Consider the following 127,668-nt stretch of genomic DNA (forward strand, 5'->3'; position numbering starts at 1 on the left):
ACCCTATAGTGGAGCCATAATGTTGTACAAAGTAGAGTATCACCCTTTGATTCCTTACTTCTTATTGGTCCTATTGGTTTTCTTGAACTCTTCAGAGTGTACTTGAACAAAGTGTTTGACTGATGAAAATACATACCTCTTGGGAAGCCCAAGCCTAACATCAAATAGGGTAAGCTAGGGAGTGAGTGTTGGTAACCATATATCGAACTCTAAGTCCATGGTGTTTCTTGCCCAATTAAAAACACTTTAAGCTTGAACTTGATTGTTTTGTTACTCTTGTAGTAGGGTGTTATGAGATTTGGGTTAAATTGTTGTGTTAGATAGTGTGGGTATACTTGGGGTTAAAGGGCATGAGAGAGTAGTCTATGTGTTGTATAAATTTTCAGATAGTGTTATTCTCTAGTTATCATTAGACAATGGTTATGGTTTTTCTCCAGATTTGGGATTTGCATGTTATATTGTTGTGTTCTTTATTTTTATTTTATTTCACTGTTAGTTAAGTGATTCTCGAGGACAAAACGATAATACTTTTAATTGATAATGAGTTTTTTTGTATTCCAACGTACTAATACTCAAATCAATCATTGGTCTGAATTAAGGTTGTAATAAATGTTGGTAAAAAAATCATAATTACCTTACTTAAACCATTTATTTATAGTGACTCTCGTCCACTCTTACCTTTCGACAGGTCTAATTATAATCCAATCATCCAATAATCTTCATTAAGAGAGCAAAGAAGATTATTACTTTAAGGCTTAAATACCTTTTTGTTCTTCATTTTCGTAGTATTTGTTGCGGATGGTCCTCATTTTGGCAGAATGTTTAAAATGGTTCTCATTTTTATCGAATGTTTAAAATGGTCCTCATTTTCACAATTCGTGTTTTATTTGGTCTTTTTTCTGTAACGTCGTTTAAATCATTAACAGAACATTGTACAGGTGGTACGGTTTGTATTAGGGTGTGTTACGTGTACTATACATATGACTAATTAACGTTAATTTTTCAATTTAGGGGAAATTTTGCAATTAGGGAAATTTCTTCATCTTCGTCTTTCTTGAGCTCGGATTTGCAGAGGAAGCAGCTAATACTTGTCATTTCATCATTGGATTGCAGTTGCGCTCTTCATTTCAATTTTCCAGTTAATCATCATCAACGAGGTAAGTGGGTTTAGGGTTTTCTGGGTTGTGTTTGCTCGTGGGTTAGAATTTTCGTAACGATTGTTGAGATGTTCTGCATGGTTTCTAAATTACTTCCATGATGGCTATTTTTTAAAAGGAAAATACGGAGGTGAGTTGTTGAGTGTTGTGGGTAGAGATACTAATGATCAGTTACTGCCCTTAGCGTATGCTGTTGTGGAAGTTGAAAACAAAGAAACTTGGACATGGTTCTTGGAATTGCTTAATGGTGATCTTGGAGGTATTGACGTGTGTGGGACAATGACCTTTATGTCTGACCAACAAAAGGTATGTTTAATATATGTTCAATTTATTAATTTTTGTTTAATGTTGTAAGTACTAATAATCTTATCATTGCACAGGGATTAATGTTTGTCATTCAGGACCTATTATGCACTGCTGAGCGCAGGTTTTGCATGAGACATCTGTATGCAAATTTCAGAAAAAGATTCTCTGACCAAAAGTTAAAGAAAAGATACTCATGTGGAAGACTGCTAGGAGCATAATGAATGTGGATGCTCAACATTGCAGCTGTAGGAAATGACTTCTGATTATTATCCCTTGCTGTCATGCTATTGTAGCAATGAATTTCATCAATGTCAATGTTGAGGACTTCATACCAATCATTGATGTAGTGCATTTTGATGAGGATGAATTAATGTTATGAATTTAACTTCTTCCAGACTTAGATCAATTTAATTTTTCCCAAGCTTAGATCAATATCACTTACTTCAATGCTCAAATTAAGATGTCATTTTGAACATGTTGGGACTAATATCAACATAATCAAACTAATTCATTTCTTCATTTAACAATAGTAAAAAACATATTGGACTTTAAAAGATTACACACAATAACAGACGAATAATACAATAACAACACAAGTGAACCCTATTACTAATTGCAATCTCTTCTCAGCAACCTTCAATGACTTCTCCAAGTCATTAATCTGCCCTCGTTTGTGTCATGATGATGACATCCTTTTCATCAACCCCACCATTTGAAAAAGTTGTAACCCACATTATTGGAACCACCACTCTGTAAATCAATAAACCAAAAATTAAAACTAATTTATTATTATCAAAAAATAAAAACAGATTGTACCCAAAATTTTCTACCAATATTCTTTGGAGTTATTGTCATCCTCAAAGTTGCTATCTCTCTGCAGCTACAAATCGGGGTTAATCAATTTCTCGTTGAACCACCAACAGTGCACGAAGTGATACAACACGGTTGTCTCCAACGATTACAACCAGAGGTAAAGGAAGAAGATTGAGACCATAACATACCTATATAATGGGATTGCAGGCCAACAACACCAATTGAGAATGGAGGAACAAGATTGCCAAAACTCACCCACTGTCCAAATATTCCTTACCAAAATCATAGCTCACTTATTTATCCCCAAATATCTAATTACTATACATGTACAAGTACAATACACGTAACACACCCTAATACAAATCGTGCCACATGTATAATGTTATGTTAATGATTTAAACAGCGTTACCGAAAAGGACCAAATAAAACACGAATTGCGAAAATGAGGACCATTTTAAACATTCGGTAAAAATGATGACCATTTTAAACATTCTATCAAAATGAGGATCATCCGCAACAAACACTACAAAAATAGGACCAAAAATATATTTAAACCTTACTTTAATTATAATGTTTAGTTGAGTCCTCGACTTTAATTGTTTGTTCTTGCTAACACATTTGCATAAACAAGTACAGGTATACATAAATGTAGTAATATGCTCTTTTCCGACAACTCATATAGTCTCTCACACCAAATTGTTAACAAGTAATAGGTCGTACCGTACAATAATAAATAAGATAAATAAATAATTTATCATATCCGATTATGGGAAACACATTTTCGTAGATCGTTCTTCACCGTCTTTAGATTTGGTTTTATCTTGTTTCACAATCTTCCAAAATGTTTCTTCTTTCCTTGAACTCGCGGTTTCGGTTCAACCTTAAAAAAAAAAAAAGCTGTTGCATTTTTTAACATCCTTTAAGTCTTTTCTTAATTATGTTCATATTTCGTATACACTATTTATAATTTTTTATTTGCTTTTCCAGAAAAAAAAAAGTTTGATTCGCAATTTTTGATAATATAAATATTCTATTATAATAGAAAAGGACAGAAATTATAGAAGCTAGAGACTCGATCGTTGTAGAGGCCATTTTGTTCTATATAAAACATTTATATTATTTTATTCCACCTCAAATCTCGTAAAATATATGTGCAAATTAATTGAAGAGAAGCAAATTATTTGTTGCATTCTTATAGTAAAGATGTTGACTCGATGGAATGCCTGAATGAGACAGGCATTACAAATAATCATTATTTATATTTATTGAAGTAGGTAATGTGTCCACTATCTTTTGTTTGCTGTAAATTATATATTTATTTATTATTATTATTATTTTATTTAATGGCTAATATATTACTTTTTTCAATGAGACATGGCATGGATTCGTTATCTATTCCATCTTTCCTTTAACTTTCTTTTATTTTTATCATCTGATTAGATTTGTGTCTCTTTAACATTTTTGTGATGTGTTCATTTATTTTATGTTGAGAAATTAACTATAAACAAGTTATAGTTAAGCATATAAAATAAATCAATTCACCTATTAAAGATATTGACTTAAAATAAATTAATAGAATTATACTTCTAGAAAATAGATTCATCGTGACAAATTATACTATTAAGTTGGAAGCATTAGATTATGTTGGTAAGGTGAGTAACTCATTCTCAATTTTAAATTAGAAGTTTAGTTTCATTTATTTGATAAAATGGATTTATAAGATGTGAACAATCAAAGTAGTCTACCATGACCTTAATATCAAGGTTAAAATATTTTTTTTGTCTTTTTTTATTGAAATTATTTTATGTGATTTCTTTTTTTTATTCAATTAAATTTTAATTTTTGTTAAAACACGTATTTTACATCAGTATAAATTACTTAAAAAAATTTGTTATTTGTTTATTTATTAAACAAATTAAAAACAGAAAAATACTGCAATTTGATAATACGAATAACCTGATCGAATTGTTTTAACAAATATTGAAACTTAATTAAATAGTAAAATGAAATAAGAGAGGGATCACATTTAATGATTTCTACAAAATTTATGACAAAAAACCATTTTAGTTTAATATTAATGTTGAAACATAATTAAATTATAATTAAGCACATAACATATTAAGCCCTACTTAACCTTTCTTTACTTGTATGAATTATGACAAGTCCACTACTCCATTAAAAAATAATATAAATAAGTGAATACTTAAAAGTAAATTTAAGTGTATATTTTTCTGTGAATATGAATTTGAAGAAGAGTAACCAAATAAATTTGAGGATAAAATTTATGTGTTTAAGGAAGTTGGAAGTGGAAATGAGTGAATTTAAGAATAAAATTTGTAAAAAATTTTACAAATATAATTTGTCTTAATATATTAAAATATAAGATTACTTTTAATTATTATTATCTTCTTGCTCACAAGACTATGGAAAAGAGCACCGTTCACAATAAATTCGTCCATTTGTTTTTCTGTGAATATTTAATTCTTAGAAAATAACACAGCCAAAACTTTTCTAAATTTAATTTATCCTCTCAAGAATGAATTCATAATTAAACATTAATTTGAATATCAAAATATATTTATAGACACACCACTCCAAAAATTGAAAACCAAAACCGAGATCATAGAAAAAGATAGAGAAAAAACAACCTACAACCAAAATAAACAAGAAGAGACCTTAAACTAAAAAAAGAAACACAATATCAAATAAGACATCACATAAAGTGATTTTCTTTATTTATAACTTAAAAACTAGACGATAAACTTATATTTTTTTTATAGATATTCAACTTTTTATTTTTATTTAATGTAAAATTTATTCTCGCGTTTAAATTTTCAACTTGACATTTTGACCTTCAAATAAAACCGTGATACCAGAACTCCAATAGAAGCAGTGAAAACAATGTGCATCTGATATGATAATTTGAATTTTGAATGTGAGAATAAATTGACGTGAAGTTATGCGGCGGATGATAAGGTGGGTAATTGAGAAGAAGAAGAGGTTGTTAACAAATAAGTAATGAGTTGGTACAACATTTTCTTCATTATTATATTCATTCTCTTCAATTGCTTATGCTTTTCTTTACCTTTCTTTTTATTTTCTTAATCAAAGCTACAGAGCCTATAATGTTCCTTATTATTTAATACTCTCACCACAACACCTAAGCCTCTAGTGTATTTGTTTTTTTTCCCTACTTTATTACAAGAATCTTTCCCTAACTAGCCTTTTTTTTCTATGAATTTATTACAATTTCAAATTCATAACTATTTATAGATTTAATTAAGTTTAACTTTTCATTAAATTTTTATATTTTTTAACATTAAATCTTTTATGGTTATTGAATATTTGAAAAATTTTATATTTTCAATTCAATATGTGCTGTTTAATTTTTTTCATTAATGAAATGACATACTTTTTATATCTTGTCCGCGATTTTATATTATTGTTTTCATATATAAAATTATATAATTAATGTAGAAAGTATTATAATAATAAAAGTCAATCATATTTTTCATTAACTATAATATTATCTTATGTTAATCGATAAATATTACAATTTTTAATATCTAATACCTTACATAAAAGAAACAAAAGTAATAGAATAATAGTTATATCATCCATTAAAATTAAACTACAGATACTTAATTGAAAAAAAAGTAGTCCATAAAAAAACTAATATAGGCTCAATTAAAAACACATATATTTATAATAAATTTAAAACTTAATTAAGTCTTATTTACATAAAATTACCATAAATAAAAAAAGTCGCTTTTTATAAATATTAAAATTATGAAAAATAAATCTGACCAGATTATATAAAAAAAATAGTCAAATGACTTTGTTATCATGCATATATATATATATATATATATATATATTAAAAATTAAAAAAATAATAACTGACAAATAAAAAAAGAAAATAGAAATATTTTTATAAAAAATTATAAAAATAATTGTTAATTTAAAAAAAATTAATAAATAATTATATTTTAAAGGATAAAATTGAAATTTTAAAATGTGAAAAAGAAAATTATATTGTTCTAAATTTTAGTAGCTTGGAATCATATAATCTCAGTAATAATTCTTAACTTGTAAATCCTTGATTAGAGCATAAATCACGTTTGAAGATTTATTAACTAGTAAAAGTTGTTGACTAAGGTTTCAATTTGAGATGAGTTTGATAAAAGGTTTTAAGCTGTATTTAGCAGCTTAGAATTATATAATCTCAACTAAAATTCTTCACATGTAATTCCTTGATTAGAACTTAAATCACTTTTAAAAATTTATTAACCAGTAAAAGGTGTTGACTGAGGTTTTAAGTGGTTTGTTGCTTTCACGAACGAGCTTTAATTACTAGTGTTGGAGAGATCTGAAGTTGTATTAATGATGAATTGTTAATTATTAATTAATCACCCGAATGTTGACTCTTCTATCATTTTCGCTTCCTCTCATAATCATGAGCTTAAACCTTCATTGAATTAACCAGCTTTCATAATTTGCAATGTAAAACGTCGTTTTCTTTCTTCCAAACCAACCACGATGACGAAAGAGCTTCTGCAGCTTCCTCTGCTGCAGCTCCAACAACGGTGTCGTTTTGAACTTCCTTTGCCAATGTTGAACTTCGCATTCTCAGATTCGTCTCTTCCCTCTGCCTTTTGAATCCCTTCTATCGACCTCTCTCAACTTCTCCTTATCCCGTTTCAGGTGCACTTTGCCTTTTCTTTTTCTTCTTTTCCTTTCATTTTTGCCTCAAATGTTTCATTTCGTTTTCTCAGTTTTTATTTTTTTTATTTTTTCAGTAATTTTTTGGATTTCTCTCCATTTTCCGCGTTTGCGTTTTCGGCGCTTACTTCTATTTTGTTATTTCTGGACTCCTCTTCGAGAAATTCCTGGTCTGTAACCGCTTTTCACTGCGGAGTTCGTGAATGTAATTTGTTTAAAAAAAATAAATAAAAATAATAATAATAAATTAAGAGTGAAAAGAGGTTCAGCGTTTTTCTTAATCCTTCTGCAGTTTCTATTTCTCTAGGTTTCTCGCTAAGAATTACTATGCTGGTTAACCTTCATGCGTAAGTTAAAGTAATCGGTACTTACTTGACGGTATTGTGCACAGTATTACAATGTTGTAACCTTGTTGCATGTACAATGAGAAAGGGAGAAAGTTAAGGAGCTTCCTTTGGCATTTTAGTTAAATTCCTCCCGATGTAGCGCTAGATTTCAGTGATTGACTTTGAAATTTGATTTGTGGTTTTGTATTATACTATTAGCCCTTTTTTCTTTTTAAATTTTCTTAAGGAATCGGACTTGCTTGTATCTAGGAGAGGAAAATCTGTTGCTAACTGATAACATGGAGCAGTATGAAGTGCTTGAGCAAATTGGAAAAGGCGCTTTTGGTTCTGCTCTTCTTGTGAAGCATAAGCATGAGAAGAAAAAGTGAGAATTGAACTTATGTGCATTTTTCCCTTTTAAGCATCTATATCTATTTATCTGTGCATTTTAAGTTTGTCTTTACAATTATGTAGATATGTGCTGAAGAAGATTCGCCTTGCCCGCCAAACTGAACGCTCTCGTAGGTCTGCTCACCTGGAGGTTTGTTCTTAAATTGAATTTTGAAAAATGGATTAACTTAAACATCATGTGCTGTTTTCTGTAATATCGCTTTCTGTGCCTGTGTTCTACTACATCGTTCTTGCCTTCCTGCTGTGATTTTTTTCAGGGTGTCTGCTTCGGCGAATTTCATTTTCTGTCAGGTTGAAAGAAATTTCAAACCTTTATATGAATATGGCTGTAGACTTAACAACCTATTATCTTCATACATTTGATGTGACTATGAGTCAGTATATTATTGTGAATAGGATTCAGTATATTATTAATTTTTTTTTTCTTCTTTTTCTCTGTTTAGATGGAGCTCCTCTCCAAATTAAGGAACCCATTTATTGTGGAGTATAAAGATTCATGGGTAGAAAAGGTATGTGGTTCTTGAATGGAACTTCTCTTCACCTCCTGATTTGATTTCATCATGTTAATATAAGAATGGATTCTGTTAGATGCTTTACCTATCAAGCTTCTATTGGATGATCGCAATTAAGTCTCTCGACATTTGCATTATAAAGTATTTGTAGTTTTATCTCGTGGACTTGGTGTTGTGCTGACAATTATATGTTATTTCATTTTGTTTCATTTGCCTTGATAATTTATTGGTGTCACCAATGACGGGTTAGTTTGCATCTTCAATGAAATACAGTAATGTTGGCTAAAATACTAGGTTACATAGCTATGCTATAGTTAAGATTTAAGTTTATTCTCTTGTTTGGATAATCACTTCATCTATTTTCTTTTATTATTACTGTTTGTCTTTATTGTTAATTGTTCATGGATGACTTAGTAATCTAACTTCCTCCTCAGGGTTGCTATGTATGCATTATTATTGGTTATTGTGAGGGTGGAGACATGTAAGTTTCTTTTCTCATTTTTACTAGCTTACAAGTTATGGTTATGTTTTCTTTCCCTTGGTTATTATTTAATACATTGGGTTGTTAATATTGTTTTAATATACCATTGATGAAACACAGGGCGGAAGCTATAAAGAAAGCTAGTGGTGTTATGTTCCCTGAGGAGGTTATGTCTGGTTTTTTCTTTCCTTGCAGAAATTATGAATTTTTATGTGTCTTTTCCTTTAGACATGAATATTCATCTTTGAATAAACAAGATAGTATTTATATTTGGACAATTAGAACCTAAAACGGTCTTCTATTTGCAGAAACTATGTAAATGGCTTGTTCAACTTCTTATGGCGCTTGATTACTTGCATGCGAACCATATTCTTCATCGTGATGTCAAGGTTAGCTAAAGAATCTTCTTTGCTTAGTGAGAACATTCCAATTTCCATGTAAATTCCATTAAGGAATATATTAATGAGAATTATGTATTTCTGTCAGTGTTCAAATATATTTTTGACAAAAGATCGTGACATACGCCTTGGTAAGTTATTCTATTGATCCTTTAAATAAAGCATAATTGCATATATGGTTTACAGTTTGCTTACAGATGGTCAATGATGAATCAGGTGATTTTGGACTTGCCAAAATGTTGACTTCCGATGATCTAACTTCCTCTGTAAGAAATGTTTAATCTAAGAATGAGTTAGCCTTCCTTGCAACTTTTGTATGGTCATCATAAGTACTGTCTTGTAATTTAGGTCGTCGGAACTCCAAGCTATATGTGTCCTGAACTCCTTGCTGATATACCTTATGGCTCTAAATCAGATATTTGGTCCCTTGGTAAGTACTATTTGATAAGTTTTTTTATTATCTCGTTCATTGTGTATTCATGATCTCTGAATTCGGTTATTCAGGATGTTGTATATATGAAATGACCTCGCTTAAGCCTGCATTCAAAGCATTTGTAAGTTTTCTTCTACGATCACACTTTTTTTTTCTTTCTTTTTGTACGTTCTCTTAGAACATATTTAATATTTTATATTTTTTCGTGTAATATTACCAATTTTCTGTTTGTTATAATAAGATGCCAATGTCTGAATATCAATTTGATTGATATTGAATTGAATTTGAATCCCTTAAAGTGAGGCGTGCTGTGCACCCTAAAATATAGGAAAAATTGTGGAGTTATAACGGATGACTTAAATAAACAATTAGTTTTGTTATGCATGTGCATGTATACATACACATTATAACTATTGAGTTGTTAAAATGTACTCTATTAATTTTTCGATCAATGGTTATACCTCTGCATTTTATTCTCTAAAATATGCTTTCCTCTTTAGGCAGCCAAATCCTCTTTCTATTTTGTCATGACTTTCTTAATTGGTTATCAGCTGCATGGCTATCCATAATTACATATATCTCTCCAAAAGCTTGAAAACTACTTGCATTTACTGATTTTATATAATTTTGGAAAATATTGTTGTATTTTAAAAATATATATATATATATAATTGTCTTTCAATTGTTTCAAACAGGATATACAGGCCCTGATTAACAAAATTAATAAGTCCATAGTGGCTCCATTGCCAACAAAATATTCTGGTGCATTGTAAGTCTTTGTTCTTGTCATTTAGTTGCTATGGCCTCTACTTTTAGTTCTTAAATTGCTCTGCCATGTCTTAATGCTGTTAAATGTGGAACTTTTATTGACCTAATGCCAAAAATTGCCGTAACTAACAGCTTTAGGCAAGTCAAAGCTCACCGAAAGTGAGGTTACTTGTAAATTTATTGCAATTAATCAGTTATATTATGAACTGTACGATTGTTCTAACAATTTTTTTATTTCACTTTTGGCAGTCGTGGTCTTGTCAAAAGCATGCTGCGGAAAAATCCAGAGCTTAGACCTAGTGTACGTATAATATAAGAGTTATCCTCTGACAATGGAATAATTCTATGCAATTTAATGGTGCAGCTTTAGTGCCGTGTATCATGTTGGAGATAGGTTGGGCTGATGATGGGTTCCACATTCAAACTTCAATGATAATTTTCGTTTATATAATGACTAAATATTTATTACCTATTCTCCATTCATGTTAACATAACTTGCATTGTGCAAAAGAATAATTTTAGTTTCTTTATTAAATCAATAATAAACTTATTACTTACGTGTGCATCTTGATGAGTAAGGAAGTGCTTACACGTTTGTAAAATTTTAAATATGTCTGCAGAAATCTAAACTTCATAGTATGTGATTCTGCATTATCAGAATCAAATTTAATTTGTTTGGATAGATTTAGTGAGTCAATTGTGAAAATACTTGTCAGGTGTTCAGTGCATTCAACTTGAAAGGTCAAATGGTCATAGAACTGGTCATATTGATGTAAAACCAGTAATGAACATTTATTATTTCGTATCTTAAAAATATTTTAAATATGTTTGTGAAAATATTTATTATTTAAATAAAATTACGTTTTTATCAACATAAAGGGTGACAAATGACGTATTGATGTTATTATTTAGTCTCAAACGAGGTCAGCACAGATACGGTTATTACTGTTTTTTATTTAAATTTGGTTTACTAACTTGGTTTTTCCTAATATTAAAAAAACTAGTTTTTCTATATTGTATTAGTTTGCTTATTATATAATTGTAAAAATATATACATAACTATGCTTTAACTAGAGGAGACTGGTGAAGTGTGAATCACGTAGCACCTTTGTCAAGTCAATGACTGATCTGGCTTTTAAAACAATGCTATGTGTTTAGTGCGAAGATTGATTGTGAAGTGACATTGGTTGTGTGAAGTGGAGTTCTGTAACCATGCTTTCTTGCTTATTTTCCTTCATGTACTTTTGGATACAGGCTGCAGAACTACTCGGGAACCAACATCTTCAACCTTATGTTCGTAAGGTCCATCTCAAAATCAATAGCCCAAGGCGAAGTACTTTGCCAGGTATTTGGTCAGAATCCAACTACATGAAGAAAGCTAGATTTTTGAAGTCAGAAGATGATCATGTTTCTGTCTCTGGGTATAAGTGGCATTCTATTAGTAATGATAGGACTTTAAATCCCAGTGTATCAGGAGCGGAGGTAGATTCTCTATGCTCTACGCTAGAGATAGACTGTACTCCTGATAATTTAAATCAAAGATTTGCTAAACTTTCTATTGGAGACAATCACGATTTGAAGTCACAGCATAAGTCAGCTGTTTCGAGAACTTCTAGTAATGCCAGGATTCCTACGCTAACTACATCAAAAGCTTCTGCCACCCCGAAGAAATCAATGGTATCCTCAAAGAATCATAAGACGGTAAGGCAAGCCAGAGTCAATCAATTTTTAATGTTTGCCTTATGGTATATCATGAACAAACTTAAGCATGTGATCTCAGTTGCGTGATCTCTGTTTTACAAGGAACTACTCTTGCATGTGTAATGGTATTGTATTATTCAATTTAGAATTTTTTTTTCCTGACTTTCTGAAGTCCATGGTTGTAGCTTCCCGTTTCACACAATATGAAACAACCTGTCCATACAACTCGCAGAGCATCATTGCCGTTCCCACAAAGTTGTGCCATTCAGCTGCCTCCCCGCAGGTCCAGTACTGGTTTACTTTGCAATGTAACCTCACCCAATATTTCAGTTAACTCTCCCCGGATTGATAGGATAGCAGAATTCCCATTAGCATCATATGAAGACCAATTGTTTCCCATCAATAGATGTTCCCCAAACTCGGTACAGGGTTCCTCAGGTTCTCCTCCTTGTGGCAATGATTCAACATTGATAGACAAGTGCACAATCAAGGTATGTGACACATCCTATGTTAAGCCAGGATGTACGGATGCTTGGCAGGGAATCAAGCGCAGCATGCTCAAGAAAAACAATGAGGATAAAAGTGGGTCATCTGATCAAAATGCAACAGCTGGAGCATCAAGCCACAACTCTTCAGACTTGCACTGCCGGCAGTTTGATACTTCATCATTCCAACAAAGGGCGGAGGCATTAGAAGGTCTGCTTGAATTTAGTGCCAGATTACTGCAGCAGGAAAGGTATGGAGAACTCGGGGTTTTATTAAAACCGTTTGGGCCAGGGAAAGCTTCCCCAAGGGAAACTGCTATTTGGTTGAGCAAGAGTTTCAAGGAGAACACTTTCAGCCGAGAACAATCCACTTAAACTGCTGTAATATCTCATAGTCATGCTTGTAGAGTCATGTGTTTCATTTCACAATTTAGATAGCAATTTTTTTTATAGGTAACAACGTTTTTTCATTTACCCACTTTCTTTTCACTTACTGAGCAAATGATGTAACTCACTTTCAATCTGATGAATGACCATAGTTCTTTTCACGAATTGGTAACATAATCGATCTGAGTAATTACCTAAAATGATAAATATCTAGAAACATTTTCTAAACTTTTATTTCACTTCCTATTTGTCTTTCACAACCCATAAAATAATTGTTCGTATGTAAAAGTTAACACAAATTAGGGATCAAAAGCACTTGTTATATCTACGTTTTCCCTTTCATAAATGATTTGGTTATTGTACTGGCATCCTAGCACATACCACCGCTTTTCTTGCGAAGTACAGGTAGATGGGTGATGAAATTGCGTTGCCCAAACTAAAACACATTTTATAGTATTGTCACAAAGCAGGAGAATTCAATAATAGGAATCAGTAGTGACCGAGCTGCTGCCAAAGGAATCGCGCTTGCTGTCCCCACGAAGATTGCTAGACCAAAGATCCAAGCTTCCATGATCGAAACGTAATGAGTTTGAGAACAGATTTTGTCTTGGACCATTCAATGGAGATTCCACAGACTTCCCTTTGTTCCTCATTCCCCTTTTGGGTCGCTGTCTTGGTTCACTCTGCGACCTTGCTTTGGCCCTTGAAGATTCTGTCTTGTTCATGTAATTTGGTGACAGTGATTGGCGGTGAGGCACCGAGTGACGCTGAGAAGTTGATAAGGCGGCCATTGCCGTTGTGTTAAATCCAGACATGACCCGGAAGTTCTCTGGGCTGTTTGGTTCTACGATTTGAGTATTCTTGTATTGATGTTTTCGTTTGGAAACAACCGGCACATGCTTGGAATAGAATGTCATGGAATCACGTTCTCTGGCCTTAACATATGAACCATCTAGAGGGCCACTTCTGCTTTTCAAAGCCTCCAACATTTCTTCCACACTCATATCCTTTGAATCCTACAAATAATAGTCATATTATTGATATTATCTGGATTGCAGCATAACAGAACAGGTAACTGAATATTAGCCAAAAACATCATTACGATGATTTTTTAAACATCAGATGATAAAATCGAGGTCTTTTGCAGAGTCTGAATCTTACTTTATTTTCTTCTGTTGCTAGGTCTCTGAAGTGTGCAACTTCTCTATGTTGTGGAGGCTGTTTTCCAAGGAGGTTTACTTCATCTGCCATTTGAATTCGGTGAATTCGCGCTCTAACTTGTATCGCCATCAGCGCATGCATTCCACGCAGTGTAGCAGTTGTTTGTTTCCTCACAAGGTGACCCCTCACTAGTGCTTGTAACTTTACTAATCCCCTTAAAGCATGCAATGCTCTCTTTGCCTGAAAATTTACACGAAGATATAGGAAAAACTACCAAATAGCTAGATGTAGTAGCCATAAAATATTTTACAAGAAATTCATACCAAATATGAGCGAAAACCGGCCTGAATCTTTGTAGCAGCTTTGTTTTTATCTTTATAACTTCTTGGCAGTGGTGTTGGAAGACGCCTCGAAGCCTTTGTTTCCAACAAGGCTTGTATTTGCAGTTTTGCAGACTCACCTGAGTCAAAAGACCTGGAAAATTTATGCCCTACTATCTTGCTCGTTATTCTTCCACCTGTTAGTTTTCCAAAGCTCCATCTGCGCTTCACTTTTGGACTCACAATCAAACTTCCCGTGTTGGAACTCTTACTATCCTCAGATGCATCGATCTTCTTGATTTTCTCATCTTTTTTCCCCAGAAGAAAGTTCCTGATCCATTTGCTGGCTTTTCCCATTTCTTGTTTTCTGTTTCTCACCTGCCAAATGAAGAAGCCACAAAGCTTCCTATTGCCTGAAACACCACATAATCAGTACATACACATAAGGGGTCTTGTCTTCTAGTTCATGTGTTAGTTTTAATCTTGTTACATACACTACACATCCATTATATATATACACTGCATTCTTCAACTGTACTAATTGCTCACTGTAACTCTTTCTGGGCGTTTGTGCTGCTATTTAACTATATTCATTGCGGCCTTTGGCCTGCAAAGCTTTCTCTGTTAAAGCCACTTGGCACTTGCCACACTCGTGGAGCATTCCACTTCAACATTGCCTCAGCTTGATCGTCAAGAGCTGTAAATTTTTCTGACTTCAGTAATATTTAGGGGACCATGCTGTAAAAATCAAAGGGTTTTCTCTCTTTTTTTTATTCCAATAATCAATGCAGTGTCTCTCTATAGAAATAAGAAGGTAGAAAAGTCACGGTTTTATAACATTTTAAAGCTTCTTTGAGGTTTAATCAGGGATTCAAGGGCCATGAATGATAGTAATTCTTTATTCTATCAATCTCTATTCAAGGAAAAATTACTGAACAATTTGGAATACCATATATCTATCCATGGATATATAAGATTGTTTCGCTCAAATCTATTTAATTAGAGCATTCAATCTAAGTTTTTATATATAATCATGGAAATTCAAATCTGTTAATGACAAAAAAAAAAACTATTATCCCAATGCCCAATTTATTACAGGTGTGATTATGTTACCAAATTGTTACAATCCTATTATTGAGGTTTATATTATTAATGATCAAGTACTGGAAAATAAACAAAAGTGATAAACCATGGTCTCTAAATGTTTACTGCAACTCATCAACATCAGAAGTTAGCGTCGAAGATAAAGAAAAAAAAATCAACATAACTTACTTTATTATATGTGTTGACTTGGAATTTGTCTCTATGCTGTTGTATTCTTTGGGGTTGGGCTGTGATATAGTCAATAATACGCAGCGTTAGCTACTCCATAGTTAGAAGATTTTTATGGCCTTTCACCTCAACCCACTATAAGAAATAGACTTAATATTTAGTTAAATACAGTCATTTAGTAATTAGTATGCTATTTTATTTTTATCGTTTCTCTGCATCATGTTTATCGATCTGATGCATATCAATAATAACAAATAATACATAAATCACATAAATGTGTTTTTATATATATTTGCCATCCAGTTCAACATTCAACCTGTGAATGTCCTTTTCAATAATACGCTCATAATTTAAGAATTAAGATCAAAATCAATTTAAGTACACTTTCTTCTTCCAAATTTCTGAGATGTCTTTTACGAATAAATTACAATACTAAAATAGAGTCTTGCGCTTAATTTTCATTATGCTATTGTTTGAATATTGTGATGAATTTCCGTCTTATAATTACATCAAAGGTTTTGTTCAAACTAATAAAATGTAACTTAATAGATATATTATTTACAACGTCTTGAAGTCCTCTCTCGTATGAAAAATTATGTAATATATATTATGTTCTCTCACAGCAATTTTAGGTCCAATTTGCGCCGAATAAGCCATTAAGTCAACCTTGGGTCCGGCAATCCAAACAGGGAATAAACTAGAAATATTAGGTTCATCTCCACTTCATTCCTATCACATCTAGTAATGGTAAGTATTTAGAATGGTAATATTTTGAAGAAAAAAAATCCACTTAATAACTTAAAATGATAAGATTTTATTTATATTTATTTTATTTTATTTCAAAATTTAATATTTGTTATTATATTATTTAAATGTGTTCTCAATTAAGTGTCCTTGTTCTTTGTATTAAATTATTATTTCCAGTATATGTGAGAATGTTAATCCGATTTTAATATCCTTTATAATGCGATTTGTAGTAATTATTTTTCTCTTAACATGTGGTGGCTGTAGTTTAGTGGTGAGAATTCCACGTTGTGGCCGTGGAGACCTGGGCTCGAATCCCAGCAGCCACAACTGTTTTTAAAAAACAAATTATATTAATTTAACAAATTTAAACTAATAATGTTCGTAAACATAATGTGGCTGTAGTTTAGTGGTGAGAATTCCACGTTGTGGCCGTGGAGACCTGGGCTCGAATCCCAGCAGCCACATCTATTTTTAAAAAATAAAAAGATTATATAATTTTAGTAAAATGCACTATTTATGGTCGTAAACATACTGTGGCTGTAGTTTAGTGGTGAGAATTCCACGTTGTGGCCGTGGAGACCTGGGCTCGAATCCCAGCAGCCACATCCTGATGATCATTTCTTAAACTTTTAACAATTTCTTGCTCCTGCCTTTTGGATTTCTGAACCAAAAATTATTTTCAAACTCTCAACTGTAATGCAAATCAACCAAGTCCTTCTACCTATCCAAAAAATATCAATGCTTAAAATGCACAAGTTAATTTAATTTTTTCGCGTTAAGTTTCATTTCTTGAGCAAGATTATAATCACGGCGATTGAGATAGGAGCAATCAAATGTAGGCTATAATTGTTATTAATATTTCTCGGAAAACAAAACAATACACGAAAAAAAAAAACAAATTACGAATTGGCGAAGCGTCTCTCTCACTTGTTCTTGACTTCAACGCCAGATTTGCCAGCAATGATGACAGAGGTGGCCATGTTCAAGAAGAGTCCATGCTCGACGACGCCTTCGAGAGCGGAGATTTCAGCGCCAGCAGCGAGGGAATCCCTAATTGGAGTCTTGAAATACAAATCGACGATGTAATTGGAGTTATCAGTGACGTAGGGTTTACCAGATTCATCCAATCTCAATTTGGCGTCGCATCCTTCTTCCTTGAACAGTTGCTGGAGGCGATCCAGATTGTACTTCCAGCAGAACTGAACCACCTCTACAGGCATGGCGAGGCCGCTGCCACCGAGGCCGTCCACAAGCTTCGTGTCGTCGACGACGACGATGAACTTGTCGGAGGCGGCCTCCACCATTTTCTCACGGAGGAGGGCGCCGCCGCGGCCTTTGACGAGATTGAGGTCGGGATCGACCTCGTCGGCGCCGTCGATGGCGAGATCGAGGCGGGGATTGTCGTCGAGGACGGAGAGGGGGATGCCGAGGGAGCGGGCTTGCTCCTCCGTGCGCTTGGAGGTAGGGATACCGACGATGTTGGTGAGTTCACCGGAGGCGAGGAGCTCGCCGAGCTTGGAGACGACGAAGGCGGCGGTGGAGCCGGTGCCGAGACCGAGGACCATGCCGCTCTTGACGGCCTCGACGGCCTTGTCTGCAGCGAGTCTCTTGAGGTCATCCTGGGTGAGGGTGATGGCGCGGACGGCGGGGAAGCAGTGAGGACGGGTGCGCAGTTTAAGAGAGGTAGGAGTGCGCAGGATAAGGCGCGTGGAGGCGGTGTGGTGCACGGAGGAGAGAGAAGGAGGTGAGGAGAGGGATAAGGAAGCCATTGAAGAAGTGAAGAAGATGAGAAGAGTGGGCCTTGTTTGGGAGAAGATTAGCCAGTGAGTAACACACACCACACTACACCCAGGTTTGTTTCTTTGCCTCTTTTTTTTTTTTTTTCTCACTTTATTATGTCTTTTGGCTTCTCCTTGCCTCGCCTTTCATTGCTTTCAACAACACAAAAAGTTGGATCGATTGGATATTCCCTTTCCAACCTCCCCCATTCGTTCACCTACCAATTTCTGCATTTCTCCCCTTATCCTTAAAAGAAAAACACTTTTCATTTTAATAAAAACTAACCGCTCCATTAATTCTTTATATTTTATCGTATTGAATAAATAATATATTTCCTTATATTTATACATTAAGTTTTCTGATTTAATAATTGTTTAAAAAATTATGATACCCTAGCCTACCCATTTATAAAAGTATTAAATTATCCTTTATTTATTATCTGCCATAATCATTTAAAATATCCATTTACTATTTATTTTATTCGTGGACACTTTGTCTTCTCTACCAGGCATAACACTACTCCCTTTATTTAACGGATTTCCAAGCCATCAGACTAAAGTATCGATTTAAAGTGTGACGCACGTCATAAACTAACCACCACACTTCTTCTCTTTCCAATATAAATTATTGGCTAAATTACATTTTTTTTTTCTTTATTTTTATCAAGAAATGTTTTATTTTTCTTTTCCAATTTGGTTTTTATTTATTTTTTAAATAATTTAATTTATGTTAGTTTTTCAAAATAGTTTTAAAGTCAATATTACGTGTGAAAACCAATTTGTTAATTTATGACAAAAGCAATTAAAAAATTAATTTAAGATTTTTTTATTTAAGGTCGATTCAATTTTTTTCTATTTACAACTTTGAAATCGTAATTTTATTTTACAAAATTTGAAATTTAGTTTTGTTTAATATGACATGTTATGTGGGTATGTTAGGCAAGTTTAGCATAATTACACAATCTTCGTGTTGGATAGAAATGAGTGGTCTTTGAAAATTGTTCTCGAATTAATAAATCTTAATTTAATCAGAATATTTGCCACACAAATAGAAATGATTCGAGAGAAAATTGCAAATATTAGATGGTTAAATGTAAACAGGAAATGTGGTACAGATGAAGAATTAACGGATTTCAATCTTCGTTCACTTGGAAAATTCAGTATAACACATTACAATTTAGAAGTTTCTCTTGTAATAAATCACACTTAATATAACTCAAATGATACAATTTTCAATTAGTAGCTACTAAAGCTAGAAGTGACAAACACAGAAACACACCTAGACTAGTAAGCTAAACGTATGAAGAGATTACAACCATTAGACGATTCCATGACTCGGTAGATATTGAGACTAGATGGTTTACCGAGTGCATCTGTTTCAAATTACCACTAGATGATATAGTCCTAATTAAACGGTCTAGAAACTTTGATAAATTTTTTTATTAAACTAATTCTTACAAGAATGATGAAGGTGTATTGAGCGATCACATTTCAAAGTTTTCCTCAGTAATTATGTACTGTGATGATTGTTGTTAAATCTTGTTGATCGATGAACAAAGCATCAAGAAAATAACCATTGTGTGTATGGTTCCATTCAAATGGAGGTAAGGAATGGTAACACTTTCCCTTTTTTTATCATCCTTTTTTTTTTCTAGAATAAAAATTGTTTCGGGTGTAGGGACCGAGAGCCCGCCAAATGAACTCCTTCACTTCGCGTTATCTTCCTCCTCTCCAATGACTTCAACGAAATCCACTCCTTAGCTCATCGGTTGGGATGACGATCGGGGTACCTGTCTAAAATACTCCGATGCTTAAGTCAGGAGAGGCCGATCGGTGTATCAGGATATCAGTAGTAATAAATGCGCAATTAAGATTCTCACCAACCTACCTTTGGGCCCTATTTATAGCTTTCAACATGGGCTTGTAATTAGGGTTTCTTAATCACGGCCCAATGACCCCTTAATGAAGATTATTGACTCGTTTAGCCGATAATCCTTGGCTTAAGCTATATAATCGTGCGACCGATGGTCGCTTGGCTGGGTTGATGACACTGTGTTGTTAACAAGCTAACGATGTGTTTTACCGATCGACCGCCAGGTGATTTTATAAAATCCGTCGCTGTTATTTTACCGATGGACCGAAGGATCCTCAAGGTTGGAGGGCCATTGCTGAAGTTTTACCGATGGACCGACGGACCCTCGAGGTTGAAGGGCCATCTTATTTGATTTACCGATGAACCGATGGACCCTTAACGTCAGAAGTCCATCGCTGATGCTTTACCGACGGACCGACGGGTATGTGTATGGTTAAGTCGTGACTTATATATTCAACCGTTTGACCGATGGTCTGCTATTTTATCTGTTATTCGTTCGACCGATGGTCCTTTAATGATGCCACGTGGTTGTTCGTTTACCCCGTGAGACCAATGGTCCCCTGAGGGTTAGTAACGACCGCCTGACCGACTGGACATACTGTACACAAGCCCCCCAGCCTCGAGCGATGGGAATGAAGCGAAGAGGTTTTACCCAGACCGTGGTGCCGACTGACCGATGGCGTTTCCCAACGGTTACGTTGCCTCGTGGATCGTGCCTGACAGTTATGATCTGAAGCGTCGCGAAGCTGGGACCGTTAATCCGAATGTGATCGTAGGGTCCTGGAGCTGCCACGTGTCACATGGTCCCCCTTATAAATAGGTTTGTGTGGTTGTCGTTATTTTCACGCTTTCCTTTCTCTTTCTAGCCGAGCTTCCGATCGTTTTCCTCTCTCTGCATGTAAAAAATGTCTTCAGGCGCATCGGATTCAGATGGTCTGTCGGGTGGAGCGGTCGGGTGGTCTGGGGACGCCGGGTCAATTTTCGCCTTGTTTGAGTCGTCTGAATCGGGAACTTCGCTCGGGGGAGTGTCTAGCGGCACGGGTTCACCAATACTCCTAAGTGGCAGTTCTGAGGCCGAGCCACCGATCGCGGAGGCGGCGGAGCAGGTCGCTGCTTCTGATGAAAGTGGGGACATCATCGGGATCGACGTTGGCGATGAGGGGGACGAAGTCAATCTGCCGGAAATATCGGGGTACGATTGGGCCCCTTATGAGCCGCGTACGGTCGCGACGAGGTTTCGTTGGGAGAACGACCTGGGGGATCTGGTCGAGCGGACCAGGATATTTAGCGAGGGGGTAGAGGATGGGCACCTTCGGGTCAAGATATGTGCCGGCAACGAGAGAGTGTGCCACGGGAAGAGAGAGGCGAAGCTAGACTTCTTCTACGTCTACGCCTGCCTCTTCCATGATCTAGGTTTGAACGTGCCGTTTGCCGATTGGCAGATGGCCGTCCTCCGTCAGATTCAATGTGCACCGACGCAGATTCATCCGAACGCATGGGCGTCTATGCAGGCGTTTGACGTCCTTTGCCGGGCGGCCGGCCTGACGCCCACCATGCCTCTGTTCCTTCATTTCTATAAGACGCGGCCGACGGCGTCCAAGGGTTGGGTTTCATTCCTCGGGGCGAACAAGAGCCTGTTCACCCTTTATCTTGCCTCCTACAAGGGTTTCAAGACCGGATTTTTCAAGGTCGCAATTACCCGCAAGGGAAGGAGGTATATCTTCGACAAGCAGGATCGTCCCAAATTTCCGCTTTACTGGACGGCGTTCCCACCTCCCACGGATGCTTGGGCTGAAGAACAGTTGACCCCGGCCGAGCGGGCTGACCTGGCCGTCCTCAAGACCCTGCCCGACAAGATCCCCCCGCGGCCGCTGATCCAATGCCTCCGCTCCCCGGACTTATCGAGGGCGGTTTATGGTTAGTTGTTCTGATATTACCGATCGTCAATCTTGGTCGCAGTTTAACTTATTTGCTTTGTTGTTTTGCAGATATAATGTCTCGAACGACCGCTGCTAATGCCGAGTTCGTGGCTCACGCTAAGGCTCGACGAAGGGGGGGAGATATCGCAGAGGAGGTGGTGCCACTTTCGACCGTTCCAGCTGCCCCTCCGACCGGTCAAGTTCCTCCCACCGCCGCTCCTGTCGGCACTTCGGGCGCTGTCTCGCGGCCTCGTCTGGTTGTGAAGCGGCCGGGTTCTGGTGCTGCTGCCGCCGCGGCCGGGGACAAGGGAAAGAAGTCCAAAAGAGACGACCCCTCGACCGTTCCCCCGTTCAAAAAGCAGAAGCACGGGGAATCATCTGGATCCTTGGTCGACGCTTTTCTCGGCGGGGGTGCCCGCCTGGATGAAGAGGTCTTCCTTCAGTTGGGACCTCGCATGACTGAGGCACTGAAGGACGTGTCTGAAGAAGATGCCCTTCGGACCGCAGGGTAGCTCACCCTCAGACTGGCCGCCTTGTACACCAAGTTTCCTCGCCCCGAGCGGAGCAGAATAGAGGACTTGGAAAAAGAGCTCGCGGCGGTCCAGACTGAGCTCAAAGAGGTGAAGGCGTCGGCTGCTGACTTGAAGGCTCAGTTCGATCGGCTCAACGGCATCAAAACTGAGCACGCCAAGTGTGCCGGGCTGTTGAAGGCTGCAGACGACCGAGCCAAGGCAGAGCAAGCCAAAGCAGGTGAAGCCGCTGAAGAACTGCGCAAGCTCCAACGTCGTTTCGACGATCTAACTCTGGAGCATATGGCCGCCTCTGGTTCAGCGTCAGATTGGCAGAAGAAGGCCAAGGATTTGGAGGCCGAGCTGGAAGTGGCCGATGAGCAAGTATTCGCTCAATATGAATTGGGCTTCCAAAGGGCCGTCGACCAGGCGGTCTTCCATTACAACTGCTCTCCCGACCGGTTCGACGTCCATATGGGAGTTGTAGATGGGAAGGTGGAGAGGGTCTTTGACCGGCTGGACGAAGTCAATGACCCTCCTGCATAGGCTTTTTATTTTTTATTTTTACTTGTAATTTTTGATATAACCGATCGAACCCGATCGGCCGTTAGCTCGATCGTGTTCGCTCGGTTATTAACCTACTCAAACTTGTGTAAATTTTAACTTCCCATTCATATCAAATGTTATTTCCTTCCTTCACTCGTTCGCTTACTAATTTGTTTTGGCGTCCGACCGTAATTCTGCTGTTTCTTAACGTTGGCGATCGGTCGTATAATTGTTTAACTTGTTACTTTGCTTAGTCGTGCTTATTGAGCTGACCGATCGACCGGTGTGCAAACATTAAACTTGACATCTTTGTTACCTGTTTTATACAGCTGACTTGTGCATTTGGTTTGTTTTTAAATCGTTGGTGTTAAACACCGATCGACCAAGACAGCTCGTGTCACTTGTTTACCCGTAGGGTGATTAGATCTCTAGGATCGGTGCTGATGGAGTGGGGTTTCCTCTTGGAAGTCCCTGTCTCGATCGGTCAGGCTTTGCCTGGGTCCCGCAGGGACGTAGGGTAATTAGATCGCTAGGATCGGTGCTGACGGAGCGGGACTTCCTCTTGGAAGTCCCTGACTCGATCGGTCAGGCTTTCCTTGGGTCCCGTAGGGAGCCCCGTCGGTTAGAATGTTAAATGGAGTGGTATGAAACGCTCATTTTATTCATGATTAACTGTAATACATTTTGAGGTGTGACGCGTTCCATGTGTTGGGTATTCCTTTGCCGCTCAAGTGTTCCAGCCGATAGGCTCCATTCTGCAGGCTCTCGGTCACGCGGAACGGGCCCTCCCAGTTTGGTGCTAGCTTTCCCTGTGTTGACCTCTTTCGGGCGTCATTGGTTTTTCTCCAGACTAAATCTCCCTTGACGAAACTCCTTGGTTTGACCTTCGCGTTATACCTTCTTGCCACCATTCTCTTGCACGCTTCAGCTCGCACGGCTGCTCGTTCTCTTCGCTCGGTCGTCCAATCTAACTCCTCGCGCATTCGTCCATAATTCACCTCCAAGTCTTGCATTTCCCGCCGAAGGGTCGGTTCCCCTACTTCGACTGGCAGCATGGCATCTGTACCATATGTCAAGTTGAAGGGCGATTCTCCGGTCGTCCCGTGTGGCGTGCATCGGTAGGCCCAAAGGACTTGTGGCAGCTCGTCAACCCACGCTCCTTTGGCTTCTCCTAACCTCTTCTTTAACTCGGCCACTATCACCTTATTCATGGCCTCAGCCTGGCCATTGGTTTGGGGATGCTCGACCGAGCTAGTCACGTGCCGTATCCCTACTTGCCGATAGAAGTCCTTCAGCTTTTTGTCAATGAACTGACGACCGTTGTCAGTGATGATCGTGTGGGGAAGGCCGAAGCGACATATGATGTTATGCCAGACGAAGGAGTGAACCTGCCGAGCGGTGATATTAGCCAGAGCCTCCGCTTCGACCCACTTAGTGAAGTAGTCAACTGCTACGAGTATGAATTTTTTCTGCGCTCGGCCGATTGGAAAAGGTCCGACGATGTCCATGCCCCATTGGGCGAACGGCCACGGGGCTGTCAAACTATGTAGCTCGGTCGGAGCCCTCTTCATATCATTTCCATGGGCTTGACATCCTGCGCATTTGCGTATCATGGCTTCACAGTCTTCTTCCATGGTCGGCCAAAAATATCCCGCTCGGAGTATCCTTGCTTTCATCGTTCTCCGACCGGTATGCATCCCGCAGACGCCATTGTGGACCTCGTTCATGACGTACTCCGCTTCGTCGGCTGATAAGCACTTCAAGAACGGCGCTGTGAAGCCTCTCTTATATAGATCTTCTCCGATGATCACGAACCGGAGCGCTTGTCTCCTCTCCATCGGCCTAACCTCTTCTCCAGCCTCGCACCTCTTTAAGAGTTCTCGCACCTCGGTAGTCCAGTCAACCGATCGACTTGTTACGGCGCACTCTCCTGCTGAAGGTTTCATCAGGGTTTGCCTGATAATTGTCTTTAATTGGCCCTTCTCTTTTCCTTCCGCTAGCTTTGATAGCCTGTCAGCTCGGGCGTTCTCCGCTCGGGGGATGTGATGGATGGTCACCTCCTCAAATTCCTTCATGGCTTCGACAGTCTTGTGATAGTACTGGAGTAGTAAATCGTCCCTAACTTGATATTCTCCCTGTACTTGTCCGACCACAAGCTTAGAGTCGGTGTTACACCTCAACTTTGTTGCGCCCAAGTCTTTTGCTAGCCTCAACCCGGCGATCAGCGCTTCATACTTCGCCTGGTTATTTGATGCTTTAAACTGGAACTGCAAGGAGTGCTCCACTATGAAGCCGTTCGGTCCTTCAATGACGATTCCTGCTCCGGCACTTCGTTTGTCCGACGACCCGTCGACGAACAGAATCCATGTTTGCTCGGACGAAGAGATCGGTCCATGGAGCTCGGCTGCAAAGTCGGCCAAATGCTGCCCTTTGATAGATCCTCTAGGTTCGTATTTGAGACCGAACTCGGATAACTCAACCGACCATGCGATCATTCTACCAGCCAAGTCGGGCTTCCGGAGTATTTTGGCTATAGGGTGATCGGTTCGGACGACCACCTGGTGGCTCTGGAAGTACTGCCGCAACCGACGTGAGGCCGTTAATAACGCCAAGGCTATCTTTTCTATCAACTGATACCTCGTTTCTGCGCTCTGTAGAACTCGGCTGATGAAATAAACAGGCCGCTGCTCCGGGGCTTCTTGTATTAAGGCCGCACTAATCGTGTCGTTAGATACCGACAGGTATAACTGCAGGGGCAACCCTTCTACCGGTCGGCTCATGATTGGCGGACTGGTGATCATCTCCTTTATTTGTTGAAATGCCGCCTCGCACTGGTCATCCCACTTCTCTGTAGTTTGCTTCTTCATGATCTTGAGGATCGGCTTAACTTTCTCTGTCAGCTTGGGCAGAAAGCGTGCCAGAGAAGTCAGCCGCCCCATTAACCGCTGAACCTCCTTCAGGTTTTTAGGGCTCCTCATCTCCACGATAGCAGTGCACTTGTCTGGATTCGCCTCTATGCCTCGGGCGGTCAGCATGAAACCTAGAAATTTCCCTGCCGGCACCCCAAAGACACACTTCTCTGGGTTGAGACGCATGTTGTACTTGCGTAACTGGCGGAAGACCTCGCCGAGGTCGCGTACATGGTCTTCGGCAGTCTGCGACTTCACGACCATGTCGTCCACATAGACTTCCATGGACCGACCGATCTGCCCGCGGAAGACCCGATCCATCAACCTCTGATAGGTAGCCCCCGCGTTCTTCAGACCGAACGGCATGACCTCGTAGCAGAAGTTTGCTCGATCTGTGATGAACGCCGTTTTAGACCTGTCCGGGCCATACATAGGGATTTGGTTATACCCTGAGTATGTGTCCAGAAAGCTTAGGAAGTTGTGCCCCGAGGCCCCGTCTACCAGCCGATCGATGCTAGGCAGGGGATATGCGTCCTTTGGGCAAGCTTTGTTCAGATCAGTGAAGTCAGTACACATCCTCCACTTCCCGCTCGGCTTTTTTACCATGACCACGTTAGCCAGCCATGTCGTGTATTGGATTTCCCTGATAAAACCAGCTCCTTCTAGCTTTCTCACCTCCTCCTCGACCGCCTTCCGTCTTTCTTCTCCCATCTTTCTTTTCTTCTGAGCGACCGGCCGGGCTTCTCGGAAGGTGGCTAGCTTGTGGGACATCACGTCCGGGTGGACGCCTGGCATGTCGGCGCTCGACCACTCGAAAAGGTCTTTGTTTTCCAGGATCACGGCGCCGATGAGCTCTTCCTCTTCCGCCCTCAGGGCTCCCCCAATCTTCGTGAGTTGTCCAGGTTGACTCCCGATGAAGATCTCCTTGGTCTCTCCTTCTGGTTGCAGCCTATCCTCTGTGTTTGTTCGGGGATCCAGGTCCGTCATCGCTACCTCCGATCGGTGTTGTTTACGCGGTCGGCTTTGAGGCCTGATCCTCAACCCTGCAGCATAGCACTGTCGGGCGACCTGTTGATCTGCATGCACCGTGCATATCGTCCCCCTGTCCGATGGGAACTTCATGGCCAGGTGCAGGGTAGACACAATCGCTCCGAAGGCGTTCAAACAGGGTCTCCCTAGCAACACATTGTATGAAGTGTTAGCTTCCACAAGAAGGAATCTAACTCTTACCTCTCGGCCGTCCTTCCTCGAGCCGATCCTCGTGCGAAGATCTACGTATCCCCTCGTGTCCACCCGCTCGCCCGAGAAACCAACTATTTGCTCGTTGTATGGTACGATCAGGTCCTCGGAGAGGTTCATCTTTTGGAAGGTCTTCCAGTATAGGATGTTTACAGAGCTTCCCTGGTCGACCAACACCTTCCCGATCCCATATTCGGCCACTTCTATCGAGATGACCATCGGGTCGTCATGATCAGGGTCCGGCGCCTTGAAGTCGTCGTTTGTGAATGTGATGGGAGTCATCGATCGGATCTTCTTCTCAACCAGATGGACCGACTTCAGCGCCCGAACGTGCCTCTTTCGGGCTGCGGAGCTTGACCCTCCTCCGGCGAACCCCCCGGAGATGGTGTTGATATAACCCCTCAGGGGTCTTTCCTGGCTACGGTTGCGGCTCCTTCTCGGACTCCGCCGTGACTGGGAGGGTCCTCTTCTACGCTTCTCGCGCTCGGGCTCCCTTTTCTTCTCCGATCGGGTTGGGGGGACTCTTCTCCTCAGGCTTTGGTTCCTCACCGGACTACGCTGGGGACGATCTTGCCGAATGTATTTCTTCAAGTGTCCCTGCCGAATGAGCTCTTCTATCTTGTCGCGGAGCGTGTGGCATTCTTCAGTAGTATGCCCGATAGTTCGATGGTACTGGCAATGCTTGCTCCCGTCGGCATCGGGCGGCGGAGGCTTCTTCCTAATCGCTGGGAGCGAATCGGCGCTGAAGGCCTCCTGCAGGATCCTAGCTCGGGGAACAGCCAGGGGGGTGTAGGTTGTGAACCTCGGTGGCTTCTTCTCGGTAGGTCGGGCTACCGGTTTGCTCGATCTAGGAGCCATCGGCTTTGGGAGTGCAGCATCCTCTTTCTCCCTCTTCTTCACCCTAAACTCCTGCATGTCTTCCATCTGTATGAATTTGGCTGCGCGTTCCCTCATCTCTTCCATCGTCTGCGGCTTCTTACGGCTTATCTTGTCTGCAAAAACTCCTGGCTGGAGTCCGTAAGAGAAGTGATGCCGCGCGATCTCGTCACTGAGACCTTTTATCTTGACCGACATTCGGTTATACCGATCAAGGTAACTCCTCAGTGATTCCCCATCCTCCTGTCGGATGTTCACCAGATTGTCGACCGTCAGAATGGCCGGTTTCAGGGGCGCGAACTGTGTGCTGAACCTCGCTTTCAGAGTAGCAAATGAGTCGATACAACCGGTCGGTAGCTCAGAGAACCATTCCAGTGCCTCCCCGGTCAGTGAGGTTGAGAAGACTCGGCACCAGTTGGGATCACTGACAGCATGAAACATCATCTGGTGCATGAAGACCCGCATGTGGTTGTCTGGATCGGTCGTGCCGTCGTACTTGTCAAAAGTCGGCATTTTCCATTTCTCCGGCAGCGGTGTTTCTAAGATATACGAGGTGAAGGGGGAAGACCCCGACGCGGGTACCGGCTGTCGTGACGGGCGGCCCCCGTTGTTCGCTCCTGAACTCTCCGCCACCGTGTGTGACGGGTTTCCTCTTGAGCCCTGCGTCCTCTCAACCCGAGCTGGTTGTGATTGTTCATGTCCCGAGGGTGGAAGACGGCTCTCCACCCGCTCAGCATCTCGGTGCTGTTGTACTCGACTTAGCCTGTTCGGGTCGGGTACGGTCGGCGTCGAAGGGATTCCATCCTCCTTCTGCCTTAGGATGGCATTCTCCTCACGTAAAATCTGCATCTGCGCTTCATAGTTCCTCTGCATCTCGTCCATTCTCTGCTGCATCAGCCGCATCATCTCCCTAGTATCCGCCTGATCATCAGCTAACCTCCCTCCGTCCATGTTGCTGTTTCGGTTCCTCGTGGTCACCATATGGGTATATTCTCAGAAGAGACTGCTCGGCCCCACGGTGGGCGCCAAAATGTTTCGGGTGTAGGGACCGAGAGCCCGCCAAATGAACTCCTTCACTTCGCGTTATCTTCCTCCTCTCCAATGACTTCAACGAAATCCACTCCTTAGCTCATCGGTTGGGATGACGATCGGGGTACCTGTCTAAAATACTCCGATGCTTAAGTCAGGAGAGGCCGATCGGTGTATCAGGATATCAGTAGTAATAAATGCGCAATTAAGATTCTCACCAACCTACCTTTGGGCCCTATTTATAGCTTTCAACATGGGCTTGTAATTAGGGTTTCTTAATCACGGCCCAATGACCCCTTAATGAAGATTATTGACTCGTTTAGCCGATAATCCTTGGCTTAAGCTATATAATCGTGCGACCGATGGTCGCTTGGCTGGGTTGATGACACTGTGTTGTTAACAAGCTAACGATGTGTTTTACCGATCGACCGCTAGGTGATTTTATAAAATCCGTCGCTGTTATTTTATCGATGGACCGAAGGATCCTCAAGGTTGGAGGGCCATTGCTGAAGTTTTACCGATGGACCGACGGACCCTCGAGGTTGAAGGGCCATCTTATTTGATTTACCGATGAATCGATGGACCCTTAACGTCAGAAGTCCATCGCTGATGCTTTACCGACGGACCGATGGGTATGTGTATGGTTAAGTCGTGACTTATATATTCAACCGTTTGACCGATGGTCTGCTATTTTATCTGTTATTCGTTCGACCGATGGTCCTTTAATGATGCCACGTGGTTGTTCGTTTACCCCGTGAGACCAATGGTCCCCTGAGGGTTAGTAACGACCGCCTGACCGACTGGACATACTGTACAAAAATAACTATTTTTAATCAATACTTTAACTTTTCATGACTAGTTTCAATTCACTTGATTTTTAGTAAATATTAAATATATTTTTGAGCCAAAAAATATAACACGCATTGTGTTCGAAGTTGTCTTAGTTATATCAATTCTATTTATATCAATTTTTTTTTCCTAAGTTTGTAATTTTTTTTAAAAGGCTGAGTTTCACATTTTTAATATTTATTTTATTTTATTTATTTTTTATTACTTTTAAGATTTATTATATTGTATTTTAGACTTATTATGAATTATATATTTATTTTATCTTAATTGTGATAAAATATTTTTATATTTATAAAAGATAAATATATTTTAACTTATTTATCAATATTTGTATTTTATTATTTAAAATAACTACGAATTTATGTGATAATATTCATATAAAATATTTTTATGAGTTGTTTGAGAGATAAAACCTATTTGAAGCATATATTAATCCAATTTATCATTTACATCTTTATTAAGTATGACATCTTGAGATGACATGACATATATTTCAAAATATTTAATTTTTTATTTCAAGATTATTATAGGAATTACAAATTATCTTCCTGACTTTTAATAATCATTTTTTTATTTGTTTTTTAGTTAAAATTCTCACTTAACATTAATCCTTATTTTTCAGGTGTCAAGATTTTCATGTTTACCATCTGCTGCTTGACTTTGATTTAACTACGATTAAGAAAATATTATTGGTGAAGCAATGCTTTTTACATAGATTCAATTTTTCAAAATTTCGTTACAACGAAAGAAAATAAAGCACAAGATATATAATTACGAAAATAAAATCGTACGATGAAAGATCACCAATACTAACTATTTCTTTTTTTAAATTACATTGATAAAATCGAATCGTTAAATTAAATTTTTTATTAGTTATATGAAATCTATTTTTATTATAAATTTTTAACTGTTTACTAATATATTAAATAATGTTATTTTAAAATATAAGTAAACGTCAATTATGAGATTTATTTGATTTAACCAAAATATCTTGTTCATGATTTGCTTAAAATGTCCTTTATATATATATATATATATATATATATATATATATATATATATATATATATATATATATATATATATATATATATATATTTCGTGTATCTTATATTATCTTTTTCATATTTCATTGTTATATTTTGTTGATATGTTACTATTAATTTTTTATCCCAATATATTCATTTTAACAAATTTAAAAAAAATCTTTATATCTGAAGTAAGCAAGAAACTTCTAAAATAATAAAGGATTTACCTGCCATAAATATGTGTCAGAACGTTTCGTCAATCAGCATTTGTTGGAGAGCATTTGAAAGTTGGTGAGCTATGGAGGGGCTTCCACTAGAATTCTTCAAAGTTTTTCTCATCCAGAAAGGTTCTACGCAGTTGGTAACCTCTGTTTCTTTCTCTTGCTTTTAGTTCTTTTAGTCTCTTTCTCTTTTTGTTTTTTATCTTTAGTGTAATGAGGGTCAAACTAGTGTGGGAGGGTTAGGAGAGTTTATATGGGTCTAGGTTCAAACCCCCTTAGTGTCATGTATCCGAAAAAAAGAGTCTTTTCTGTAGTGTAGAAGGATCATGAAAAGTGATTTTTTTTTTTTTTGTATTCTTGCACTTTCTCTTAAGTAGGATTTAATGCTTGCTTCTTTTGTCTGGTCTTTTATGCTTTGAAAATGTTAATCGTTTATTACTGAGGGTGACACTGACCTGGGACTTGTTCTTGTTTCAGCAAATACCAAGATCTTTTACCAAGTTTTTTAATGGAATCGCACCATGTAAGGTCGTTGTTGAAGAACACGGTGGAAAATATTGGGATGTTAAGTTGGAAAAAATGGAGGGTCTTTTGGTTTTCAAAAATGGGTGGCAGGAATTTGTGAAGGAGAAAAATCTAGAAGAAGGGGACTTTTTGGTTTTTCAGTATGATGGCAAAACTACGTTTACTGTGAAGATATTTGCGAAAACTGGGTGCAGGAAAGTGGCTGCATCTCCAAGCCGTGTAAAAGTTGTTCCCATTGTGAATTTGGAAGAAGATTCTGATGAGGATAGTTATAAAATCCAGAGCAATGGTGTACGGAAACGTCCACTGCCTAGTTCCAAAGCAAATGTGAAATCAGAGGGTAAGTAGTTGAAGTATTTGTTTTCAACAATTTCGTGTCATTGTTATCCAACCCTTCATGTTTAATGTTTATAGGTGCATGTCCATTCGAAGGAGCTCAGCGCAAATCAAAAAGAGTGAAGGAAGGAAAAGATAAAACGAATGACGAGAAACCTGCTCTTGCAAAGCATGTTCCACTGGAGAATGCTCATTTTCAAATATGTTTTACTTCTCGATATAAACTGAAAAGAGTGGTTGGTTATTTTATTCTTTTACCTATATTTACAATTTAAGTAGCTATATTTAAATGAATGAGTGTCTTTTTAAGTAACTGAATTGTATTTTCAGAATAGAGGCAGTTTTTTATGTTCAGGAAAAAAGAAAAATAGTGCATTTTATGTGAAGAAGTTGTGGAGTTGGTCTAAAATATGTAAAAGAATGTTACAAGAATGAGGTGAAAAGTGATCTAGTAGAATTGAAAGTGTTTGATAAAATTAGTTGTTAAAGTAATAGATATACCTTGGCCTTGGGATAAAGTGGGATATATAATTGCTCAATTTAGTTTTTGTTATGAAATAGTTCGGCGACTTAGATGAGATGATATAATTGGTGTTGATGGGTTGCAGGAACTTCCTAGAAAATTGCTCAAAATGAGGAATATCAAGCTGCTAAAAAATATAACTCTCAGGGATGAGAATGACGAGTCATGGCCGGTGCTGATCAATTCTAGTAATGATCGTAATTATCTGGGAAGTGGATGGTTGACTTTTAAGAAGAATAAAAACATTCAAGAAGGCTCTCGGTGTGATTTTCAATTTGTTGTTAACAAATCAAATATGGCCATAGAACTGCTTGTGCACGTGATATCGAAGATAAGTAAATAGTTTAGTACATGAATTATCATTTTGGTATGAATTAAGATTACACTCATCTTGTGCCTTTACTTATTTAGAAGGGTTATAGAGATGATGATTTGCACTTGGAGAGGGATGCGAACTAGAGTTTTTTGCTTTACATTTTATTTGTACAAGTAGTTTAGCTATTTTATCGTTGCTATCTAAACCAAGGTATTCCTGTCGTCACCACTCTTTCAAACTTGTACGCAAATTTAGCACGAGCTTGCAAGTTCACTGAAATATCTGTTCTTCACATTTCGTGCAACGGGTAAATCCCTAGTACATGCAGAAAAAAAAAAATCTGTCTTTTTAAAGTCTTCTACCTTTTCAGGAAACTATTGCTTAGATATGAATGAACGTAAAATAGGTCATGCTTTAAAACCATCCCATTTTGGAGTTGGTGCTATAATACGAATTACAAGTAAACAACAAAAATCAATCAAATGTTTTCACGTGACTTGCAGGAATGATAAATGGATAAATTACGACCCTTCGCGCAAAATCCAAATGCTTCAACATACATTTGAGGTCAATTGAATCTGATCATAATACATTGTACAGGAGGTGGAACAACAGTTACCACAGGCTACCAAAAAATTAAGTAAAACCTCTGGCGTTATAAGGCAAACCAACAAAATAATTTAATATCAAAGCAGTCCCACATTGGCCAGTATAAATAATATTACTCTGATGTGTACAAACGAAGACCCTAGTCATCAAGTTCCGGTTTGCATCCTCATTTAGATTATGTTCTTCCATGGTGATGGGATTATTACGGTAACTACATTTCATTTTATGTAGATTTCGCATAGAGGTCAATGCTACCGATTTGCAGCCGGGAAGTAGAATGAACATCTCTGACTGCCAGAAACCTAAACCTGTATAATTTTTATGATTTGGAACATAACAAATATGAAACAGATTCAGCCAATGCCATATAAGAAACAATCTGCATACAATCTAGAGTCAAGACCGCGTACTAATCCATGCAAGAGCAATCAAACGCACGTACCTTGCTAGTCTTAATTGTCACCTTGCTCTAGAATGAATATATTCATTAGAATTGAATTAATGATATGATAATTTTGATCTAAACCCCAAAAAAATTGATTTTGTAGTTATTTGGTTACCACAAAGTGTACAAACATAATTAAGGAAGAGATCAAAGGAAAATGATAAGAATTCATTATTACTTTCTAAATATATAGTCCAGCAGACTGACACAAATCTGACAAATAAAAAGTTAAAACACTTTATGTTTAATGTTTAACTTTTAGGCAAAAAAATAAGAAAGAACTATTCATTTGTCAAAATATTTAAAAAACACATAATTAATTGTTCTTTAAATAGAATTATATATTTATAATGGGTTGTACAGATAAAAGCATAAACGCTATCTGTTCCAGTAAATTACAACACATAATAATTGTTTTAATAAATAAAAAATTACGAAAACCTAGGTTACCCTATCAAAACCACTCCCAATTTTTCTGTTCAAGTTTCTTCACTGTGTCAAGGTATATTACCTGAAAACATTACACGGAAAGCTTGCGGAATTGATTTTGTACGTTTTACGCTGGAAACGGTCTTCAAAGAACTGAGAGGTTTGCTTGTCCAAAACTTGCCAGCTGATCCCCTTATCACTGCTACCTTCAAGAATCCTGAGCACATAACATACCGCAAGATAATGAATGCACGGTACATGCTTTATTAACTGAAGCTTACACACGACAACTCATTACCAAGCTTAGAAAAGGTTAAAAGACGACTTTAACAACATATGCATATGGTTGCTGTCAGCTAGAACAAAAGCAGCACACACACATGACACAATTTTCTTGCTTTGCTTGGCTTGGCTTGGCTTGTATATTGTCTATAAGGATTTGATTTTGATAAGATGATGGCATAAGTTTTATAATACCAATAAACTATATTGTGTCACCTGTTTAAAAAAAACATCAAATCCTTTTTTGAACGTAACAAAGTTACTACTACAGTCATGAATGTTTTAAACGGATTACAAATTAAATTTAAAATTTTCATGGTTAATTAATCATACATGAAGGGAGCAGCACATTATATTTATTTGGAGCAACGAAGCCATTTCGATTGGAGAAGTCTACAAGGCAAGGCAGACTAACTCGGCTACTCGATAATTAGTAAAAATGATAACGACAATGAAAAGATGTAAGAGTAGTTCAGCATATATTCCAAAGTTCGTACCAGTCCATTGGATCCCTTTCCGGTGCATCATTGGCTGACATCAAATCATACGCTACAAGCTCAAACATCTTGTAATCAAACGTTCTATATACGATCCAACAACCTACGCAGTCAATATAAACCGATATTTTTATATCAGAGTATCAAGCCAGTAGTGTCTGGACGTGTAGAAAGGTGTGAACAGTAGAAATAAGATGGAATTATATTTTTTGTACTTGCATTTAAACTGGCGTACATTTAGACAGGGAATTAAAATCTCTAGATATTACTTATTCAACAAAAAGGGAACATGTTTCCTTGGAACTGAGCAAAGTCCTCTATAAAAATTTAACAATCTCTCTCTAGGAGGATCCTCCCCATTGACAAACTGCAAAATTTAGCATTCTGTTATGGCAAGGGTCTACTTAGTCAATTTGGGACCACTAAATATTTTTTCATTACTTTTCCCACTATAGTTTCAGTGCCTAAGACTTCATAATTATGAATTTTTTTCCATTAGTTTTACGAAGACCAAAAATCAACAAAGAAAAACTCCTAAGAATGAGAGTTTTAACATGGAAATACATAACAGTGCAGAGAAACTAACCAGACAAAGTCAAGTTTCTAACATTTAACCACTAGTAACTTAAAACCATAAATTCTAAGTGGCTTGCTTACAATCTATTCATAGAATACAATTGACATAGAGGAAATATCCTGGAGAAAAATTAGCAAAGATAGATATCAAGCCAAGTACTTCCTACAAAGATAAGATATTTTGATGTATTTTCCAGAACTTGTTCTTTTCTAACAGGAGAGTAGATATCACGTTTTTCCATTTCTAGGTGAAAACAACAATACCTCAATAAATTCTCTAAAAGTATGGTTAAGCTTGAAGCACAATCTTATGTTGTAAGTTATTTAACTGGTTAACATACCTCTTGCTCCATTTGGTTCTTCCCATTTAGATAATCGAATTCCATCAAATGCTGATGTTATCTGAAATTTAATAAAATAGTGACAACTTTATAGATGCCATAAGGAAAGAGTATAGTAAACATATAAAACGTCCAGTTATATACAAACTCACAATCCCAAAAGGCAACTCCTCTGAACTTGCCAACACTGAACCCGAATGTATTCTATTTAACTTTGGAAGTGGCAGCAGAAACATATCTTTGCCGTAGTTTTCACACTTGTCAAGATTGTAAATCATGTCATCCAGAGCATCCAGAGCAACAGGCAATGCTAAAGAAGTAACAACAGGGTCAGCGACCAAACCAATTTCAACTGTCCCATCTGTATTCACTTTTTTCTCTAGTGAAAGCGCACCAAGTAAGTCATCAAAAGATGGAAACAGTTTTTGAAATTTCGGTTTATTTAGAACTGAATTAATGGAGGTCCTTCTATTTTTATAAGGGGAATTGTGAAGATCCAAAAGAATTCCTTTGGTAATCCTGAGTACTTCAACAGCTTCTGACTTTGTTAGTTCTTCCCCAACGAAATGATCAAGGACAGCATGAAATGCATTGTAAATCCTTGTCACATGTTCATCTATGCACAAACGAACTGGGCATTTAGAAGAGCTCAGCTCATCCGAACCAATCTCTAACCTGGATTTGCGCCATTCCTCATTCCCACTTCGTCTTCCTGGTAATGATAATGACTCGTCATCATTAGCATGTAAACTCCTCTCAAGTTCTTCATTTTCTTCCATATCACGAGCTTGAATAATTGAAATTAGTTCAGATGGAAGGCCTCTTCGAATTTCTTCTGTTATATTACGTAATACAGATGATGCAGAAGGCTCTGTAAGCATAATACGGCGAGACAGAACCTTGATTTTGAAAAAAAAAATACAAAATTCATAAGTTATCAGCAAATTATGATTCTCATGCAAGAGCATACATTGTAAAACTTACCTCATGCCACTTCCTTGTATATCGTTTGGTAACGTCATAAACCCCATCTTTTGCTATGGCTATTACATAATTTAACTTTTTCCCCCACCTATGCCACATATTTTAAAAAGTGAGGAAACATGAAAACAAGATGGAAACTCTTAATGAGGACAAGAACAATAATTTTCTCACTGTCAATTAGATGGATTATAGCAATGAATAAACTAAAGTGAAAGTACTGCACCGATGAACAATACCCTTTTTCATATAATAATGGTTGGTCATAGATTCCTTCACATGGGTCAAGATGCATCCATCTGTAAAAACATACAAACACATCTGACCAGAAATAGTTTTAACAGCAGGATTATGATAACCAGCAACTTTAGGTCAATGTTATTTTTACCTGCCCAAGAATTGAGAGAAGCACTCTGTCCAAACATGATCCGTAAAGTCCAAGATCTGGAGATGAACTAAAATCAGTGACAAAAACCTATTCCTCACAAGACAAGCAAGTACATGTATACCGTAGGTTGCAATATATATGCAAAGAAAAAAATTAACAAACTTCAATAGAAATCAATGACTAACAACACCAAAATATAGTAAAGGGCAAGGTGCTCCAGATAAGAACGCAAGCTAAATTCAAAAATTGAATAAGATTTACATGTCTATTCTATGCCTATCTTTTCCTTACAGATAACAATTTAATTTAGAATATCAAGCACGACTTTTTCTCATATGTATATGAGAACTGAACATATTTTATGGAAGTGAAACTACAATGAAATCAGTTAACAAAACTCAAGATTTTGTCACGTGGATGTTTGACACAAGACATTGGGCACTGCATTTGTAATATCAGAATCATCATGTACATTATCTAGCAATTAATGATACAAAAAGCCAATGCATTGTGAACTCAATTGCAGTATAGAAACCAAGAAAAATCAGCATATTGAAAAGACTGAATTTCATCTAGCTACAAACCAGACGTGAATCATAGCCAAAAGCTCGACAATAGAGAGTAAAGCAATTGGCCCATTCTCCACAGCGGCCCTCTCTTGTTTCCACAAGCTGCAATTTTAACAAGGTAATATCAGTATCCAACATAAATTTGATTGGTAAAGAAGTTGGGTAGGCAGTCAACCAAGTGTAAATTAAAACAACTTGACATGAGTTGTATACCTTCATTGGATCATTGTACCGAGGGAAGCGAGTAAGTTTGGAGCAAAAGGTACAACTGGGTTGTGAAAAGATAAATGAGAATAACATGAAATAGAAGTTAGGTAAAAAAAAAAAAATAGAAGCTAAAAAGTTAGTGAACATGAGAAAAACCCTTCAAAAATGCTTTACAAGAAAAAGCACAGTATCCAGGTAACCATACAAAACTAGTTTGCTATCACCAGATCTCCTGAAAGTAAATAGATATGTAGTATGTAATGGATGAATAAATCCACTCATAAAAATAGGATTTACTGGCAAAGACATCTACAAAGTAAAATAAAACAGGAAACAGTTTGCTGACATTGAAAATATGATACTTTCAGATTTAAAGAAACTATTAAGTTGATAGTAGTAAAATATGTTGCAGACCATTCGGTTGATTAAATATAGCATAAAGAAGGTTTAACGTTAGTTCAGATGCATGATGTCATAAGAAAATTAAAATAAATATAAAGTATGATAATTAGAAAAGCCACTTTCTTTGAAACAGAGTAATTTCACATACCGATAGAGTTCAACCCTGGAAGCTCCATAAAGTATCTCAGAAGGAAGTGGAGAAGTCATGCCCTGGCCTGCAGTTTCTTTACCACAATCGTGACATGATGGTGAATTCACCCATCTATTATACAAGAATAAGAAAGAAATAAGAAAAGAATCAGAAGCATTTGGAAAAATATTACACGTGTGAAGGTTAACTGATGTCTATATGGTGACAAAGATTGCACAGATCATATTTGAGTCAAATCACAAATACGCCAGCAATTACATGAAGTATTAGATATGTGATCCACTGTATTCAGTCTTTAAGGAACTATTGGCCATTGAAACGTTTGGTCCATTGGCATTAAAGGCAGAACAGAAAATATAATAATCAGTTTAAACCTGAAGGATTTTTTGAACCAGAAAAGCAGCTGCAGCATGAAAGCATGATCTTGTTCTATTTTCGACGGCTTGAAGTTCCCCTCCTGGAAAATGTTTATCAGGCTCCCGGATTACAAAAATTAAAATAAATAAAAGCATATGCTTATGAAATGAAGACAGCATCGCAATTCATACACAGTTCTTGTCAAGATGAAGAAAAAGACAGTTCCAGGGTAAATGAATTTCTAAAATAGTTGTACAAGAGATTTACAGTGAAATAGTTGGTTTTACTTAAGACAGATTGATATCCTCTACGAAACTATACATTCGTACAATAAACTATGACAAATTCTCCTACCTTAGCCAAAGAGACCAAAGCTTTCTCCTCAAGCTCTTCTACAGGAACAGACTTCCGAGCAGCCTCCTGGCGCGTTGGATCCTCATACTGCAATACATTAAAACAATTCAATAAATGAAGTGATGTAATCAACCGTGATATGATAATACTCATAACGACAACACAGACAGAAACCAGTTTCTTAGTCTATCTTCACGCTATGCAACTTCATGAACCAAATATCTTGCTCTCCTCGTTCAAAACGAAGATAAAATTATTATCAAGTCAATAAGCTGAAAAATACCATGCGAACTTGACTAATGTAGGACCGCACTCTACTATCAAATTCTCGAGGATTTTCGCTAGACATATATTGCTGCAACAAAAGCGCTTCCTCCTCTGCCTGTACAGATATAATAGCACATGCACAAACACACAAAAATGTAAATGAAAATTAAGTTCAAACTAGAAATACATATGGAAGTGCTCTCCATTTCCAAAATCGATGATTCTGGACACATGATCTTAGGTGATACCTGCAAGAGTCTGGCCAATTCCTCATCGGACTTCAACAAATCGGAATATCTTGGTTCCGGTTCCGGTTCCGGTTCCGGTTCGGCGTCCTTAACCGAGACGAGTCGTAGTTTTTCAGAAATGGCGATGAGATCAGAATCAGTGGTGACTGGAGTATCTTGTTCGGCTCCAAAAATCTGTGCAATGTAAGCAGAGAATCAAAGTTTAGGAATGAAGAACTAAAAATTTAGGAGAGGAATTGAGAATTACGAAGGCGAATCGGAACCTTTTGCTGATGAGGTGGAACGGAAGTGAGGGAATAAAGTTGAAACTGAAAAACCTGCAACAGTGGAATAACGAAGGAATGAAATGGATTTAGACAGTGAAATTGAATTTGAGAATGAAAGGTTACAGAGAAAGAGACGCACTTCGAAGCCATCGTCTGTGTCATAATTGATATCAAAGTCAGTGTCGTCGTGAACCACCTGAAACGTCCGCGCCACCATCTTCTTTCCCTCTGCTCAACCTCTGAATAAATCTTTTTTTACACCAAATAAATATTTTAATAACTAAGTACGATAACTGTTTTAACATTACCACGCACAATATTGTAATGTAATATTGTTAACGTCAACTAGAAAAATATCACTAATTAATATTTTTAATTATTCAATATAATTTAATATTAAAATAAATAAAAAAATTAGTAAGAATTAAAATAATTTATCTAAGCGATAAGATTAAAATTTAGTAAAATTGAATTGCCATCAAACATTTTCTATTAATGTATAAAGAAGAAAAACACTAGTACAAAAAAAAGTCTATTACATCGGTTATTTTGGGCCTATTACATCGGTTTTCTCACCGATGTAGTAGTTCCCGATGTAGTAAGTGTTTGATATATTACATCGGTCCCTGGAACCGCTGTAATATATTACATCAAAAGCGGCAGCAGCAGCGAAAAACCAACGGCAACAGCAGTAAACCCTAAACCCTCAACGACGCGGTGGTGCGATGGAACGACGGCAGCGCGAAAGGGCACGATTCAGAGCGCGGTTCGGAGCTCGACTAACGGCGGAGGAACTCCCAAGCAGTGGCGTCGTTGTTCGAATAGCAAAGAGCGGCTCCGTGAATGGTGGCGCGATTCGCGAAGGTCGAGGAGCAGCTGCGTTGAACGAAGAGCGGCAGCGCGAAGAGGGTCTGCGCGGAGGAGAGGAGTGGTTGCGCGAAGGAGCGCCTGCGCGGAGGAGTGGCTGCGTGGAGGAGCGGTCCCGCAAGGAGAACCTGCGGTGTTGTGCGGTGGCCGTGCGGGGCTGGTGTGGAGCGCCTGCGCGACGCCTGCACGGAGGAGTGGTTGCGTGGAGGAGCGGCCGCACGAGGAGAACCTGCGGTGGTCGTGCAGTGCTGGTGTGGTGTGGTGGCCGTGCGGTGCTGGTGTGGTGTGGTGTGGTGTGGTGGTTGGGAACGAAGAGCAAAGAGAATGCAAAGAGAATGAAGAAAGCACGAAGACGAAAAGGAGAAATGAGGGGGAAAACCCTGCTGAGAAAAATAAGGCATACTACATCGGTTAAACAGGGGAACCGATGTAATATAATTGCTATGTGCAAAAAACCTATTTTTTTTTAATTTTTTTTTTTAAAAAAATGGGTATTACATCGGTTGTGTTGGGGAACCGATGTAATATAGTTCGCAGAAATTTCAAAAATGCCACCGCGCACTGTACTACATCGTTTTTCGTGTAACTGATGTAATATCTTGTTGTAATATACCATTTCTGCACTAGTGAAATAAGAAAAAGTAAAATAAAACGAGTTATTCAATAAATAAAATTAATTAACGTATACTTTAAAAATATGAACTTAAAGAAGGTATAAAAGAAAAGAGAAGGAGAATTTTTATACAAGAAGATCATAGTGATTGTTGTTTGATTCATGGAGATAAAGGGTTGGTTGGTGTCTTATGACCCCTTAACTTGGTTCTCTATTGAAAATAAGAAATTAATTAAAGAAAAGGAAATGATGTTTTTGATAATTATATAATTACTTTAACAACTTGTTTTAAGAGTAATGTGATTATTAAAAAAAATTAACTGTGAAAAAGGTAAAATAATACGCGTTGTATAAATTTATTGAATTTTCAATATATTATTGTCCTTTAACAAATAGGTATTTGGATAATATATCTAAATGTATTTTTTTTAGGTGCTTAATTGAATTTGGGATTGTGAACCGAAATAAGATTTTATCAAAAAGATGTAGTGATCAATAACTAGATATAAAAATGATTGTTTTTTATAACGGTTCAGTAATAGATTTTTAGTGTATATATTTCCCTAGTGGTTTTATTTTTATTAATGTAAATAACTTTATTAATTATTTTACTTTTTAAAAAATTTGTCCCTATATTTTTAATTATTTTTAAAAATATAGTTTTCATAAATTTAATAACATTTTTATTTTAATAATAATTATAATAATAATTTTTTATTTCTTTCATTTAAAAAATAAAAGTGGATAACGTGTAACATACTTTGCTTTATAAATTTAAAGGGTTTTAAATTGAATTTATACACATATTTTTCATTGAAAATGTAAAGGGTTTTAAATTGAATTTGATTTTATTGAGTTTGTTATATGATATAAAATATTGTTTTATATGTGAGTTTGGAAATAAATAACAGCGTTAAGGGTTAAGGTAGTCTCAATTCCCCACTTTATTGGTATTGTTAGATCTATTATTTGTAAAACTTTGATTCGATAAGAGAATGATGAGTTGGTGATTGGCTATATGCACCGACACTTCAATTTAAGTCATGTATCCGTGTCCGGCACGTATCTATATCTGATACTTTACGATATTTTATCGATACTTATCATTGAAATATTGAATTTATGAAGTCGTAATATACTACAAAATTTTTTTTAATAATGACAAATTTTAGTAACAAAAAATAATTAGTCATTATATAATGATCAATTTAGATACCAATTTAAAAACTAAAAATTATTAACAACTAAAATAGTTCCAAAAAATTATAATTGATCTCTAAATTGATAATTATAATAGTTTCTATTAAGAATTAATTTATAAATTTGTCACCTAAATTGGTCACTAACATTAACAATCAGGTTTTGACTACCAAAATAATTGGTTTCTAAATTGGTCTCTAACATATTTTTTGTTACTAAAATTGGTTATTATTTAAGAATATTCTTTTAATGGTATTTTTATGATAATAATAATTTATAATTTTTATGTTGACAACTTTAGTACATATAATTTTATTTTGGATTTACACAATAATGATCATATATTTATTATGTTTTTAAGAAACACTGTTCACTTTTCAATATCCATATATTATGTATCGTGTCTTATTATTTTAAAAATAAACGTATCGACGTATTGGATAACTGTCTTATCCAATACATGTATCGTATTTGTGCATCATAGGTGATTGGTAATTAAGGTTCAATAAAAGACTCCACATTGTTTTATAATGAGTAAAAATTAACTTTAAGTAGTTTTGTATACAATTAAATATTAAAATTACATTAATTTATTTTGAGATATTATTTTCATCTCAATTATTTATCTAATTTATTATTGACAATTATTTTTATTTCTTGCATTTAAGAAAAGGTTAAATATTTTTTTTAAACTTTAATGTAATATTGAAATTTATTTTTGTCTTAAATTTTGATATGATTTAATTTTCAAACTTTAAAAATAATGAATAATATAGTCATTTTAATCTAATTTCATGAATTTTTGTTGACATGCTAAACATATTTTTAACTTATGTTTAAGATGTTTACATCATTTGACATATTTCAACTCAAATGATAACTTAAAATACTATTTAACTAAAAAAATATATGTTGTTAGGTTAAAAAGGACTAGATCTATTCAATTTTGAAGTTTATGTATAAAAGTTTAGATAAAGATAAATTTTAATTTTGTGTTCTAAGTTAACTAACTATAAATATATTTAACGATTTAAAAAAGTCTTAATAAATTTAGAAACTTTTTATCTCTTTCATGAGTTTATGTAATGATTTTATAATATTTATTTTGTTCTTACTTTGTTATAAATTTTAACAAAAATTGAAAGGCATTTATGAAATATCAGAGGTATCAACATCTACACATGTATAGGAGATATAGATAAAATCTAAGCTAAACGGTACATAAAATTTAAGAGTGTCAACATAAATTAACTTGACTTACACGAGTTAACTTACTATTGATTAAGCTAAAAATGAGTTAGTTTAATCAAACTTACTTCTTTAATAAGTTAACAATTTTGTAATCTGATTTAACCCACTATAAGTTAACGTTAACAGGTTAGTAGATTCACTTGCTTAAAATAATATTTTATTCTTCTAATTTGTTTTATATATATATATATATATATATATATATATATATATATATATATATATATATATATATATATATATATATATATATATATATAAAGTCACTATATTTATGCATCCTTTGAGAATGTATATATTTTTTAAATACTCACAGATTAGAAGAAAAGGAGAATTTGGTTTGAAGACTCATACTTACAATACTTCCATCTTAAAATGGTCATATTCTAATAATAAAAGTTAGGTTTCTATGAATTTGAAAAGTAAATGGATAACTCTGTGAAATTTAGATACCATCAAATCCCAACACCATCTCCTATTTGTAAATTATCTTGGTCCCCTAGGGAATAAAAATATATAACAATGAACTGAAATGAAATTTGATCTTTTTCAGCGATGAAGTTTTATGGTATGCTGAAGAAATAAAATAAAATTAATGCAGATTATCTTCTAGGGAAAGATGGGAAAAATCATTTTAAATTTGTAAGGACCACTATATTAATTTTTACATATTTTTATTCTTGTGTATTATTTCCCATCCAAATACGGATAGCTTTTAATTTATTCTCATCTAATTTAATTAAACACTCTCCAACAAACACGCATTAACGGATTGGGTCATAGGTGATGCAGGATTTGACAACCTAACCACTTAATTAATGTTGATAATAACATTTACGTAATTGGTTGAAGCTACAACTTGCTATCCAACTGATATTACAAGTTTTCAATGACTACACTTATAAGTAGTTATTAGCACACATATAACTCCTCCAAATATTATTATCAATAATGTGTGAGTAAAAAAAAAAAATTAATGGAAAAACACATAAATCATACATATTTCTTATTAAAAAATAAATATTAAGCCTAACACATTTATATAATATTTATGTTGAGACATTTTATCTCTTTGTCGATATACTGTAATATCATTTCATTTTTGTAAGATATAAAATTTTTAACATATTTATTATTATATTGAGACATTTATATCTTAATTGTGAAACTAAATATTAATATATGAGTCGATAAAGGGCGGTACGATAAACTTAATAAATAACGATCTCATTAAAATAAGTTTTTGATAACTCCATTATAAATTGAGAAATTAACTTTAAATTTAATTTATACTATAAAACCGATTTGTAAAGTAAAATTTGTATCTATTTATACTATAAACTCGTTTTATTTTTAATTGATGTAAAATTTCTAACATTCCTGATCTTAATTTTATTTATTTTTAATTGACCTATAATCTCTAACATTCCTAATCTTAATTTTATTTGTCTTCGATAACATAAATATGAATCGAAAGTTCTACACTAATTAAACAAATTAAATATCATATAAGAAAATATCCATAAGACTTTATATTAAAAATAGTATAATTATTTATTTTGAAAACTCCTAGCTATAGCTATGAGATCTAATCTAAACTAAAAAGTTGTCTTAATTGACAATTACGTTAAAAAGCAGAGTACTTCCATATATGAAAGTGATAACTCTAACAAAAATCTCTATTATTTAGTGCAAAATAATGCAGTGAAGTGATATACACACTTATTGTAGAAAGCACATGCCTTAATTCAAATAACTTATTTTCAAAACTCTTGTATATTTGAAACACAAGAGTCCTTATTAAACAAATCTCCTCAATTAGTCTTCTTCTTTAAGGATATATTCAGTGAACAACTAATAAATGCAACTTTTTTTTATCAAAAATCATGATTTGAGTACATTGAAAACTCTAGTTTGAATGTCTTCACGTCCATAATATTTTTTAAAAAGCAATATTTCCAAAACTTAATTGCGATAGTACTCCTTGTGTATTTTGTTACTTACTCATTTGTATTTCCAAAACAATGAAACAATTCAGGAAAAAGAGTTAATACCCATCCTAGTTTTGTGAACAAAAAAAGAGAAGCATGTGAACATAACACAATATAAAATACTAGTTAAGAAGATTTGAGAAACAGCTATGGAGTTGTTCACATAAATAAAACTACCAACCATCACCTTCCTCTATTTATTTCTCAACTGTCCACGAAGCTTATCACTCTTCATTATTTCCCAATTGTTTTTTGTATTTATACACACACACATGTATATATATAACAACATGCTAATATAAACAACTTTCACCGAAGAAATACTTAGCCAAATTTTGTTGTTGTTGTTGTTGTTCTGTCTTTTTCATCTGATATATAACCAACCACACATTGTGGTGTGGGGAAAGACAAATCCAAGCACAAACGTAAGCATGTCGAAGATGAGGGTAACCCTGAACTCAAAACTAACGGTTGTGTCAAGCAGACCCGTTTGTTCGGGTAAGGTTCACGCTCTATCAGCGCTGGACCGTGGCATGGGGTGCCACACTCTGCACGTTATATTCTACTACAAGAACGAGGATAACTGGTTCAAGTCCTTTGATTTGGACCCTTTGAGGGAATCCTTGTCGGAGGTTCTGACCCAGTACCCGGTTTTGACGGGTCGGTTGGATCGAGGGGAGAGTGGTGAATGGGAAGTGAAGTGCAATGATGCCGGCGTTAGGACCATAAAGGCCACTGTGGATTCCACCCTTCATGAATGGCTCAAATCTGCTTCTGACTCCGAGGAAAAGCTTCTGGTTACTTGGGATGATATGCCTGAGGATCCCTCCACTTGGTCACCCTTTCGAATTCAGGTAGTGTTTTCATAATTGTGTGGTTGGTTGATGATGTTTATATCAAAAATTAACATAGATTGACGATGTTTATTTGTTTATTTCCGACCATTACTGTGTGGTGTTGCAGATAAACAGCTTCCAAGAAGGAGGTGTTGCTATAGGAGTAAGTTGCAGTCACATGATGGCAGATCTAACTTTCATTGCATCATTCGTTAAATCATGGACGGAATTTCACCGCCATTTTCCCATCACCCACCCTCCTTTGATCGCTCCACTTTCTACTGGCCGCCATGCATCATCGTCGTCCACAAAAACATCCTCTGCAACTGCAACTGCAACAAACTTTGCCACAGCCACCTTCAAGTTTTCAGGTTCAACCATGAAACAGTGCCTCTCCAAAGTCCATGACTGGTGCCCCAACGCCACCCCGTTCGACTTTCTGGCGGCTCTGTTTTGGACACGTGTTGCTCGTGTCAGACCTCCAAAAACTCAGGACCAAACTCACTCTCTATGCATCTGCAGCGACTTCAGGAGTCTCCTGAAACCTCCCCTCCCAATTGGGTACTTGGGAAACGCCTTGAAGTTTTCAACGCTCTCGCAGAAAGTGAAAGACGTGGAGCTGGGAGGCGTAGTTAGTGCAGTGCATAAGCATTTGGAAGAGCTTTCAGAGGAGGCTAGCAATGAAGGGAAACGCGTGTATGGGAGTGAGTTAACTTGTGTCTGCATGGAGCACTTGATGGTGGAGGAAGACCAGGAGTCGTTGTTATACGGTGCAGTGTTCGGAAATAACGAGAAACCAGTTCATGTTTCGTGTCGGGTGGGGAATGTGGAGAGCGAAGGTTTGATCATGGTGATGCCTTGCTCGGAAGGAGGGCTTTCGAGATCGGTGACGGTGATGCTGGCGGAGGAAGAGGTGGCGGAACTGAACAAAGATGAAGCTATAATGGAGTTGGAGCCGGTGATGGTTCTTGCTGGTTGTGAAATGGAGCATTGATTTTAACTTGAAAAAGTTACCTTTTTTTTTTTTTTTTCTGGTTTCTTGTCTCTATCTTCTTGTCTCTTTCTTTTGTGAATGTAAAGCTGGCACCTTTATTTGTGGGACCATTGCACGATGCTCACATCACACGTGCTTAATTTGGAAGAACAAAAAAAGGTTTTCACGAACATGGTATTGAACCAGCCAAAATCTGTTTCTGAAAGTGAGATAATACTATTTGTGTGTACCTTTAGCTCCTGATGAGTCAAGCTCGCAGTGTACCCTGCTTCGGTAAATTGTTTACGTCACTTTTGTTTGTATATTCTTTTTTAATCGATGGGGTTCTCCATTTCAATTACTACTGTGTTTGTTTGGAACATTTGCTTTCTAAAATCCTAAAATGAATAAAAGGTTGTGTCAAAATAAGGAAGAGACAGGAATTTTAATGAAGAATGAGAGAGGGTAGTGCACCCCACACTCGTAGAAAAATATTAAACCACCCTTTATTATTGTACTGCATTTCCGATGCTGTCATGTAGCTTTCATCATTGTTATTGTTGCTCAAGAGAGGAAGAACTTTCCAAGAAAGAAGAAAAAATACGAAAAGAAATCTTTTTTTCTGAAACATATTTTTCACATTCAGATATGTGTTTTTTTACGGAATATTTTTTAGATCAATATAACTGTGAGTCTAAATTTTAACGGATAACAAGATAAAATTAAACATCGTACAAAAATTCATAAATTCAATATTTCTAAATTTTGGATTAAAATATAGTTTTAATCTTTTATATGAATTTGATTTTATATATATAAAATTTTACTATAAATATCTCATAAACAAACTAATAAGTGTATCAGAGTCAGGTTACTTTTGAAAGAAATCACTTTCTTGAAAAATAAAATATATTTTGAAAATTTTGGAAATACGGAAGAAATTGTGAAAGTGAAGTAAGTAAATATATGTGGTCCAAGGTTGCCTAAATTGCATACAAAAAGTTCGATGCTTATTTGGTATTCAAATTTAATGGACAAAATACAATACAAGCATCTCATTACCAACCAAAACTTTTTATCCTGTATTATTCTCTAACTTACAGGGAAAAAAAATATCTTTCAAAGATTTTAGATTGAATGTTATTAATTATTTTTATGAAATATTATACATATATTTATTTTACCATCATCAAAATATCTTATTTTTTATTATTATATATAAAGTGAAATCACAATAAGAACTTTTAAAAATACATAAACGAGGATATTAATTAAAAGTCTTAATTTATGAGCTATCTATTAAAATCAAGAACACAAATTTATGATAAGTATAACAATAACTCACTTAAGATATAATAATATTTATTTTGATAAAAAGATACTATAATTTCTTTAGACATTTACCTCAAAATTACTTGCTAGCATTTGCCTTTTATTTTAATATAGTTTTTTTTTTTCAGAAAGAGAAGTGAGAAACTAAACACCAAAATATAGATAAAAAGGGTGACTCTGCCACATGAATAGGTCGCCTTTTCCCTCATTGTAAAAGACTGAATGTTAATGATTATAACTATTGATCCAGTATTTTAATAATACAATTTAAATATATTTCATTTTTCTTCTCTAATACTTCGAGGTGTTTTTTTAAAGATAAAACTGGAATAAAATTTTAGACAAAAAAACACAGATAATATCTCGAATGCATGTTACAGAGTCTCATCATTTAATATAACATGTGCAAGACAAAGAACACAACAGGGTTTTGCAAAAGTTTTGTGATTGGGAGAAATACAAGGAGAAGAGGAACTAGTTATGGTTTTGGTGGGGTATCCGCAAACTTCCATGAACATCTAAAAAATGCATCAGTAGTGCGATTCCCTGCTACCTCAGATATTGGTACAGCCTCTGTTATCTCCTCTAAATCATCTTTGCTCAGCTTCACTTCAAACGAACCAATATTACTATCAAGATTTTTTATCTTGGTTGTTCCTACAACACATGACAAGTTCCAGAAACCTTAATTCACAGGAAAAAACAATTCATATTTTAAATGTAACATTGTAACAATTCAGACGACCTTTCTGTCTTAATAAGAACAGTTGATTTCTGGCTTAAGAAATTGGGTGGTTTATGTCGTTTGAAATGTCAGAGACAAGAGGGACAACTTCGTTCAAAGAAAAAATGGCAGGTAACAAAAAACAATATTGTCAGATTGGTCTTCATGTTATAAACACACATCAACTTAGCCTCTGATAATATAAAAATGGCAACGTAGTCTGTGACTTTCATAAGTGTCATTTGATTAGTTCCTGAATTAAGACACTATTGTCAATTTGGTCACTAAAATTGATAGCCATAAATTGAATTGATTCCTAGTGTTTTAGAGATACAAAGGCTACTACACAACAAAGTCAAGAATTAGATCAAATGTGGTGTATCAATAACAGAAAACCAAAATGACCGATAATTGACATAGTCAAAAGATGAAACTGTTGGATTCTATCCTATTATTTTTCAAGTGTTTGATAAAACCCAAAAAGAGTTTTAGTTGTTTTTATATAATTTTAATTACTTTAAACATCAATACAAATACTGATAAAAAAAATACAATTTACAGAATTATTCTTTTGTTTAATTTAGTTATGGATTGCAATTATTATCATGTACTGCACGAATCTTTTGGAGAAAAGATAACTACTTATTACATGCTATTGTGTGACTAATACACTAGTCATTGAATGAATCATGTCACGATCCATTTGTTTAAAAAAGTCTTATTTACAACTCACTATTACATATCATTGTATTCTAGAATATACATGTTTACAGCTCAACTGAATAGAATAGAGCTGCTCTTTTGTTATATGGGCACCAAATTGAATAGCTCATTAGTTATCCCCCACAAACTAGACGTAGTAAGTGTTAGAAACCCCGAGTCTAAGTTTTACATTAAGTACATACGACAATGACGAGCAACATACAAGTAAGAATACCTATAAACCTATTGTCCTAGTTTTCGGTTGCAGATGATATCAATCTCTTATGAAGGTTAGGTTCAAATCTAATTATTGATAAAGAAGCCCATAAATCCATTTTCTATTTACAACTCATTTTAAGAAATTGGTTGTTCTTCTAATACAGGTAGTTATTTTCCTATAAGACCCATCCAAGTAATATGAATGTGAAGAAATTTCCTAACATAATGCATTTTCAAAACGATTTCATATAATATAATGCTGACCACAACTCTTACCAAATTTGATGCATGCAAAAGAATACTCACCGGGGATGGGTACCACATCATCTCCCTGACCAAGAATCCATGCGAGAGCAAGTTGTGAAGATGTACATCCGTGCTTCTCTGCCAACTTTTCTATCCTAGAATATAAGATTTTGTTCTTGTCAAAGTTGTCCCCTTGTAACCTTGGTTGGAATGCCTGCGGAAACAAATGTTGGTGAACAATGAACAAGTCCAACTGTCACCAGAAGTACAAGAATTAAGCCCATACCAGAAAACTGTTTGCAGGTATACTTTCTGTGACAGCCTTGCCACCAAAAAATCCACGGCCAAGGGGACTATATGGCACTATTCCAATTCCAAGCTCCCTGTAAGTGTTGTCATCAATGTCACATAATGAAGATTCATAAAATAAAACAAAGGGTTAAATATCATTTTGGTTTCTTATCTTTCAGTGAAAATTAGAATTAGTCCTTCTTCGAAACTTTGGTCTAATTCAGTTCCCTAACTTTAGAATTGTGTGGATTTAGTCTCTTTAATCAAATTTTGTTAAGTTTAATTGACGTTTCAAACGTGTTTCGTGTGATATCATTTGAGTTGTTTACACTGTTTGATACATTTATGCTTTAATGTTAACTAAGAAACGTGTTTGAAACATCAAATAAACTTAACAAAATCTGGTTAAAAGGACTAAATCCATACATTTCTAAAATTTGGAGACTAGATTGGGTCAAAGTTTCAAAGAGAAACTAATTCCAATTTTCACTAAAAGTTAAGAGACCAAAAAAATATTTAACCCCAAAATAAATGAAAGAAATAATTTAGTCATGTGTACACAAAGAAAAAGGTTGCAATTTGAAGCCACTAAAGCTATTTGATCAAAAGTTTATCTCTAGAAAATAAACAAGTTTTCTATTACTCACATCAACTAGAGATAAAGATAATTTACTCAGGAATCCAAAAAATATCAAATTGTCCATGTCATACGACAACACCTTTGTGGAAACAAATGATCAAATTGTCCAAAAAACATTTTACATAAGAAACACCTTAGTACCTGCAAAGTGGAACAATATCTTCCTCAATTTCACGAGTCCAAAGAGACCACTCCATTTGCACAGCAGTGATGGGATGAACAGCATGTGCCCTTCTAATTGTGTCAGGGCTTGCTTCCGACAACCCTATGTACCTTATCTTTCCTTCTTGGACCAGTTTTTTGAGCTCACCCATCTGTCATTTCAAAAAAAACCCAACAACATATAAAACACATAACCACCAAATTAACCTCACATCAAGAATTGCAAATAAAAAAAGTGTTTGATGGCACACTAACAGTGTCCTCAATTGGTACTGAGGTGTCAACACGGTGCTGATAATACAGATCAATGTAGCTGACACCAAGGCGTTGAAGGCTACCCTCGCAACAGGATCGAACGTATTCGGGAGAACCGTCCACTATCACATTATTGGAAACCATTTTTACGATCCCAAACTTTGTGGCAATCTGAATCTGGTCTCGAGGCAAGTCCCTGAGCGCCTGAGAGTTAATCAAAAGCCTTTGTTACATGACATTGTCGATTGTTATCTGTTAAAGCGAAACAGACATGTTAAAAGTGTTAAGGTAGCTAACCTTTCCGACCAAAACTTCATTGATTCGCGGTCCATAAACATCTGAAGTATCGAAGAAAGTGATCCCTTTGCTGAATGCGTATTTGATTATAGAGATGCCAACCTCTTCAGGAACAGGATCATTGTACACTCCAGTTAGGCCCATACACCCAAATCCTAACTTAGAAACCTTACAACCAAATCAAAAATCAAAATCAAAATTCAGAATTCACACAAGACAGGGAAGACACCAACTCAAACGATGATTTGAGTGAAGCATATCAAATCGAAATTCAAGAACACAAACAAACACTAACCTCCAGGCCTTGGCTTCCAAGCTTCACTCGAGGAATATTTGCCATGTTTTTTGTTCCTCTACCAATAATCCAACCAACTCACTCTCTTTCTTTCTTTCTTTCTTCTATTAGTCTTCTTCACCTGTTAGTGCGATGTGGTTGGTGAACCTAACTCTTTTTATTTACTTCAACTCTTCAACCAGCCATTTTAATGTTAGATATTAAAAAATTGTAAATACAATTTAACTTCAAATTGATGAAATTAAAAATAGATATTCAATTTTCATTTTATCCTCCCCTATTATTTTAAACATTAGCCAATTTCACAAGCTCAACTTTATAATTCAACAAAATAAAAAAAATCTAAATCTGCTGAGCCTATTGTTTACCTTATCTCTGTTTAATCTATTCAACAGGAGTAACGAAGTGGATAATGATTTCTTCTCATAAATTCTCTTTAACTGAACAAGGTTAAACGATATATATTACTAGTAAGGCTTAAATACTCTTTTGATCCTAGTTTTGGTCGACTTTTTTTACTTTGGTCCTATTTTTTAAATTGTTTTCAATTTGGTCCTATTTTTCGTTATATTTTTTCAATCAACTCCTTCTCGCTAACTCCGTCCAAATCATTAACGGATGTGAACAGTAACTGCCACGTGTCATTTTGTGATTTTTTTAATTTTATTTTAAATTATTTTAAATTTTATTTTAAATTTTTTTTAAATTTTTTTAAATTTTTTTTATTTAAAAAAAATGTACACGTGTCAAGCTCATTTTATGCCACGTGTCAGAATTAGATTTTTGTATTCAATTTGGTCCTATTATTCGTTATCTGTTTTCAATTTGGTCCTAGTTTTTTTTAAAAAATTTAACATTTTTTTTCCTCTCCAAATTGAGACAAAATTTAATTTGTATATATTAAAATGCATATTTTTGTTAAATATTTTAATTTAGAATTAAATTTAGTTTAAAATTAAAACGAAAAAAAGCAATAACACCATTAATTTAAAATTTTAAGAGGTTAAAAATATTTAATTTTAAACCAACTCTAATTTTAAATTAAAAATATTTAATAAAAATATGTATTTTAATAAGAATATTCATATAACATTTATATACAAATTGTATTTTGTCTTTGGAGAGGAACAAAAATACTAAATTAAAAAAAAACTAGGACCAAATTGAAAACAAATAACGAATAATAGGACCAAATTGAATATAAAAATCATATCTGACATGTGGCATAATATGAGCTTGACACGTGTACATTTTAAAAAAAAAATTTAAAAAAAAATTTAAAAAAAATTAAAAACAAATTAAAAACAAATTAAAAAAAATCAAAAAAATCACAAAATGACATGTGGCAGTTACTGTTCACATCCGTTAATGATTTGGACGGAGTTAACAGAAAGGAGTTGATTGAAAAAATATAACGAAAAGTAGGATCAAATTGAAAACAATTTAAAAAGTAGGACCAAAGTGAAAAAAGTCGACCAAAACTAAGACCAAAAGAGTATTTAAGCCTACTAGTAAAGTTTGATTGCTTTATACATATATGTTTTTCAAAATAACAAAATTCATTATAAATTAACTTTTTTGTGAAGAGATTAACATAATTGTCCATGAAATATTTTAATGGTACCTTAATTTATATCAATATCAAAATTGATATTCATTTATCATTGATTCAAATACATATTAATCCTGTTCTCGCAAAAGGATAATGTGAGGTGCATACCGGTCGTAACTCGGCTTCCTTTGCTAGATATTTTACAAAGGAATACTTTCGTTTTTCTTTAAACCTGTCTTTTTCGGTCATATCTTCTTCTCCTTAGTGGAGAGCAGCTGCTTAACTTTATAGAGGTCTCCAGCTCATCCTTGCTTCAGTCTTCCTAAGATTACGGGAGGTAATTGACGTGTGCAGGGTTACCTCAACCTTTGTGGGGATGTGGTTACGTGATTGTTTTGTTGTTATCTTGAGGAGAGAGGGCAGTTTAAGTGAATTGGGTCTTCAAATAAGTTGGGTTAAGTGCATCGGAGTACATAGGTCGGCTCCAAGTCGGACACAGCACGTCCTTGCAATGAGGTCGACTCCAATCCAAACACAATACGTCTGCACACCTTGGTTGGCTTGAGTCGGCCTAGTACACACATACACATAGGTCGGCCCAATAGTCCATACACAAGGTTGTCTGGAGGTCGGTCGAATAGTCCATATGCATAGGTCATCTTAAGGTCGGCCCAATAGTCCATACACAAGGTTGTCTGGAGGTCGGTCCAATAGTCCGTCCATACACATAAGTCATCTTGAGATTGACATAGTATACACATACACATAGGTCGTCCTAAGGTCCGTCCAATATGCACATACACATAAGTTGTCTTGAAGTCAACCCAATACACACATACACATGGGTCGTCTAGAGTCTAGTCACCATAAAATATTTTAATGATACTTTAATTTATATTGATATCAAAATTGATATTCATTTATCATTGATTCAAATACATATTAACCCTAAATTTTCTCTATACCTGTTTGTAGATAACTGTATTGTTATATAATTAGTCAAAAACAATATTAGACAAACACTTAGTCAAACGTTGTATTGTCATATAATTAGACAAATAATTATTACACACCCTATACTATTACAATTAGTCATAAAAATACTAATTTGAATAATCTCAAAATATCTTTCTTTTATCTTATTCGTATACTTGATTCTTCAAACCATGTCTATTTTAATTTAAAAAGAATGTTAAATCACAATTTAATCTGATTATTATAAATCTAAAATCTAATTTATATATTTGAAAATATTTATTTGTAATAAATTTTAATTATAACAATATTTATAAAAAGAAAAAGTATTTACACTTTTTCACATTTTAATTATTATATTTAAGAAAAAAAATGTTTTTTCACAGCACTTACACAGGTTGACAACCCATTTTAGTAGTGATATTTTGATCATTATAAAAACTTGATTTTTGTATTTATAAAAGGAACAGAGAGATTAAAAAATAAGATGGTGAAAATAAATTGTGCATAAAAGTTTCTTGGATGTAAAAATAATAACCTAACAACAAAACCAGTTTTAATAACAAGTTAAATTTTGAACTGACAGCTAAAGCTTCTTTCACTGGCAACAGACAGCACAACATTGAACCAAATCTTCATTCTCAGAAAGTTCTGACGAGTTTGAACTTTGAAACATTGAACTCCAGAATATATATAATCAGAGAAACATTCACTGAACCATGACTTGGCATAATGATGGATACATTGGCTTTAGATAATCACTTTAGAAACTTAATAATATGATACAACATAACAGAAGAACCAAATGAACAATAACAATTACTTTTTATTGAGATCTGATTAGAATTGAGATTTGAGCTCTCAGGTGCTTAATCAGTATATCTAACTATGCTTTTGGTGGAGTATTAGCAAACTTCCATGAACATCTAACAAATGTATCAGTTGTCCAATCTCCAGCCACCTCAGATATTGGTACAGCATCTGTAATCTCTCTCAAATCATTTTCGCTCAGCTTCACTTCACATGAACTGATATTACTATCAAGATTTTTTATCTTAGTTGTTCCTACAATACATCGAGAGGTTCCACAAGTGTTAATTTACTGACAAAAAAACAAAACAGTTCTTTGTTAAAAATAGTTCTTCGTTAACTCATACACAAAATGTGATTCACTCACCGGGGATTGGTGCCAAGTCATCTCCTTGATGAAGAATCCATGCAAGAGCAAGTTGTGAAGGTGTACATCCATACTTCTGTGCCAACTTTTCTATCCTGGAATATAAGACTTTGTTCTTGTCGAAGTTTTCCCCTTGTAACCTTGGTTGAATTGCCTATAGGTTGAACCAGATGTTATGGACAACAAACAAGGAAAACTGTCAAAATCAGAAGAATTCAGAAGAAGGGATTTAGTTCATACCAGAAAACTATCTGCAGGTACACTTTCTACAATAGCTTTGCCACCAAAAAATCCACGGCCAAGGGGACTGTAAGGTACTAATCCAATTCCAAGCTCCCTGAAAGTGTTCTTAGTCAAGAAATGAGAGAAATAACTTGTTCCAACATAACATTCAACATAAAACCTTAAAGTTTTGTGTGTGTGGGTCTTCCGAACTTTAAGACAAATGATCAAATTGTCCCACAAAAACATTTAACACCAGAGACACCTAGGAAAAGTACCTGCAAAGTGGAACAATATCCAGCTCAATTTCACGAGTCCAAAGGGACCACTCCATTTGCAGAGCAGTGATGGGATGAACTGCATGTGCCCTCCTAATTGTGTCAGGACTTGCTTCCGACAATCCTATGTACCTTATCTTCCCCTCTTCGACCAGCTTTTTCAACTCACCCATCTGTTATTCAAAGAAAACCCAACAACGTATGAAACACAGAACCACCAAATTAACCTCAGATTAAGACCGACTTGTAAAATGACTTTCACACTTCAGTTCTATATTATGAAATTGCGTTATCTAAATCTTCCGACAAGACTTAAGAACGACTTATAGATTTAAACCTAGTTATATATTATGAAATTGCGTTATGTAATACTTCTAAGAATCGAAAAAAAAAGTGTGTTTGATGACAAACTCACAGTGTCCTCGATTGGTACTGTGGTATCGACACGGTGCTGATAATACAGATCAATGTAACTGACACCAAGGCGTTGAAGGCTACCCTCGCAACAGGATCGAACATACTCAGGAGAACCGTTCACTATCACATTATCAGAAACCATTTTCACGATCCCAAACTTTGTGGCAATCTGAACTTGATCTCGAGGCAAGTCTCTGAGCGCCTGGGAGTTAATCAAAATCTCATGTTACATTACATTGTATATAGTTTTTTGTTAAAGTGAAACAGACATGTTAAAAGTGTTAAGGTTGTTAACCTTTCCGACCAAAACTTCATTGGCATGGGGTCCATAAAAATCTGATGTGTCAAAGAAAGTGATCCCTTTACTGAATGCATATTTGATTATAGAGATGCCAACCTCTTCCGGAACAGGATCGTTGTACACTCCGGTCAGACCCATACACCCAAATCCCAACTTAGAAACCTTAACACACCAAAAATCATTCACACAACACAAGAAAACAGCAACCTCAGAGTCGTGATTTGTTGAATGAGAGACATCAAATCAATGCAACAACATAAAAACTAACCTCAAGACCTTGGCTTCCAAGCTTCACTCGAGGAATATTTGCCATGTTTTCTGCTCCTCTGCGAATTCCTCCAAAATTTTTCAACTATTTCTTTCTTGTGTTCCTCTTTAAATATGTGTTAGTGATATGTTTTTGGTAAATCTAACGTTACTGCGACGCTTATTTTGACTCAATCACGATATTGTAGCAGACTAGGATTTTTACAAGTAATCAGAAGAATATCACAACTTATATTATTATTATTGCCATATGGCTGCTATAGAGAATTGAATTCTATATATATATATATATATATATATATATATATATATAAATGACATATGAACACTTGAAGAATTGTAAAACAAGACGCATGCAATTGATTTGACCTTTTATTAATACATTTTTCAATTCATCATGTTCATATTTTGTTGAGCAAATCAAACGGCAATCTATTGATTTTGATATGTTTTTAAGGAAAAGATATCATATAAATTTATTACCATTGAATCGGGAACAACTAGGCTTTTTTGTAAAAAGGAGTTACTTTGACCAAGAATTTGTAAAAAAGGGTCGTTTGATTTTTTTTTTTGCAAAATAGGGTTAAGTCATCGTGGCAGAGGACGACATTAAAGGTGAAATCGTCCTCCACCGTGCTAGTTTCTTTTTTTTTTCTTCCAAAAAGCGAAACCGTGCTCTCGGAAGTCGGTTTCTATATATTTTAAAAGTGAAGTCGTCGGCCTGACGACTTCACTTTTTGTTTTTTTTTTTTTTTTTTTTTACACATTCAGCTTTATATATATATATATATTTAATTATATATTATTTAGTTTTTTTTAAATATTTGTTTAAGTAAAAATATGAAAAATAGTTTTAAAAAAATTCTAAAATACTTAATCGTTAAACCTTAATACAAAATTAAGAAGATAAAATGATACAAATTAAAAAAATATTAAAAAATCCTTCGATAATAATATTTGAATATTTAATTTGTTAATGTTTATTTTATTTATGGTTTAGTTAGTCTACTAACTATCAAGTATCATTTAATAAAATACTAAATTTGTAAAATCAAACGAAGAAGTAGAGAACGTTTTGACCAAATCAGAAGAAACTGGCGAAAAAATCGTCATTGAAGATGTCACTTTATTTCTCTACTGTAAACAAATATTTAAAAAAAACTAAATAATATATAATTATATATATATATATATATATATATATATATATATAAAGCTGAATGTGTAAAAAAAAAAAAAAAACCAAAAAGTGAAGTCGTCAGGCCCAAGGACGACTTCACTTTCAAAATATATAGAAACCGGCTTCTCAGAGCACGGTTTCACTTTTTGAAAAAAAAAAAAAGAAACCGGCACGGTGGAGGACGACTTCACCTTTAATGTCGTCCTCCACCGCGACGACTTGACCCTATTTTGCAAAAAAAAAATTCAACGGACCCATTTTTACAAATTTTTGGTCCAAGTGACCCCTTTTTACAAAAAAACCGAACAACTAACTACATATAAAAAATTAAGATACTGTTTTGAATCAAAAACCTTAAGTCAAATAGGATTATTAGTTCTTTGTACATAATTATCTTACTCATTTTTATTCAAAAATTTCAACTCACCTTCTGAACAATAATATCATATATCAACATTATAGGATTTAGAGTTTAGGCTACGTAACACTTAACACCCCAAAACCATACATCATCTATGTTCAGTATAAAAATTAAAATTTTAATTTTCAAAATATGTACATAACAAAATAAAACATTAAACCATGTATACATATAAAGTCCTGAGGACAACAAATAACACCTGAAAAAATTACTAACTCTCTTTAGCTCCAAAACCTACACAATCACATGTTTCAATGTTTAAACACGGTCATGGCAGAATTACAATGTCTAACATAAAAATAAAAGATGAATTAATGTTTTAATGATATGTAGCAAAATTAATGTACGAACAAATTTATCAAATATGTGTTAAAAGTGATATCAAACATTCACATCACACAAATTCAACTTATGATTCGCCGAACTATCATAAAGTTGATATATATATATATATATATATATATATATATATATATATATATATATATATATATATATATATATATATATATATATATATATATATATATATATATATATATATATATTTCAACTATCTATTTCTTATGTTTCTCTTCAAATATTTGTTAGTATTATGCTGTTGGCAAATCTCATTTTACTAATCTAGAACAACATGACAAGTTTGTATTATAATTAGAAAAAAGTTCTTTTTGAGACATTTGATAACTATTTGATAATGTTTATAAAGGTAAAATAATTTTAATAAAAATTAACTTTTATATTTAAAAAGAAAAAGAAAATAAATAATAATGAAAAATAATATTAAATGATAATAAAAAAAAGATAATGATATTTTGACTATTAAATTTTGACAACTTTCCCTTACAACATGATGTGTCATCTTCTAAATGGTTTTGGAATATTGAGAATGAGAAAATGGAGAAATTGAAAACCATTTAGAAGATGCCACCTAAATTTATAAAGAAAGTTGTCAAAATTTAATAGTTAAAAAATCATTTTCCTAAAAAAAAAAAAAAGTGTTCTCAAAATACCAACTTTTCCCGAATAAAAGCTGGCCAGAGGAAAAAAAAAAGAAAGCCAAACCCAATTGTACCAGTTACAGGAGCAAAAGCACAATGAACCACCCAATATCCAGTAATTAACGTCTCTTGCAAGACAGACAGAAAAACTCAAGTACAGATATGGATACCTAAAACATAATTAATGAGCAAAGACTCACCTCAAGGTGTATAATATTGCATTATTCATTGTTTTTGTTACATCACAAACTAGTACAGCAAACTACAAACCTGAACCCACCAAATATTTCAATCATGGAGAGGCCATAGGTGAATTGGATTTATTAAATTCAACACGCATATTCAAATACTGATACTATGGATTTTACATACGATGACAAACATCAGTTAACTCGTGCTCATAGTGCATAGTTCCACTGAAAAGGATTTTGAGTGATATAAGTTTAGACCCTGGGATCTTTTGGAGGTGTATTAGCAATAGTCCATGCAAAACTAGCTAATCCATAGTAGTGTCGATTCCCTGCTACGCCTTCAATGGGAACTGCCTCAGAAATTTCTCTCAACTCACTTTCTGCTAATTTCAATGATACCCCACCAATGTTTTGATCCAGGTTCTTAATCTTAGTAGTGCCTGTTCGCTCCAAACAAATTCAGACAAATAATTAATTCAGTGTACACTTATGGATAACAACATTTAAGATGGTTGATTGATGACATTTCATATGTAATAAGAAATTGTATATAAAAACTTTTCCAATGTGTTTAGACGTACCCAATAATTGCACACTCAAAACAAAAACATACTAAATGCATGAGTTTATTGCAGATGTTCACCAGGAGAAAAGTACATATGTGTTTAATTTGTTGTGTTAACATTGCACAGGTGAATTAACAAACATATGCAGTGGATACTAGGTTGCCAGATTGAGGGTGCAAGACTCATAATCCATGCTGAGGTTTCTAGTTAATAGGAGTAGTAAGTGTGTTAGTTAAAATACTTTATCAATCTATTTATTTAAAACAGAAAAATATATTTAGTCACTCACCAGGAATAGGCGCAACATCATTGCCTTGGTGGAGCATCCATGCCAATGCCAACTGTGAAGGAGTGCAGTGGTGTTTCGCAGCAAGTTCTTCTATTTTCTCATACAATCTTTTGTTCTTGTCCAGGTTCTCAGTTTGGAAGCGTGGATGTCTCATCTGATAAGTGAAACAAATATTTATCATACACCGAGATTCATCTTAAAATCTTCCTTTTAAGTGAAGTCTTTTTGATGTGGAAAATCACTGCTTTTGTTGCGTTTTGATGAACACATAATCAAAGATGAAGAATATTGATAATTATTATACCAGTGAGCTAACAGTTGAAACAGTTTCCAGAACTCCTTTGCCACCAAAAAAACCTCGACCAAGAGGGCTGTATGGTACAATTCCAATGCCAAGCTCCCTGTATCAAACACATTCTTTTGATCACTTTTTCACGTAACTGCTGGTGTGTATGTTACTAATGGAGTAGAAGTTGAACTTACCTGCAGAGAGGAACAATCTCTTCCTCAATGTCACGAGTCCAGAGGGACCACTCCATTTGAACAGCAGTGATGGGATGAACAGCATGTGCTCTCCTTATAGTATCTGGACTTGCTTCAGATAATCCAATATACCTCACTTTCCCCTCTTCCACCAGTTTCTTGAGTTCACCTACCTGTAATATTATTACCATTACAAAACCATTGATATAATATGTACTAAAAACTATTGATATATAGATTTAGAGGAACAAATCCTTAACTGTATCTTCTATAGGTACTGACAAGTCCACTCTGTGCTGATAATAGAGATCAATGTACTCAACACCCAGACGTTCCAAGCTGCCTTCACAGCATGACCGCACATACTCTGGTGTGCCCTTAACAGACATTCCAGAAGAATCGATCTTTGTTATGCCAAATTTAGTAGCTATTTGGATCTTTTCTCTTGGTAGCTGCTTCAGAGCCTAGTCAAGCAGAATAAAAAAAAATAGTTAACCATCATGACAAAGCGATTCCACTGACCCTTTAGAAAAAGAAAACGCATTTTTGCAGTAGAAAATGATGGGTTTTTTTGTCAAACAGGTATCAAACATGTTTAAAGGGATAAGGAAGAGGAGGGAACACATTTTGATACCTTTCCGACCAAAATCTCGTTAGCATGGTCGACCCCATAAATATCAGCAGTGTCAAAAAAAGTGATTCCTTGATCGAATGCATGTTTGATAACAGATATGCCTTCATCTTCGCGAAGTGGATCATTGTAAGCTCCAGTGAGACCCATACAACCGTATCCCAACTTCGAAACCTGTTCAGAAAATGAGAAAATAAAGAACATGCTTGCAAAGTAATGAAATTGAATCATAAAAAAGAGAAAAATTAAGAACATTTAATACCTCAAGGCCTTGAGTTCCGAGTTTCACACGAGGAATTTTCACACTCTGCGCCATTTGATGAGTTCGCTGCAATGCCTTTGGTGTTGATCTTGATGAGTTTGTTGCTATAAACTACGTTTGAACTTTGACATATATATATATAGAGATATAGAGAGTGCAAGTGGGTCAACTATTTGAACTATTTGGAGGGAATTGAATTCTGTTACAGTAATTAAAGTCAACTTTTTTATTTCTTTTGTTGCAGTAAATTCTGCTTTACGTGTTTTTTGGTTATTTTTCTATTATATCTTAGTAATACACTAATTATTATTAATTTTAATGTTTTAAAATATATTAAAATGATATTTAAAATATCAATCGATTTAGCTACTTTTATAATTACAACAATAGTTATCTGAACGTATTAACATCGTCATTGAATATGTCACTAACGTTGATTTAATCACTTTACCAGTCATATCTTAACATACAAGACAAGCAATTAGAAGAGTAATTTGATTTTGCTTTTCCACTTTTTTCTGTTTGTTAATTATATCTTTGCAACTTTATTACAAGTTCGACTAGTTAAAATATTTGTAAGATTAATTTTTAGATAATTGACGTTAGAGAAAGTATTTTTTGAATCATATTGATTTCACACACAATGATAATTTATTGCTTTTGCACCGGCTTTTGAAAATGCATATAATCAATTAAAAAGATGAATTAATTGATTATTTTGTTAAGTGTTCAAATCTAGCACTACAAAAAGACTACGATATTCAGCGCGGTACTTTCACTGAGAAAAAAAAAAATAGTACGCTACTATGTGAATTGATTTAAATATTCTCGAGGTTAAGAACATATTCTTGGTGATTTTTTACTTGAAGTGTAATATATATATATATATATATATATATATATATATATATATATATATATATTCTTGGTGATTCTTTCACAGAAAAATTTAAAGGGTAATTTAATTTTATAAAAAAATAAATAAATACTTTAGGTAAAATATGTTGATTGAATAAAAAAAATTTAAAAATTATGAAATTTTATAAGATTACTTAAATTGTTTGAAATTAAATAATTTTAAATTTTATTTAAAATGTAAAAATTGGAGTTTTTCATTTTTTTTATTAGAATGTGGAATTGCTGAATATTTATTAAAGTTTATTTATCTATACTCTGTTCACATTTTATTTCAACTTCATCCTTCAAATGACATTCTTTTTTAAATTTAATTATTCTTAATTTAAAATTTAACCAAATAAATAAAACTATTTATAATCAAATTGTAAAAAAAATTATATTTATTTTTATAATTAAAATTTATTATTTTTTGTTACTATAAAGTGGCATAACATATGTGTGTTCACTGCTAATATTAATAAGAATTCATTTTTTATTTAAATTATTATAATTATTTTGTTTTCGTAGTGGATAAGGAAGGTTACAAGGTATTCGACTTAAAGGAAAATTTTTCATGTCTCCACAAAGCAAACCCTATCTGCGTAACGTGGGGAGAAAAAAAAAAATCATGGTGTGTGAAATGAAGACCAAACAAACACTCCTATGTCGCGTAGTTGCTGAAAGAGAGAAATTCTTATGCATATTCTTGTTGCTCTTTGTTGTCCGTGATAAGTCACTTCTTGAATTCTTTGTGCTTCATATTGGCAACCCTAAATGAAAGTTTCTTCACCATTTCCTTTTTTTTTTGGGTTAAATATGTTTTTGGTCCCTCAAGTTTCAGCGAAATTTGGAATTAGTCCCTCATCAAAACTTTTGACAAATTTAGTCCTTCATCTTTCAAAATGCGTAAATTTAGTCCTTTTAACCAAATTTTGTTAAGTTTATCTCATGTTTCAAGCGCATTTCATGATAGTATTTAAGTTAACATTGAAGCAAAAATGTGTCAAACAGTATAAATAATTTAAATACTATCATGAAATGCGCTTGAAATGTCAGATAAACTTAACAAAATTTGGTTAAAAGGACTAAATTCACACATTTTGGAAGATGAAAGACTAAATTGGTCAAAAGTTTTGATGAGGGACTAAACCCAAATTTCGCTCAAACTTGAGGGACCAAAATCATATTTAACCCTTTTTTTTTTCCTATTGAAAAAATTTATACCTATACCTTTCAATATGTTTACACATTTATAACATCTAATAAAAAAGTAATATTTTCACTTTTATATAGTTAATTCGTTCTAAATTATCTTATATATGTTAAAATAAAAAGACTATTTTTATTGGTTTTTTGTAGGTATTTCGTTAGAAAAAATAGATTTTTGTGTATTATCGCCTTTTTATATTCACATATATTATTTCTTTACCTTTGTTATTTCAGATTTTGTATAAACTTTAGAATTAATCTCTTTAAGTGAGATGCTTCAAATCTACAAAAACAGGTTACTGATTATGTTTTCTTGTATCTATGTTTTATGTATTAAGACTTTACAAGAGAATAGACAATATAAGATTGATTGAGTACATATACAGGATGTCAAATGTGGCTAACTTTAAATTTGTATTTCTCAAAAAGAGTTTAATGATTTAAATATGTACTTCTTTTTAAATAATGTAACTATTCTCTTGCTACATAATTTTGAATTGTGTAACTTGGTACCTTTATGCATTTCTTTTTATTCTTCATCCGTGATTTAAATTAACTTTTTAGGTTAACAAAATAGAATTCATTTAGCAGTTAAGATTTATTTTACGTAGTGTCATGTTCCCATGCAGTAGGTTTACTAGTTAAAAGCAACTAATTTGAAATTAGTGGATTAAGAAAACTAATTAATTTATAACTACGTTGTGTTAATGGCAACAATAAAAAGTAACTTCATGGAAAATAAATGTATTATGTCGGAATTGAATATCATTTATTTTAATAAATCTACATTAATCATACGCATTTTAGTTAAAATTTACGAAAGATAGATGAAGATTGATTTATATTATTGAAAATTCGATTCAAGTATCATGATATATTTAATTTGAATTTTTATATGTATTTTAAATGCTCAGAACCTAAAAAATATTTTTTATTTATTATTTTGTAATAGTAATATTAAAATATAATATCATATTTTAATATTGTTGTTACACTATTATAACAGTTTTATTAATAGTAGTTTAATGTTGAATCAATTAATTTTGAAAATATTTTCACACTTATCCACTAATATTTCTGTAATAACTAAAAGAAATGGTTGTCACATATAATCTTGAATATACTTCTTTATATATTTATATGACTTATTTCCTCGTTGTATTTTTCTATTATGTTAAGTTCTTTGCTTCTATACTATATTGAAAGATTTGTTTTCCTTAAACTTAATTAATGGATGAAAATATCTCCAAATACATTCTTAAACTTAAATTATAATGAAAAAAAAAACAAGTTAATAAATGCATAATTAATAAAAAGTAATAATACACACAATATTATTGTAATATCAAGGAAGGTGTGTAAACTCATTGGAAAGACGGAATATTGATAAGACTTAAGTCAAATTTATATTATTTTAAATTTAAAATCTTAAGAGAAAAAAATTAATGAATCTTTTTTTTTATATAAATGATGGTCAGTTTTTTATTTTTTTTTTCATTTTTACAATATAGAATCGTGATTTTTAACGTGTCAATTTTTTTTTCATCTAAAAATTTTCTTTAACCAATAAATGAAAAGCACAATATATAATCATAAATCAAAAAAAATATCAAAATGTCAAAGCATGTTTCATAAGTTGAAATCCAGGATCTTATTGTTGAATAAAAACGAGAAATTTTCACCTCAATTTTGCGTGGCACGTTTAGGATGACTTTAGAGTTCCACGTTCAGAAATTTTCATCCTGTCAATTCTGTTACTGTCCTCTTTTTGTCAACAAGATAACTTATTAGGCATGCAACACAAAATGAAATAAGTGCATTTAGTGTCAGGAATTAATACTAACCAAACATAAAAATATATCTAATTTTTCTATATTTTTCATTGATGTGATTATGCAGCCAACATCATTCTCACAAACTCCTCATAATCAACGAGACCGTCACCATCTAAATCAGCCTCTTTCACCATCTGTGCCACTTCTTCATCAGTCACCTTCTCTCCAATTGTCCTCATTACGGACCTCAACTGCACCCACACACGTATACACATTAACCCTTTTTATTCAAAACAAAACTCAATTAACACTCATAATCTCTCACTAATCAACAAATTTAACCTCACTGGCCGATATATAACCATCTTGATCTTTGTCAAACACTCTAAAAGCTTCCTTCAGTTCCTCTTCTGCTTCACTTTCCTTAATTTTCCGTACAATACAAGCGTCATGATCTACTACAGTATATGAAAATAAAGTAGAACAAAAATTAATGAACATGCGATTCGATTTGACGCACACCTTCATTTTTCTGGCCATGAGATTCAAGAATTCCCCGAATTCTATGGTTCCGTTGCCGTCTGTATCCACTTCACTCATCATGATTTGCAACTCCTCCAGCGTTGGATTCTCATCCAGTGATCGAATCGCAGTGCCTAATTCTTCGATGTTTATGCAGCCTTTTTTCTCCAATATATGAATATTTAGAACATATTAACGGAACAGAAATGCAATCAAGCATGTGATTGAGAAAATTAAGGGAGAAATTCAACAATCAAAAGAAAACGGAAGCGAGATCTCAAGAACGCGAAAAAAGAGGTGAAGAAACACATACGTACCATCTCCATCTTTGTCAAAGAGACAAAAGGCTTCCAAAAACTCTCCAATTTGTTCTTCCCTCAACGCCTCCTTCATGCTCACTCTCTACAATGATACACAAATACGGTATTTTCTAACTAACTTTCACCACAATACAAACTCATTTTATGCAGAGACGAGAGAGCACTATGCCATATATATACTCTTTCAATTATTTATTCTCGACGAAGATTCTATGAACTTTCTACCTTATTTTTTAGTTGTGTGAGTAAACATAATAAAAAAAATAGAGAAATAATATATACATATATATACACACATAATAGAAATATAAAAAATAGTGTGAAAACGAAATAGAGTATATAATAGTGTTTATATATAAATTCAATGACTGAACTGAATACGTGGTCGTTTTGACTAACTAGAGTCTAGGTATTTGTACTTGACTATTCAATTTGGCGAATTAGTGAAATTAGGTGTTTGGTTTTCGTACGAAACAAGGTCAGGAATGTACTTAGGTTTGAAAACAACAATTAAATTATTTTAATTATACCTGCCATGCATAAGCGTTGAACTTCTTTTACACACACTGTATATGTATAGAACGTACGGCACATGCAATTATATTTTATGAATAAATGTTGTGTATTGTAAAATATAATTAGAGCAAAAGAGACTATATTCAAAATTTTAAAGCATGTTAGACAAGAGCTTCAATATATAAAAAAGTATAAATAAAATAAAAATTAATGTAACCATCAATTAATTAATTTTCAAACTTCAAAACAAATGAGGTAATATAGTCCAGAAAAAAGTATAATGAAATTAAAGTGGAGAAATCTGAGTTGTAGCGTTTGGAAATTAACACAGAAGTTGACCGAAAGGGGGGAAAGAGGAAAAATATAAGTCCTACAAAAAAATCTATCCCATATTCCAAGGGCAAGAACATAACAAATAACAAATAGATAAACATATCTAATAAAAAAATATTAAATATATTTTTAGTTCCAAAGCATAAAATTAAAATTTATTACTTCAAAAAACTTTGATATATTTTAATTTTTAAATATAAAAAATAGAGTCATTTTAACTCAATAACATCAACTTTTTATTATATTAGACGATGTTTCAAACTAACTTTGAGAATTTAAACGTCTCAAATGGTATAAACAACTCAAACATCAATCAAAACGCTATTTAACACATCAAAACAAGTTCATGCCTTTGGATTATAATGACTATATTTATTCATTTTTCTTAAGTTTAAAAAGCAATTGGAACAAATACAAGTTTTAATTTTACGTTCAAATTTTGTTGAAAATCTTACATCGATTAGAGATAAGATCATTTCATAATATATAAGTAGGATGCAAACTTCACCTTACAAACCGGTTTTGTGCGTTGAGTTGGGTTTAAACTCTACTTCTAACAAATTTAGAAACTAAAAATATGTTTAATCCTAAAAAAACTACATAAAAACATGTTTTAATATATATATATATATATATATATATATATATATATATATATATATATATATATATATATATATATATAATCTTTGTGGGATTGCTTCAAAAGCATATGCACATAAAAATCTTTACAAATAAAGGAAAACATTAATTTCCTATTTTTCATTATTTTCATCTAGCTATATATTCTTTATATTTTATATCTTGAGTTAATGGCACACTCCTTAAGAATAAACTATTTTTATAAAATGAGTTACTTAGATATTTTTAACAACTCCACTTTAATCGGAAAATTTAAATTATAAGTTTATATTATTATTATTTAAGCAGGAGAAAAAACAAATAAGAGCAATGTACAAGTTTAGTTGTGAAGAGTCATTGAGAAGGGGAAAATAAGTCCTGAAACAGTGGCGAATTTGGTGGTTGGCGCATTCTATAAGTTTAGTTTGGGCCACAGATTTGAAGACATACGGTGTCGTTTGGACTCTGCTTCACCGGCTAGTATACGCTACTACCTTTTTCAAAATCAGATTTCTTACTTTTTTGGCCAAATCTTTTTAGTCAAACTTTGGAAAACATATTTTGTCCTCTATTTTATTCATGCTTTAATAAATTTAAAATTAGAGTTTTATTAAAATGCATTAGTTCATATCAATTATGTTTATAATGTATTTTATTAATTGAAAGGAATCTTGCTATACTACATGTTAATACCAGATATAAAATTGTAGGGTTTATTTATATTGCATGGTAATGTTTTTTATTTCGTATACATTATAATATTTTTGTTTATTGTTATTCTTTTAAAAGTTTTAAACGTAAATACATCTGTTATCAATCAATATTCATAGCTATATTAAAATACTACTTATTGACTGTTCTAATCTATCCTATTTTTTCGTAAATAATTCTAAAAAACTCTGTTTAATAATGTTTATGGCTAGAAATAGGTTTTCATTGATATAATTATGATTCTAATAATTGACTTTGATTTTTATTCAGTAATTGAATAGCGTCTTTACCGGGAATTGGATCACATACACATGTTATAGAAAAGACCATCTTAATTGTCTATAGATCTTTTATTAAAAGTTTGGTCTTTATTCCATCAATTTATTTGACTTACAAACTTATTATAAAAAAATTAAAATTAATGATTTATGGTATTCTTAGTTCAAATAAATCCATTAATAATTTTGATTTTTTTAATTATTTTATATATTAGCATGTTATATGCATAAAAAAATATAACATAAATTGTCAAAAATCTATTTTATAATATTATCCATAAACAAAATATACAAGGTTATTTTTTAATAGTTTAATAAATTTAACTTTTTATGGTGAACATGTATTTTTCATATGTTTATTGTATGCTTTTGGATTTCAAGAAAGGAGTCACAACGGTTGAAGAATGAAAATTAAAGTCATGAAAAGTAGAACAAAAAGGAAAAAATAAAAGATTGAGAAATAAATTTTAGTACATTCACATGTGAAATATTTTAGAAAAAAGAATGCGAAATAATTAAGAAACCGTTTAATGTAAGAACATTTAAAAAGGAAAAACCACAGTTAATTAAGAAATCATTAAACTAAAAAAAACAATATTTTAGAAAAAGAATTATGTGAAATATCTATTGACTTCTCCATCGCTAAATCAAACAATCGTTTAATATTAAATCTTGTAAGATAATATCGTTATAAGATATTCTCTGTTATTGGATGATAAACTTACAAGTTAGAATTTTAAAATTGAGGAGTTGGAGTATGTAAGTTATTACAAACTACTAATTCCGATTTTGAATTATATGTTTAAAGAGTTGAGGCTTGTTAGTATTAACATTATAAGTTGGATCTTTATAAAACTTAATTGAATTTCAATTTCCTAATATATTTTTAATTGAATTTTTATTAATTTTTTATTTTATTTTATTGAGTACTCAATTTTCATATTTCTTTAATTGAGTTAGTGTTAATTATTTTTTTTTATTAATTGATGATATGATAATTATTTTATTTTTATTTTTTTATAAAAAAAAATAAGATAAATTAAATAGAGTATTTAAGAGGTGCTTTATAATCCTTATAAAAACTTGACCAAATATAATAGCTTGGTATAGTGACTTCATCAAAACCAAAGACCCACCAAAATCAAATAATCACAATTTAGAACAATTTTTATAATTAATATAAAATAATATTACGTTCAATTTAAAATAATAAGTAACTTTTATTTTCATTAAAAAATGTTAAATAACAAAGTAAACAAACTCTACGACAACTTTCATAACATCACTTTCATCGACTAATAAACTACAGTTAAGACAAATAAGTGGCTATTGTTATCATTCACATCTTTTTTCATCTTAAGATGTAATCTATTAGAAAGTATGTTATGTTGACATTTTTAATTAAAACAATAAAAAGTAACTTGCTATTTTTAATTAATCAGAATATATTTTTTGTATTAACTACAAAATCTTATATTTCTTAACATATAAGGAGACAAATAAACTAAATGATTGACAAGACAGAATAACATTCGTATCACGGAATTAACTTAACGGAAAAATTAAACAATAGAAATAGAATTGAAAAGTATAAAATTTGAAATACATAATTGACAAAAAGAATAAAAAGTCTCAATTAAAAATATTTAAACGTAGGAGAGTTAAAAGGTAATTAAACAAAATTTAGAGTTTACCGTGTATTCAATTTATAAGTATGACTTTTACACTGTGTTTATTTGAGGGAGAATATCAGAAAGGGAGGGAGTAGATGAGTTTAAATGAATTTAAGAGTGAATTATGTCTTTTTTTTTTAAGGAGTTTAAAGGTGATTGTGAATAAATTTAGAAATAATTTTTGTAAAAGTTTAATTGCAAAATTGATTGATGTAATTGATTAAAAAATATGTTTTAATAGAATTATTTGTGAGATTATCATTTTGTCTTTAATTTAATAAGTAGTATAAATTGATATTTATAAGAGTAAATTTATTTTCATAATTGTTTCTAACCACTAAAATTGAATAAATAAAAAATTCAGAACCAAACCATCCGAGAGATCTGTTTTATGCATATGAAGATTGAATCCCTCATCCCATATCCAATTCAAGAATGAATCTCTCAACATATGGGATCGAATTCCTCAAGCCATGCCATGCACATAAAAGAGAATAGAAAGTAAAATTATCATGCCAGCAACTAAATTCACTCAAATCAACGTAGAAGTGGCAAGACTACAATCATCATGCATCCTGCAAATTAGCTATGTGCATTTCTCTTTAAACCTGTTAAAAGAACACAAAAAAACTTTCCCTCAAACGAAGACATCATTAAAGTAATAAGGGTTTGAGTGGTAGCAAAACAAAAAAAATATGTGGCATATATATATATATATATATATATATATATATATATATATATATATATATATATATATATATATATATATATATATATGAGATTACGTTCCTTTAAAAGAACTATAATATTATATGATTTCTCTGGCAGATAAGGAACATCATAATAAATATGAAAAAGGTAATAATTTTTTTATTTAATATTTTTATTAAAAACAATTTATCAATTTAACAAAAAGAAAAAAATTCTAAAAAAAAATGTAAACCAAACTATGTAACACTATAAATTTAATTTAGTTTAAATTTTATATTAAACCAAAACCGAAACCTATTTAGTTTTTAAATTTGATTTCATCTTCGTTTGGTCTCTCTCTTTATTCCTTTTGTCCTCTTCCTCTTTCTTTAGTCTGTTCTTTTGTTCCCTCTCTCAAACTACATTCAGTTAATCCTACTCTCTGAAGAAAAATGAGATTCTAAAAAAAATACGGTTTAAAATACAATTATTTGCGACAAATTTGTGATGTACATACTCTCAAAATTAAGGATCGTGAACTGCATGCCGTCGCGACGTATATACGATGAACAATGAATGAATGAATAAAGAAAAATTATTTTTCCTTGTCCTCCATAAAGCCGGCTTCATGATGTATCACACTCTCATCTCATCCAAGCAAATAAAACAACAAAGCGATAAGATTATTGTTTACGTATACACCCCCAAACAGATTCATTCTAAAAAACCTGCAACAAATAACTTGAGTATAATAGAGGCTTGGCGTTGCGAAGGATCGATCATCCATGGAGTTTCCACCGAACCTTTTGCCAGACGAAGCGAGCCCAGAATGGTTAAACAAAGGAGACAATGCGTGGCAGTTAATGGCGGCGACGGTGGTGGGTCTACAAAGCATTCCAGGGCTGGTTATTCTCTACGGAAGCCTCGTCAAAAAAACATGGGCCATTAACTCCGCTTTCATGGCCTTCTACGCCTTCGCCGCGGTTCTTCTCTGCTGGGTGGCGTGGGGTTTCCGCATGTCATTCGGCGAGAAAATGGTGTTCTTCTTGGGGAAACCAGGGGCGGCGCTGGACCAGGAGTTTCTTCTGGGGAAAGCGTTTCTGGGGCTCTTTCCCACCGCCACCATGGTGTTTTTTCAGGGCATGTTTGCGGCGATCACTTTGATCCTCATAGCTGGTGCGTTACTTGGGAGAATGAACATCCTTGCGTGGATGTTGTTCGTTCCTCTTTGGGTTACTTTTTCGTACACCGTTACTGCGTTTAGCATCTGGTGCCCCGAAGGGTGGTTGGCGAAGCTTGGAGTCATTGATTTCTCCGGTGGATATGTCATTCACCTCTCCGCTGGAGTTGCCGGTTACACTGCAGCTTATTGGGTGGGTCTTCATTTCATCACTCACCTTTCTCCATTTTTCACTTTCTTTAAAAATCATAACTTTTTGGGTGGTTGAATAGGTGGGTCCAAGATGTGAAAAGGAGAGAGAAAGGTTTCCGTCAAACAACATGATCGTAGGGCTTGCCGGCGCCGGCCTGGTTTGGATGGGTTGGAGTGGGTTCAATGGTGGTGGTCCGTTCGTGGTGGGCACAGTGGCCTCTCTGGCCGTCCTTAACACACACGTGTGCGCCGCCGCTAGCATCATGGTGTGGGTTCTACTTGACACTTTCTACTTCGGTAAACCCACCGTGTTTGGCGCCATACAAGGCATGATCACCGGCCTCGTTTGCATCACACCTGCTGCAGGTACACGCATTTTTCTTCCGACATCTTTTAATGTTGTTCTTTCTTGAAACATCCACCAACATATGTGAAGTGAAACAGGAGTTGTGCAGGGGTGGGCGGCGATCTTGATGGGTTTGATCTCAGGAAGCGTTCCCTGGTACACAATGATGATCCTCCACAACAAGGTACCTTTCTTGAACCAAATCGACGACCCCATGGCGGTGTTCCACACCCACGCCGTCGCCGGTGCTCTCGGCGGAATCCTCACCGGCGTCTTCGCCGTGCCTAAACTCTGCCGTCTCTTCTACATGGTCCCCGATTGGGAAAAATACATTGGCCTGGCTTATGGCCTCCAGAACGGTGCAACTGGAGCGGGTTTGAGACAAATGGGGATCCAAGTCGGAGCCATAGTTTTCGTCGTCATCTTCAACTTCGTCACGACAAGCTTGATTTGCTTGGTGGTGGGGGCCTTGGTGCCTCTCAGGCTTCACACCGATGCGCTTCAAATGGGTGACAAGGCAGTGCATGGAGAAGAGGCTTTCGCTTTGAATAATGCTGACCCTGCCAAGTTTGAGAACCTCAAGCACAACAAAGTTTATGATACTCAAGACTTTTCCTTCGTTACAAACCCAAGACCATTGAGTCAACTTCAAATGGTATGAGTCAGTCAACAAAAACAAAATATTATAACTCATGCATGTTTTGTTTCAATACGTTGTCTTGGCGCAATCGTCTTTCTAAATCCTGAATTTTGGTGCAATCTGAAACTCAATCCTACCGTTTTGGTTCATTTTCCAGCTCCCTAAAATTCGTGTTTCCTATTTAAATTCGCGTTTGATGTTATCGAACGAGACTTGGTAGTTGCAGAGAACATTTTGAGCTGATCTTGACTTCATACTAAATTAGCTATAAGGATTTTAGCGCTATCAGACTTAAGGAATGTTTTTAATCATATGCTTAACTAGTGAGTGAGATTTTTACACGCTTAAAATTGTCTAATTGGTTGTTCAAGTGATAAAACTCATCAATCAAGCCTTAGCTTGAAGTTTACACAAAATAAATGTCAAAATAATTTTCTTTCGTTTGAAACTCTCATTGTTCGAATAAACAGTCGTCACTCAAACAATAAAGAGTTGGAGATTTAAACTTGTTTCTAAATATGGTTACTTGATTCATATATTGTGATGAGAACAACGATATGGCATAAGCAAGAGAGTTAGTCATGATTCTCTTCCCTCGCATGCATTGTTGCAAAATTCAAGGGAGGAAGGGAGATTAAAGTTGTTATCAATAAACTATGGCTAATATCACGACGAGTTCACAACTTGAACTTGACATATCTATATATTCTCTAAAAACTAATGTAGTCGAAATGTGATGTGTGTGGATTTTTTTTCACTTTAGCACTGTTTTCCAAAAATATTACACAAATAGCATACTGTAAATTAAATTTACCAATCTAGCACGATTTTATTTTAAGCTTAGAATTCGGTTTCTGGATAGCCGAATTCCGACCTTCATTTATGGTATTTATTAAACTGCCTATTTCATTATTTTTCCTTCTAATTTTAAATAAAAAATACCAGCTCAGAATTTGGTTCTCTAGGAACCAAATTTCGACTAGTTTTCAGGCAACAAATATCACAAATGCAATTCAGACTCCTCGAAAACCAAATTCTCAACTAAAAACCAAAATCTTACTATATATATATATATATATATATATATATATATATATATATACTAGATTTAAATATTTTTTTCGTCCTCATTTTTGTAGTGTTGGTTGTGGATGATCCTCATTTTGACAGAATATTTAAAATAGTTGTCATTTGTACTAAATGTTTAAAATGGTCCTCATTCTCGCAATTCATGTTTTATTTAGTCTTTATTTGTGACTCCGTTTAAATCAGCAATGGAGCACTATACAGGTGGCACTGTTTGTATTACGTTGCATTAGGATGTGTTACGTGTACTGTATACTGTATTGTACAGGTGTTGTAATTTAGAAACCATGCAGAACATCACAACAATCTAAGCACAAACAAACCCTAAACTAGAATTACAAAAACCCTAACCCAGAAACAAACACAAACCAGAAAATCCTAAACCCACCTACCTCGTTGATGATGATTAACTGGAAAATTGAGATGAAGAGCGCGACTGTAACCCAACGATGAAATGGCAAGTATTAACTGTTTCCTCTGCAAATCCAAGCTCAAGAAAGACGAAGATGAAGAAATCACCTCCAACGATGAAGAGCGCGACTGCAATCCAACTCAAGCCCTAATTGCAAAATTTCCCCCAAATTGAAAAGTTAACGTTAATTAGCCATATGTACAGTACACGTAACATACCCCAATGCAACGTAATACAAGCAGTGCCACATGTACAGTGCTTTGTTACTGATTTAAACGACGTTACAAAAAATGACCAAATAAAACACGAATTGCGAAAATGAGGACATTTTAAACATTCAGTAAAATTGATGACCATTTTAAACATTCTGTCAAAATGCGGACCATCCGCAACAAACACTACGAAAATGGGGATGAAAAAGGTATTTAAGCCTATATATTATTTGTGTAATATTTTTAGAAAATTGTACGAGAAATGAATGTATATAATTTTGTTTAATAATTTTTTAAAAAATATGATCTTACACATAACTCTTGAAAATAATTGCAATAAATCGTATTAAATAATAAAAGTTCATTTTACTACTACTAGTTTTAAAGAAGTAAATATTGATACATTTTAAAAGATATCTAATGGCAAGTGTTGTGAAATGTCTTTTATAATAATAAAGTGTCATAATTAGAGTTGTCAAAACGGGCTATCCAATTCGATCCGGTCCTTATGAGTTAGCTACTTAGTGAGTCAACTCAACCCGACTCACTTATCAGTGAGTGAAAAAAAATTAAACTCGATCCAGTCCAATACTAGTTAGTGGATTAAACAGGTCGGCTCATTGGCTTACTTAATTAAAAAAATACAATTTTTTCTTCTTTCGTCTAAAAAAAATTATAATTGTGATTAAAATCTAAAAAAACTTAAATACAATCTAAATACAATCCAAAATAATGTTCAACCTTAAATACAAATCAAAATCAAAAAAATATTAAATTTGAATTTGTCAACCTAATATGTTGGCTAAAAAAAAAAGAAAACAGCCCAACCTAACCCAACCCAAATACAAAATAATTGTGTGACCCTTGATATATGGGTGGGTTGGTGAGCCCATCTATCTCACCATGGTTTAACTCGAGTGAGTCGGGTTCTTGATGGACCGAGTCAAAATTTAACATATACGTAAAAAAAATTCAACCAAACTCGATCTAAATTCGTGGTGGACCGAATTGACCCACGAGTTTTGACTCACAACTATGTTTGTAACGTCTCATTTAAATTAATGCGCGTAATTAAAGAAACGTCACGCAATTATAATATAACAATGCGGTCCTAGAATTTAAACATAACGCCTTACAAACCAAGGCACACCGCGATGCCACAAAAAATATAAAGGAAACATGTTAAACCGTTTACTGGAATCCTAGAGATATAAAGGCGAACAAGTACATGGGTCGTAGCCCTAAAGATAGCCCAAGAAGGACAGAAGGTTCAGCCCAAGAAGACTAAGCAGCGGATTCGTCTCTCCCTTGTTGACCACGGTTACCTCTCGCATCTGCTCCCATCAATAAAATTGATGATCATCGCGAAGATAGAAGAACAACATACAAAGCAACCAACAAGAAAAGGGTAAGCTATAGCCAACATTATTTGTATCATGCAATCAAATGTACCTTCATAGTTAAGTATACACATATACAATATACATCTATCACCCAAGCATGTTATGACCCTTCAATCAATACACTAAGACTCGACTCATCCGGATACATATAGCCTGGTCGGATTCAGTGGATGCTTGCACTTGTGGTGGATACCTCTACTCACCCCCGATCTAAGTGTTACAATGAATCAATTTCCCTCACACACAAGGTTAGTCCTTAATGAATTTCAGGCCTCCTGCTACTCTCACCACAGGAGTCAGTTCGCTCTAAGTGAGACTAACTGACTCCTTAGAGTGTCAGGATGCAACCTTACCTTGAATCTTTACCAGACCATATAGATGGGGCACCACCATGGACACCCACTAACAGGGGTCATGGAATTACGTCTCGACCACTGAAGCGCGACCCTGAAAGTCTCACCTAGAGACCCCAAGGAATTACGCACTGACACAGACCAACATATATAAACAACCAAGAATTTACACATACATTACACATAAAATTTCATACCAACATCCATAACCAATCCTCATTTCTCACGGTTAAATCAACACCAACTCGTCATTATCAATCATGAGTAAAATGCTTCCTCTCATACCAATACCATGCCACTGATTTACCAACCATCAAGGTCCATTATTGCTCATGCCAAATTTGTGACCACACGCACATATATATGTATCCAACTTCTCATGTACAACTCATATAGAAATCATGCCAAGCTCACAATCCCCCATAAATAATCCCCTCCCAATCATGCATACTCATTCCCATTAAGCCATCATACAATAACCCATATAAGCATACTTTAAACATCCAAGCACAGAGAAAACAACAACTCGGGACACATCCTTGCCCAGCTCCTCGCTCAGGCTGGAGGGTCTCGCTCAAGCGAGAATGACTCTCACTCAGGCGAGCTCCTCTCCGCCTAGGCGAGAGCTCGACAACGAGGACAGTAGCCCCTGCGCAATCTCGCTTAGGCGAGATCCCCTTTGCCCAAGCGAGACATCTGCTCGAGTTTTGATCACTTGAGCGACAACTCACGCAGAAAGCCTTGGGCGAGCCTCTGCTCATCTCGCCTAGGCGAGGCAAGCTCGCTTGGGCGAGATTATCAGTGTTTGCCACTATTCACACCTACAACACACATAAACATATCCCAAACAGGAAAAACCAGCCAGTCCAAACATCCATGAGAGTATATCAAACTTGAAAATTATTAAACTAAAAGGGCATACATCACAATCACACTATACAAGGGGGTTCTAGCTTTCCTTACCTGGAATATGCTAGTACAAGAACTCAATCGCAACCACGGACACCACGGCTCTAGGGGTATGCTTATGAACTGGAAAACAATGAGCAGATCACAAGATAAGCTCACTACAGAATTCTAGCTGAAAACAAACATGAAGAAACACCGAAGGAAGTACGAGCACGAGTTGGAATAGACTTACGAGAAGCGGAAAAACTGGTTCGAGCTCACTGGATGCGAAAAGGCGGCTGAACCCTAGCAGAGCTCTCTCTCAAAGCAGAAGGAGTGACGACTGATTATGTGAAGAGTGAGAATGAGTGTGTTAGGACATATTAGGGTTTAGTTTTATCACTTGGGCCAACCCTAGGTCCAATTACAAGGAGCAGTCCTTTACTTTAAGACAAAAAAGAATAAAATGATTTTAATGGGCCTTACAATGTTCATGATATATGGTTGATAATTTTCCTTGCCTTACATAATAAATCAAGTGTGATTTGTATATGTTAAATTATTATGGAATTAGAATGATGACAACCTGAACGGCATATCTTATATCTTGGTTCATCTTATCAATTAATAATTATAACTCACAGTTATACTTAGACTTGATTCTATTTATTACAAGAACAAAAATGATGTTACTTATAGAATTTTTTAATAATATACATAATTAAAATTTCCTTTAAATATTAATATGAATTTCAAAATAAAACTCCACTTCCAATCACGAATCAATTTAAAAAAAAAAAAAAACCTAAGACCGTGTTTAAGTTTTATATAAAAATTACCACTATTTTATAACGTCATTTTGGGTTGGATTCGTCTAGAAAGGTAAGTTACACTTACAACCCCTTTATTGTACGGGAAAACGGAATATTTATGATAGTTAATTGCAAATGTATATTCAACGTTTTCTTTAACTTTATAGTCATTGCGTATTTGTAATGAGTTGATTCAGATTGTTTTTTTCGGAATATTGCAAAACGTCTTCTTATGACAAGTAAACACGATTCTTATGTCACTGTTTTAATTAAGAAATTAAATATTTGCGTGTTTTCTAGTTCAGTTGAAACACATATAACTGGTGGAATGGAACTCCCAAATTTATAATCAAATTGAATAATATTATTTTGACTCTATAAGAAAAAACTACCTTTTAACTAAATAATACCAATATTGATTTCTTTTCATTTCTGAATCAAGATTTCGACTTTAATTAATTTAGTCTTCACGTCTCAAAAAACAAAATCCATAATTTTAGTTCAATCCTTAAGTTCATACACGCTTATTCCTTATATTTTAATTTAATTAGACTCTACATTTAATATATTTATTAAAAAATCAATTTTTAAGTAGAATTCGCTTTTATTTTTCACGCGTCGTTTTTAGTAATTCTATATTGTTTTTATCCTTTTACTTATTACGTATTAATTATGATAATATATATTAAACAAGTGAGTTTTACGTTTAATATTTATTTTCTTAACTCTCTTTAACGTTACTGCTGCATCTATTATTTATTAGGGTTAAATATATTAGGGTTAAATATGTTTTTGGTCCCTTAACTTTCAGTGAATTTTGGAATTAGTCCATTTTGAAACTTTGGACCAATTTAATCCTTCATCTTTCGGAATACGTGAATTTAGTCCTTTTAATCAAATTTTGTTAGGTTTATTTGATGTTTCATACGCATTTTAAGATTGTATTTGAGTTGTTTATACTGTTTGACACATTTTTGCTTTAATTTTAAGTCAAATACTATTATGAAACACGCTTGAAATGTCAAATAAACTTAATAAAATTTGATTAAAAGGACTAAATCCACGTATTTCAAAAGATGAATGACTAAATTGGTTCAAAGTTTCAAAATTAATTAATTCCAAGATTCACTGAAAATTAAGGGACTAAAAACATATTTAACCCTTTATTAAAACACGTAATTTTGCTAAGGTAGGAAAATGTAAAAGTATACAATTTGATTTTGAAGTGTAGTTAGGTGGAAAAGGGTTGATACTATTTGATTTGATTCAATCTGATTTCAGAGAAAAAAGACAGAATCACGCGTAGCAACAAACAGTTGAAGTATTCTTCACTCCAACCAAAGAGTCGAAAATGTCAGACGCAGCGTTGCAGGTACTGGACGGAACGCAACTCAGAGGTCTCGATCTGTCCTTAGGCGACGGTTCATTCACCGGCGCTGACATAATCGACATTGCTCATTCCCGCGCCTCTTCTTCCCTCTTTCGTCTCTCACTACCGGATTCTCTCAAAGACTCTGCTCTCACGCGCCTCCGTACACCCGACGCCGACGCCTTCCGCTCCGCAGTGTACGCCGCCGATAAGGCATCCGATGTTCTCCGAGACTACATCACCGCTATCGCCGATGAACTAAAAGGTTTGCTAACTTCTTCTGCTCACGCACGTAAACTTGTGCGTGCGATCGACCTCCTCACGCTGAAAAGTGAAAAAACAGTAAACAAAATACTAATTGTTAAGATTAACCGTTTTCTCTCAGGATGTTGAATAGTTCCTTTACTAGCTGATGATCGATTGAGTGCGTAATTTTTAGTATTTAAATGAGTTGTCTAATCTTGAAATCTGATCCGTGGCTTTGATGCTTTTTTTTTTTTTTTGCATTCATATGGAGTATGTCTGAATTGATTTTGTTATTTTGTTCGGTTGAAATCACGGAGTCTTCGTATTTTCTTCACTAATCCTCGTGTGCGATTGCGTAGATCTCCCTCTGTTGTTATTGTGTTTTTTGGTTGCTGGTTGCTGAAAAGACTGAAATAGGTCGAGTGTGGGGAAAATAATGCCGCCAAGCGGAAAAATCTTGTGTTCCCTTTTTGATCGAATTTGACTGAAACGTGACTTGGATAATAGTATTATTGCAGTTGTAGAACTTGTGGATTAGTTTTCGTGTTGTTTTTTTACGAACAAATAATCGGTTCTGAAAATTCTTACAAGGAAATGAATTCTGTTTTACATTTTTCTGTTTGCAGATAATCCTATTGTTGTGTCAATCTTGGATGGAAGTACTCTACGTTTGTTATTAAAGGATGAGGACGACTTCGCCATGTTAGCAGAAAGTCTATTTACCGAATTAGATGATGAAGATGAGGGGAAAATCAGCAAGAGTGAAATTCGGAATGCTCTTGTCCAGATGGGAGCTGAGATGGGTGTTCCTCCTTTCTCAGGTTAATATTACTTTTTAGTTTGGGTTTTGTTCGTTTTTCCCTTTACTTCGGTTTCTGACTTCCGGTGAATCAACTATACTTGTACTTGTAGTACCTTATAACTAGCATGGTAATTTTGTATCTTCATCTCAAATTCTCATTATTATATTTAAGTTTTTATGACCCTTAACTGTAAGATGTAAAGTATGAGATACTTTATTGATTCTTCTGTCCTCTTGATTACTATGCTCTTTTGGCCCTGCCTCTCAGTCAAAGATATATCGAATTCCGGTTATTAATTTAGACATATCGAAATCAAAGATGTAACATGTTTTATTCATGGAACCTTTTTCCTTGCATGAGCAATAAGCTTCTGCTCTATCTGGTTCTGCACTTTTTTCTTATGCTCCTAAGAATTACTATGATCCGCTTTATGTTAGATTGATAAAGGCAAGAATCATGATTGTACATGGCAATCTAGTTTTTTTTTTTTTTGCTTTTTTAGTGGATTTGTGGTGCGAGAACATTTTTCTTCTTGTAGTTGCAAATTTTAGAAGGAAATCCTGCAACTGGCATAAGGTTACAAAATAGGAAATCCTCCCTGAGGCATGTGTATAAAAATTCTACCTCTGCTTAGAACTGGCCGAGTTCATTGTTTCCAGAGTTTGCATCACACAGTAACAGACTTTTAGAATGGTTGATGTTATGAATTCCGAAAAGTATATAGCATTTCATTTTCTTATACCAGATGAAAAGAAGATTGATCCTTTGGATTTTTATAATCGGATACTGACTTCTACAGTTCTATTTTTTTTCCTCACTTAAGGAGGCTTGCACTTCCTCACAGACCACATGCTATGCAACTTGGTTTTGACATTTTGTACTTGTGAAGATGATTGTTATCTGTGTTAATGTCTTATCTTCCATTTGCCTATGTAGAATTTAGCTTGATTTGTAGAAGGTATGTCTGTGTTCTTTGGCTTTGGAATTCTTAGATTATGATTCTATTTATCGTAGATAATGTGTTGGAATGCACACTTATATCCATTTAAAGAAAATTGTGAAGTATATTTTCCATTGTTTGAAACTGGGCATAACATGTGCTGTTATTATGATATCTAGGATTTATTTAATACTTTTGTTAGCATATATACATGGTGTCGAACAAAACTGACCTTTTGAGCATAAATGAGCAGAATTTCCAAAGCTAAATGATTTATTGAGAAAACATGGGGCGGATGGAGAAGAAAAATTGGGTCAGGCACAGTTTGCGCAGCTTCTGCAGTCTGTAATGCAAGATCTAGAGGAGGAACTTTCGAAAGAGAATGTTGTTGTTATCCGGAATATTCAAGTAGTTAATGGCTCTAAGCTAAGACAGGTATCTTTCACATATTATTTAAAAACCCTATGTTTTAATTTTTTTGTTTTCATATATGCATATATTCTTCACCATGCTATCTACATTTTTTCAAATTGAAGACTGATCATCCTTTTAGTTTATAAAAAATAAATCATCATCATTGAAATACATAAAAACCCATTAAAGCGTGTACCTGTTTCCCCACTAGCACACTCTGATTTATCAACTTTTATTGTGGACAATGGTGCAGCTATTAGCCAATGAACAGGAATTGAACAACGTAGTGGAGAAGGTATTTGGGGAAAAAGTGGATGCAAGGGATGGCTTAAGGAGCACAGAAATAATAAGGAGCTACCTAGAGAAAAACGCAAAGGAATTGGGTCTACCGCTAGTTCAAGCTGAGGTGGCAGCTGTTCTCCTTTATGACGCTGTCTTTGATGATATAGTAACAAAAGAAAAAGATGGTACCGAATTGGATAAAGAAGAGTTGGGAAATCTTGTGAAGGATATACTCCAAAAATTCGCAGAGCAACTTGAGGCTAACCCTTTGCAACAGGACTTGTCATATATTGAAGATGAGTAGAGTTAACGGACCACATTTCGTATGTCATATTTGAAACTTTGCTTCATTACAGAACATTTGGGATTCGCACCCCCTCCCCTGTTGCACCCAAACTTAACCAATATATATATGTATACTGTATACTGAATTATACTTAATGTGAATTGTGAGGGCGCCTTAAATATAGCTTGTTCATGTCATGGGCCTTTTTACCGATCCGGGTAATTTTCTAACGAAATTATTTCGTTGGTGTATAGTTTTAAATTAAGGTAAGTGGTGACTATATTAGTGGTCACAACGTGAACTTCAAATATGAAGAATGCATCAATCAAGGAGAAATGAAACAAAAATTGACAATGTGTATTGAAATAGCTATTATACTTTTATGTTTTATTTTTATTAAGAAGATATAAAACTGTAATTGACATTTAACACTTTAATGTTTTAAATAAAAGTCATTTCTCATATTACTTAAAACATTAATGGCAGTAGTAAACAGGAAAAAAAAGTAACGAACAGAGGACACATAAGTTAGATAATTTATAAATTATTTAAACTCTGCTGATGTTCAATAAACTTGTCTTCATAAAAGAAATTCATGTATAACTTTCGAGCTGAGGTTTATAAAATATTAAAACATTACTTAGTTCAGAGAGAGAATGGGAGGATACTTTTTTTGGTCTGCAAGTGGAGAGAAAGAAAAAAATAAAAGTATTGTACTCGTATATTTAAGATACAACCTCCAACTTTTTTCATAAAAAAATAATAATTAGATTTGTTCTCCAATTAAATGCGAAATTTCACTTCACTAATTTATCATGCCATAATATTTAACAAGCTATTTTGTCATGCAAAATTATTAAAATGAAACTCTCATTCTGATTAGAAATGAAAAAATAATTACACATTATATTCAATTTATGGTTTAATTATTCTTGTGATAGCTGGTTTTGTTAAAAAAATGTCAAATTGGTCTTCCGGTTCTTTTTAATCTCAATTTGGTCAGGATTTTGAAAATTTAACGCAATTTAAATTTTTTCGTTAAATTTTGTGAAACAGATAAACAATTTTTTATCAAAATTGAAATTGTTAATAAAAATGATTTGCTTTGTTGGTGTAATTAACATAATTCTAATGTCAATTTTGATAAAAAAAAATCATTAATCCGTTTCAAAAACTTTAACAAAATGATCAAATTGTATCAATTTTTTAAATACCAAAATCAAATTAAGACTAAAAAAAATTGAAGGACCAATTTTACATTTTCGAACGAAAAGAGAGATCAAATAAATAATTAAACAATCTAAATTTTGTCTAAATTAAAGTTAAAAGTTCCACTTAAATCTTTTGTGTAATAATAAATCTCTTGAATAAATTGTATATTTATAAACGTGTCTTCAATTGTTTAAAAAATGTTATCAATTAGAAGTTATTCTTTCAATTTAATTAAAAATAGATAAGTTAATGTTTTAAAGTTCTTTGAAAGTCTAACTTTACATTGTATGAACAGAATTTGGGAATCATACTTGTCCTTTCGCATACATAGCAATAAAAATAAAAATAACAAATATAATATTAATAAAAGAGGTTAAACTTACTTAATAAAGTAAATAAAATATCAAATAGCATATTTAAAAATAAATTTTAGAAAACTAGATAAATAAAGGACCATCATCACTTAAAAGATCGGACTAGGAAACTTAAATTTATAGAAAGATAAAGGGAAAGAGTGGTTAGTACCTTACTGTTACTGATGAAAGTTGGTGGTCCCAACAAATTTATAGCTACAGACAAAATGAAAACTGAAAAGTAACTTTAGGGTTCTTGTGTTTCACGTTACCGGACTGATTCCTAGGTCCCAATGTTTGCTCTCACAAATTACTCATTCCCGACAACATCGCAAAATGTTGACTACTTTGGTTTTCTTACATTTCAAAGCACAAGCTTAGTTTTTAGTTAGAAAGATGCAAAATCACTAAACATAGTAATAACAATCCAAAGCCCACATCGAGATTGACACCTTTTTGGCCCAGTCTTCCTTTTTCTCCTTTTTGGCTAATACAAAACAATAATATTTTAATAATTAAATTTTGATAATAATTTTAATAATTATTTAATATAATAATTTTTAAATAATTTGAAATATAAAAAAATAAAAAATCACTTAAAAGATATTATATATTAAAAAATTATTAAAATTTAATTGTTAAAAATTTATTTTTCTAATTCAAAATTTCGTATTTCACCACACAAAACTTCAATTCAAACTCTTATCATAAAAAACTCATATGTATTCTTTAACTTCAAAATTGCAACAGATAATTAGTATTTCAAATGCCATGCTATTACCAAAAGATATATTTATTTCGTGAAAAGTATTTTACAGTAGTTTTATATTAATTAGTTTCTTCCCATTTATGTATCTTTTATATGATATCACACAAGAATGATTATTAAGAAAAATAACTTGTGGCTATTATAAAATGATAATTAAAATAATGCATTCTTTATTTCATAATAATCACCAAATAAGAAAGTGTTTTTTAACTTTTTTAAAATACACATTCTCTTATCAGATATTTATAACATAATTACACATATTAATTAAAAAAAACTAATTTTGTTTAAAAAATATTACTAAATAAACAAATTAACTTTATTAAGGAGTTGTAATTTTTTTTCTAACTGTTCATTATTATTATAATAATACGAATAGTCTAGTCATAATATTTAACTCAACTATACAAGGACCAGAATTTTTTTCCTAAAGCCGTAAGAAAAAAAATCCACAAGAGTCAATCTATTGACCACCAAATTATATAAATGAAGAAAATAATTACTTTTATAGATTAACATATTTGTATAATAAGCGGGTATTGATTATTTTTCAGTTTATATTCTTACTACTAATGGTAGACAATATGAATAAATTAATGATGATAAAATTAGATTTAATATTTTCTTTTTATCATTGTTTATTATTATTCTAAGATTAGAGAAATTATTATTTTTTCCCCAAAAAAAAAGATAGAAACAAGAGAGTATCAACCTTTATTAATACCTCTAATTGCACAAATTATCAAAATAAATTCACATTTTGATCAGAGAAAAACATTGAATACAATTAAACTAGTACTTCAAGAAGGGATTGTATGCAAGACTATAAATACTTAGACTTTAACACAAACTAAAATTCCCAATAGAACAACAACACCTTAAACAGCAGTTATTAACTTCACAGAAGCTATAGCTACATAACAGGATCCGTCTCAAACACATGAAACTAACTTCAACAATAGCTAATATGTGACCAAAGATTTCTACTTAATACCAACATGAAATCAACCCCTGCACTTGAAACACTTCAGTAATCTTTAGTCACTCTGTTATCTGTGATCTGCTGATCTGAGTGATATATGTAAAATGGTAACATAAACTAACCCTTCACTTGCAACACCAGATATTATTTTATTGTGAAATTCATACGTTAGTGGCTTTATTCTTTGCCATCTGCAGCCCTCAGAGAACCCAGTTGAACAGGAGCCTGAGTTTGCACCACTTTGGATGATCCATACACTGATAAATCAACACCAGATGCCTTCTCTTTCTCAAGCTGCTCTTTGATCCAAAAGTATGTGATTCTTAGCCCATCCTGCAATGAGAATTGAGGTACTTTGAGTAAAACTTAGTATCTTATTGGAATTTGGATTCTCGGCTAAGTATTATGTATTGTTCTTCTGCTGCTGTGTTTTCAAAATATATTAATAACATTTTTAAAGTACTAACATCAGTGTATGTTTAATGTTCAGTACCAACAAACTCAGCAGAGAATTTGGACTCATCTTATTGATGAAAATCCATAAAAGATAAGATCCACTACACAGATCAAACAGTGGAATGTGAAGTAAAATGTGATATAATGTTGACAAGTAAATAAAAAATCGGTAGGAGATTTATCAGATATAAGATAATTTTACAGCCACATAGAAAGAACATATAAAGAGAGGAAAACATGGTGACTTTCCCATCACTAAAATAACAATAATACCTTCAATTTCATAGTTGGTGCCCAACCAAGTTTTTCTTTAATTAATGTGTTGTCTGAATTACGTCCTCTAACACCTTCAGGGCCAGGAATGTGGTGTATTGGTATAGTCTTGTTCTCAAAGCTAAGAACAATCTCAGCCATCTCATTCATGCTCACCATTTCATCACTTCCAATATTCACTGGTTCCCGGAAATCTGATTTTGTCAATCTAAACACAAAAAAGAAAACAGCAATGTGATTTAAATCTTACCAAATAATTAGAACTAACCAGCAGAAGACACTAAAGAAGGTAATATAGTCAAGCACTGTACAACCAAACAGGCAAATCTTAATTCTTGTAAAGTCACTTCAAACACTCTTGCTTCCATTAAATTCAGCAGATATTGTATATTGAGACAATAACATTTCTTCCCAATCTATGCAAATCTTAAACATCTTCAGAACTAGCAATTTCAGGATAAACATAGAAATTTTGCAATTGTTTTCATTTGTAATTGAGCATGAATATGACTTATTAATGACAAATACACACTACTGGATTCATTCTCAGCTTTCAATATAACCAAAAACATGTATTCATAATTCAAATTTTAAAATATGAGAAACCCTATAAGTCATAATTTCTGATATAACAGTCATTAGCCACAAGATCAGTAAGGCATACCTGAGTACACCTTCAACACACTCATCGATAAAGGTGAAGGATCTTGTTTGCAATCCATCTCCCCACATCTCAAATTGGTCTTTGGAAGTAAGAGTCTTCCGACAAAATGCTGCAGGAGCCTTCTCCCTTCCCCCTGAAGACAAACAACAAAGGAACAAACTTTCAAATCCAAAAGAGCTATATAAAAATGTAAACAACTACTTTGTCGACTTATAGATATGATATAACACCAATTAGACATAAGTCAAAACACATCAGAGAATGACACCACCTTCAACCCAGAAAAGGTAATGAGTTCGTGAATCTTCTACCTTATATGTTGTTCAATTTTCTTATTTTTACCAAATATAGGACTTAAACTCACTTAGATTTCCAACAAGAACATACCTTTCCATGTCCCATAAGGACCATATATGTTATGGAATCTCCCAATGCGGCACTCAATTCCAAAGTCCTTGTTGTAATGCTTGCATAACTCTTCAGTTGCAAGCTTCTCAAGCCCATATGCATCTTGTGGCTAGAAAAAGTCACAAATTAAACATGCCCTTGATAACCTAAGTATACAAGTGAATAACCAGCATAACTTGAACAACTAATTAAAGGGTCAGCAACAAACCTCAGCAGGCCAGGCATCAGCCTCCTTCAAACTCACATTTGTTTCCAACTGTTTAAATTCAGGGTAGATACAAGCACTAGAAGCATAAAAAAACCTAAAACAAAAACAAAAACAAAAAACCTTCAATCATGACACAGACAAAGCCTATTATGCAATTGAAAGTGAAAGCGCAACTCATGTTTGTTCAAATTCAATAACCTCTTAACACCATTGATCCTGGCAGCTTCAATCATGTTGAAACTAATCATGGTGTTGTTGTACATAATGACAGAGTGATTTGACTGGATGAAACCCATTCCACCCATATCAGCAGCAAGATTGAAAACATGATCCACACCCTTGGTTACTGTCAAGCAGTTATCCATAACCCTAAGATCAACAAGGTGGAACTCATGGCAGAACATGTCTTCAGTCATGTGCTCATTTTTCTTCCAATCAGAAGCAATGATGTAATGCCCCTCAGTCTTGAGGCGGCGCGCAATGTGTGAGGCAATGAAACCACCAGCGCCGGTGATGGAAATTCTGAGCTTTTCAGTGGGCCAGTAAGGTTCCCTCTCAAGGTTTTGGTAAGTGTATGCTCCATAGTCGGTGGTTCCGGAACTCCCCATGCTGCACCACCCCACATGAACGAATTAGTCAGAAACGCATACAATGTCACCAGAAACAACAATTTCACCATCAAGTTGCTTTTTTTAAGGAAGAATCAGACAGAAGAAAAAAAAAACACAACCTTCGTAGATGAAAACCAACCAACAGACATTAGAAGAACAACATACCCCAAAGAAGGGCACATGGCGGAACAACATTATGAAAAAAGCAATAAAATAATTAAAGGGTGCATGTAAAAAACATTAACTCGCCGATACACAAAATTTCTGGAAAATATTAGTACCGAAATAGGTGGGAAGTAATGAAATTAAAGAAAAACAGAGAAGGAAAGCATGAAACATAAGAGAGTGACAAGACATTAAGGTTGAAGAATACCTGAGAACTGAGAATGAAAGTGAAAAGGATTGAGAGAAGGAGAAGAAGAGAAAATGGTGTGCATGTGTTGTGTGTGGTGGGTGTGAATGCTATATATAGACGAGAGTGGCAGTGTGTGAAGGCAGAGCCACTCATGTATCACTTCTCCCTATCTATTAGATCCATTGGAGGCAAAGGAAACACACATTAAATTTTACATTTGCTCATGAAAATAAAAAAAATAATTCTAAATCTATTACTTATCTTTAAAATATCAAATATATATATTTTTCATTTAATATAGTTATGGTTAATATTTATAAATAGATACACCAATAGTTATGAATAAATAATCCACTTAATAACATGTATGTATGAGTATGATAAGTAAGTTTGTTGAGTTTTAGAATAATTATCTTCGAGAATCATATCTAAATGAAAAATAATATAATTATTTCTACACGGATAACACTTGCAGGCATATCTAACTTTTTTTCCTTATTTAAAATTTTAACATGTCAATTCATACAAATATTTTAAAATAGTTATTATCAAATAAATAAATTTGTTGTACATGAAATAGATATTATACTCTTATACTATTAAAACATTTTAACAAACTTTCAAAATTATTCACTTGCTTTAAATAATTTTACAATATATCATTCATGCTCGACCATTGTACAAATATTTTATTTTGGTTTTAGAAAATCTGATATACCTATAATTTTAAATTTCCATGAACCTTCTATTTGTTTGATAATTAATAAAAACAAGTATCTTCAACTAAGTTCTAAGCATGAGTATAATCTTTAATTAAATATATGTTGATACCTTAAAATCCATCCAGTTTCATTTATTTCTTATCACATAAACATTTATTAAAATAAATAAATACAAAGCAAAACGCAGTATCAACGGGTTTTTTCAATTACTAGAAAGAATATTCACCTTCAATACGTATATTCCAAAAAAAGTCTATATTTATTGATTATACCTTCTAATATTATTGTCTTTTGAAAAAAATATTGATGGAAAAATGAATATTATTTTAATAAAAATATGTAATTCTTTTTTAATAAAAATTAATGCATCGGCTAAAGAATAAGTACAACGAAAACATTTATGGAACGTATTGAATGCCTAATTAATATTAAAGAATAGCATTCTTATCAATAAAATATACTTTTAATAGTTCGATGCATTTAAGTTTGACTAATGTTTCTTGATTTTTGATATTAAATGGATATTAAAATATTTTTAACATTTATTATAAAGAATAAGAGACACTCTTCCATTTCTTTTTAGGTGTTGTTTAAGATTATTTTGCCAAAAAAAAGAAAAAATCTTAATAAAAAAAATTGTTATTCGATAATATTTATTCTATCCCTTATCATAATAAATACACATGTATAAATTAATTAAATCTTAAATTAAAGTAAGATTGCATATTTTTTAAAATGTAGTTAATGTTATCTTAAACTTTAAACAAAGTTATGTGGAATTTTTTTTTTAAATTGACAACTAAAAAACATAGAAAGTAAATTTAAAAGAGATTGTATATTAAAATAAAAATATTAAAGGATAAAAAAATAATAATTGTAATTTGGTCCTATTGTTGTATTAATGACATTCAATGTTATATTTTTAAACAGAACTTTTAGATAATGCTATAATAATATAAATAAGATATTGTGATATTATATTTTAAGAAACAAAAAAACACTTTCATTTGAATAAAATAATAAATTATTTTGCATCGCTATGATCATATGGATTTATATTTTCTATAGTAGAGATGACAAAATATAATCAATTGTTGTGATCTGAAATAATATTCAAACAATTTAATTAGAAGGGACTACAAGCTAAAATAATATTTGTTTGTAGTTTAAAAAGTAGTAACAACCACTAGAATATTATTTTTGTGTGCTATAACTTGTGTTTATCTTGTTTCTCTCAATTACTAAATTTAAGTGTCTAACGGAAAAGGTTTAAGGTGAAAAGATATCAATAATTTAATCATTTATTAGTCAATAAAAATTTATTAGTCAATTCTCGTACAAGTACTTTAATCGCTTATACTTTTTTGTTGAAATTATTCGTCTTACATTTTTCAATAAATTTGATGTTCGTGATTTTGGAAATCATATTATTCCTTATATACAATAAATTATAGATAAAATTAATTGATACGAATTGAAATGATAAATAAATAAGTCTTACTATCAAAATAAGTTTTGTTTTAGTAATCAAAACAAAGTTCAAATCTCTTTCCGAAAATTCCATATAGTTTTCTTTTTGAACAAATATAGTATTCAGTTTTTCAATATTAACGTAAAGTAATAATAATAACGTTTTTAACTGAATTGGTACTAATGTCAAAAACTGAAACGATCAACGTTAATTTTAGACTAATTGTTTTATAATTTCAAGAAGAAAAAGTAATTACAGTTATAGGAAATCCTTCGTAACGTTGATATTTCATCATTCTGTTGTTTTTTTCCAACTAAAAAAATACAAAACTAAGTTAAATATTTAAATAGATGTTCATAAATACATATAAAAGGAAAAATAAATCAATAAATTGTCATAAACTATAACTAATTTATGTTTAGGATAAAAAAAGTTTTAGAAATAAACATTTTAATTTTTTATAAATATATATAATGAAAGGTTTATTAAAAATGTGCATTAAACATTAGTTTAAATCTACATATTTGTAAGTCTGTTCGCATTCCGTCTAAATCTATATTTAGAGAAAAAAAATTTATGAATCAATAATTTTATGACTTTATTTTCAAAAAAAAATCACGTAAAATCATTTGAAATTATATTTTATTACATTTTATTATATATATATATATATATATATATTTATATATATATATATATATATTTATATATATATATATATATATATATATATATAAAAGTTTCTCCTTTAACATATTAATTATATCTATTATATATCTTATATTTATTATATTTTTATTATCTCTACACATTTTTTCATATTTACAATATTTTATATTATAATTATATGATTTAATAATATTTTATATTGTAATTTGACTCTTAAAATTTTATAGATTTACATCAAAATTAAATTTGTATTAAATTCTCAAAATCAAAATAGAATTTAAACGAGTATTTGTGTAATCTAAATTTTACTTTGTTGAAATTGGAAATTTGCTTGGGTCGGAAGGTAGCACGCAAAATGGTTGTTGGAAGTACTTACAACAGAAGACAACAGAACGCGAAAGCGGAGAAAAAGCAATTTTGTGTTGGAATCGCTTTTCGTTGTTTGGACTTGTGTGCTACGGAGAATGCGATGCAAGTTCCTCTTTCTGTTTTTATTCTTCATTCAAGTTAGTGTTCACTCACACAATCATTTATCATCATTACCAAACCTTACACAATAAAATACAAAAAATGTTTTATGATTGTGAATTGAATTTTAATTAATGCTTGTATGCATGTGTGGTGCACCTTCCTTATTTCATTTTCTCTGATTTCAAATTTAAAATATTAAACAAACAAACGTACTTCCACTTCTTTTTTTTTAGTTGATGTCGATTATACTCCTTCCAATTTTAAATGTTTTTTTTGTTGGAAAATGGAATATTTTTTACTAAACCCTTACGAGGTAAAAAAAAACTTTTGAGTTTCGGAAACTAAGCTGTGAATTTGAATTGGAAAATAAATAAAGGAAATAACATGTATAGATTATACCTTTCAAAAAAATTGATATTATATAAGCTTTTAAAAAATTATTATTAACATAATAAAAGATAAAGTATAGTTCTATTCGAAATTTGCTATAATTAAGAATACGCTAAAAATAATTAAGATGAGACATTTGTTAAGTTTATTTTGTAGTATAATTAATTATTAATACTTTTCATACTAGCTGTTATGAAATAAAGCGAACAACAACTAGAATAATAGGCAATTCGTCTGTGTCTTATCATTGATAGGGAGAGTTCTATTTATAGATATAACATGTATTCCATAAAGAAAATAAATCAACGTAGTCAATACAAATATTTATATAAAGGGTAATGAATCATATGAGTATCAATCATATATGAGTAGATGTATCAAATCAATGGACAATCACTAATTCATTTAATTCATAACACTCCCCTTGAGTGTCCATTGATAAAAGAAGGTGTCTCGTTAAAACCCTTTGGGATAAAAAAAAAAACCTAGTGAAGGAAAAAGAGTACAAAATTCTGTATTTTGTAATACAATATTGTTCATCACATATTTTATTTCTCCCCCTCATGTAAACTTACATCATTAAGGTGACGGAGTCCGAACTTGTGAATCATTTGCTCAAAAGTTCTCCTTGGCAAAAACTTCATAAATAGACCTGCCATATTTTCACATGAATGAATTTTTGGATATCTATATCATTCTTTCAATTGAACAATACACTATTGTCTTCATATATGGTTGTTGATTCCATCTTTCTCGGGGATAGTCACAAGTTTATTGCACATGTTGAATTATAAACCTTAACCAAACATATTCACAATTTTCCTCGTAATTTTGTATGATTAGACGATGTTGCTACTATGGTTTGTTTCATATACCTTCATGAAACCATTGTGATACCACATGTGAACAAACATCTTGTTTGTGATCAACCATTGTGACATTGTAAGAATATGTAAAATAACATGCATATCCATAACCCATTGGTCTAAATCTGAATCATTTGGATGGAATAAGCTCATATTCGTAGTACCCTTAAAGTAAAGAAGTATATGTTTTACTCCAAACCATTTTCTTCTTGTAGTTGAAGAACTATATATTGCTTAACAAATTTACAGCAAATGCAATATTAGATCGAGTATAATTAGCAAGATACATTAGTGTTTCTATGACACTAAGATATGGTGCTTCTAGACCAAGAAGATCTTCATCATTTTCTCAAGGTCTAAGAAGAGTCTTTATCAACATCTAACGACCTCATAACTATTGGAGTGCATAATGGACATGACTTGTCCATTTAGAACATTTTAAGCACCTTAATTATATAAGCTTCTTGACGTATAAAAACACCTTTATTTAAATACTCAATTTGTAATTTCAAATAAGACTTTGCCCTTCAAAGATCATTCATCTCAAATTATTTCTTTGAGTAATCAATTGCCTTTATGAGCTCATTAGGAATTCCAACGATGTTTATGTCATCTACATAAACAATAATTATGGCAAATTCATTATTTGGATCTTTTCATATAAATACAAGACCAAATAGGATCATTTTTATATCTTTATTTTAATAAGTACTCAATAAAACGGTTATGCCACACACGTCTTGATTTCTTTAATCAATAAAAGAGCATGTTCAATTTTATTGAATAACCCTATTTAGAATTTGTCTTGTTGGGCCAATAAAATCCTTCAGGGATTTTCATATAAATATGATTCTCAAAAGAAGCATACGAATAGGTTGTAACATCATCCATTAGATGTAAATGCAAACCTTGTTGTGCAACTAGGATAATCGAATATTGCAATGTTGTTGCATCCAATACTAGTGAACATGTTTTTTCACTAATCAATACAAGGTTTTGTGAACAACCTTGAGCGACCAATTGTGCTTTGTATATAACAATTTCATCATTCTTAATTTAATTTTTGAGCAAAAATCCATATGTACCCAACAGGTTTCACAACTTAAGGTGTGCGAACTATATGTCCAAAAACCTTTCATTTAGCAAGCAAATATAATTATGCTTCTTTGCATATTTTCATTTTGGCCAATCTTTTTTCCGCCGATAATCTTCAATGATCATTGCTTATTGATCATCATTGTCATTCGTAGCATTCATCGCTATGTTATAAGTAAAATTTTCGTCAATGTTAACTTCATTTTGGTTCCATATTATATGATTCATGACATAATTTATTGAGATCTCATCATTTTCAACAATTTCAGGTACCTGAGGTTCTGCTGGAACCGAACCATTAATTATGTCAAATGAATCTTTTGGGATTTCAACCTTTTCGATTAGGTCATTTTGCATTTTAGCTCTCTTTCTCATTCAAGAGTTTTTATATTTGGAACCAATAGGTCTATCACGCTTCAAACGTGTCCACATGAGTTTTTCAACCCTTTTTTTTGCATCATAATAATTGATCATGTCAAACAAAGCAATCATTTTGATTTGTAAACTTCTGATTTACCATGACATACATTTTAATTGTACTAATAAACTTGTAGTACAAACTATAAGAGAATGTTGATAATTTCTCCAACACACTTTCTTTTTCAACTCAATCATAGAGATATAAAGATATTTCATAGTTTTTTCATTGTTTGTCTCAATATAATATCCATTTAGATAACTGTCATTGAAACTTAATAAGTTTCTATTCAACTTCTTGGTAGAAGTATAATAGCTCTTCTAGAGTCTTCAAATATATTTGTAGTACTATAAATAATACTAACATTGATGTCTCGCATTATCAAACAAGAGAAAAATTTATTACTCTTGAGAATTGTATAAGTTGTTGCACTATCAATAAGACACATATCTTTTGGTACTAATGCAAACATTCATTTTTCATATAAACGTAAATATCAATATGAGATTTTTTTTAACACTCTCATAATCAATGAGGTGATCAATGCTTTCATTTGCTTTAGCAAAGAAAATAATAATAATATCAAGATGAGTAACATCCATATGGCCATAATCATAATCACTATCTTCATAAGCAAAGTGTGTTTCTATGTTTTTCTCATTATTTGTAAGATGCTTTGGTGTATAATCAGTACAACTCAAATGGTCTTTGATCTTTACCACCGTAATGATAATATATACTTTCATCTTTTTGTCAATATTTTCACATTCTCCTTTTTCCTTTTTCACATTATTGTGCCACTTCTGGTGACAAAATATGTCTTTGAAATTTTCTTTATGACCATGTCCATAATCAATATCACGATCATGAAAATATAAATCAAATGTTGCTGCATTCACTTTTGGGAATGGAGCAGAACCAATTTGGACAGGTTTCTTGATTTTCTATCAAAATCTCATTGCTTTGTTCAGCCATACAAAGGCATGAAATAAATTCATAATATTTATTGCTGCATTCACTTCTGGGAATGAGCAGATTAGGCGGATCTCATGATTTTTTATCAAAAGCTTTATTGCTTTGTCCAGCTACCCATACATAGGCATGAAATAAATTCATAATAATTTGTGAAATATGTTTTCACAATATTTTTGTCATGAGCAAATTAGTTGCTTAGATGCTTTATTTCTTTATTTAATGGTATCCCAATATACATTGTATCTAAATATATTTCAACATTTAAAATCCAATATAAGGAATGCTTCCTTGTAATATCAAGGGTCAAAAATCCAAATTTTGCAACGTTTCACGTGTTTAGAACCAACACATAAAATAATAATATTATTAATAATAATAATCATCAAAATAATAATAATAATCACCGGTCATAATAAAAATAAAAATAATAAGACAGAGATGAAAATTGATAAAGTTAAACAATTCTTATCACAAGAGGAAGAATATAAGGTAAAATTATAAATTAGGTAAGGATTAGAAAGAGCCTGGATTGAGACACGCAGAGCACTGTCATTAGAGAGAAAAAAGTTCCACTAGTCCTCAATTGGTTGAAGCATCGTGTTGATAACGTGTTATGAAATAAAGCGAACAACAGAGAGAATAATAGATAATAGATAATAGAGAAGAGACAATAGGAGAACAGAGAATGAGAGAATAGGGAGCAATTCGTCTGTGTCTTATTATTGGTAGGGAGAGTCCTATTTATAGATACAACATGTATTCCATACAAGAAATAACTTAGTCAATACAAATATTTATATAAAAAGTAATGAATCATATGATGAATATCAATCATATAAGTAGATGTATCAAATCAATGGACAATCATTAATTCATTTAATTCATATCACTAGCTAATTTGTTACAACATATTTTATCTTTTATAAACTGTGAATAGTTAATTTACCTTTTACTCATACTTAGGCATTTTTATTAGTCTTTTTTATGTGTAGTCCAATACTTGTTATTAAATAAATTTGAGTGTGCAATTAGGTATGATACACCAGTAATAAATTAATATCTAAAATTAAACCATCAATGCAATTAAAAATAAAATTATATGTATATTATTATTATTATTATTATTATTTTTCTTAATTAAGTTTGATCCTTTTTATTAATTTAAGTATTTTAACTAATATTTTATTATTATTGAGTGTTAAGTACTTAGAATTGTTATACTTTTGTCTGTATTTAATTTGAGTTGTTATTTGAGAATGTGTTGAGTAAGAAGAGATCGTCACTCTCATGTTTAATAACAATAGTGAGACATTTTCTTCCTGCACCCCGTAATTTCTTCGTGCATCTCCATATATTTTAAAATTCCCATTTACCCTTAAAAATTTCGAAATTTACAACCAAAAATATTTTGGAAAGCATGATCCGGAAGATAAAAAATTATATTCTTGGCATTACATAATTGGATAATAAAAGGTAAGGACAAAATTGTCTTTTTATTTTTGTCTATGGAGGTGCAGGAAGAAGATACATAAATCAATAGACTAAAATACTTAATAAAAATATAATTAAAAATAATTAAATTTTAGAAGGAATTAATACGCAATTAAATTGTATTATTTCACTGTAAAAATCAATACTCAATTGATATTTTGAACCTATATTTTTGAAAATAACTTACTTGTAAAATCCACCTAGTTAATAATAAGAAGACTGTTAAAAAAATTGCTTACATTTCTATCTTACTTTTAGTTGCTGAGTATTGGGGATTATCTTACTACACATTTCAATTCGGAATTTGAAAGTAGCAGAAGGTGGTATGCTTAGCAATTTGGGTGGGGTGTATTATACAATTTCTCAATCAGAGAATGACTTCTTAGTATATATATTTAAAGTACGGCCCAAACAAGACCCAGAAAAATGGATCTGATTTCGTACCCAACCTCTTCCATATTCCTAAACATTCAAAATGAATTTTGTCAGTGAAAAGTAAATAAATTTCTCTATCCGACTCTCATTTGGCAAAAAAGAATAAAATTATGTACTACAATTAGTTGTGATCTTGACATTAAATCACAGTTTTGATGAATAAAAACCTTAAAATAAGTGTTATATTATTAAAGGCCTGTTAACATAAATTCTACGTTTAATTTAACAATTATATTAACCAAAGTTACTAAGGACTAATTAGCACCAAGCATATAATTTATGTTTATTTTAAAAACAAATTACAGGATACTAATAAAAAAAAGTTAAAGGATAATAATACTTAATGTATTCAAATTCAGAGTAAAGAAGTCTTGCTATTCTAACTATCTAAGTTTCAACTCAGTGAATTAAACTCTTAAGTAATATTATTATCTGGTTTACTATTTATCTGATTTAGTATAAATTAATGATACTAATTTAAAAGCAAATGATAACATAATATATATTGATATAATGTGGTACCTAAAAATAGAAGAAAATTGTAAAAACATTAAAACAAGAAAATTGAAAAATATCAATTGAAATTTTATTCATTTAATATCTTTGATTATAAAGAGGAAAAGTGTGCAGAGAAGAGAGAGGAAAGTGGAAATCCAACCTAAGATTACCGGAAAGAGACAGACAGTTGTGTGGTGTCTATCCGCAGTGACTCACTCACACCTCATCTTATGTCAATAAATATTCCTTCTTTCAAAACTCTACAATATTTTAAAAACATAAAAATAAAGTTTATTTTTTTATTTTATCATAATTTGTCGATCTATATTTCATCTAAAACCAGTTCATAACGTCACAATCATTCCAGTTATTTTATTAGGATTGTCAGAAGAAGAAAAAAGGAAAACACTAGGAAAACATTTTAAAAATAAGAAAAGTTAACGAGGAGATTATGGATTGGTGCCAAAAGTAGAAACTAGGAACAAGTTGGTTGAATGAAAGGGAAAGAAGATTATGATTTAGAAACGAAGAGCAACCAACCCTAATGGATGAGGATTCCATGCCACCTCACAAATTCATTTTTTTTTTCTATTATTATTATTATTATTATTGAATTCCAACAGACACGGATATTAAATAACAATAAAACGTGACGTTATTGGTGTGGATAAAATTGAAGTTGTGACAGACATTGTTGGTTGTTTGAATGATGTGATTATTGGAATTGAAGGTTTGCGAGCATGGAAAGGGTGTTGTCAGTGGATGAAATATCGGAGCAATATTGGGTGGCGGCGAAGAAGGAATCATGCAAGTCAAAGTCAAAGATGAACCGTAGTGAATCGGAGTGGGCATTTCAGCAGTTCCTGCAGGAAGCAGCTTCTCCATCTTCATCTTCTTCCTCCGATGTTAAACCCGAAAAGGATCCCGACATCAACATGAACATAACACTAAATGTCGATTCCCACGATTACCAAACTATTCTTAAAACCAAGCTTAACCTCGCTTGTGCTGCTGTCGCTTTGACCCGGGTATCATACTTTTTTGCTTTTTTCTTCAATGTTTTGTACTTTTCACAATTTCATCGTTCTTGAAAGTATTTCCTAGTTTATATCTCATGTTTTCTTCTAGGGATCTCTGGTCAAATCTCAAAATCCGACCACTTTCCCTGACAGTGGATCTGTTCCTTCTGAAGTTGGAGCCTTAAAAGGTTTGAATTAATATATTATTTTGGATGTGTTTGTGTTTATGATTTTGTTTTTGCATGTGTAAATGAGAACATGGAAGGTTCATTGATATAGGTAACATAATGTGGAATGTAAAATGAAGTAAAAATTTTAGACGTTTTGTTTTTTATCTCCTAATAATATGGTGAAATTCAACACATGCTGAGCTAAAAGATTTACAGATGTGAAAGGAGCAACTGGGATTTGTTTCTCACCTTTCCTGCAGAAGAAAGGCGTTGTTGCAGTGAGGCCAACAATGAGTGGATCTTCAAGAGAGCAATCAGAGGATGAGGAAGCAGAGGAAGAGATTAACATGACTGGAAACATGAATCCAACTGATGCAAAACGAGTAAGGAGGTAACAATACTCTCATACTTCACTATGTTTACCATACAAAACGTTAATGTTTTTGCTCTTAGATTCAATATCATATCCTCATAAATAGCCAAATGTGCTTCCACTACTATGCTGGTTCTTAAAGGAATTCAGATTTTTTATTAGATTTTTTGTATTGTATTGTTTAATTTAAAGTCTAACAAACTTGTGTTTTAGGATGCTTTCTAATAGGGAGTCTGCTAGACGCTCAAGAAGAAGAAAGCAGGCTCATTTAACTGAGCTGGAGACACAGGTGTGCATTTTTTTTTTTTTTTTCATTTCTATGTAATAATTCCCTGAGAGAGTTATGTCCATTCTGACCTTATATTCTATCTCAGGTATCCCAATTAAGAGGTGAAAATTCTTCTTTGTTAAAGCGCTTAACTGATGTGAGCCAGAGATACAATAGTGCTTCAATTGACAACAGAGTATTGAAAGCTGATGTTGAAACGTTAAGAGCCAAGGTAAATCTTACCTTCCTATATGTTAACCTGTTAAAGAGGAGACCTACGTGGACTTGGTGAAGGTTAACTTAATCGTACTAAATCGATGTATAAAATGAGGTTTGTGTTAATGTATATAGGTGAAATTGTTCTATTTTTAGTAGTTATAGGATTTTCAACGCAATGTTTCATGCTGAGATATATATACATTTAGCTAGATATTAATGAAAATCAAATAAACAACAAATTTCGTTAGAATAGATATTGGAAGACTCTGATTCTATTTTTTAACCTTAATTTAATTGTGAAATGAGGTTTGTCACCATTTATACATACGTACTATAGTAGTCCTATCAGGGTCTTAACTTTTCACAGAGGAGAAATCAAGTGAAGGAAAGAAATACTGTAAAATTGGTTTATGAGTATTGACAATGATGATTTGGTTTTTAGGTGAAGATGGCTGAAGAGACGGTGAAAAGAATTTCTGGGTTGAACCCAATGTTTCATGCCATGACTGAGATGTCATCAATGGAGATACCATTGTTTGATGAAAGTCCTTCTGATACATCCGCTGGTGCTGCTGTTCCTGTGCAAGAAGATCCAAATCATCAACTTTGTCAAGCCACTGGGGGAGCAAATTCCCTGCATAGAGTTGCTAGCTTGGAACATCTTCAGAAGCGGATTCGTGGTGATGAAGATTCACGACAAGAACAATAACATAGTAGCCAAATTACATTATGGTTTCATGAGGAAACTGTTCTAGACTCTTGTTTCTGCTAGTTGTTGTAAGTAACAGTAAATTCTTGTAAATCATGTGAATGATTCTTATTTTCATTTTTCTTTTTATGTGGAACCTTCAAATCTTAATACATGGCTAATGTGTAACACATATTAGTTAGATACACATGACCGTGACAAGAGAGTGTCAAGTGTTTGGTAGAGTTTGCCTTATCCAAATTGGGTGTTATAGTTATTATCTTGCTAGTATGGAATATGCCATATAGAATAATCATATACTTTTATTTGTATTAAAAATTTAAATTTTGTATCTAGATCTTATATTGAATAAATTAAAATATTAAATATTATATAAAAGGAAAATCTATAATTTTATTGTTCTTAAAATGGAAAATGATATCAAATCTAAAGTGAATTGAATTCATGTTTTAGTAGTAAGAATCTAATAGACGTCACTTTGAAACTTGTTAGTTATGCACCCTTTCTGTGCCGTCTTTAAATTGTGTTATTAATTATATTCCACTCGTTCAACAATGCAATCATTACACAGTATCTAGTTTTGAGGCTGTCATGTTCTGAATCTGTTACCAAATCTTTAACCTGTGTTTGGTGGAGAGAGAAGAAAGATGAAGGAGGAGAATTGCTCTTTATTGATTGGCGGGTAGAGTGGGAGAAAAATAAAATGAAAGAAGATGAGTTAAAAGATAAATAAAATTACTAATTTATCTAATATTTTGGATTATATTGAATAAAGTTATGGATATAAATAGGTTTATATTATCTAAATATTTTCTTTTTTTTATTGAAATAATTCAATTATATAACTCAATTTTTTCTCACTTTTTTTATTTTATTTTATCAAACTAAACTCAACATGCAATTACTTATAATATACAACAAAAAAATGAATTGTATTATTGGAAATTAATAAAGACAATAATTATATTAATGGTGTAATCATTTTTTATTTACTTCTTACACACATGATAAAGGAGTGAGAAACTTGACTATATCCAAACATTGTATATATTTTCAGCTAATTCATACGAAAATAAGACTCCTTAAATACTTTGAATTTGTATATGTTTTCTTATATATAATTTTATTTTTTATATGAGTGTTTCTATCTTAAATTTCTACTACTTGAGTAATTTATTTTCAACGTGTGTATGACATCTATAATTTTTACGAACGTGAATATAATGAAACAAATTTTACATATTAAATCAATACAAACATTATTCAAAATCATGTCATAAAATTGAAAACAAAATGACTATTTTGAAAGCGAGTTAATAATATTTCCTACAAAATTGAAAAGAAAAAAAGATTTTAGTCGAAACTGAAATGAACTTCAGCCAGTTTTTAAAACTCCATGGAAATACAGAAAAGAAATTTCTAATTCTCTCAAATGTTTTCTCCATTTTTACAGAGCTGCCCCAAAAATTTTTAGTTGAGATTGGTCAGTTAATTTATTGATGATTACTGCAAATAAAATTTAACACGTGATGGATAGACACAAACAAGTAAGGAAGAGGTTTTTTATTTGGAAAATTATTTTTTGTTTGCATTACCATGTGGTCATTGGTCAATGCTATTTTTTTTTTCTTGATTAGGGTTTTAGGTTATTATCCAATTTCGAAAATATAAACAAAAATCGTAGCCACAGAGGAAGAAAGAGAGAGAGAAATGGAGATGAGGATGATGAGCTGCGTTGGGTTTTCGAGTTCAATCCCAAAAGCCGCAATTGGCTTGGGTTCTTCTTCATCTTTGTGTTTGGGAAACCCCAAGTTGTTGAATTCAGGAAGTGGAAGGGTAAGTTTAGTGAGCGTTAATGGTGGAAGAAGAAGAAACAGAGGCTTCACTTGCAACGCTCTTTTCGGATTGGGCGTGCCAGAACTCGTCGTTATTGCCGGCGTGGCAGCGCTGGTTTTTGGGCCCAAGAAATTGCCCGAAGTGGGTCGAAGCATCGGCAAAACTGTGAAGAGCTTCCAGCAGGTAATTGTTTTTCCCTTTCTTTTCTTTCACATTGTAGCATTCTTATCTTAGATTTTTGGATTGATTGGAGTTAAATTCAAATTCTATTATCTTAGTAGTTGTTAATCTGGGATGTTTCAATCACTGGTATTGGATCACTTATAATTATTCAAATCTGTTAATTTTACAATTGATATTGGGTGTGTTGAAGATTTCCCTTCACAAATGATACAATGATTGAAATAGTATCTCTCTGTGTGTGTCTATATATGGCTAATTTTTGGATTGTGTTAAAGCTAAACTCTAATTAATGAACTTGAAGGGGGAAATTAGAATGTGATGAAGAAAGAAGACATTTCGTAGCTGAATGGGTTTCATAATGAGGGGAAAAAATTATTTGGATTCTGGGTTTGACTTAATTGTTAAAGATGTGTTATAATGTATGAGTTGTGAAGTGTTGTGCACATTTTTTTTATTGCTGGTTATGGTATTTTGTGAATATTGTAGGCGGCAAAGGAATTTGAGTCGGAGCTTAAGAAGGAACCTGGTTCCACAGAAGAAGACTCTTCTGAGAAACCTATTGCCCTTGGTGAACAGGAGAAGCTGGACAATGAGTTGTCTAGTTCTAAGGAGACTGCATGAGATTGTAGATTAGATATATGATAAGTAGGTATCAGATCATCACTATGATATTACTATGCCTTTAAAGAAACTATTCTTCTTTACGATCTGTTAGTTTAGTATTTCTGGGATTTTGAGTTTCGTTGTTTAAATCATCAGACCAAGCTTTCAAATAAAAGATATCAGAAGAGGGGTACTAGTTTTGGTTGGTATTGCTCAAATTTTTTCACTCCACTTTCCTTGGTAATCCGTGTCCTTTAGAGTAACATTATTCTCACTGTGAATGTACCTTTACTTTCCCCACGTTCAGTTTAGAGGAATGGGACCAAATCTTTCGTTTATTTTCTATACGAGTAAAATGTCATTTTGATCATGAAAAAAATTCTATATAGATCAACATTGGTTTTCATGTTAACTTGTGGTTTTAAATGTTAACGAAAGACACGTTGAAGGTTTCTCAGTGCTAACGAAGAGCATGGCATGACGAGTTAAAAGATCATGGTGGAGTAACTAGCATGAAAACTCGATTATACTAGATTCATCTCCATCTTCAAAATCATGAACCAATTTCCGCTTGTGCTTGATGCGTTTAAAGTCAAACTCACGGTGCATGAAACGACAGAAGTGCGAATCATTACAAAACTAAGTGGTTGTGTTGCGATTCAAGTGAAGAATTTTTAGATTTAATGTATCACATTGTTCACCCCTTGTTCCATTGTTTGTGACAATACTTTACCGTGTATGAATTGAAATTCTAGGCAATTTAACGTAACAATCAATCATAAATGCTTTAGCACTATTACACTTTGTGATTAAATACTTTCTGGATATTTAAATACTTTAATGTTTTCAAACAATGGTACATACACCGAATGTGTTCAACTATGCAAATTAACAAATACACCTTATATCAGTTGAATTTTTAAAATTTCGTTCATATAAAGTTAGAAGTTTAAAAATTTCAGTAAGAAATAAAAGGGCATTAAAAAAATGTCAACTTATATTATTCTCATTCTTCTCTTTTTCACTATGTCCAAACACTTCAAAAATAATTATCTTGTCTCTGTTATTCTTCCTCACCCAAACAAAATAATTATCTTCCTATATTGTAGATAAACAATACATATACTACGGAACCCTCATTCAAATTTTGGGTGGAATCTTAATTTCTCTTCACAAGACTTTAAATATTTCTAAATACAGAAAAAAGTACTACTTTTTTTCTATGTAAAAACTAGTATTTTCCAAATAACCTATATAAATTCAAGTGTCCCTAAGCAAATGAGGTTATTGCAAATTACACTAAAGCAAACTTCGGTTTGAGAAAGATAGCATCGAGGACAAGATAAACTCAATTAAATAGACTGCAAGTTCTAATATCACGCAAGTGTAGATTGTCATAGAGATGGAGCGTAAAAAAATTCCTTTACTAATTCATTTGATGTCATCTGTACAATAGCGCCCCAGCCAAAAAGTTATGCCATGATATTACACTATCAGCAAAGATATTGTACAACCTAAGATTATCTGAGAAACTTGGAATACTCGTTATATATATTTGGTTAGTAAATCTAAAATTGGTGCCCGCAAATCTAAGCTTGACTATCAAAATTCATTTTATGAAAATTATCTGTAATCACCTGTGCACTTTCTCCATTACAGCAACGTGCTAGGATGGTGGGGGCATGCTTAAACTCAGCATGGCACCAATATAAACCAAAATGCATTATTGACAGCACTAACCCAACATATATGCAGAGTAGATATGACTGCTTCTATTAATACTAACGAAACAATCACGTTGCTCCAGAGCTGGCTGTGACCCCATTACCATCTCTCAGCCCTTGAATGCACATATGCAGATTTCTCTGCACACTGTCCGCAACTAATTTCAACCTACCTTGACTTACATCTGCTGCTGAGCTCCCATTAACCTCCACCGCTCGTGCCACCCTCTGTCTGCATTTCTCCCAATCATCAACACGCAACCAACAGGCCCTACCACCATGGCTACCATTCATGGCAACAAATGATACATTAGAACTTTCACCAAATGAATATCTCAATCTTACTGAAACACAGTACGGCAACCATGCAGCACCACCAGCAGCATTAACATGGGGGACGTGGGAGGAATCAAGTACAACGGTAAGCGCAAAATCAACAGAATTATGAACACGATCATAATGGATGTTGCTCCTGAATGCGGATGAGCTCTCAGAGTTCTCATCCACGTTTAAACCAGAATGATTTTCAAGACACAACTCAATTCTTGGTTTTTGAGCTGAAACAACATCTCCAACTTGTGTCTGCGATAATCCTTTTTTCCAAGCAATTAATTTCAAGAATTCTCTCAGTACTGATACAGGTAAAGTGAGCATAGTTATGAATGAAGCAACACGAGATGCATCATAGGGTTCTGATGCCACACGTCGGCTGAAGTAGTCACATATTTCACTTATCTCAGATTGACTTAATTCCTCCGGCGCAGGATTTGAATTTTGCTGTTGTTGTTGCTGCTGTTGGTGAAATCGTTTTACACTTAATACCTGAAGGAGTAGCTGAACTCTGTGGACACTTACAGCAAATACATATCCTCTGCAGAAAGATGAAAAGAAAGCATTTCAGTTTAGTGCGTAATAACTAGAATAAGAATACCAGACATTTAAGAACCTGAGAAGACTCAAACTGTTTTCCCTTTCAACATTGGTTAAAATTTTAGTCCAAGATTCACCATGTATTACTTTAGTTCAAATTGCTACATTACCCTGTAATTTGTAGTGTATAAGCAAATAAGACCCTATCACACTGGTTTTCACGCAAATGGCTTTAGATTTGATTGGAAAAATTTAAAGCGTAGCACCTTAGTTATTTTTTAGAATACAGGTTAGGATTAACTTGAACCTACATCCCACTTATATATCCTACTTAGACACCAACATCTCTGTAGTGTGTAGACATGGCCGATACTTTTTGGACACAACACGTGTCATACACACCTTAAACTGGGTCATCATTTTTTCAGCCAAGACACATCTGGGAAGCAGCTTGAACTTGAGTAAGGTATGCCAACACCTATTACTGACTAAACACTTATACTATAATAATAAAGTAAAAAAAGGAAACATATAAATAATGTAAGGCCCAGACACCTTTTTGTGGTTTCTTTTCCTAAGATTTACCTAGTTATTTTAACTATTAAGAGTACACCTTCCGTTATTTTGGAGAAACCAAGAAACACAATACACTTTCTTGATTTTAATAAGGTATATATGAGATTTTCTATTTTACCCATTTCATTAGTACAACACAATAAATAAACGAATTAAAGAATAAGATAAAATAGATAACAAGGAGTAATTAATGTTGTCCTAAATATTGAAAATGACAATAAAATAGAAATAAAAATCTTTTAAAAAATATAATAAAGGAAACAGAGGGTGTAGTTTCTTTGAATTCTATTGAGCTGTTGTTATAGGGAACCTGAAAACTAGCAAATTCATTTTTACAGTATGAATTTTATAAATCTTAATTCTCATTTGAGATTTTTGTCATGTTACACATAGAATCACACATAAAAGTGGTGTCATGTGTCCTATATGTTGGACATTAGTTATGTCTCGGTATCTGTGTTTGTTTAGGTGCTTCATGGGACAAAATGCAATATAATAAAAAATAGCTATTTCCAACTGCTTATCGGCAGGGGGGAATATTTTGCATCAACTCATAAAACCCTGGGATATTATGCATACAGAAATTAAAGGGGTTAAATTTGAACTCTATACTTAAATGAAGAAAAAATGTAATAAAATTTTTCCCATTTTTGCAAAGTAGAGATAATAAATCATCAAATATCAATATGCGTAATATTAACTAACATGGAATAATCAACTTCATGTATCATGCTCAGATTAAGAAATAAAAAATGAATCAAGGCATCTTATATTACATCCTAATCCAAAATCCAAGAATGTATTGTGCAACAACTAATCAGGCTTAATCACCCAAGGTAACAAAGCTACAAAACAAACAGCGAAGCAAAGAACATGTTGCAAAGATAAGGAGGAATAAAATCAAGCATCAATCCCGTAATATGACAACTGCAACTATTTCCCTTTAATCAGGACTGAAACATTATATAACAGCGAAGTTTGTAAATATATAGCAAAAGTCGTGTACCAAGAAGGAATGAAAAATTACAACAGAGAAGTGTCTGAATAAAGAAAAAAAAAATCTAGACACAAGAATTGGGGTAACAGAAGAAGGGTTCTAGATACTTACCCAACAAAAAAACGCAAGGCGGGCTGCTCAGGGTCCAAATTCAAAAGTGCACCTTCATTTTCCTTCAAAATAGATCCCAGGATCTCTTTCAAAAGATCAGGTAACTGGGCAAAAAGCCACAACACTCCAAGATACTTGAGAATGCCTCTCAAAACCTTTTTAAGAGCAACGAGAGGAACCCAACCACCTCCATATCCTCCATCGTCACCAAGACCAATAATGGCTGTGTTAAGCTCGCCTCTGACATGTGCTGGGACAACTGCTCCAGGGGGCCTCCGTATAGAGACAGGTGATGTCATCAAAGCTAAGTTTGAAGAGCCTGCTAAAGCATTTCCCACGCGGTTTAAGCTAGCTACTTGATTTCCTGTTCTAGACATTGCAGCAGAAATTGGCAGGTTTATTCTATTTCCATTTGCAGCCATCATCTGGGATCCTGAACCAGGGTTTGGATTATTTGAATTTGCCAGGCCACCTGCCTGTTGTCCAGTGAAACTGGGATCCAGTCCATTCAATTCCTGGGCAACATGTTCCATGATAAAAGGCCGAAACTGGGGGCACGGCAATGACCCTCCTGAAAGACGACCCTCTTTAGGAGGTGTTGCAGGCTGCAACCACACCTGATCTCCTGCAAAGCAGCGCATGTCAACTGCAAACTGTTTCCTGTACATGATTCTTATCCAATATGGACCCCGCAGCACAACAGAGACATCAATGGGCAAAAGTGAACTAGGAACAATGCCCGGACCACCACGTCCAGCAGCAGCTAACATTGAAAGGGTCTGGTTAGTGAGACCACTTGCTGTAGGCATGACGGTGTTTGCCCCAGGACCAGATGTAGGCTGACCAACATTAGTTGTTGAATTCCCAAGCAGAAGTCCCTGTGACGATATATATCCACCAGATTGTTTAGGAATGGAAGATAGAGCAGCTGCAACCCCTGGAACAGGACCAGCTCTAGCTGGCCTGGTTGCAGCTGCCAGGGCATGCAATGGCCCTGCAGTCAGCCTAATGCAATCCAAAAGTGATGAAACTTCAGCTCCGTTTATGAAATCTTCCAGAAACTGCGTAGAAATACAAGCATTTGGTACAGTAAATAAATAGGGCAAGAAATATTGGGAACATACCAAGGGCAAAACATTAGAAACATCTCTACAGAAGACAACATTAAGAAGCGGGTTTCTTATCACCACTGAAATATCAAAAGGAAAAAATGGCACCAAGCAGCAGAAATAACCATAACAAAAAAATTAATGCAATGGATTTCATGTTTATATCGCATAGCCAGCTGAACAAGAAAAAAAAGGATGTCCCACAGCAATTTCACCCAGAAGGTACTATAAATAATCAGAACAAATATGAAATGAACCAGCTACGATCAACAGGGAACAAGACTTTAGCGGGATCATGTATGCTAATTCTCATGATAAGGGAGAAAGTCCAAGAACAATGAAGTAAAAAACAAACATGGTGAAAACAGGTCAAAGCCAACAATCATGACCGAATAAAGTGGCACGCATATAATGTTTCATCAAAATTTTGAAGCACAGCAGGGAAATAGAAGTCTATGACTGATGCCAGAATGAACACAATGGAAGAAAAAAAATAAGAAATAGATAGCAGCAATCAGTTGAAGAGAAAATAGCAAACCTTCGTATGAGGCCAAAGTTGATCTGGAGATACATGCATTGTGCAACCCTCTTTACCAGATTCCCATTCAACAACAAAACGAGCAAGGACACTTGAACCAAAGCTAAACCACAAGCTCATCAATCCAACTGCCTCAATTCTAAACGCCCTTCTCATCTGCTCAGATAGTTTGTCAGCAGTATCTAAAGCAACCTTGGAATTTAGTGCTTTGCTGTCAGTACTAGTAGTAACAAGGTCATCTGACTTCTCTTCTGCTCTTACGCCAAGTAATTTCCTCATGCCAAGAGCAAATGTTCTTGCATTGGCAAGCCTTTGAATATCAGCAACTAATTTCTTTATACTATCTACCTCGACAGATTGATAACTCAAAACAACACCATCTGGATCATAATGTATATGTGAATCTATGTCAGATGTATTAGCAATTCGAACACCTGAACCCCATGGTGTATTATTGCTCCCTTTCTGCAGCTCCCATAAATCCCTGAAGTGTTGATCATTTATTTTAACATCCCAATACATGCAACCAGGTCTTCCAAGTCGCAAACATATATGCTGCCATGAGTCCCCTCTAGCCAGAGGAAGTCGAAACCAAATGTTAGATGATCCACTTCTCAAACCAACTTCTTCAACATATGAGATGTCTAATGCATCCATCTGGCTGGTTAGTCTAGCATGCTTAATGCAAAGTGAACAATGCCTGACCACATGAAGAAGAGCCACAATGTAAATGCTGGATGGAACAGTCCCTTTATTCACCTCAGCTATTAAACTTCCATAAGTGTACCCTTCGGTTTTGGGTATCATCTCAGCAGACATGGCACCCTGTGCCAAAGACATTTGACAACCAGATGCATCTGAAAGTTTTCTTCTCTTGCAGATTCCTGGGTTGTTTTCAACACCTTGAAGAGATGGAATCAAGGCCAACATATCTGAAGCTGTTCGCTTTCTGGATTTCTTATCATTTTTTGAGGTGACATCTTCTCCTGCGCTATAACTAACTGTGGATTCTAGTGTTTGGGCTGCAAGCGTTTACTTGTCCAGTCACATATTGGATAGTGAAAAATAAATAAAGAACAGCATGACTAAACTCTACATGAAAAAGATGAAGATGGAAAGGAAGTATCTTACATACGGGAGTTGTAGCACATGAGCCAGATCCAACAGCCTTAAATGAATCAACTTGAGGTCCATTAGGTCTGGAATTAGGTATTCGAGAGCCAGTTGGTCGTGGAGGAGACAACAGTCGAGATGATCGACTTCCAGATAAAGCCTCATTAGAAGTGTCATTCAACACTCTTAGTTGTTCTTCATCAATTGCAGAAGAGGAAGTAATGTCAACTGAATGCGGAGATTTTGGAGAGGTCAAATCCTGTTCAGACTTGGAAGCAGACAGCTTTTTCCCCGCAGTGCTCCTTACTTGTCCTGTTGGTATGGAGCCGACAGAACTGGACTGAACTGGGCCTTTCACACTACCAGATGAGAACAATGAACCACTATAGAGGCTAGTAGCCCCTGAAGCTTTTGTTACATTATTAACCTGTGCCATCTGTATTCCTCCTTCCCACTTTGGTGAAGGGCTTCCAGCCTTTAAACTATGGATATTCATGGGGACAGATCCATATTGAGATGGAAGTGATGTATTCCCAGTTGAAGAAATATTTTGAACAGATAACGGAGCTGCTGAAGATCCTTTCTCAAGTCCAAACACTTCGTCAACAAGTGATGAAAAACCTGATGGATGACCTTTTGCAATCTGTATGGAATTCTCAAGGCGAATATCAGAAAAGAACTCATGTCCAGATGTTTGATTTGGGCCAATGGCATTGGGCAGAGCAGAACGTAATTTTCCCCAGTCAACCAGGCTTAAATTCATTTCATCCTCATGAACCTGCATTTGTCCTATATCAATTTTCTTGATCCGCACAACCTGATTAAGGTCACCGCCAGATAAATTATCTGTTATAGATGGGTCAGGCTGAGTCTCTAACAACTTAAACAAGGGTTTAAAATCCTTATCAAGCTGCATCAGCAGAAAGTACGAGCTTCCACAGTCTGGAAATCCCATCAATAGCATAGCTGAACCATCTGAAACATTCTTGGGTATTTTAACTATATTGATCCCATGCTCATAGACCTGCAAGAATCCCCAATGATCCATAGGTCTTAGACTTTAAGGTAATCCTGAAACCCAAATAATATGCTTGAAGACAGTCCAAAGGAGAGAAAACAGGTAAATATACCTCAAGTCCTAAAACCCTTCCGATTGAAGCAAATAGGTGTAATATACTTTTGCTTCTCAGGCTTATGAAAACCTCAGCTGCAGTCATAGATCCCTGATTCAAAGCTTCTTCACATTCTATTAAGGCTGAAGAAACCACTATGTTTTGTGAAGATTGAAGAAGAAAACGGCCATTCCTGAATAGGAACACAGGAACGGATTTGAGAAAATCCCCCCAATTAAAATGCAATAGATTAGAAAAATGAAAGTTGGGTACCTGATATTAATTCCAAGAGTAAAAAAAGAAGAGCCATAGGCACGCACACACAACACCTCATGGCCCTCAGAGTCCTTGCTGCAGCACTTATCATCCTTCTACAGACAGAAGCAGAACTCAGATTTAAAACCACGTGCTAGAATGAATGGAAGAAGGTAGGGCATAAGATTATATACATGAGATCCATGGGAAGGCACTGAATCTATAAATTTAAACAATAGTTTGCATGTCGCAAAGGTTAATAGTCTTTCACAGGAAAACATGTACATATCATCATAGGGGTCTTGAGATCAAACATTTACTAAAGATGAAGCCAATGAAGTCCTTAGAAGGCTTTGGCAGTTCTGTCCTTAAAGGCCAGTTTTCTGGAGTTGAGGACTACTCAAGCCTTATAAGGACTACATTTGCAACATCTAAAGATGAAATGATTTTGACCAGAAAGAACTGAAACCACACGAGCACATAAAACAAAATCGTAAAAATATTTAATATCAAGTATCTGAGAATCTATCTATCTTTCGAAACTCAAATGATGTTAACAAAGTCAAACCCCGAAAGGACTGACCATCAGACATGCAAATAAAACAAAATCCCAAAATAATTATCCAAATCTAATCCTTACCGAACCTACTAAATTCCAATGCAACACAGCAAATTGACACTTCCAAACTCCCCAAAAGAGAAAACGTTTCCAAATAAATGTAAACCAACCTGCTTATATTCAATATCAGGTTCACCCATCCGGGACTGGAGCAAAACATCATCTGCAGTTCGACAGACCTGAACATTTTTCACCAGTTCTCTTTTAATTTCGAGCAGCCGAGTATATCTGTTGCAACAAATAGCTCTTAACAGCAACCTCTCAACATCAATACAACTCTGGTCCAGAACAAACTCTGCCTCCTTGCCAGTCAAGGGGTCTATGACAAAGCTGCTGTGGAGACACTTTATCTGAAGATCTGACCCAGGTTCAATTTTAATAAATGGGCATGTACCCGATTCAGACACATTAGCATTTTTATCAAAATCCAACCAGTACACAATTTTCAAGCCAGGAGTTCGCAGGGCAGACGAATCAGATTCTGCATCAGGGTTCTGAACAGAGCTAGAACTCGCTCCATGACCCTCGGATATGAGCTCAAACCGAATTGCATCCTTCCACCTCCCCTGTCGAAGAACCTGAACTTGCCTTATCACCGTGTCCATGACAAGTGTAACACACAGCTCATGAAGAACTGAGTACATAACCGAGAATGGATTATCTGCCGCCGCCATTCGCCTCTCCAAATCATCTCCAAGCACGTGCCGCCGCATTTCCTCCAACTTCACAGGCTTATTTTTCTCCCCGACAAGTAGCTCCAAATGCAATATCCTCCACAAAGACAAGTGTCCTCTATACCCAAGCGTTATCAAAACCTTGAACTCCCCATCCACCCTAAGCTGCGCGGTACCATCAGAAACCTTAATATCAGAAAACTCTTTGGGAATCGAAACCTGAAGCAATTTGGAGCGAACAAGCGTGTCCAATTTCTTCAAAGCAGGTTTCTGCTGATCCTCGGTCAAAGCATACTGAGTCCCCACATCCTCTACACATTTCGGCAGACGCTGGTAACTTCCCGTGAGAAGAATATCAATTGCGGAAGGAACATCATAAACGGGTGCACGCGCCTGTTGAAGCCCCTCGTGCATGAAGAATAACGAGTCTGCAGCTTGCGTGAAACACATGTCGTGATTGGAAACAGTGGAAGCCAGTTGCTGACAGTGCTGTATCAAAGGAACCTACAAAAAACCAAACAAGCCAATAAATTAAAACAAACACAGCAAATTCCATAACAATAACAGAATAACGAGACGGAAATAGAACTGAAGCACGAAAGTGAGAGAGAAATTGAATCACCTGCTGGCACCACTTGGAGAGGACATTGAGACGGATCATTCGCTGCTGAGTCTTGCTCAGGAATTTGAGGATGCTAATCTTCTTGTCGGTGTCGGATAATTCGGAGGACCTGCATTTATCGACGAGTTCTTTGAGAGAGGCGTATGAATCATGAGCGGCGCGTGTGACGAGCGTGGAAAGCTCCACCGTCTGTTGCCCTAACTCCGCAGCCATTGGAAGTTGTGGTTGGTTAGGGTTCTTCCGATCTAATTGCTTTGTCAGAGCAGCATCGAAACTAGGGTTTTACGAGAAAGAGGGAAATTGATATACGGACAAGAACAAGAAGAAAAAGAAAAAGAAGAAGACTAAGAAATAGAACGAAAACGACGAAGCCCGTTCCCAATTCCTCTCTCTCTCACACACACACACCTTTCACTAGTCTCAGTCAGGGTCAGGGCTAAGGTTCGTTTGGTTCTCTCTCTTAAATATATTGTTTGTTGGCTCTTACAAAATTGCGTTATTCTTTCTTTCTTTCTTTTTCTTCTAAAGAAGCCCTTGACTCCTCAATCTCAAAGCGCCCACCAATTTGGGATCGCTACTTTCATCGATTTTATATGCAAACTAAGGAATGGATGAATGAAGAAATATTGCACTTGTCTTTCCTTCCATTTATATTTCCCTCGCTCCCAATCATAAATGATTTGGGGAATCATTTCCTTGACAGAAAATAATAATGAATAGATTATTTATTTAGCTGAAAATTTTAAAAAAAAATCTATAGTTTATTAATAATAATGAATAATATATTATTATAGTTGTTATTAGTATATTATTAGTATATTATACCTAATAACAATAATAATAATTATTATTATAATTATTATTATAGTTGTTAATAATAATAATTATTATTATTATAATTATAATTATAGTAATTATAATAATGTAGTAAAATAATATAGTTGATAATAATAATAATTATTATTATTATTATAATTATTATTATATTTGTTAATATAATTATAATTATATAATATTAATTATAAATATAATTATAATTACAATTACATTTATAATATCAATCATAATAATAATAATATTTTTAATATTATTATTATAATTATAATTAATAATAATAATTATTATTATTATTATTACAATATTTATAATTCTTATTAATAATAATAATAAATTTGTAAATTAGGTATGATAATAAGAATTTTTATAAGTAATAGTTTTATAAATTAATAAAGTTGGTAGGGGTATTTTTGTTTCAAAGTTCATTTGCAAAAGTGGTCAAATTAAATAATTAATTAAGATGAAAGTTTAAGGTATTCATCTAGAAACTAATTTATTATATATATTTTTCTTTTTTTTAACAAATACTCATCTGAGAATAAATTTTTAAGAAAAGAAATGAAGTCTATATTTTAACTTTATTGATGTAGCAAGTCAATGAAAATGATGGCTATCTACTACTCGCATTTTATTTTACTTGATTTCACATGTTATAAATAATTGTTTAAAAAATATCTGAAATAAAACATCTTGATTCATCATTCAAATGTACATTTTGTTGTTTATTTTTTCCTTTACACCCTCAAAAAATAGTGAATATAATTGGATATGATTCGAGTACTCAAAATTTCAATAAAATAGAAAATAAATGAAGGAGGGAAAGGTCTATTAGGAAAGTAAGGTAATATATATATATATATATATATATATATATATATATATATATATATATATATATTATGTCTTTTTTTTATTTTGCATTTGTTATTCAGACTTTCTTTTTTAAACTAAGTTAGCATTGATTTAACTAATTCTAATTACAAAAGCATTATTTTTTTTTTCAAAATTATTATTTAATGTGGAGTTAACTGACACATTGCCGATCCTATATTTTGTCATTTAAATTAATTGTAGTATTGATTTAATCAATGTTAACAATAAAATAAATATTTTAACATTATTATTTAGCGATGGGTCAATTTGGAACTTTACTTTACCATGTCTTATTTGTTTTGCACTCAAATTATTAATTAACATTGATTACACTGAATTATAAATTTTTAAAAATAGAGATTATAATAAATTAAAATTACTGATACGTTTAAACAGAAACATTATAATCAAATTTTAAAATAAGGCTTAAATACCTTTTTGGTCCTCGTTTTCGTAGTGTTTGTTGCGAATGATCCTCATTTTCACAAAATGTTTAAAATGGTTCTCATTTCTTACCGAATGTTTAGAATGGTCCTCATTTTCGCAATTCGTATTTTATTTGGTCCTTTTCTGTAACACCGTTTAAATCATTAACGAAACATTGTACATGTGACACGATTTGTATTAGGGTGTATTACATGTACTGTACAGGTGGCTTAATTAGATATTTGGGGATAAATAAGTGAGCTAGGGTTTTGGTAGGGAATGTTTGGGCAGTTGGTGAGTTTTGGCAATCTTGTTCCTCCATTCCCAATTGGTATTGCTGCAATTTTCTTCTTCCTGCAATCCCATTATATAGGTATGTTACAGTCCCAATTTTCTTCTTTTATCTCTGGTTGTAACCGTTGGAGGCAACCGTGTTGTATCACTTCGTGCACTATTGGTGGTTCAACGAGAAACGAATTAACCCCGATTTGTAGTTGTAGAGAGATGACTGCTTTGAGGATGGCAAGAACTCCAAAGAATATTGGTAGAAAATTTTGGGTACAATCTATTTTTATTTTTGTGTTAATAATAAATTGGTTTTAATTTTTGGTTTATTGATTTACAGAGTGGTGGTACCAATAATGTGGGCTGCAACTTTTTCAAATGGTGGTGTTGATGAAAAGGATGTCATCATCATGACACAAATGAGGCAGATTAATGATTTAGAGAAGTCATTGAAGGTTGCTGAGAAGAGGCTGCAATTAGTAATATGGGTTCACTTGAGTTGTTATTGTATTATTCGTACTGTTATTGTGTGTAATCTTTTAAAGTCCAATCTGTGTTGTACTATTATTAAATGAAGAAATGAATTAGTTTGATTATGTTGATATTAGTCTCAACATGTTCAAAATGACATCTTAATTTGAGCATTGAAGTAAGTGAAATTGATTTAAGTTTGGGAAAAGTTAAATTGATATAAGTTTGGAAGAAGTTAAATTCATAACATTAATTCATCCTCAATCTCTACTTCAGGAGTCTCTTCATGGGCCTCTACTTCACCACCGTGGTGGACAATAACATTGAACCTCTCATCACTCATTACCCTAAAGTAAATTAAACAGATAAAAAAATGTATTATTAAGTCTACTTTAACGCAATGGGGGACCACTGCTACAATCAATTACAAATAAAATAATGGGAACCATTACACCAACATCGACAACCGACAAACAAACCAACTAAAATAATACCCCACTGAACCCCACCTACAGACACAAACTACACAAAATCATGGAAGTAATTTAAAAATCATGCAGAACACAACCCAGAAAACCCTGAACCCACTTACCTCGTTGATGATGATTAAATAGAAAATTGAAATGAAGAGTGCAACTGCAATCCAATGATGAAATGGCAAGTATTAGCTGCTTCCTCTGCAAATCTGAACTCAAGAAAGACGAAGATAAAGAAATTTCCCTAATTGCAAAATTTCCCCTAAATTGTAAAATTAACGTTAATTAGCCACCTGTACAGTACACGTAACACACCCTAATACAAACTGTCTCACCTGTACAATGTTTCGTTAATGATTTAAACGGCGTTACAGAAAAGGACCAAATAAAACATGAATTGCGAAAATGAGGACCATCCGCAACAAACACTACGAAAATGAGGACCAAAAAGGTATTTAAGCCTTAAAATAATAATGTTAAAAAATCCTTGACAATTGAGTTTCATAATTTTTGTGAAACTAATACAAGTACGGCCACATTGAATATTGCACTCTTTGTGATGCTCAACGAATAATCTTAGTATATTTTTCTTTTGTGAAATATGTTTTTGTATCTTAAGTTTAGTCAAATAGGAAATTAGTTCCTTTTTAAATTGTTTAACCAATTTAGTTCTATATTTTTTGAAATGCGTGAATTTAGTAATTCTAACCAAATTTTGTTAATTTTACCGAAGTTTTAAATGCATTTCATGATAGTATTTGAATTGTTTATATCGTTTGACATATTTTCACTTTAATGTTAACTCAAATATTATCATAAAACGCATTTGAAATGTCAAATAAACTTTATAAAATTTGGTTAAAATGACTAAATTCACAGATTTTTAAAAATCAAAGACTAAATTAGTCAAAAATTTCAAAAATAAACTAATTTTAAATTTCACTAAAACTTGAAGGAACAAAAATATATTTAATTTTTTTTTCTCTCCACTGGTAGTAAGAAACTATAATGATATCTTTGAAATGGAACCTGTTTTATATGTTTGACATAGCTTCATTAATTCTACTATGGCATTTAGGCGATTCCAATCAAAAGATAGTGAATTACCATATGAATGTTCGAAAACACACCGTCTTACTTGAAAACCTTTTACAATGCTTTCTATTTTTTTCGAAGGTTGTCACATATTATTGTTTGTTTGAGTATTTATTTCCTTATGGATGAAAACAAGAAAAAAAAAAGCATAATTAAGTTATGGCAACCAACTCTCAATTCAAATTCAAATAAATTGAAGTACTTTTTAAATGCCAAAATTTATATTCTCTAATCTACACTATCAACCATGAATGCAATGAGTGCAAATGAAGTGTGTTAGGCAAGTCTAAAATGATGCAAGTACATGAAAGTTTTTTTTTTTAGCAGAAAAAAAAAATGTTCCAAAAGGTCAATATACATAATAAAGCATAAATAAAAAATAAAACAATAACCTTATTCTCCTAGTTATTAAGACTTTTCAATACAAGAGTAACTTAAAATAAAAAAACAATAACATGATTTTCCATTATATGTTTTTGTTGCCAAACATATTAATGCAAAAGAAAATGTCCAAAACTCTCTCAAGATGCATATGAGGAAAAAAGAATGTGTGAAACCAACACTCCAACCTGCAATAATATAACTTTTGACTTTTCAGTCACAAAATAATTAGGCCAATATGTAGTACAGTAAATATTTGTTTAAGTGCTTAAGTTCACATTCATTTAAGTCTGCATTCCGTCTAAATCCGCATTTGATAAAGAAAAATTGTCGAATCATTAACTTTATGACTTATTTGCAAAAAAACATTTTGTAAAAGTCATTTGACTTTAATTTTATTATATATATATATGAATAAAATAAAATAAGAAGTTTCTCTTGTAACACATCTTTTGTATCTATCATATATTTTATATTTCTCACATTTTCACAATTCCTACAAATTTTCAACACTCATACTATTTTATAATGTAATTATATGACTTAAAATATTTCATATTGTAATATGACTATTAAAATTTCATAAATCCACATCCTAATTAAGTCCACATTAAGTTCAAGATCAAAATACAGACTTAAGCGAACGCTTACTATACTTGATTAGATTCGAATAATTGGTATATCTACCTTCAAACAAAGCAATCTGAGTATGAAAACTTGACTTTTGGGACTTTAGAAGACAATTATCCATGTTCATATAACAAGTTGGATTTGAACAAATAACAAATGTTTAAAAATTAATTTGTGTAAAAAAATACAATTGTTTTTTATAAATATAAATATTGTTAGGATTAAATATGTTTTTTATTTCTTAACTTTTAGTCAAAATTAAAATCAATCCCTATTCAAAACTTTGACATAATTTAGTCATTCAACTTTACAACTGTGTGAATTTAGTCATTTTAACCAAATTTTGTTAAATTTATTTAAAAATAATTTATATATAAAAAAATTAATTTTACACCACTAAAATTTTTTGTTCAAATTTCATCTATGGTGAAAAGCTATAGTGCAAATCAATCGGAAAGAAATAAAGATACTCAAATCAATTTAATTTTAAAGAACACATGAATAATATCATATTTATTTTGATTGGGCCTTTAGCAACCTCGTATTAAAGGCCTATAAAACCCTTTGGTTAAAATACTCCATTGATCCACGTTTTTGTTCCAAAATCTCAAATAGACCCTAAGATTTATTTTAGTCTCAATTAGGTCCATATTTTTGAAAATGTGTAACAATTAGGTTAGTATGGTGTTAACGGTGTTAAGGATGTGTCACGTGTCAGCTCCTCATTTTTTTCTCTATCAAGAAAATTAAATAAAAAATGAGGAGCTGACACATGACACATCCTTAACACCGTTAACACCATACTAATGAAATAAACCTAATTAAGATAACAAAAAATCTCAGGATCTATTTGAGATTTTAAAATAAAAATGTGAACCAATAAGATATTTTACCCAAATCCTTTTTATTCCACAATTCATAGTTTACAGGAGATTCCAACCAATAATAAATCTTAAAGAACGAATAGAGAAAACAAACGTCAATTCAAATGGGCTACAACAAGCCCTATCCATAGGTCAGTATAAGTTATTAAATCAGTTGCATACCCTTTCTGCACCATCTCATCATGTAATTGTAGAGAAAAAATAGGACACCCTAAATCTCATCATATAATTGAAGAGCAAAAACAGGACACCCTAAATTACAGGTTGCATCTATCAACAAATTATAGGTACAGGAGAGAGAACTTTTGAAAGCATCTCTTCCTTCAGAGAGAAAGCACCACAAAAAATCTCACTCTACTGCACTTGTGCAAGAATTAAAGCATTACAAGTAAATACATTGGGGCAAACACCAAAAGCTATATCTTGTAAAAAGTCCATTAATAAACTCATTATATCTCCCGTGTAAGTCAATTATTAGGTTCCATATCAAAGGGTTGGGTACCATTAAATTGTTCAACATACACCAAAGCAAATTTTTTGCTCTAACAATCTCTCAATCAAAACCAAAGCCTCGAATCACACAATCTAGAATGTAGTTTCCTCAAGCATAATTTTCATATCATGAACTTTATTTATCAATGTCAAGTCATTAGATCATCACATCGCACTATTAAAAAAATGAAAATAAAAAGTAATTGACAGAGTGAATTAAAAATAAGTAAAAAACATAATCAAAATATTATTCATCAAACAAAGACAAGAAGCGTATTATAAAAAAACTCACGATGAGAAGAGCATAATAAATAACAATATGGGATATGATTTCTCTAGGTGTAAAATCGCAATCTCTCTTCTTATAGCTTGATAGAGCCGTTTCGTAGGCTTTTCCTATCATAAATGCAGTATCTACTTTAATTGGCTTTAATGATCTAACCATAATCTGTGCATCTCTAGTTAAGCCTCTCAGAAACGAGTTTAACAGAACCTCCTCGGGCAAATTTAACTTCCTACTTATTCTACGAAAACTGTTATGATATTCTGAAATGGAACCTGTTTGACGCAACTTCATCAATTCTCTCATGGCATCCCAGGACAAATTTAAATCGGAATCCGGCTTCATTAATTCTTCCAATATTTTTTCCATGCTATCCGAGGAAAGAGATGATGTATTATTATGCGAATGTTCTTTACGACTCCGTCTTTCTTCAAAAGATTTTATAGTGTTTTCCAATTTGTTTATGTCTCCCACAATTGAGTGGAGAACATCTAATTTATTCTTAATTTGCCTGAATTCTTCCATTCCTTTGAACAAAACGATGGTGAAAACCTGCAAAAAGAAATCCAATTATTGTGAATGACAAATAGTAAAACTATTGTGGAAATAAGGATTAAAATAGAAGAAACTCAGTCCAAATATTGTAAAGAAAGACCGGAGTACCACAATCAAAACACAAGTGTGCAAATAGCACATCAAGGACCCATATCATATTGTACATTGAGTAAAAATAGGGGTGTAGATAGCAATTTGACCCAAAATAAATTCAAAGGGGTGAAAATAACAGAAAAAATGGTTCAAAAAGAGAACTGGAAAGAGAGCCCCTTATTATTATTTTTCATTTATGATTATTATTATTTTATTTTCATACATTTTTATTATTACTCTTTTTACCTATTATTTGTTTTCTTATTTTTATTCTTAAAACACTTTTTATCTAAGAACATAAAATTAAATCATCCAGAACCCTCACGTCACCACGCACAACATCATCCTCTTGCAGGCCATGCCCATTCCCTAACTTTTGCCATCTTCGTTCTCATTCAACACCAAATCACCGGCAACAATGGCTACGCCAGCTACCGGTAAAATCACCGGTGTTCACCTCACTCTTCATTCTAACATACCTGTAACTCCGCTCACCATTTCGTCGGATATATCGTTAGCCGCCAAACTCACCGCATTATCATTGCTTTACCGGAATCATCACCAGTGACGCCGATCGTGACCAGAAATCGTGTTGCCGTCACAACGCCGTCTTTCTTCTTCCTCCTTGTGCTTTCACCGAAGATCACCGTGCCAAGCCCTGACTCACCCAAACCGCTGCCACACTTCGTCGGCCTTACCTAGAGCCACCGTTGCCCGACGCCGTTGTGCGAAGACCGCCAATCAACGTTTGTGAACGCAGCTCCTCCTCAGCCCATTCAAGGCCCCCGACCATGGCCACTTGTCCAATCAAACTCACCGGCAAACATAAATTAAATCGGGAAGATCCAATTAATGCAGCAACCGACATTTCAAATCCAGAATATGCTATTAGCTAAAAAGAATGATACAGAAATCAAATCGGGAAGAACAGAAATCAAACCGAGAATATGCTATTATTCGCTAAAAAGAATGATACGAGAATAAAGAGGAAATGCGATTTAGATCAGTTTGTTTTAACAAATTGAAACAGGGTCACGCAATCAAATTCCGAGATGAAAAGAATGAATCAAGAATGCAGACCGGAAAATACACAACAAAAACGCAATGGCGAAGTCAGAAAACTAGATAGAACCTTGGTTGCGTGAATTTCTTCTTCCTTCCGCTTCAGACTCTTTCCCTTTGCTTCTTCTTGCTCTCGTTCTTCCTTCTTCTATATTCGTCCCCTTCTCCTCGTTCTCTCTCAACTAAAATCCTGAACTATCTCCTATTTTTCATATTCCAGCACCCTCTTCTCCACATATTTTTTTATCTACGCTTACAAATGTTTAAAATTAATTTATGTAAAAAGACACTTATTTATAACAAATGTAAAATATAAATTAACTCTAACATATCAATTATAATATAATATAATATAATATAATATAATATTATTTCAGTAAAAAATTGAACGTCTTTTAAATATGAATAGTTTTCTTTTGCCAAGATGAAGTAAAGGGCAAGTAAAATATTGTTCAATTACTTGATCTAAGAGTTAATATTTAATTTATAAATAAAGTAGTTATAAAGTAATAACTGACTACAAAAATATTCAACCTATCCTATGTAATAATATATTTTAATAAAATATCAATTAAAGACAAAACGTACTTAAGGTCAGGTCTATAAACTTTAGATTGAGTTTGGGAGGTCTCATTCATTTTCGAGAATAAGGTCAAGTCTCGGATGAGTAGGACAAAACACAACCCCCTAATCTTGAGTTATCGTGTTTTAGGTGTAAAGGCCGAAAAAAGTTCGTTAAACTCAATCTTGAATGTTTCTTTGCCAAATTTTTCTATTTGTTTTGATTTAACTAATTTTTTTATCTTGTCAATTTTTATATTTGATGTCGTCACTTTGCACGTGGCCACTTTAATTTTCATATTACTATTTTACTTTTGTTTCAAAGGTTTTCTCCATTCCCAAACTAAGTTTGAGATTGTCACTTTAACGAGTCTTTCCCTCCTCCAAGACAAGTTTGGAGTTGTCACTTTAACTAGTCTTCGCTCCAAAGAGAGTTTGGAGTTGTTGCTTTAATGGGTCTTTCCCAACCCCAAGTCGAGAGCTTTAAATTATAGCTTTAATAGATCTTTCTCACTCTCAAGCCAAACTTGGAGTTGTCGTTTTAATGGATCTTTTTCACTCCCAAACCGAACTTGAAATTGTCATTTTAATGTCTTCCTCTCCCCCAAGCCGATATTTGAGTTAGTTAAATTAGATTTGGATGAACTTTAATATAACTACCATATTTATGGTTAGTAATCTAGAGTTTATGTACAAATTTAAAATACATTTTACGTATGTAATATTTAGAAATTTAACTATATAAATTAAACCGAAAAAAAAATCTTACAAATAATAATTTTTTAATTCCAACACTAAATGTGTGCAGGTGTTCAGGTACACTCTCTAAAGCTTGGTATTTTACTTCAAATTTACAATTAGTTAGTTGTTTAATCAAAATATAGTTAAAGTATATATATGTATTTAATGTGAGATACGAAAAATTTAATCATTACAAATTACCATGACCATACATTATATAACAAGCTTTCAACTCACATAAAAAAAATAATTACTAATTAATATTCCAAAATACACTTATAATAAAATTATTGTTCAACCTTAAAAAAATCATATGCAGTTAATAAAAGAGATAGACTAGGTCGGGTCGACGCCCAAAACGGACTAGTCCAGATCGACAATCGAGATGGGCCGGATTAAGATGACAATCAATACAGGCCGATCCGAAACAAAAGTCGAGACAGGCCGACTCGAAACAATGATCAAAACGGACTGACCCTGGTCAGCCGTCGAAACAGGTTGATTCAGGACAACGACTAAGACGATCCGACTCGGTACAACATCGAGACGGGTCGACCTGAGCCGACGGTCGGCTGAGACGCGATGACCCAAGTCGACGATCGAGATGTGTTGGCCCGGGTCAAAGGTCGACGACCGAGACGTGTCAGCCCAAGCTAACAATCGACACAAGCCACCCGAAACAACAATTGAGACAGGCTGAACCGGGCCGATGGAAGAGACAGGCTGACGGACAAGATGGGTCGGCCAAGGTCGATGTCCTTGATGGTAGGCCCATGTCGACAACCGAGACGGTAGGCCTGGATCGACGACGGAGACAGACGGCACAGGCTGATGGCCGAGACGGGTCGTCCCGAGATGACGGTCGTGTCGGGTCGTCCTTTGTCGACGTTCTTGATGGGCCCTCCCGAGTCCACGCCCTTGACTGTCTTGCCCAGACCGACGCCTGAAACGGGCCTACTCGTGTCGACTACCTAAACTAGTGGGTCAAGCCCACAATCAATATGGGTATTCTTGGGCCACAATCGAGACAAACTTGACTGACATTCTGAACATATCGAGTTTATGATTGAGACAGACTGGGTCGGATCAACGACTTAGGACGACAACATAAATTTTACAACATTTTAAAAACTAATATATTTTTCAATGTTTATGAAAAAAGCTCATGGATCGACTTTGACCCACAAGACTTGGAGAGTGGGGAAAGTGGGTGATTGGCCTTGTAAACTACTTTAATGGGACGTATTGGCTTTGTGAATATTTTTGA

At 33.6% G+C, this 127,668-nt stretch overlaps 16 protein-coding genes, 1 long non-coding RNA gene and 3 other non-coding genes across 27 annotated transcripts; 10 read left to right on the forward strand and 10 right to left on the reverse strand.

Annotated features, from left to right (window-relative positions):
* Window positions 1-6,668: 6,668 nt before the first annotated feature.
* On the forward strand, window positions 6,669-13,065 carry LOC114188684 (serine/threonine-protein kinase Nek2-like). Of its 3 annotated transcripts, XM_028077279.1 has the most exons (16): window positions 6,669-6,980; window positions 7,076-7,168; window positions 7,595-7,709; window positions 7,799-7,865; window positions 8,179-8,244; window positions 8,682-8,728; window positions 8,849-8,894; window positions 9,037-9,117; window positions 9,215-9,257; window positions 9,343-9,392; window positions 9,475-9,556; window positions 9,631-9,680; window positions 10,255-10,328; window positions 10,577-10,628; window positions 11,582-12,028; window positions 12,214-13,065. In XM_028077279.1, the coding sequence occupies exons 3-16, from the start codon at window positions 7,624-7,626 to the stop codon at window positions 12,886-12,888; spliced, it is 1,866 nt and encodes a 621-aa protein (XP_027933080.1). In that variant the 5' UTR covers window positions 6,669-6,980; window positions 7,076-7,168; window positions 7,595-7,623; the 3' UTR covers window positions 12,889-13,065. The 3 variants fall into 3 exon arrangements, with proteins under 3 accessions (XP_027933080.1, XP_027933081.1, XP_027933078.1); XM_028077280.1 differs by lacking the exon at window positions 7,076-7,168 and having other exon boundaries at window positions 7,572-7,709; XM_028077277.1 differs by lacking the exon at window positions 7,076-7,168.
* A 97-nt stretch (window positions 13,066-13,162) lies between these two features.
* LOC114188685 (protein IQ-DOMAIN 14-like) lies at window positions 13,163-15,048 on the reverse strand. The gene is made up of 3 exons (XM_028077281.1): window positions 14,385-15,048; window positions 14,062-14,301; window positions 13,163-13,916 (listed from the first exon to the last, which is right to left on the reverse strand). Exons 1-3 carry the CDS (start codon window positions 14,736-14,738, stop codon window positions 13,377-13,379), a joined length of 1,134 nt encoding a protein of 377 aa, XP_027933082.1. The 5' UTR covers window positions 14,739-15,048; the 3' UTR covers window positions 13,163-13,376.
* A 1,606-nt stretch (window positions 15,049-16,654) lies between these two features.
* On the forward strand, window positions 16,655-16,726 carry TRNAH-GUG. The gene has a single exon. It is a non-coding gene; the product is annotated as a tRNA-His (tRNA).
* A 66-nt stretch (window positions 16,727-16,792) lies between these two features.
* Window positions 16,793-16,864, forward strand: TRNAH-GUG. The gene has a single exon. It is a non-coding gene; the product is annotated as a tRNA-His (tRNA).
* A 69-nt stretch (window positions 16,865-16,933) lies between these two features.
* On the forward strand, window positions 16,934-17,005 carry TRNAH-GUG. The gene has a single exon. It is a non-coding gene; the product is annotated as a tRNA-His (tRNA).
* A 209-nt stretch (window positions 17,006-17,214) lies between these two features.
* Window positions 17,215-18,360, reverse strand: LOC114188117 (probable ribose-5-phosphate isomerase 3, chloroplastic). The gene has a single exon (XM_028076649.1). The coding sequence runs from the start codon at window positions 18,167-18,169 to the stop codon at window positions 17,324-17,326; it is 846 nt and encodes a 281-aa protein (XP_027932450.1). The 5' UTR covers window positions 18,170-18,360; the 3' UTR covers window positions 17,215-17,323.
* Window positions 18,078-33,012, forward strand: LOC114188116 (putative B3 domain-containing protein At5g66980). 3 transcript variants are annotated; one of them, XM_028076646.1, is made up of 5 exons: window positions 18,078-18,252; window positions 31,203-31,316; window positions 31,654-32,041; window positions 32,116-32,273; window positions 32,646-33,012. In XM_028076646.1, exons 2-5 carry the CDS (start codon window positions 31,254-31,256, stop codon window positions 32,901-32,903), a joined length of 867 nt encoding a protein of 288 aa, XP_027932447.1. In that variant the 5' UTR covers window positions 18,078-18,252; window positions 31,203-31,253; the 3' UTR covers window positions 32,904-33,012. The 3 variants fall into 3 exon arrangements, with proteins under 3 accessions (XP_027932447.1, XP_027932448.1, XP_027932449.1); XM_028076647.1 differs by lacking the exon at window positions 31,203-31,316 and having other exon boundaries at window positions 18,192-18,252; XM_028076648.1 differs by lacking the exons at window positions 18,078-18,252; window positions 31,203-31,316 and adding an exon at window positions 31,387-31,509.
* A 394-nt stretch (window positions 33,013-33,406) lies between these two features.
* LOC114188130 (peptide-N(4)-(N-acetyl-beta-glucosaminyl)asparagine amidase) lies at window positions 33,407-40,548 on the reverse strand. The gene is made up of 17 exons (XM_028076670.1): window positions 40,385-40,548; window positions 40,243-40,296; window positions 39,980-40,153; window positions 39,748-39,846; window positions 39,465-39,551; window positions 39,128-39,210; window positions 38,751-38,864; window positions 38,207-38,261; window positions 38,009-38,095; window positions 37,425-37,480; window positions 37,276-37,335; window positions 37,040-37,127; window positions 36,208-36,954; window positions 36,056-36,116; window positions 35,139-35,241; window positions 34,442-34,576; window positions 33,407-33,793 (listed from the first exon to the last, which is right to left on the reverse strand). Exons 1-17 carry the CDS (start codon window positions 40,460-40,462, stop codon window positions 33,709-33,711), a joined length of 2,166 nt encoding a protein of 721 aa, XP_027932471.1. The 5' UTR covers window positions 40,463-40,548; the 3' UTR covers window positions 33,407-33,708.
* A 5,816-nt stretch (window positions 40,549-46,364) lies between these two features.
* On the forward strand, window positions 46,365-48,334 carry LOC114187985 (shikimate O-hydroxycinnamoyltransferase-like). The gene is made up of 2 exons (XM_028076453.1): window positions 46,365-47,021; window positions 47,131-48,334. The coding sequence occupies exons 1-2, from the start codon at window positions 46,599-46,601 to the stop codon at window positions 47,995-47,997; spliced, it is 1,290 nt and encodes a 429-aa protein (XP_027932254.1). The 5' UTR covers window positions 46,365-46,598; the 3' UTR covers window positions 47,998-48,334.
* Window positions 48,335-49,643: 1,309 nt separating this feature from the next.
* Window positions 49,644-53,310, reverse strand: LOC114187984 (probable aldo-keto reductase 1). Its single transcript, XM_028076452.1, has 7 exons — window positions 53,140-53,310; window positions 52,845-53,012; window positions 52,548-52,751; window positions 52,272-52,444; window positions 51,486-51,582; window positions 51,260-51,413; window positions 49,644-49,965 (listed from the first exon to the last, which is right to left on the reverse strand). The coding sequence occupies exons 1-7, from the start codon at window positions 53,182-53,184 to the stop codon at window positions 49,787-49,789; spliced, it is 1,020 nt and encodes a 339-aa protein (XP_027932253.1). The 5' UTR covers window positions 53,185-53,310; the 3' UTR covers window positions 49,644-49,786.
* Window positions 53,311-56,332: 3,022 nt separating this feature from the next.
* LOC114187465 (probable aldo-keto reductase 1) lies at window positions 56,333-58,494 on the reverse strand. Its single transcript, XM_028075726.1, has 7 exons — window positions 58,330-58,494; window positions 58,056-58,223; window positions 57,759-57,962; window positions 57,344-57,516; window positions 57,084-57,180; window positions 56,844-56,997; window positions 56,333-56,731 (listed from the first exon to the last, which is right to left on the reverse strand). Exons 1-7 carry the CDS (start codon window positions 58,372-58,374, stop codon window positions 56,553-56,555), a joined length of 1,020 nt encoding a protein of 339 aa, XP_027931527.1. The 5' UTR covers window positions 58,375-58,494; the 3' UTR covers window positions 56,333-56,552.
* Window positions 58,495-61,111: 2,617 nt separating this feature from the next.
* LOC114187438 (probable aldo-keto reductase 1) lies at window positions 61,112-63,450 on the reverse strand. Its single transcript, XM_028075699.1, has 7 exons — window positions 63,353-63,450; window positions 63,094-63,264; window positions 62,720-62,923; window positions 62,460-62,632; window positions 62,281-62,377; window positions 61,977-62,130; window positions 61,112-61,561 (listed from the first exon to the last, which is right to left on the reverse strand). The coding sequence occupies exons 1-7, from the start codon at window positions 63,404-63,406 to the stop codon at window positions 61,374-61,376; spliced, it is 1,041 nt and encodes a 346-aa protein (XP_027931500.1). The 5' UTR covers window positions 63,407-63,450; the 3' UTR covers window positions 61,112-61,373.
* Window positions 63,451-67,086: 3,636 nt separating this feature from the next.
* Window positions 67,087-68,288, reverse strand: LOC114187439 (calmodulin-like protein 11). 2 transcript variants are annotated; one of them, XM_028075701.1, is made up of 4 exons: window positions 68,073-68,132; window positions 67,756-67,920; window positions 67,576-67,656; window positions 67,087-67,484 (listed from the first exon to the last, which is right to left on the reverse strand). In XM_028075701.1, the coding sequence occupies exons 1-4, from the start codon at window positions 68,079-68,081 to the stop codon at window positions 67,350-67,352; spliced, it is 390 nt and encodes a 129-aa protein (XP_027931502.1). In that variant the 5' UTR covers window positions 68,082-68,132; the 3' UTR covers window positions 67,087-67,349. The 2 variants fall into 2 exon arrangements, with proteins under 2 accessions (XP_027931502.1, XP_027931501.1); XM_028075700.1 differs by having other exon boundaries at window positions 67,089-67,484; window positions 67,756-67,913; window positions 68,073-68,288.
* Window positions 68,289-73,685: 5,397 nt separating this feature from the next.
* Window positions 73,686-75,279, forward strand: LOC114186968 (ammonium transporter 3 member 2-like). The gene is made up of 3 exons (XM_028075056.1): window positions 73,686-74,273; window positions 74,353-74,638; window positions 74,717-75,279. Exons 1-3 carry the CDS (start codon window positions 73,686-73,688, stop codon window positions 75,277-75,279), a joined length of 1,437 nt encoding a protein of 478 aa, XP_027930857.1.
* Window positions 75,280-78,022: 2,743 nt separating this feature from the next.
* Window positions 78,023-80,024, reverse strand: LOC114186546. Its single transcript, XR_003605111.1, has 3 exons — window positions 79,866-80,024; window positions 79,688-79,756; window positions 78,023-78,302 (listed from the first exon to the last, which is right to left on the reverse strand). It is a non-coding gene; the product is annotated as an uncharacterized LOC114186546 (long non-coding RNA).
* Window positions 80,025-81,674: 1,650 nt separating this feature from the next.
* LOC114188852 lies at window positions 81,675-84,961 on the forward strand. Its single transcript, XM_028077511.1, has 4 exons — window positions 81,675-82,058; window positions 82,666-82,860; window positions 84,036-84,217; window positions 84,450-84,961. Exons 1-4 carry the CDS (start codon window positions 81,776-81,778, stop codon window positions 84,780-84,782), a joined length of 993 nt encoding a protein of 330 aa, XP_027933312.1. The 5' UTR covers window positions 81,675-81,775; the 3' UTR covers window positions 84,783-84,961.
* Window positions 84,962-87,840: 2,879 nt separating this feature from the next.
* On the reverse strand, window positions 87,841-91,207 carry LOC114186728 (GDP-mannose 3,5-epimerase 2). The gene is made up of 7 exons (XM_028074718.1): window positions 91,074-91,207; window positions 90,288-90,698; window positions 90,090-90,183; window positions 89,861-89,990; window positions 89,474-89,606; window positions 88,810-89,017; window positions 87,841-88,413 (listed from the first exon to the last, which is right to left on the reverse strand). The coding sequence occupies exons 2-7, from the start codon at window positions 90,695-90,697 to the stop codon at window positions 88,258-88,260; spliced, it is 1,131 nt and encodes a 376-aa protein (XP_027930519.1). The 5' UTR covers window position 90,698; window positions 91,074-91,207; the 3' UTR covers window positions 87,841-88,257.
* A 9,829-nt stretch (window positions 91,208-101,036) lies between these two features.
* Window positions 101,037-103,554, forward strand: LOC114186861 (light-inducible protein CPRF2). Of its 2 annotated transcripts, none has more exons than XM_028074903.1 (6): window positions 101,037-101,584; window positions 101,685-101,763; window positions 101,962-102,136; window positions 102,332-102,407; window positions 102,493-102,618; window positions 103,048-103,554. In XM_028074903.1, exons 1-6 carry the CDS (start codon window positions 101,297-101,299, stop codon window positions 103,312-103,314), a joined length of 1,011 nt encoding a protein of 336 aa, XP_027930704.1. In that variant the 5' UTR covers window positions 101,037-101,296; the 3' UTR covers window positions 103,315-103,554. The 2 variants fall into 2 exon arrangements, with proteins under 2 accessions (XP_027930704.1, XP_027930705.1); XM_028074904.1 differs by having other exon boundaries at window positions 102,347-102,407.
* Window positions 103,555-104,960: 1,406 nt separating this feature from the next.
* LOC114187002 (sec-independent protein translocase protein TATA, chloroplastic) lies at window positions 104,961-106,162 on the forward strand. The gene is made up of 2 exons (XM_028075103.1): window positions 104,961-105,333; window positions 105,820-106,162. Exons 1-2 carry the CDS (start codon window positions 105,025-105,027, stop codon window positions 105,952-105,954), a joined length of 444 nt encoding a protein of 147 aa, XP_027930904.1. The 5' UTR covers window positions 104,961-105,024; the 3' UTR covers window positions 105,955-106,162.
* Window positions 106,163-107,333: 1,171 nt separating this feature from the next.
* LOC114188208 (mediator of RNA polymerase II transcription subunit 14) lies at window positions 107,334-116,813 on the reverse strand. 2 transcript variants are annotated; one of them, XM_028076769.1, is made up of 8 exons: window positions 116,257-116,813; window positions 115,071-116,138; window positions 114,360-114,454; window positions 114,105-114,279; window positions 112,993-113,998; window positions 111,862-112,883; window positions 110,215-111,275; window positions 107,334-108,531 (listed from the first exon to the last, which is right to left on the reverse strand). In XM_028076769.1, the coding sequence occupies exons 1-8, from the start codon at window positions 116,467-116,469 to the stop codon at window positions 107,730-107,732; spliced, it is 5,442 nt and encodes a 1,813-aa protein (XP_027932570.1). In that variant the 5' UTR covers window positions 116,470-116,813; the 3' UTR covers window positions 107,334-107,729. The 2 variants fall into 2 exon arrangements, with proteins under 2 accessions (XP_027932570.1, XP_027932569.1); XM_028076768.1 differs by having other exon boundaries at window positions 114,360-114,457; window positions 116,257-116,812.
* Between the last annotated feature and the right edge of the window lie 10,855 nt (window positions 116,814-127,668).

This window comes from Vigna unguiculata, chromosome 6, assembly GCF_004118075.2.
Source record: "Vigna unguiculata cultivar IT97K-499-35 chromosome 6, ASM411807v1, whole genome shotgun sequence".
Taxonomy (NCBI): domain Eukaryota; kingdom Viridiplantae; phylum Streptophyta; class Magnoliopsida; order Fabales; family Fabaceae; genus Vigna; species Vigna unguiculata.

Bases quoted from the DNA above. Each gene is read 5' to 3' on its own strand.
- LOC114188684 (XM_028077279.1), top strand. From the start codon at position 7,624: ATGGAGCAGTATGAAGTGCTTGAGCAAATTGGAAAAGGCGCTTTTGGT. The intron at 8,895-9,036 runs GTTATGTCTGGT...TTCTATTTGCAG, and splicing joins GTGTTATGTTCCCTGAGGAG to AAACTATGTAAATGGCTTGT. The intron at 9,557-9,630 runs GTAAGTACTATT...TCGGTTATTCAG, and splicing joins ATCAGATATTTGGTCCCTTG to GATGTTGTATATATGAAATG.
- LOC114188685 (XM_028077281.1), bottom strand. From the start codon at position 14,738: ATGGGAAAAGCCAGCAAATGGATCAGGAACTTTCTTCTGGGGAAAAAA. The intron at 14,302-14,384 runs GTATGAATTTCT...GTAAATTTTCAG, and splicing joins CCGGTTTTCGCTCATATTTG to GCAAAGAGAGCATTGCATGC. The intron at 13,917-14,061 runs GTAAGATTCAGA...TATTATTTGTAG, and splicing joins TAGCAACAGAAGAAAATAAA to GATTCAAAGGATATGAGTGT.
- LOC114188117 (XM_028076649.1), bottom strand. From the start codon at position 18,169: ATGGCTTCCTTATCCCTCTCCTCACCTCCTTCTCTCTCCTCCGTGCAC.
- LOC114188116 (XM_028076646.1), top strand. From the start codon at position 31,254: ATGGAGGGGCTTCCACTAGAATTCTTCAAAGTTTTTCTCATCCAGAAA. The intron at 31,317-31,653 runs GTAACCTCTGTT...TTCTTGTTTCAG, and splicing joins AGAAAGGTTCTACGCAGTTG to CAAATACCAAGATCTTTTAC. The intron at 32,274-32,645 runs GTTGGTTATTTT...GATGGGTTGCAG, and splicing joins GATATAAACTGAAAAGAGTG to GAACTTCCTAGAAAATTGCT.
- LOC114188130 (XM_028076670.1), bottom strand. From the start codon at position 40,462: ATGGTGGCGCGGACGTTTCAGGTGGTTCACGACGACACTGACTTTGAT. The intron at 40,297-40,384 runs GTGCGTCTCTTT...CCACTGTTGCAG, and splicing joins ACACAGACGATGGCTTCGAA to GTTTTTCAGTTTCAACTTTA. The intron at 37,336-37,424 runs GTAAAAATAACA...ATGTTTTTACAG, and splicing joins TTCTCTCAATTCTTGGGCAG to ATGGATGCATCTTGACCCAT.
- LOC114187985 (XM_028076453.1), top strand. From the start codon at position 46,599: ATGTCGAAGATGAGGGTAACCCTGAACTCAAAACTAACGGTTGTGTCA. The intron at 47,022-47,130 runs GTAGTGTTTTCA...GTGGTGTTGCAG, and splicing joins GGTCACCCTTTCGAATTCAG to ATAAACAGCTTCCAAGAAGG.
- LOC114187984 (XM_028076452.1), bottom strand. From the start codon at position 53,184: ATGGCAAATATTCCTCGAGTGAAGCTTGGAAGCCAAGGCCTGGAG. The intron at 53,013-53,139 runs GTTAGTGTTTGT...TTTGGTTGTAAG, and splicing joins TTGGAAGCCAAGGCCTGGAG to GTTTCTAAGTTAGGATTTGG. The intron at 49,966-51,259 runs GTGAGTATTCTT...CATGTGTTGTAG, and splicing joins TGATGTGGTACCCATCCCCG to GAACAACCAAGATAAAAAAT.
- LOC114187465 (XM_028075726.1), bottom strand. From the start codon at position 58,374: ATGGCAAATATTCCTCGAGTGAAGCTTGGAAGCCAAGGTCTTGAG. The intron at 56,998-57,083 runs GTATGAACTAAA...TTCAACCTATAG, and splicing joins TACCTGCAGATAGTTTTCTG to GCAATTCAACCAAGGTTACA. The intron at 56,732-56,843 runs GTGAGTGAATCA...GATGTATTGTAG, and splicing joins TGACTTGGCACCAATCCCCG to GAACAACTAAGATAAAAAAT.
- LOC114187438 (XM_028075699.1), bottom strand. From the start codon at position 63,406: ATGGCGCAGAGTGTGAAAATTCCTCGTGTGAAACTCGGAACTCAAGGC. The intron at 63,265-63,352 runs GTATTAAATGTT...TTTTCTGAACAG, and splicing joins TCGGAACTCAAGGCCTTGAG to GTTTCGAAGTTGGGATACGG. The intron at 62,924-63,093 runs GTATCAAAATGT...CTGCTTGACTAG, and splicing joins ACGAGATTTTGGTCGGAAAG to GCTCTGAAGCAGCTACCAAG.
- LOC114187439 (XM_028075700.1), bottom strand. From the start codon at position 68,148: ATGAAGGAGGCGTTGAGGGAAGAACAAATTGGAGAGTTTTTGGAAGCC. The intron at 67,657-67,755 runs GTGTGCGTCAAA...CGGAAAATTAAG, and splicing joins TCATGGCCAGAAAAATGAAG to GAAAGTGAAGCAGAAGAGGA. The intron at 67,485-67,575 runs GTTAAATTTGTT...GTGTGGGTGCAG, and splicing joins GTTATATATCGGCCAGTGAG to TTGAGGTCCGTAATGAGGAC.
- LOC114186968 (XM_028075056.1), top strand. From the start codon at position 73,686: ATGGAGTTTCCACCGAACCTTTTGCCAGACGAAGCGAGCCCAGAATGG. The intron at 74,274-74,352 runs GTGGGTCTTCAT...GTGGTTGAATAG, and splicing joins GTTACACTGCAGCTTATTGG to GTGGGTCCAAGATGTGAAAA. The intron at 74,639-74,716 runs GTACACGCATTT...GAAGTGAAACAG, and splicing joins TTGCATCACACCTGCTGCAG to GAGTTGTGCAGGGGTGGGCG.
- LOC114188852 (XM_028077511.1), top strand. From the start codon at position 81,776: ATGTCAGACGCAGCGTTGCAGGTACTGGACGGAACGCAACTCAGAGGT. The intron at 82,059-82,665 runs GTTTGCTAACTT...TTCTGTTTGCAG, and splicing joins TATCGCCGATGAACTAAAAG to ATAATCCTATTGTTGTGTCA. The intron at 82,861-84,035 runs GTTAATATTACT...ATAAATGAGCAG, and splicing joins GGGTGTTCCTCCTTTCTCAG to AATTTCCAAAGCTAAATGAT.
- LOC114186728 (XM_028074718.1), bottom strand. From the start codon at position 90,697: ATGGGGAGTTCCGGAACCACCGACTATGGAGCATACACTTACCAAAAC. The intron at 89,607-89,860 runs GTATGTTCTTGT...GTTTGTCTTCAG, and splicing joins TCCTTATGGGACATGGAAAG to GGGGAAGGGAGAAGGCTCCT. The intron at 89,018-89,473 runs GTATGCCTTACT...TTTTGTGTTTAG, and splicing joins TGTGTTGAAGGTGTACTCAG to ATTGACAAAATCAGATTTCC.
- LOC114186861 (XM_028074903.1), top strand. From the start codon at position 101,297: ATGGAAAGGGTGTTGTCAGTGGATGAAATATCGGAGCAATATTGGGTG. The intron at 101,585-101,684 runs GTATCATACTTT...GTTTTCTTCTAG, and splicing joins CTGCTGTCGCTTTGACCCGG to GGATCTCTGGTCAAATCTCA. The intron at 101,764-101,961 runs GTTTGAATTAAT...AAAGATTTACAG, and splicing joins TGAAGTTGGAGCCTTAAAAG to ATGTGAAAGGAGCAACTGGG.
- LOC114187002 (XM_028075103.1), top strand. From the start codon at position 105,025: ATGGAGATGAGGATGATGAGCTGCGTTGGGTTTTCGAGTTCAATCCCA. The intron at 105,334-105,819 runs GTAATTGTTTTT...TGAATATTGTAG, and splicing joins CTGTGAAGAGCTTCCAGCAG to GCGGCAAAGGAATTTGAGTC.
- LOC114188208 (XM_028076768.1), bottom strand. From the start codon at position 116,469: ATGGCTGCGGAGTTAGGGCAACAGACGGTGGAGCTTTCCACGCTCGTC. The intron at 114,458-115,070 runs GTTGGTTTACAT...TTCTGTCTGTAG, and splicing joins CTGATATTGAATATAAGCAG to AAGGATGATAAGTGCTGCAG. The intron at 111,276-111,861 runs GTTTGCTATTTT...ATTTCTACGCAG, and splicing joins AACTTTGGCCTCATACGAAG to TTTCTGGAAGATTTCATAAA.